We start from the raw sequence: 144179 nt of genomic DNA on the forward strand, positions 1-144179 counted from the left end.
TATTCAACCGTCGAGTCAAGCAGCGACCTTTTCAGATCAATGACTGGGTACTCCGAAAATTTGAGTCCACGGGGCGACAACCTAGCTTGGGAAAGTTACAACCCAACTGGGAAGGGCCATACCGTGTGACCTCGATAGTCCGCCCAGGTCTGCCTCGACCATGGAACGCGGACAACCTTCGTAAATTCTATGTTTAAATTGGTTTGTCCCTCGAGTTTGGAGGCATACCATATAGGCACTTCTGACCATCTTGTAAGGCACTGAAACACGTGTCTCCCCAAGTATTTTGTAAGACAATGAAAAATGTGTCCCTCCAGTTATTTTGTAAGGCACTGAAAAACGTGTCGATCGATGTAAAATTGCCTTTTCAGGCGTCATCTATAACAAAGTTACCTTTTGAAGAAATACTTGGTCTATATAAAAACGTTAAAACCCCTCGAGTTGCTTGGGGCTCATTAGCCCCTGACCAACCTCGAGCGAGGTCTCTGAAGCCCCTCGAGTTGCCTACGGCTCATTGGCCCCTGAAGCAACCTCGAGAGAGGTCTCTAAAGCCCCTCGAGTTGCTTGGGGCTCATTGGCCCCTGCGCAACCTCGAGTGAGGTCTATGAAACCGCTCAAGTTGTGCAAGTATCAGAAAACTCAAGAAAAAGCAAGTAAAAAACTCGAAGGACAAACCAATGAGAAAAGCAAGAGTTTTATTCCATTAATCATAGTACAAGCTATCGAAGTCACTACAATACAAGTTCAAAGGAAAACTTAGATCAAACAAGAAAGCCTAAGGGTACAATGTTAACCCTAGTAGGAGACATAAGAAAAAATCGGAGAAAAGATTAGGGAAGAAGAAGGGCAAGAAGATAAGAAGAAGAGCCACGGCTCATCCCTCGAGATTGGCCGAATGAGGACCTTGTTCGTCGACCGGCCCCTCCTCTTGGGAAAGCGCCTTGACGCCCTCCTCAACCTCGCCCCAAGGAAGGCTGGGGGCAAGCTTCTCGAGAACCAACCGCACTTTTGCGGAGAGCTTCGGTCTGCCCAATCTCGGAGGCCTGCAGGGAGGCATCCTCGAGGAAGGTCCTTCCCTCCTGAGACTCTTTCCAGTCAAGGACCACGGCCTCCCGGCACTCTCGAGCCTTGGCGATGGCCTCCTCAGCACTCTTTCGAGTTTTCTCGATCTTCTCTTCAGCCCTCTTGCAGTCCTTGACCGCAGCCCTATGCCTCTTGCTGGCAGAGTCCCTTTGTTTAAGGGCGATGTCGCGGGCTTGCTCCAATTCTGCCTTATTCTCCTCGAAGGCTTTCAGGGAATTGGCCATCGATTCTTGGGCCTCTGAAAGCCGCATCTCGGCCAGGCGCAAGCAGGAGACCAGAGCCTACCTCTCATCCCAAGACATCTCCCCAGAAGCAGTCCCGGAGGATATTCCAGGAACAGACGTTCGAGCCAAGGCCAACACCCTGATCGACAGCTGAAAAGGAAATAAAGGTGTTAGCAAACATAAAACTACAAGTCAAAGCAACTATGCATGAACTAGGAAAATCATCATACCTCGGTCATGGTCGCCTTAACGGCCTCGACCTCTTGACCATCGGGCGATAGACACGCCCTTTCGTCCAACTCCGTCACGAAATGCTCCGAAGCCTTGTCGAAGCGTGCAGCCATCTCGGTCCTCGAGAGAGCTGAGAATGGTAATCTCATAGCCTCCTCAACCAAGGGCTCCTTCTTCTTCGAGGCCGTCGCAACCGCAACGGCGCTCGAGGTAGCAGGAACCAAGGGGGCAGGAAGGTCCTCGACCTTGATCAAGGTCGACTCCTCGGCCTTCACCTCCTTCGGCTCCACTTTAGGAGCCGGTAAGATTGGAGGTTGTCTTCCCCTGTCGAGGGAAGGGTCAGCCTCGAGCTTCACCACGGGGGATCCCGTGGTTGCTCCCAATGACGAGGATCTCGAGCCCGCCTTCGCCAACCTTCGACGCTTGGCCGCTCGAAGGGTCTCGGCAGTTATCAAAGGAGAAGACATTGACAGTCGAAGTTTAGCAGGGAAGGGAGATAAGTTTTAGAGAGAGAAGAAGAGGAGGAAGAATTGTGAAATCTCCTAGGGCTAATTATCCGTTTATAAGCGAAAATCAACTACAAATCCCCAGAAAAGCATTAATTGCTCCTCCCTGGCGGGTTCCCACGTGGCAAGGCCCAGGAGGAGGCCTCGCGTACCCTAACGCGCACCGATCAACACCCGTTGGCGCCCAACCTCGACACCCGCATGCATCGAACAACACGCTACGTCGAGTAACATAAGATTAAACAAGAAAAGATTGAGCAAGAAAGGATGAGCAAGAAATGAATCTTCATTTTCATTAATGAACCAGAATACATCCTAAAAAGCCGCTAAGGCCTTGGCTAAAAATGAATCTTCATTTCTACCAAAAGGAGTCACTTAGGATGCCTCGCAGGGCGTAACTAAATACAAAAGAAAAAGACCACCACTAGGAGGCATGGACCTAGTCAGAGCTGCTCGAGGAACCACTCTCGGAAATCTCAGATACCGCGTCGACGTCCTCGCTGTCTGAGGAGCCATCGCTCGAGACTGCTTGGTCATTCGAGCTCTCGGGGACCACCTCTTCCTGGATTCCAGGTTCCGCTGAGGCTTGAGGGTATTGACTTGTTGAGACCCCTCACACATAAACTCGGAAACGTCGATGGCGTCATCAACCTCGAGCGCGAGACTGGCCTCGTTGCCTTCGTGGAAAGCGGTATCAACAGAAATGTTGTACTCTGCCTCGATCGGAGACCAGCTCGCGTGAGGATACACCATCCTGAAAGCTTCCTGTAGCCTATCTACTGCCTCTCGAGCCGCCACTTCAGACGCTTCGAGGCCCATGTCAGCCGCGAACTCCAGACCAGACTTCGAGGTTTTCCACTCCTCGATGATCTCTTCTCGTTTGCGTTGAACGCTGTCTCTTTGGCTTGTCAAGTCCTTAATCCTTTTTTCAAAGGCAGTTTTTTCAACAGCCCAGGCCGCCTTTTCATCTTCGAAGCTTTTATTCAGCCTCTCGATCTCCTTGGCTTGTTCCTCAGCCAGGTCGGTCTTTTCCTTTAAGCCCTCTCGAAGCTTGCGGAAGCCGGAAGTCTGGCGATGGCTCATTACCGCCATACGGATCGAATGCTGAAGAAAATATATGATGTTAGTAAAATTACGAGTAACAATAGTAATCTAGCTCAGAGATAAACCCTAAACTCACATCGATCCAGGATGAGCGAAGTTCTTCGACTTCCTCTTCCTCCGATAAACTTCGGATCAGCTTCAGGTCAGGTTTCGAGACGAGCCTCTTGACCACCGAGTCGAAGGGGCCTGACTTCTCAAGAGTCGACTTTTGTGTGAAATCCCGAAGGTCATCCTCGGTCTCCGCCACCTTCCTCTTCTTCGAAGTGGAAAACGTTTCTCCTTGAGCCGAAGAATCCTCGGCCTCCGACGTTGCAACCGACTTCCCCTTGTTCTTCGAAGCCTCCTTGGTTACTCGAGGAATGTCCTCCACATGGACAACCCTCCTTTCAACATCCCCTCGAGGAGGGATAATCGCGGACCTGGTTGGAGGACGGGCCTTCAGCCTTTTTGAGGGATCCTAAGAAAGAGAGGAGTAAGGAAAAACACACACTCAACAAAAGCAACTCGGAAATAAGATACTACCTTCGGGGCTCGAGGGACCTTGATATCTCCCTTCGACAGCTTCAGCTTAAGCTGCTCCTGAACCCGTTGGTTGGCGGTCAAACGTTTTTGCATCTCTTCGTCGAGTTCCTGGCGAGCTATGACTACAAAAACGAAATAAACAGTTAGTACATTTAAAATAATAAGGCGATCGAGGGCCATAAGCATACAAAGTCCCTACCCTGGGGATAGGCAGGGCTTAACCCCATCGCCGACAAGAGGTGCTCATTGCTTAGGTCGTCCATGGCAGGGTTACAGTTTTGGGGCACTTGTTTCTTATCACCCCTCTCGAGGACGGTAAGGCACTGGCAGTAGATGGCAACTCGAGCCTCATCCTCCGACATCTAAGGCACAGACCTATTCATCTATAGGTTGGGGCCCTCTACCAAAGGAACCACCGGGAAATCCCACTGTTCAGCCCGATATACATACAAGAATTCGGCACGAAAGTGCTGCTGGTTCAAAGGCATAGTACCCACAACCTTGTAGGGAAAACAGACTTAGAAACTCCACCGGCCCTCTCCATTCGGACTCGAAGACATGACTACCAACTTCATCATGTTTCTCCAGAGTGTCAAGGAAGGCTGGACATCCATCGTCTTGCAAATAGCCAGGAACCCAACCATCGAGCCCACGTTGTTGGGCATAAGCTGGCATATAGCCAGGCCATAAGAGTTCAGCACCTCGGCTATAAAAGGGTCTAAGGGGAATCTCAACCCCACCTCGAGGTACGCCTTTTATACAGCTATACAACCCGTTGGAGGAGTACAGACTGTCTCCACGGGCTTCGGGATGTAAAGAGCGTAGGGGTGTTTGATGAAGTACGAGCTCTCGAGGAATCGGAGATTCTCCGACAAAAAGTCCATAAACGGTCCTCGATTGTGAAAATGGGCTATTCCCCTCGGTAGAGTAACCTTTCCCTCACTTCTACCACTAGTACTCACGGTGAGGGAGTTATTCTCGCTGCTCTCCTCCATAACTCGAACAACCTGATTATCGAGAAGATCATCTAAGTAACTCTTAACAGCTCAGGATCGAGCAATTGTAACAAGATGAGGGGGATTGTCTAGCCCCCCCTCCCCGCCAGAAAGCACGGATATCCCGTCGCTCGAGTATGGCAGGGCGTCGGGGACCTGAGTAGTGTTCGAGCAGTCAAAAGCCACGGATACCATAGGGATCCCTCCAATTAGTATCCCGTCGAACAAAGGTTCTAGAATAGGAGGAGGGGTCCCCGAGCTAGAAGAAGCTCTCCCCAGGTCCATCGATGAGGGACTCCACCCAGAACGGTCCATAAGGAAGGATAAGAAAGAGGAAGAGAAAGAAATCGTACCTTGTTAAAGAACACACCCTCGAAATCCGTCCGCGGCCTGAAAGGAAGCTATCGATCTCCGAAGCTCTCGAGATCGTATAGAAGGAGGGGGAAGAAAAATTCTCAAAAGGATCAGAACAAAGCACAAATGAGACAAAATAAAGAGCCTGTCCTCACTTATATAGATCACCTGAAAAGGACGGTTTATCTTCCGACAGACTCCAAGCCATCTCAGGACACCACATCATTGGGCCTCCCGAAAAAGACCAAGGAATGCGAAACCTCTTGGACTAGTGTCCCTTGGCTCCCCAAGGGCTTGACTAGCGTCTAGCTCGATCCAACTATAATACGGTTATTCCCTCGTGAAAACCCCTCCTCGCCGGAGTTCTAACTCCCTGGACCAATCACGCCCAGATGGAGGCCAAAGACCTACTCTTAAGCACCTCGCCCCGATCGAGTGAGGGATATCTTGGTCGACACCATCGCTGAGATCGGCGCTCGTCAAGTGCTACGGCGTCATACCCCTCGAGGTGAACCAGGGAAGCCAGGGAAACCCCGAGCGAGGCCACTTCCCCGAGCTATTTGAGGCTCATCAGCCTTAAATAACCTCGAGCGAAGACTCGGAACTCCTTCAAGTTATACAAACCCGGTCGATAACTTCGAACGAAGTCTCTGAATCCTCTCGAGTTGCCTGGGGCTCATTATCCCCTAGACAACCTCGAGCGAGGTCTAAAATCCCCTCGAGTTGCTTAGGGCTTATTGGCCCCTGGGCAACCTCAAGCGTGGTCTATGAATCCCCTCGAGTTGCCTGGGGCTCATTGGCCCCTGGGCAACCTCGAGCGAGGTCTATTAATCCCCTCGAGTTGCCTGGGGCTCATTGGCCCCTGGACAACCTCGACCGAGGACTATAAATCCCCTCGAGATGTCTGGGGCTTATTGGCCCCTAGGCAACCTCGAGCGAGGTCTATTAATCCCCTCGAGTTGCCTGGGGCTCATTGGCCCCTAGGTAACCTCGAGCGAGGACTATAAATCCCCTCGAGATGCTTGGGGCTCATTGGCCCCTTGGCAACCTCGAGCGAGGACTATAAATCCCCTCGAGTTAACTGGGGCTCATTGGCCCCTGGACAACCTCGAGCGAGGTCTATTAATCCCCTCGAGTTTCCTGGAACGGATGTGGGGCCCTTCAAGTTCGCTCATCATACAAACATAATAAGGCAACAGCCTAATGATCTCCGCAAAACACATGTTGGCGTCCAGGGCCCCCACCATATGTTTCGCGTGGGGCTATTATTTGGGCCTAACTATATCTAGTGGGCCACTTGTATCCAAGACTCTAAGCGCTCTTTGCCAGCGTGGAGGCCCCCTAGTGGGACCCACCTGCCTTAAATTCTGTGCCAGCATGGCAGGGACAATCTTCACACTTTTCAACGCCTATAAATACTGGGCGGATCCCCATTTATTGAGGTAAGCAATCTCACACAATACACTTGGCAATACCAACAAATACAATCCAACTGACTTGATCGTCGGAGGGGCGATCCCGGATCCACCCTCGGGGTAGTCTAACTCTCTATGCAGGTTTGTATATATATACATATGTATGTATATATATACATATCTATATATATATATATATATATATATATATATATACACAATATAATATATGTATATGTATATATATATATATATATGTATATATATATATGTAATTATATATGTATATGTATATATATATGTATATGTATATATATGTATAGTATATACATATGTATATCATATACATTGTACATATATAACATATGTACATATAATACATATGTACATATATATACATATGTACATATATATACATATGTACATATATATACATATCTATATATATATACATATGTACATATATATACATATCTATATATATATATATATACATATATATATACATATGTACATATATATACATATATACATATATATATATATATATACATATACATATATATATATACATATATATATAACATATACTATATATATATACATACATATGTATAATATATATACATATGTATGTATATATATATGTATATGTATATATATATATATATATACATATATATATATATATACATATATATATATATATACATATATACATATATATATATATACATATATACATAATATATATATACATATATACATATATATATATATATACATATACATATGTATATATATATATACATATACATATATATATATATATATATACATATACATATATATATATATACATATATATATATGGAAAAATTGACAAAAATAAGCCAACCTTTACCCGGTCTTCCACATTTAAGCCAACCATTTGATAATCCAGAGTTAATACAACCTTTACATCATTTAAATCAATATTAGGACAGGGGACTTTTGTTACCTGCTAACACAGGTTGCAGCCGGTTTATTGTAATTAATTCTTTTTTTTCCTTTTTTTTCCTATGATTAATTAACACCACTAACCCAACCTCACCACTTACCACTATTAACCCAACCCCACCACCAACCACCGCTAACCATATAACCCAGCCCCGCCACCACTAACCTAGCCCCACCATCATTGAACCTAACCCTACTACCACCAACCCAGCCGCACCACAAACCCAGCCCCACCAGCACCACCACAAACCCAGCCCCACCAGCACCAAACCCAACCCCACCACACACCCTGTCAATCCAGTCCCACCACCATTGTCAACCATCCCAAAACCACCCTAAACCCTAAAACCCCCAGTCTGAAACCACCCAAACCCCAACCCAAAACCACCCAAACCCAACACAAAACCAAATCTGGAATCCACCATAACCCGAAACCACCATTTTCCACCCACTGCACCAAGCCGAAATTACAAAGGAGAAGTTAGTGATGGTGGTGGTTGTGGTAGAAGAGAGAGAATAAATTGACGGCAGTGGTTGGTGGTGGTGTCGGTGAATGAAGTGGGAGGAAAAGAGAGAAAGAGCGAGGAGATTAGAAGTGGTCGTGATGTCGAATGAAGTGGGAGGAAGAGAGAGGGGGCGGGGGGGAGGAGATTAATCAAAGAAAAAAAAGGGAAAAAAATCAGAACATTTTTCACCGGTTACGAACAAGTTATAGGTAATCTGACCTAAATTTGGCTTAAATGATGCAAAGCTTGTATTATCTCTGGATTTTCAAAAGGTTGACTTAAATGTGGCGAATCGGGCAAAGGTTGGCTTATTTTTGTCAATTTTTCCTATATATATTGGAGCTCAAACATATTTTCTTATGGCCCAAAACAAACCTTTCAACCTATCGCAATCCCTTAATTTCTTGACGAAAGTTCAACGTCGTCTGTGGGAAAGTTACAAATAAATGTCCTTCACTACCACTCAGCAATATGGCCTCTGCCAAGAACACAAGCTCCCAAGCTAACCCATCCGGAAGAGCACAAGCATCCCATATATGGTACCCCATAGTACAATCCCTTGATCTTGGGGATAAGGGTTCCACACCCTACAAGAGCAACCCTCCACATCTTGAAACCGGCCAGCCTGCAACATAAAGTTAGCTACAAGTAGTTTGTTTACACCATAATTACAGCAAACATCACTCTGATTACTGCTCAGTTCTAACAAATTAAACCTTCAAGTAGAGTCTAATGGGTATGGTTCCTGCTCTGCAACAGGGGGGCATCAACAGCACCAACAGGATCCCCCTCCCTTTCATGATTAAGGAGGAACCATTGTAGCCTCTCGCCGAGAAGAAATTGTCCACCCCCCTCAGCATGGTTAGCATAACCGACAAATATCAAGGCCGAAAGAGGATATGATGCCAGACATATCCCCAATTGAAACATTACCTCTCGGGAACACAGTTCCAGAGTACATGACCAGAAAGAGGGCATGGTGACTCGGCACAACACAATCCTCCCATAATCAACAACGATGCCCTTAAGTTTATGATCTCATTCAACCAAGCAATCTTGGAGTGCCCCACCCCGGGTAAGATCAAAAACCTCCTATTGAGCCATTCGCAAGCCTAACCGACCCACACGATCATATGGCAACATACAAAGCGCAGATGAGCATTCTGACCAGTTGTACGTGGGCCCACTTGGTGCCGTTACATTTCAACCACACTGAAAGGGATGTTGCTAAATTAGTTCCAGGAGTTACCGGCTGGCATCATCACAAACTTCTCTATATTGGAAGACCTGTTCATCTATCAATTTGTTATATAGAAGAGATAAAAGAAGAACAACCTTCAAGTACATCAAACAATTTAATGAGGAAATGCTCATGGTTTAAGATCTGCAAGATGCGGTGGTATTCGTCACTCTGATGTCGGGTTCACTACCAGGATAACGAATCCGATGATCATTGGCCGAGAGGGTGCTCTAGTCATGGTTCAGGTGATCCCCCGCCAATACCTTCCTCATTCGGGCTAAGGCCTAATCATCCTCCCCAATCTTATGAGTGTGATGGTCGACCTCATTGTTGTAATCAGTACAAGCTTCAAACTGCTGCCACTAGGCAAACCAGCTCGTTTGGGCCTTCTCCATCCTCTCCTCAGCCTCCTTAAACGAGACCTCGACAGTTGTCAAATCACACTGGCCTTTTGTAGCTTGTCCTCCATTTCGATTTCCTCCCTCAGAGCGGTATCCTGGGCGGCAGTGAGACTGCTCTCTCCCTCGCGAACCCCTCCCGATCGCAGGCAATCTCATCCTGGTCCCTCTTCTTGGCCCTTTCGGCATTATCCAGCCGGCCCCTAAAATCCATACACGTCTAAACTACATTGCATCAAAACATTAACTTACTCTTTATCATGAAAACTACAACTTATGAATCACCATTGACCCTTTTTATTTGAACCACTAACTATGGAAAAAAAATCTAGAAGGTTCAACCAAAATATTCTAAAAGTTCATAAAGCAAAGAGTATCCCATGTATGCCCGAACTCATGCAACATCATCAACATACCTAATCTGCTCCCCATTGAAATATCAATGGTCCATCACAGGTGAACAAGCAAACACAAATAACAAACAATTAGCTATGCTAAGTACGTACTTAAACAGTTAAATAATACACTAAGCACAATCAAAATAATAAGAGTCATTCATAGACATGATACTACGAGAGTATTACATTTCATTTTTATAGTTTAATTGGCAATTAACGAACGGGAATTGTCATCTATCTAGAATCATAGTTGTAACACCCCGATAATTCTCTGTTTTCAGAAATACCTTTATAATATAAAACTTAGAGAATTACCCAATTATTATCCCCCGTGTGATAACGTATCGGCTTATTCAGAATTTTGCAGTGGCAAATATATAACTAAACTTTAAACTTTTATTATAAATAAAAAATAAGTATTTAGAAATCAAACAATTTAAATGAGTCTTATTCAAACCAACTTAATAATGTATATTCCTACTAATGCAGAAAATAAAATAACTAGTTACACATCTTCTCCATTCCAGATTCCCGATGATGCACAACTGCGAATATGTAATGTTAATGCTATACTGAATCTGCTCACCAAAATGGATCATCACAGGATCAATAAGGCAAAGCCATGATCACACACACACACAAACAAAGCACGTAATAAGCAAAGCTGAGTACTACATATTAAAAAAGCATCCCTAACATGATACTAATAGACAACATGCAGGGATAAGTAATAATATAATCATATAATAATCCGCAGATAACTTCAACTGAACTAAACTCTAAATATCTTTTTATTACTCGAATGGAATAGTTATTGGACCGAGTTGTCCTACCACCAATGCCTTCATTAAGAAGACGAAATACGGGCGCGACTCCGTATTCCAGAATGACTTGCGATATCGAGGAACCTTTGAAAATAAACGAGGGATGGTGATAAATCCATCTCCTAGAAAAAGCCATGGGATACCACATTTACTCCAAATACCAATGTCAACCTCTAGACGTGCACTAGTCTAAAGTCTACAACTATTCTCGTTACACTTTACGTTAATTACCAATTATCACTTGTTATGACACACATACAAGCAACACAGAAATAACAACCAAGTAATCACAATTGAACTTCTTTTATCTTAGGATTTAATAAGTAATCACAACTTATAACCCAAGATTATTTTCCTTTAATCTCAATCCATCTTATTTGTTGAACCTAGCCAACAATCCAACTTACCTTTACAAAGGCATAATTTATCAACTTACCAAATAAGGCCCACAGTCCTCATAGATAGTGAAAATAATACTTATAAGGGAATACATGAATAACATGATTCAATCTCTATAACATATATTAATTCCTCATGCGAATTAATAAATAAAATTCCCCTTTTTTTTCATGCCTGCATCAAATATTCCATACAAACATAAAATCTATTACTCATAATGAATCTCAAATCACATGCTTGCACACAGGCATAAAACATGTAAAAATCAAATACTAGAAATCATATATGAACATTTAGAGTTCCTATACATGATAGTAAAATTTCTTTCTCCTTAAATCATGATACTAATCACATAGCATATAGGTAGAAACGTTTCTTGTTGAGGAAAAAACGTTGCTTGAAGAAGAAAAAAGAAAGAAAGAACTTGAAAGAGACAAAGAGAGAGAAAATCGGTGAGGAGGAAGAGAGAGAAGGAGTGCCGTGAGGTTTGGGGTGAGAGGAGAGAGAAAATAATTCTTATGTGGGGTAAAATAATTGGGTATTAGGATATTTATAAGAAGGCTTCCTTTTTGGGCTTAGAAAAAAGAGTTTGGGCTTAATTAAACTTGAAGATGAACAGGATAAATAATTTTGGAACTTCTATCATTAACATGGCTCTTTTTTCTTATTCATCTAGGATTTTGGGTTCCTCAAGTCCATTAGACTTCTTTTCCAATATAAATTAGTATTTAAAACTTTTATCAAAGCATGCTTAATTAAAATATTTTTAACTTTCTTAAATCCTCGAAATAATTTCATTTGACTTTAAAAATAGTCAACCTTTTAAACAGTCAAATCATTTTAAAACTAGATTATGTTTAATTACAAATATATAAATACTAAAATATATTTATAAAATCCTTTAAAATTATGGGGGATTATAGTCTACCCCCTTAAAAGAAGTTTCGTCCCGAAACTTGATACGAAAACTCACTTACTTCCAAAAGTTTGAACTCATCTTTTCAAAAGTTTAAAAAGGATTATGCTACTTGTGCACACTTTTCTAACTTAAAACACTTGTGTTACTTATGAACACGTTTTCTTATGTGGAGAATCTGCTTCTTTAGCACTAAAATGTGCAAATTGCCCAACATAGGTATCCATATGCATAAAAATCTCATAAAAATAGACAAAAAGCGCGAAATTTATCGCATTCTATTCCCCTTAAAAAAAACGAGTTACGCCCTCGTAACTCACCTCAAGGAATAAGTCTGGATACTTCTTTCTCATATCATCTTCGGCTTCCCACGTTGCATCTTCATACTCGTGGTTAGACCAGAGGACTTTCACGATACGGACATCCTTATTGCGTGTACTACGCACTTTCCTGTCGAGAATCTTGACAGGTCTTTCCTCATATGTGAGGCTACTATCAATCTGAACTCTTTCAGGCTCTAGGACATGACGCTCATCAGGGATGTAACGCTTGAGTTGGGAAATATGGAATACATCGTGCATCTTCTCGAACTCCATTGGCAATGCCAATCTATAGGCTACTTTCCCAATGCGCTCTAAAATCTCATATGGGCCTACATACTTAGCACTTAGCTTGCCCTTTTTCCCAAATCTCATGACGCCCTTAGTGGGTGATACTTTCAAGAACACCTTATCACCTATGGCGAACTCATCTTCTCGACGTTTCAAGTCAGCATAACTTTTCTGCCTATCTTGCGCATCTTGAATTCTAGCCTAAATTAGTCTGACATTCTTGACGGCTTCCTCAATGAACTCTATCCCCAAGACTATATTTTCACTAAAATCATTCCAGCAAATGAGACTCCTACATTTCCGTCCATATAATGCCTCAAAAGGTGCCATCTTAATGCTCGCATGATAACTATTGTTGTAGGAAAACTCAATAAGATCTAATCGATCCTCCCAACTACCTTGAAAGTCAATCGCACATGCTCTCAACATGTCCTCGATAGTTTGGCTACTCCTCTCCGTCTGACCATCAGTCGCAGGGTGAAATGTTGTACTCATTTTCAATGTTGTCCCAAGATTTAATTGGACCTTTTTCCAAAATTTCGAAAGAAACCTAGAGTCACAGTCAGAAATGATATCCTTTGGAACTCCATGTAGTCTCACTACATGCTTAATGTAAGTCTTAGCGAGCTGCTTCTTTTTCCATCTCTCCTTAATGGGTATAAATACAGCGGACTTGGTCAATCTATCCACAATAACACAAATCGTATCATTTCCACTTCTCGTTTTAGGTAAGGCAATCACAAAGTCCATAGAAATAGAATCCCACTTCCATCTAGGAACCTCTAAAGGTTGAACCTTCCCCATAGGTCTCTTATGGTCTATCTTTACCTTCTGACAGGTTAGGCACTTAGACACATACTTAGCTACCTCTCGCTACATATTTGGCCACCAATAGATAACCTTAAGGTCTTTATACAATTTATCACCTCTAGGGTGCACAGAATATGGAGTATTAAGCCCCTCATTCATCAAGCGTCTCTTAAGGTCATTACACTTCTATGGTACACACCACCTCCCTTTAAACCTTAGACTCTCATCATCATGAATCTTAAAATCAGCTTCCTTACCTTGCTTCATTTTCTCCTTGATCTTATCTAGGTGATCATCCCCAACTTGCCCCTCTATGATCTCATCAAAAACTGACACCCAAAGAAAGAGTACTAAGTCTTGCCGCACTCTCCCTAGGATTTAAAACTTCTAAGCTTAGCCTTTGCATATCTCTACACAACTCCACAGGAACTATCAAGGCATACACAACTCCTCAGGAAGTATCAAGGCATTCAAACTACGACTCGATTTTCGACTTAAGGCATCAGCAACCACATTGGCTTTCCCTTCATGATACTGGATGTCTAGGTCATAATCCTTAATCAACTCTAGTCATCTTCTTTGCCTCATATTTAGGTCTTTTTGGGTGAAAATATACTTCAAGCTCTTATGGTCTGTGAATATCTTAGAAGTTGCTCCTTATAGGTAATGTCTCCAAATTTTCAATGCAAACACTACGGCAGCTAACTCTAGATCAAGGGTATGACAATTAGCCTCATAAGGTTTCAATTGACGCGATGCATACGCTATAACCTTCCTATTCTGCAGTAACACACATCCTAGACCATTCTTCGAAGCATCACTATATACCTCAAATCCCTCATTCCCATCAGGCAGGGTTAAAACAGGTGCAGAGGTTAAACGATCTTTCAAGATTTGGAAGGCTTCTTCACACTTTTCAGTCCACTCGAATTTTGACTCCTTTTTCATCAAGTTGGTCATAGGTCTTGCTATCTTCGAGAAATCGCTCACAAATCTTCTATAATAGCCAGCTAGACCTAAGAAACTTCTAATATCTGATACGCTCCTTGGAGTTGGCCACTCACTCACAACTTGAATCTTAGCAGGATCTACATGAGACTCCTTCCTTAGACACATAGTGACCCAAAACGCTACTTTCTCCAAACGACTAACACTTAGAGAACTTGGCATATAATTGGTTTTTCCTCAATGCCTCCAAAATGATCCTCAAGTGCTCATCATGCTCAGCTTCATTCCTAGAATATATTAGGATGTCATCAATGAAAACCACCACAAACTTATATAGAAACTCATGAAAGATCATATTCATTAAATCCATAAATATAGAAGGAGCATGGGTTAACCCAAATGGCATTACAGTGAACTCATAATGACCATAACGCGTTCTAAAGGCAGTCTTAGGCACATCCTTACCAGCTACCCTCAATTGGTGATATCCTGAACGTAAGTCAATTTTTGAGAACACACTCGCTCCATTCAACTGGTCGAATATGTCATTTATTTTAGGCAAAGGATATTTGTTTTTGATGGTTACATTATTCAACTCCCTATAGTCAATACATAGCCTCATGCTTCCATCATTTTTCTTCACAAATAACGCAGGAGCTCCCCAAGGTGATGCACTAAGCCTAATATAACCTTTATCTAGTAGCTCTTGCAATTGCATTTTCAGCTCACTCATCTTAGGAGGTGCCATTCTATAGGGTGTTTTAGATATAGGTGTCGTTCCAGGAACTAAATCTATGATGAACTCAACGGCTCTAGCAGGTGGCATACTTGAAATCTCACTCGGAAACACATCCATAAATTCGTTCACAATTGGGACATCCTCAAGCTTTACTTCAACTTCCTTACTCACATCCTGCACACTACAGAACAATAACTCACACCCTTTTCTCATCAATTTCCTCACTTGCATAGCAGAGATAACTCCAAACTTCTTAGGTTTCCCAAAACGTCTATAGGAGGTCAATTTTCCTGAAGGGTTTCTTAACATTACCTTTTGAATTTCATAATCGATATTGGCCTTCTAAGGACTTAACCAATTCATTCCAAGAATTATATCTAGGTCTCCCAAATTAAATTCTATTAAGTCAGACAGAAAGACACAACCTCCTATCTTCAAAGGCAGATTTCTAAACAACTTGGTACACCTTATGATTTCTCCAGTAGGAATACTAATAGACAAGTCAATTGCTTCATAATCTACTACTTGGTTGGACATAAGACTTGGTTGGACTTATGACTTGATTGGATTTGGTAAAGGTAGTGGACCATTACACGAACTAAAACCAGTTTGCTCACTAACATTGACTCCTAAAAGACGCTAAACTCATTAGAATAGAAAAGAAAAGGAAGTTCATGAACAATGAGTTTAGCTATCGTTTATATTTCGAATTACTAAGTCATTATAGTTAATTACGTATTAGTTGATAATATTATCAAGGACGTAGCACTAAAGTATTTACTTAATCGTTTAGGTCCCAATTTCATAAGCGGCACGTTTGGTTAATACAACGAAAATTCTCCGTTACAAGGTACGTATGCGTACCAGTTTAGTTGCAAGTACTAGTATCATGATTATGTTGCGACTTATTCTATTGGAACCTAGAATCACGATAGGGAACGTTTTGATTGTGATATTGTTTGGTAACATGTTTACGATTGGAAGTCGATATGTTGCATTGGAATGCGTAATTCTACCGTATTATGAACATGAGCATTGTATTCATATTAATCTGATCCATAGTGTAACAAGAGTGTTACAAGAGAAAAGATTTGAGTATTGTAACTAAGAGAACATGTTAAACGATTCTATGTTAGTGTGATATGAATGGACGGTATTAAGAATGAACTATAGCAATAAGCTTGTAGTTGGACTCCCTACAAGTGATGAACAATGGGGGGGAGTGTGGGACTTGTTCTACACTCCTACGCAGGCCTACTGTGATGACAATAGTGTCCTTATAAATTTTGATAACTCAAGTAGGCGGAAGGTTCCTTACGATCTTGGGGGTATGCATACTAAGGTGATGGGTCTGAGACGGAATGAAACCGTACTTGCATTTCATCTAATAGACCAAGTTGTCTATTAAGGATTAAGTAGCCCGTATGATTCTAGTAAGATGACGATGCCCATTCGATGCCAACTAAATAAAGAGTAAAGGATGTAACGTTATTGTAGTATCATGCTTAGGATTGTTCACTATTACTTTGTTTATGTTTATATGCATTCAATGATTTATTATGTACTCAGCATAGCTGATTGTGTGTTACTATGTGTTTGTTGACCTGTGACGAACCATTGACGCTACAAGGGGGAGCAGACTAGGTGTACTGGTGCTGCTGCATGATACCGAGCATACGGGGGTAGTCCTTAGTCTTTGAACTCTATAGTGTTTTAATTAAGTATTATAATATTATTATAATTTACTTAATTAGTTTGTGTTTTGAATAAAAGGGGTCGTTGATGATTCCCGAGTTGTAGTTACATTTTTTATTTCCGCTGCATTTCAGTTTTCGAGACAACGTTTGGAGTTAACATTCATTTTTAATAAGCCTTGCGTTTCATCGCGGCGGTAACACTCCCAAAGTCGATGCGACGTAGTCGTAGACGTGTATGGATTTTGGGGGTGTTACATCAGCTCTTAATGAAGCATGGGTTAAGTTAGTATTTTTTCATTAGATAGGTTGAACTATAGTGTTAGAGAATCTAATAAATGGTTCGAATTATTAACCATAAACTTTTTTCTTCTTTCAGCATTATGTGTAAAACTAAATGAGGTATTGTCAAAATAAATATCTCAACGTCATACTAAGAAAAAAAGGAAGCTTATATTGACAAAATAACGTGAAAGTTTTTCAGATTCCTTTGATAGCTAGCAAGGAAGGAATAATTTACCACATATATATCAGTTTTCTTGCAAATATTCTATGTGTTTCTATAATTATAGAGCTTGGCAAAAACTGTAGGTAAAGTAAGAGAGACATAAGGAGATCATTTGGGTAAATTATTTGTATTACATATGAACTCAAAATAATTATTATGAAGTCATGATAGAATAATGTAAAAACAATTGAGTATAATTTAATCGGCACATTCTATACGATATTCTATGATATTTATCATTTTTTTCATAAATAAAGTATAATAATATTTTAAAACTAGGAGCGAAATTGATAATAAATTGGCCTTTATCCATACGAGGCATTAGGAAAACATATAACTTCCTACTTATGTGATTATAAACTAAATTAAATCTTACAAAAATAATAATTTTGATTATATTATTGTACACGTGGTCTTGCCTTTTTAGTACCAAGGATTTTATATTATCCAAAATTATGTTAGAATTTATATGATGATTGGGACGTAACATATTAGTTAATAATAAATTTTATTATAATGTTCGAAAATAAAAATGTACTACTTAATGGGAGAATTCAACTCTAGAAGGATGTATATATGAATTTCAATCTATATGATATAATGAGCAAAGCCAGGGAAGGATGTATCATTATATAGATTGAACTTCGTTTATTGAGCAAAGCCAAGTTCCAAATTATGCAAAAAAAAAAAAAATAATAACTTGCTTATGTAGCTTCTGTCAATCAAGGAAATAATTTACATACATGATATAATTGACGTACTGCTTATTGACTAAAAAGGAAACAATCAGTAAGATAATATAATTTATGTATGTGTTTTTAGGGAGTTGAGGTTTACATATCAAACATTTATTTTTGAAAATATAACTTATATTTTTGAATAATTCGTTTACTGGAATTAAAAATTATAAGGATCTATCATATGTTGATACGTGATCACGAGCCATTTTGCAAAAAAAAAAAAAAAAAGAAGACATTTTTCATGCAGCTTGATTTCTTTACCACATATATGTCATGTCATTTTAAACAATATTATTAGGGAACTCTTTGAATCTTAACAAGAGAAAAGATAGGCAACAATTAAGCTAAATAAAGTTAGGAGCTAATTAGGTGATTAGTTAAATAAGTAATATTGAAAAATAATATGAGAGAGTATTATACTTATTTTTTGAAATAAGTTATAAGTCAAAATCATATAACACATTTAGTGGCGGATCTAGGATTTTACAACTGGCGAGTCACCACCGTCCACAACAAAATGTCAATCAATAATCAATGCATGAATTTAAAACTTCATAAAAAGTTTCACTCTAGAAGTAATGTAATACCCCACATTTTTAAAAGATTTTCATAAATATATTAAGGTATTTATGTAGTTATATTTAAATCCAAATGAGTTTGGAAATGGTTTGACTTTTAAAAAGAGTTGACTATTTTTAAAAGTCAACTAAAAATATTTTGCATGGCCTAATAAAACTTGTAATATTTTAATTAAGCATGTTTTAAATAAGAGTTTAATTATTAAAAGCATACTTGAAAAGAAAACTTAATGGAATCGAAAGCCCAAAAGTAATAAAAAGGGAAAGGATAATTTGATGACTAAAGTCCTAATAAGCCCATCTTGTTAGTCATCAAAGTTTTAATTATTGAAATTTCTTTTCCTAAGCCCAAAGGATTAGCCTATTTAAATATCCTAAAAACCCAAATATTTTGCCCTACATTCTATTTTCTCTCTCCTCCCTTGCACGCACTTCTGAATTCTCTCTCTCCCCTTACTCGACATTTTCTCTCTCCTCTCTCTCTTGTGCGTGAGTTCCTATTTTGCTCTCAAAAATCGTTTCTTCTTCGCTAAGTAACGTTTCTTGTTGAACAAGAAACGTCACAAATATTTTCTTGAAGCCGAAACCTCTGCTGCCGCCGTCCTTGCTGCTGTCCTTCAGTCCGCGCTCTCCTTCCTCCTCATTTCGGTTGTTTTCTTTACTTCTCCTTAAGATTCCATTAAAGTCTAATTTTTATTGTTATTTTATTACTATTTACATGTTTATGATTTAAGTTATCATTTATTATGAAGAATATATTTTCGATTCATATGTATAAAAGTAAAAAAATTTCAGATTTATTATTTTTAGTTTTAATCATGAAAGATAGGTTTTTAGGGTTTTAAATCACTAGAAACCGTATATTTAAAGTATAAATAGAATTTTGATTGAGAATACGATTTTTATATGCATTTAAAATATTTTCAGAAGGTTTAGAAAATTTTATAAATGCTGGAAATTCAGAAAGTTAGTATTTTAAGGTTTTTAATGATTTTTAATCACTAGAATAGTTGTACTATACTAGGGATTAAAAATAACGAGAGTTTAAATTATAAAAACGATTTTTAAAGACGTTTAAGGGGTTTGGGTCGTTTTTAAAGTTGCTGTATTTTTTTTAGTTCAAGTATTTACTTGATTATTTATTGTTGTAGGCGGAGAATTTATAGTAGGGGACTTTTAGAACATAAAAGTGGCCTACCGTTGCGTTTACACAAGGTACGTACATAGTCTACGTGCTATATGGTTAGAAACATGCTTTAGGGATGTTTTTATTTATTAGTATCATGTATAGGACCTTGTTGTTCATATATATGATTTACTGAATTGCTTTACATGTTACTTGCCTGTGTGCTACATGTAAACTAAGAATATGTATGAGTATGACTGTTTGTATGGAAGTTTGATGCAAGCAGATAAGTTTAGTTTTGGTATTAATTCGTGAGTGAATTAATGTAAGTAAGTTGGAATCATGTGTTACATAGATTCTTTGAGATTATTTATTTATCTTATAAGAACCGTGGATCTTATTTGGTAATTATGAGTTATACCTATATAAAGGTACAGTTTACTGTTGGCTAGGTTCAACAGGCAAGTTAGTAAAGAATAAAAGAAGTTAAGAGAGTCTTGAATGATAAGTTGTGAACACTTGTTGATTCTAAGATTAAAAAGATTTGTGATGTTTAGTGATTGTTAGTTGTGAGTGTTATGTGCTTGGTTGGTGTCAACACAAGTATAAAAATGAATGCAACGTAAAGTGAACGAGATAGGTTATAGACTTTAGACTGGTGCACGTCTAGAGTTGGACACTAAGGGTTGGGATACATAGTCCGCCGTGATATGTATTTTCCTAGGATTGGATTGATCACCTTTCCTTTTTAGCTCAAAGGTTCCTCGATATCGCAGGTCAATTGGAATATGTGGTAGCTCCCATATCTCCTACTTCAGTATAGACAACTTGTCCCATAACTATTCCATTTAAAGAAGAAATAAAAGGTTAGAGTCTAGTTCAGTAAGAGTCATCTGCAGTTTGTTATATGCTTATTATTATTTATGTTGTAGTATCATGTTTAGGATTATTTATGCCTGATATGTAGTACTCAGCTTTGCTGATTACGTGTGTGTTTGTGTTGTGATCATGGCTTTGCCTATTGATCCTGTGATGATCCTTCTGGTGAGCAGAGTCAGTATTGCATTGACATTACAGGTTTACAGATGCATTGCATTGGGAATCTGGAATGGAGAGGCTTATACTTAGTATAGTTGAAGTTGTTTTCGTAGGGACATCTTTACTTAAGTTTGAGGTTTTTAGTTGGTGTGCTTTAGTTTCGAAACAGTTGTCATTTATTTCATAAGTTTAATAAAGTTGATTTTATTTTAGTAATTGTTTTCCGCTACAAAATTCTGAGTAAGCCGAAACGTTTTCACACGGGCGATAATGCCTGGGTAATTCTCTAGAGATTCGTTATAAAAGTATTTTCTAGAAAGAGAAAATTATCGGGGTGTTACAAGTAATGTAATACTCCGATCCAATTTTTCGAGATTTAAACTATATTCATAAAAAAAATGTGTTTTCATTTAAAAAATCATAATAAAATTAAAGTCGAACTAATACAAGATACTCAAAACACGAGTTTTCAAATATAAAACTACAGGTTAGTTAATTTCAAGCCAATGAGTATATTGGTACCACAACTTGAAGTTCTTCACCACACCGATATAAACTTTTCTGGTTTTATCAATTAAAACTCAGTAGAATACATTACCTCCTTGCAAATTAACAAAAACCCATCAACAAATTAAAATCAACAGAAAAAATATATGCAAAGTGAATGGAAAAAAGGTAAATGCAGCTCATTGCAAACAATGGTGTCCAATGGTTGCCCTAATGCAATGGTGGTGCAAGGCAGCAAGATATGGAGGTGGGAGGGATTGTACATATAGCGGGAACAAAAGTGGGTCAATGGTTGAGTACGAGATATGGTCAAATTGTGTGATCTAATCTATCCTTTAAATGAAGTAGTAGGCCAAGTGAAAAAATTCAATCAATTTTTTTTTATAAGATTAATAATGGGTCACGTGATCCACAATGATATTAACTACATCAACTGCTAAACACACGGGTCATAAGCCATTTTCAAAGTAAATAAATACATGATTATAAAACTTTAAATCACAAGATACTATTTCTATAATGATTTAGGAAAAACAACATAAAATCTTGAATTTATGGAACAAAATTTTTCGTACAATTTGCACAGGTCTAATAGCAAATCAAAATTTACATTTATGTATATACTTATTTTTTTGTTCCTAACTAATTTTTATATCATCTATTTGATAGATGAACGAGTTAAATATTTTCACCCTGATTTTAGGAGAAATAACATAAAATCTTAAATTTATAAAAATAAAAAAATCCCCATGCAGTTGCACTAGTATAAAATTAAAATCATGAATAAGTGGGCAGCTACCAGTGGGTGGCCAAATATGATGCATCGGTGGTGCAAGAAGGTAGAATAAGACTTCCTTTAGTGGTTGTTGAAGCCGACATGGCTGAGTGTTATGGGTGGTGCAAATTGTGATTTTATCTTAGACTCTATGGGAAGCAATAGACAGAGCAAATACTATTTCTATCAATTTTTTTTTTAAAAAATATAGGTGGATCATGTGAACCACCATGGCATTAACTACATCAGCCTAAAGACACAGGTTATAAGTCAGTTTCTAAAATAGTCTCAATACATGATTATGATATCTTAAATCACAAGTTAATATTCACTACCATGACTTTAGGACAAACTTCTTAAAATTTTCAATTTATAAGACAAAACATTTCCTGTGCAGTACGCACGATGCACGGGAAGTTACTATTATTTTCGGAAGCAATATCGGAGAAAAAATATTTATCCCAAGAATGACACTAATACCCGTCTGACTTCACTAAATTTTCTATCAGATTTCAGAGACGACTATTTCCTTTAATTAATGATTTTTTTTACTATGACCAAAAACCATCGACAATTTTATGTTGTCGTTTCTAGAGTTACGAGCAAAAAAAAGGTCTCAAGATCCTTTTGTTGGATGAAGAACATTGTTTGCGTGCAAATATGTCAAATGTAGTTTACAAGAAAATGTTCACAAACATATAAATTGATTTGAAAATTTCATTTGTCCTTTTTGTTCATCATCATTCATACTTTATGTTTTATGATTTTGTGTAATATAGGAAGTTAAGTCAATGTTATTATGTGACTTTCTTTGAATATGTAATAAAACAATAAATACTCCCGTGCATTATGCACGGGTCATATACTAGTTAGGTATAAGAAGTAGGTTGTATAATTACATTATAACTATAGGCTTATGAAACTATATATATTTTTTGTGAATAATATTATTGGTTTAATAAAAATACTTTCATTCTTATTCTTTCTTTTTCTTATTTATAAAATAACTCCAAAAAATACGAAGTATTACAATAACAAACCTATCCGCCTATTTTAATCTCTTAATTTATCGACAGAAACAAATACATAACTCGTGATTGTAACAAAAAAGAAAAAGCTTATAATCTTTTTCATTATTTGAAACCCCACAGTTTTTTAGTTAAATCATAATTAATATGATCACCTACAAACTTTCCAAAATTAAAAAGCAAAGCTTACCTGCTCAGCAGCAGAAACTAGAAAAAAAAATTGCAAGTTGCTGATTTTATATTCCATTCAAGGTCCCACAGCAAAAATTTCCACCTCCTACCACTTCCGTGGGAGTTTGCGAATTTAAATATATAGAAATGGTAAGTACAAAAGCTCAACCAATTAAACTTTTTGTTTCAAATACTAAATTTATGGTGCTTTGGTAGGCAGAATCAGCCAATGAGGAACTTGTGTTTCTTTTATTTAACCCATCTTTCATCTTTTTTAATTTACAAAATAGTTGAACACTGAGAAAAGATTATAATCCTGTCCTGTGCACTTGGTGTGCCTTCAACGCTAGTGGGGCCCTTTTAATCCCACTTGTTGGTCTCCTCTCCGGCTTATGTCACCTTCCCCCCTTTCTCAAAGACTTATTTTTTTTAAAGTGTTGTTCTTCTTGCTCTCTGAAATCTCCCCCAAAAAAAAGGACAAATTGAATCAATTGCCGTGTTTATTTAACCTTGGCAGTCGATTTCAAAGCAAGCTTCACAATTTGGTGGGTCTTTTTTATCTGCTTATAGTTCAGGAAAAAGGTAAAATAAAGGAAACTCAATAATAATAAGTTATTGTGGTTATTCTTGTTCCTGTATTGTTGAAGTCAAAATCTGGTTTGGAGCTTGATTTTGTTTATGTTTGCTGGTTGTGTGAAAAAAATAAAAAGGATTTCAGTTATTGGAATTTTTGGCATCCGGGTTTTGCTATATTTGATCCAAGCATTAACGGGTATGGAAGTTTTGGATTTATGGAGTTATAAGTAGTTTTAATTTTGGGTAAAGTTTGTTTGTAGCATTATGTTTGTTGTGTTTGGTTTGTAGAAGCAAAAACTGTGAGTTAGTGAGTAATAAGAAAGGGGTGAGAGTTGATGCTTGGTCCAAGACAATGGAGGTGTATATGGCCAGATTTCTATATCTTTAGCAATAATTTCTGCAACTTTAGGGAAATAGTATGAAGAACCTCTTGAAGAAGCTTAATATTGTGTCAAACCAAGGTGAAGACATACAAGGGTCGTCAAATCCATCGAAAGCGAGTAAATCTCCTCATTCACAGGCACAGGCACAGGCACATCGTTTGGAGCAAAACAAACCCTTAACTGCTTTGGCCGGATGGTTTCAGACAGTAACTAACAGAAAAAGTCCTAGTAGTAGTAGTAGCAGTATCCCATCTTCTTCAAATGCTAGGACACAAGATATAATAGAACAACACATGGATTCTGCTCACAGTTCTGGCTTCACTCTTGGTTCGGACGTTGAAAGGCGTGACTCGGAGTCTACTAATTCAAAGGATCCTGATATTGAGGAAGAGTATCAAATACAGTTAGCTATGGAAATGAGTGCACGGGAAGATCCAGAGGCTGTTCAAATTGAAGCTGTGAAGCAAATAAGTTTAGGATCACTTACACATGAGAATTCTCCTGCTGAAGTCGTTGCGTTCAGATACTGGGTAAGCTTGCAGGCTCCTGTGCTCAATTAACTCTTAGTTTATTTATAATTAGGTAGGAGTAGGAGTAGGACTCATTGAATTTCTCAGTGAGTGTGTCCATGAACTTGCAGGAGTGTTCGATTGACAGGACAGGAGTAACATGAAGTTGGCATTTCAATTAACTCTTAGTTTATTTATAATTAGGTAGGAGTAGGAGTAGGAGTAGGACTCATTGAATTTCTCTGCAAGTGTGTCCATGAACTTGAAGGAGTGTTCGATTGACAGGACAGTAGGAGTAACATGAAGTTGGCATTTCGGCTCTTTAAAATTTTCACTGCGTTTTCGGAATTTGTTTGGAGAAGAATAATTGCTCTGTTGCTAGCATGGGAACTAGTATTTTATACCATTTTGAGAAACTTTCCCATTGGAAAATGTTTTGCTTCTTGCTTTCTTAGCTTTAGCTTCCATCAGTCCTGAATTTGTATGGAGAAGAATAATTGCTCTGTTGATTGTATGGGCACTAGTATTCTATACCATTTTGAGAAACTTTCCCATTGGAAAATGTTTTGCTTCTAGCTTTCTTAGCTTTAGCTTCCATCAGTATAGGGATAACTTTCCGCTTAGATTTTACTCATAACTTATGTACATTTTTGGCTTTTTGCTTGACGTTCTTTCAGAGGGCTGTGCTGGTGTTAGGTGATTCTAGATATTAGTTGCATTATTGTGGCGAAACTTACATGCAGTGGTTGCGATAGACACTGAACCTAGTCCTTGTAAAAGTTTTAGACTGTGGTAGTGCATAGCTTTAATAGATGAATTGAAAGGGAGACCTTATGTTAATCCATGATTTCGGTGGTTTTGCGTTCTTGCTTCTTGTTTGAATTTACCACTCTACGTGATCACTGCATAATGAAATGGTTGTTGTTTCAACCCAAACAAGTTGAAAGTTACACTGACTGGCTCCTTAAATAACTAGCGGTGCCTTTGTTGATCGTGAATTGTAGATCAGCCTCTAGCTAGTATATATGCTTGTGCTTGAGCTTGTAGAGTCCTTACATTAATCCTGCTCATCTTATGTTCTGAGAAGATTGGGAAATGGTATCATATGATATGTTCTTGGTTGTTGCATGTTACAGGTGATAATTGTCAATAGTTCTATTTTATAGGCATAGCTCTTTTCTTTTATTTTTTTTCAAATTATTTGGATGCAGGCTGATCTTCCTAGGACAATTCCATTTTGCAACCACGAAGATTTAATACGTTAGGACAGAACTCTTACTTTTTAGAGCACCTGTCTTGTTTTGATTGTTCTCTCTATTCCATTTCTTTTATGCTATTCTACATTAAAGTCAATTTGAATTGAAATAGTGTCCTTAGGAAATAGTGATGCTTTCCACCTTTCAATGTTCAGAAATATTGAACTAGAATGTGATCTGTTGCGTCTAGTTATCTCCATTTGGTATATTTGGAGACAACTAATATATTATTTTATTCTAAAACATCCAGGGTGTGCTACTCATTCACAAACAGGACTAAGAACAAAACAACCACCCTGTGAACTCAGATAAAAGGACAAAAAGAGATCTGGTTCATCAGGATACTATTGCGTGAAAAATAAAGTTGAAATATAAGAACTCGAGATAGTGATCATTAGGATGATCCTAAGACTACGCTCGCTTTTTCTATCATTTGACATTGTATGATTAGCCTAGTTTTCATTTTCATGCTTCTAGTTGATTAAACTGGTTTTCTTGAACATGCCTTGATCTTGGGTGTATCACTACCATAATATAGCAAATAACTTATCACTTATTTTGTTACTAGAACAATTTGCTTTATTCTCGTGAAATTTATGTGTTTTCCTGTATTCCTTTCTAACCTATCTCATATTATAGATTTGTCCATGCCTGACAGAATTACAATGCTCTTAGCTATGATGACAAGATATTCGATGGTTTCTATGACTTATATGGTGTGGTTGCCGGCTGTGAACCATCAAGGATGCCTTCCCTTGTTGATCTCCAAGAAACACCAGTATCTGAAAATATTAGTTGGGAGGCAATTTTGGTCAACAGGGCTGCTGATTCCAATCTGCTTCAACTTGAACAGAGGGCTCTCAATTTTGCAGCCAAGGCAAGGTCAGAACCTGTTCTTCTAGGTGATGCTGCACTGGTGCGACAACTAGCTACTCTGGTTTCGGACTACATGGGTGGACCAGTTGGGGTACCAGACAACATGTTTAGAGCATGGAAAAGTCTTAGTTATAGTTTGAAGTCAACTATTAGGAGCATGGTGTTGCCTCTTGGTTCTTTAACAATTGGACTGGCTCGTCATCGTGCTTTACTATTCAAGGTACTTTCTTTGATCCTTTTTTTTAATTCTATAATAGATTATTCCAGAATCTAGCTTCTTCTTTTCCTTGATCAATGAGTTGTTGTGGATCTATTAAACGCAACTTCTTTTCCAGTCTTGACTACTTCTCACAGCAACTTCTTCACATTTTAGGCTTCTTATACCTTAATTTATATAGAAAAGTAAAAAAGGTACCCATGTTTGATTTTCAAAATGCCATCTTATTTGCATTTATTGAAGCGCCAGGCTGTTTTTAGCCTTTACAAGCTTGTTTAAGAGTTAAGACATAAAAAAGAGTCCTCAAACAACATCCAAATCGTTATAAGTGGACTGCAAGCTGCTACCTGCCTAACTTTAACTATTTGAATTTGTCTCGAGTATATAGGTTGTTGTAGGATTCTAGTCAAACATATCAAGTTAGACGTCTAATGTCAAAATACAGTAAATCTATGAGATTGGCTCGATCAGAGCTTAAGACCATATCTTAAGCCTCTTACGTTTCTCCTCACATAAAACTTGGCTTTTTGAGCTTTGTTCCTTCTTAACTTGTAATCACAGAGGAAGATTTTTTAGGCTTTAGGCATGTCCAATTCCATATTGAATATGCTCCAAAATCTAAACCCAACTCTTGTTTAATTCTTGCAATTTTAAGCATCGACCAAGAACTTAAACATGGCAATGAAGGCCCCTTGTCTTTGTAAACCTTGTATAGCATCGCAATGAAATCCTATCTTATGTAACAGGATTATCCCCATGCTGTTCAGTGTTCCTCTGGCCTTTAAACTGGAATAACATGCTCCTTGACCAACCTGATAAGATATTGCTATATGCAAAGCATCAAATGCTCTCTCCTCAAAACTTTATATAGACGGATAAATAATTCAGAAGGCATACATTTGGTGCCTTTGTACAAATAATAAGTTAGCAAATGCACTAGAAGGCTTAAGACTGGATGCTTTTGGGTTCTTTTCATCTGGTTTTTGACAGCTTGCATAAGTGATCCGTTGGTCATCATTAAAACTTCCATATACTTGTGTTAAAATTAAGTTTTAAGAATGAGCAAGTTTGATTGTCTATTTTAACTATTATCTACTATTCTACTCCCATTTAAGTGGATTGGACTTTGCCAAATCCAAATCCAGTCCAAAGTTTCTGAACCCGAGAAATTGAGTCCAAATCCGTTCCAAACTTTTCTGAGTCCAGTTCAAAATTTTTTTTACGGAGTTCGAGTCCAGTCCAATGCATCCAGTTCAGTCCGATTGTTATATAATATAGTAATTCTTTTTCCTGATTTAGGTTTATGATATTTTAGAGTTTTTTGCGGGGATATACCAGGGTAATAATTCTCACTAATTTTTTTTTGTTGGGATAAATCAACCTAAATTTAAGTTTTGTTAAAAAGTACCAAAAACATTATTTTCGGCGAGAAAGTCAAATTTTCTGCCTTTGACTTGCTTAATTACTCTTTGTATAGTTTGTGATATTCAATTGCTCTATTACATTCATTTTCCTCCAACTTCATCACTGTCACTTTGTGGCTCACTCGCGAGTTCCTACATTTTAACAAATCTTAAATTTAAATTGGTATATTCCCACAAAAGAAAAATTTGTGAGGTATGTCCCCACAAAATGCCCTATTACCCTGGTATATCCCCGCAAAAAAATCAATATTTTATGATGATTGAATTATTGAAATTTGGAAGATTGGATTCATTACATCCATTACATAAAGTAAGTTACATACATCTTTAAATTCTAATAAGATGCAAATTGCAAAACACAAAAGTCGCCAAAAAGGTTAAACTAAGGGTAAGTGAAAAGTCTGACGTTAGGTATAAAATTTAGATCACAAATGTTAAAAAGTCTAAAATTTCAATATATATATATATATATATATATATATATATATATATATATATATATATATATATATATATATATATATATATATATATATACATAGAAGTGAGTTCATATGAGAATGCATACTTACATGAGAAATGAGAATGAATTTTACGCGCTATAAGTCTCATGAATAAGTGATGTAACTCTAATGAAAAAGTGATGTAACTCCAAAGAAAAAGAATATATAAAAAAAATTCAAAAAAAAAAGTGTTTTTTGGGCTCAAAAGTTTTTAGGGGGTATAATGAACAAGTGTTGTAAATCTAATCCAATCTAATCGTGTGGTTGAGATTCATTTTCATTTCTCATGTAAGGATCGGAGCATTCTCATGTGATCTTGCCCCAATATATATATACATATATATATATATATATATATATATATATATATATATATATATATATATATATATATATATTTTGGACAGGATTGGGCTTATTGGACTCCAAAAGGGTGAGTCCAAATCCAGTTCGAATATATTTGGACTCGAAAATTTGAGTCCGAGTCTAGTCCAATTTTTTCAGTCCAGTCCAGTCCTACACCCCTATATGTAGCTTTTATAGAAAATCTCTTGTTATGAATCTTTTCTTTAGAATTTGTGTTATCCCTTTGTTATCTGTTCTTTTTGCTTGTTCTATATATTTTGTGAAGGTTCTCGCCGACAGTGTGGACATTCCATGCCGTTTAGTGAAAGGACAGTTATATACGGGCTTTGATGATGTTGCAGCGAACTTTGTAAAGATTGATGATGGAAGGTAAGGGCACTATGTGTGTATGTTTCTAAAGTTAAAATACAATGCTGCTCATCTTGTGGTTTTTCTTTAGTTTCCTTTTCAACAAAGTTTGTTTAGAAAAGAAGTTCATGGAGACCTTTGGGTTTTTCTAAGCTTGACAATTTGCTCACAATTAGATATATAGAATCATCAATGGCACATCATGCTCTGGCATGGCTAATGGCTTTTATCAGATTGGGTATAAAGGTAAGATTGAGAATTACTCATGTAATAATATGTCAAGTCTCGTTGTTTTGTTGTATTTTAGTATTATGTGTTTCTCCGAGTGTGTAGGCTATCTTGAAATATACAATGTGAATACCGATCTTATACCTTTTACTCTTATTAATAGTATCGTTCTCCAATCGTGACTTCTTAAGATTTACAATTACACAAGTGTAAGTAGGATCTTTTTCCCGAATATTGTAGTCTAGGATATCTAAGTTTTGAGTTCAGGTTATTCATTAATCACATAAATGATAGTTTCTTGTAGCCGTATCAGGATGCTTGTTATTGGAGGGGTGCGAGCGTAATTTGCATTTGTTGGGCAATGTTGGTGTTGTTGTTATAACATGGAATTGTGTAACATGTTGCTAACTATTCAATAATAGATATTGTTGGTTATTGTATTTCTCATTATTTGGACTATTAGTTAGCTAAAGAAAGAAGTAAGGAAAAGAAAAAGAAACAATGTAGGAGAGAAAAAGAAGGAATGAAAAGAAAATAAAGAATGGGGGGAGTGCTTACAATTAATGTGTATTGTTTTTTATAGCAATATGAAGATATATATTGTGTAATCAGGTAGTTCTTTTGATAATCACATTTCAGAAATATAGAAACACTTTACATTTTTAGAGTATACCATCGAATATTAGTTTATAAATTATAAATGCATTTTGAGTTGTTCTCTAATTTATAGAGATAATATTTGTTAGCCTATTTTGTTTATACATAAAGGGAATACTCCTAGGGATACCATGTAGTTAGAATGATTTATTGAAATTACAAGTCAGCTACATGTAAAACATCATCAGTTTTATGCATAAGAACAAAGTGAGCCATCCTAGAGAACCTATCTACCACAACCATGATGGCATTCTTACCTCTTTGTGTGTGATGCAACCCAACAATGAAATCCATGCTCACACTATCCCGAGGATAATGAGGATTAGGTAGAGGAGCATAAAGCCCTTTGTGAAAAGTGCTCTTTGATCTTTGACAAGTTGCGCACTTATCACCATGTTCACATCCCTAAGCATACTAGGCCAATAAAAGTTATCTTGAAGAGTATCAAGTGTTTTTTGCATGACAAAGTGACTAGCCACGCCACCACTATGAACCTTACGCACCAACAACTCTTTAATAGTACGCTTAGGCATGCATAACTTGTTTCCCTTAACGTGAATCACAAATAAACCACTACGCGCACCACAAGTCGAGCTGAAATCTCCATCATCTTTGTAATAACATATATGTACGCCTAGACGAAAGCATCCGTAACCACATTACTCTGTCCTTCCTTATACTTGGATGAAAAAGTGAAAGATTTTGAACAACGCACTTGGCATATCTATGATTTATTTGAGTGCTTCATGATCAGAGTGAAGGATGAATGACTTAGTTCTCAAGTAATAATGATCTTAGGCACGCACAATAGCATAGAACGCCCTATCATAATTGGAGTACTTCAACTTAGCTCCACTCAATTTCTTATTGAAGTAAGAAATTGGCCTCTTTTCTTGCAACAAAACTGAGCCAACCCCTACCCCACTTGCATCACACTCCACCTCAAACAACTCGTGGAAATCAAGCAAAGCTAGAATAGGAGCACTACAAAGTTTCCCCTTCACATCTTCAAAAGCCTTTTGCGCCAAAGATGTCCACCTAACCTCTCGTTGCTTCAACAACTTAGTGATAAACACCATAGTAGAGGAGAAGTTTCAAATGAATCTCCAGTACAAGGAAGCTAAACCAACTCTAACACTCATGAGCATTTGTAGGAGCTAGCTACGAAGAAATAGCCTTAACCTTAACATGAACACCCTCTTGTGGCACAATGTTCCCTAAAAACGTCACACTGGAGACGAGGAACTCATGCTTCTCCACCTTTCCATACAACTTTTGCTTTCTCAACTTCTCAAACAAACTCCTAAGCATACTAGATGCTCCTGTACACTCTAGCTATAAATAAAAATATAATTTAAATACACAACAACAATTTTGTTTAAGAAGGGGTGCAATACCTCATTTATGAGACTCATAAATGAGCTAATAGCATTGCATAGACCAAAAGGCATCACAATCCACTCGTCTGCTCTCTCAACTTCTCAAACAAACTCCTAAGCATACTAGATGCTCCTGTACACTCTAGCTATAAATAAAAATATCATTTAAATATACAACAACAATTTTGTTTAAGAAGGGGTGCAATACCTCATTTATGAGACTCATAAATGAGCTAATAGCATTGCATAGACCAAAAGGCATCACTATCCACTCGCACAACCCATGCTTGGTCTTAAAAGGTGTTTTTTCGCTTATCTCCTTCCCTAATCCTCATGTGATGATAGCCACTCCTATAACTAATTTTAGAAAATATCGATGCCCTCCTAAAGCTCATCAAACATGTCTTCTATCTAAACCTAGGAAACCTGTACTTCACAGTGATGTTATTCACGCTATCAATACAAATACTCTAGATGTTCCAACCTTCTTAGGCACAAGGAGGAACAACACATAGACCCAACTCTCTATCACATTCCCTTTCTCAGTTAACTCCTCAATTTGCCTTAGTAACTCTCTAGATGCTACAGGATCACATCTATATGGTGGCTTGTTTAGCAAAGGAACTTGAGGAACTAAGTCAATAGCATGTTTAATTCCCCTCAAAGGTGGTTGTCCGTGAGGCAAATCATCCACAATAACATCATCCATCAGGGGATCTTACTAGTAGTTGCATGCCTCACAAACAAAGCATAACCATATCCGTCCCGTTTCACTTCTCTCTCAAACTCCTTAAATGAAAGGAATAGGTTAGTCTTCTTATCCACCTTCTTTTGCACCACTGAACTAGGAGACAAGGGGTGTAGGCGCACCCTCTTAGCTCCAACCATCACAGAAGACACGTTCATATCCACTTTACGTATCACTTTCTATCATATTGCCATGGTCTTCTAAGTAAAAGATGGCAAGCATTCATTGGAAGTACGTCACTCCATAACTCGTCCTTATAACTCCAATCAAGGCTTGCTTCTTCACTTTAACCCAATACTATCATTTAACCAAGCTTGTATGGTTGAGGATGATCTCTCACTGTTAGGTTAAGCTTGGACAACACTTCAGAGCAATTACATTCGTGCATGATCCACTATCTATGATTACATTGCATGTATTCTCCCCCATATTGCATCTAGTATGGAGCAAGTTCTCCCTTTGTTCCTTATTAGGAGGATAATCAACGTGTAACACACGCCTAACCACCCCAATTAGTTTAGTGTATCTTAGGGAAGACATCTTACTCTCCACTCTATTCGTGCATCTCCTTAGGGACAAATTTATACAATTCTTCCTTCTGATTTAAGGCCAAATATTCTCTTATAGTGAGAGCCTTCCTTGTAGGAAAATTACTGGCTATGTGTCCTGTCCCTTGACACTTAAAGTACTTCCTCATCTCCTCGAATTTTTCTTTAGGCATGAATACTTTCTGTTTTTCTACCTTCTCTTCTTCCTTAGATGCACCATCTTTATTGGATGCCTCATAGTTTTTCGAAGAAGATGAATAAGAAGAGAAAGATGAAGATGGTTCCGATAATTCCAACCATATTTACCCCCATAAGAGAACTTCAGCTTGTCCTCCTTCTCATGAGACTTTAACTTCAAACCCGACCTCGTCACTTCATCAAAGGAATTATAAGTCAAAACTTCAACCTTTTCTAGTCATAGACCGGTTCAAACCTTTGATGTAACGTGTTATGTTCAAAGGTTCCTTCTCCTCCAAGTCACACATAAGGGATAACTTATCAAACTCCATAGTATACTCGTGTACACTAAGTGTATATCGGCTCAAAGTTGTAGCTTCAGGTATTGCCTTTTGTTCGAAATCACTAGGCAATAATTTCTTCTTTAGCATCTCTTTCGACTTGATCCAACTACTAAGCTTCTCCTTTCCCTTCCTAGCACGCTTAGCCTTCATGTTTTCCAACCAAAGACCGATGTAGTTCATGAGTCTTAGTGAGGAAATCTTGAATCTCTTTTGGTCATCAAAACCCCTATAGTCACATACCTTCTCTAGTTGGCGGATCCATTCAAGAAGATACTCTAACTTGAATGAAGTTATCTAACCACAAGCCCCTATCATCATTAATGTTAAGTTTTGCTCCCCTAACTGAACGCTCTTCTTCCTCATCCTCCGACGCTCCCTAGCATTATTTTTATCCAACAAGGATTATAGAGGCTATAGCATCCATTCATGTCTCCAACCTAGGCATAGTGTTAGCATTTGCGTTGTATTTCAATTAGAAAACAAATTGTTGCTTGGCAAGATCGGCAATAGCCTTGGTTAGTTTATGAGACGCCATGGTGGTTGATCACCACTTTCACATAGCAAGATGAGCCCCTAACACTCCCTTATCACGTAATGATAAAATCTTGAAAAGAAAAGATTATATTTTCAAGTGTCTTTTTTTGGGATCTTTAAGAAAAAGGTCGAATCCCTTCTATCCTCACCCTCCTAGAAAATCTGATACCACTGGACATGATTACCAAGCCAAGAAGCTTAATAATCAAGGTTGTCACACCAATCTTGGAATTCAAGAACTCGAAGAATGAAAATTTTCGAACTACAGAACCAAGAACGATTATTTTATTAATTAAAGAACACTCCCGAACCTTAAACAAAGAATCTAAACACCCTCACACTAATCCTTGTAATAAGTTGTCTGGCATCATTCAATAAATAATCCTTAGTAGTGATTAATGGTCGAATAAAGCTTATGAAATACTCACAAACAATAATCAAGAATTTGTGTAATATAACTCTAACTAACTTTGCATTAAACGTGAAATAGGCCTTATATAGGCGGTTACAAAGACTCCTTAATGAACTAAAACAATTAAGATAACTATGAGCAATAAAGGATTAACAAGCCTTACAAACTATTAGCCTCGCACGCCAAGTAAAGTAACACTTCCTTTACTTCCCCGCTAAGCTAATTACAAGCTCCTTAGCTTCCTTTCCCTACTCTAATTACAAGTCCTAAGATGCTTGAAGTAAGAAAACCTCTCCCAATTAGAAGAGTAAAAACTTACAAGCAAAAGGGTACTAAAACAATAAGAGACTACTTTACATAAACTTCCTAACAGAATTAAAAAACTATGCATTTGGAGTAGTCCTAACATAACTAGGACTAAGATACACGATTCAATCATCTTCATCTTAAGCCAAGTCAGTGTCACATAATTCGCAATTCGTTTTGGAATGCGGAACTCACTTACATTCTGAGGGCATTTGCACTTAGGGTAGGAGCGATAATAGTGGTATTTAAGGCCTTCAACATCCTTCTATGCTGAAAGAAATCCAGGACAGCAGCAGTAATTTCAGGACCAATAATATGCCATGTATCTCAATAAAAGTGAGCTCCAAAACCATTAGGGCCTGGAGCCTTATCTCCATCAATAGAGAATAAGGGCCTGTTAAGATCTTCAGGGAAATAAGGAGCCAAAAGAAAGGCCTTCTGGTCCTGAGAAACCAGAGAGCCTTCCCTAACAATACCTGGCTGCACAGGAGAGACGTGGGAAGTACTGCTTCCTAGTAAGTGATTATAATACTCCAGGAACGCATTTGACTGCATCAGGTGAATCCATCCCGTTACCAGACAGATCATGGATGCCATACACTGTGTTATGCATTCTCCTTTGCTTAAATGCTTCTGAGGAATAGGGCTAGTGGTGCTTTTGTGAATCCATTGTTCCTAATCTGATAATTTGCTCATGGATTATGTCCATTAGGGGCCCTAGTTGGAGCTGTTTAATGTTTTTTTTGTGGAAAAACTCCTGCCTTGCATATATTTACAAACTGTGCAATTGTAGCGATTATGGAAATCATGTTTGCATGCTGCTGTTGTATCTGTACTTGTAATTTAAGCTTCATGATGACCAATTTCAGCATCTCTGATACCAATTATAATTAATTGTGACTTGGAAGTGTTTTGCTCAAGTATATAGTTATTCTCACCCATAGGTTGCTAGTTACCTGATCATCTAACTTCTTTTCAGGGAATTCATTGTTGATCTAATGGCAGATCCAGGGACATTGATTCCGTCTGACATGGCTGTGGCCCAAGTTGAATATGCCGATTCTCTTTCCTCGGCCAGTCCTCAGTCTCGGGATATTGAGTCCAACATGGGCACCTGCAGCAGTGAGGCAGTGAGTTCATATGACGAGCCATCTGATTCTGGGACACTAGATAACAAAATCTGCCTTAAGAAGCAGCCTGCTGGAGTAGATGGTCCCGGTGACAGATTTGCTTCTACAGCTTCTGATAACTTTCTCACTGGATTGAGTGGTGACGAATTGCATGCCACAACAGAGCTCAGCAGAAATCCCAGTGAAGTGAATAAGTTACCAACAGAGGTGGTTCAATCTAGAATTAACTATCCTTTTTTGCATGCAAGATCCCCTTCTTGGACAGAAGGAGTTAGTTCACCAGCTGTGCGGAAAATGAAGGTCAAGGATGTTTCACAATACATGATTGATGCTGCCAAAGAAAATCCTCAATTAGCTCAGAAACTCCATGACGTGTTACTCGAAAGTGGTGTTGTCGCTCCTCCGAACCTGTTCACTGAAATCTATCCAGACCATGCAGATGTATCAGTCACTTTCACGAAGCCTCTAGGTGAAGGAAGGCAAGAAAATAAAATGAAGCATGAATCCAGAAAGCCTAAAGACCTGGATTATTCTGTTCAACCAAAATTCTTACTCCCATTGCCTCAACAGGAAGGGCAACCAAGGGTAAATGAAAACCTGCCATTGGAGAATTTTAACCCTGCACAAGTTTGTGGGATTGGCAATATAATAGATGTAGGCGAAGGTAGCTCAAACACTTTAGTAATGCATCCTGATGTGGCTTCAGTAAAGTTTGGGAAGAATGTTCCTGTGTCAGCAGTCACAGCCGCAGCTGCTGCTGTTATTGCCTCATCTATGGTGGTTGCAGCGGCCAAATCAAACCCTGATCCGAAGTTTGAACTCCCTGCTGCAGCTGCTGCAACTGCCACTGCTGCTGCTGTGGTAGCAACCACTGCTGCTATTGGTAAGCAGTACGAACAGATAGAGGCTGCTCCTCATACTTCACGTGGAGACGGTGTCTTCTTCAATAAAATGGTTGGTTCAAGGAGCATGGAAGGAGATGATGCTAGTAAGGAGCCATGTGGTAGTTGCAAGGAGCAAGACACTTCTGGTGCAAATTCAGAGGAAAGAACATCTGATAGGTCCGCTGGGGGTGATAGTGCAAGCAGTGCAAGATCTGATATGCCACTAGATGATGTATCAGATTGTGAGATTGCATGGGAGGAAATCACTGTGGGCGAGCGTATCGGACTTGGTACTGGACATTACACTTTATTCTTTCAAAAATTCTGTATTCTAGCTCTGTTTAGCTGATTTTGTTTTCTTGTGGGTGGTTTATGTGTTTTAGGATCATATGGGGAAGTTTACCGTGGAGATTGGCGTGGAACTGTAAGTTTTATCTACTGACTTGGACATGCTATTGCATCTATACTTGTGTATATAGGCAGTCATGTTACTTTTGTTCCCAGAACTAGGACTTCATTCTCCTTTGCGCCTTGCTTTTAACAGCCCTGATTTTCTTAGGCACAGCGGAATAGATTCTAGTCGTGGTATTTCAGACTATTACCATGACACTCATCGAACATAATTGGACAATATCAAATTCAAATCCTAACTCTTTCATTAATTAAGCAATTACCAGCTGAAGTACAACTTTACAGCTTTAACTCTTGAGTACAAGATATTCATCCCTAATTAACAAATTTTACAAGACTTAGCTTCCTCGCTTCAAAATACAAATAAACAATCACGTCTGAACTTCAAGCATATCAAAGCATCGAACTTCAGAAAAGAAACTGCCACTGCTTCAACTTAAAACTTATAGCACTGCCACCTACCCACCAAGTGACAGGTGTGGCCACAGAGTCAAAACAAAACAATACATAACATTAACAATGCTGAGTACTAAACCCATATAACAGAGTAAAACATACTTTTTGGTGCCTTCTAGTTGAAGATGACTAACCTCAACATCGCAAAATCATTTGCTAAACTAATATGTTGAGACAATTTATGCACTTAATATCTGTACTTTTTCAAAAAATTCCTTATTAGAAATTAGATAAAGAAGTAAATTGTACAAGTATTCAACTAACACATTCAAACTTATACCATTCCATATCAAGAAACCGAGCTTAAAACATGACAAATACATAACATTATTTATTCATTTTCAAACGATTCTTCACCGGAAATCACATACTTTTCTTTTCAAAGTAATTCCATATTGAGAATCACAGCAAAGAAGTTCGTACATAATCCGAACTAGGATTGAGCGCTTTATCATTGGGATTGTCAGTTTTCAACCACATCAAGATCTTTTCAACCTTGAAATTGAAGTTCGTACGTAATCCGAACTATTCAACTTTGAAGTACCGCGTAAGTATTTAATCTCCATAACTAACAAGAACACATGTTCAACTCAGGAAAAGAGAATGTTGTGGAGGAGACAAAGGTTACACTCTAACGGTGGATGTAGTCACCCAACCATTCACTTTACTTTTGGCCCATACTCGTGACTAGTCTGGAAGGTCTGACGTTAATTGATATCACCCGTTTATCATCCCACAAAGTTCTGGACATGTTTACCTCTAGACCCTAAAGGTGCACAATCCATGGGGCTTGTTCGTCACCTCATCGGTCGACTGAGACGGGGCTACTTTCCCCTCTAAAACACTTTCGAAATCTCATTCACAACAATGATTAAGAACTTTCTTTGTAAACTCAATCAAGAGTATTATCTTCAACACTTGCATAAAACAAAGAAATCTCAAAACAAATCTTGAAGACTTTTGGCTATTTGATTGTTATAAAAGCACCGCATGAACATAATCATTAAAATGAAAACCATAGGTTTAAAACTCATTTATACTTGTTCAAAATCATGATTCATATCATTTAAACATTCGCTTGAAACAAGTTTGCTAATAGTGTTACATGAACCAAAATTAGCATATGTTACCAATTCTTTTGTTAACTTCTCAATGATAAGTATAACCTACTTTGAATTTCAATCAACACATCATATAATTAGCAACAAGGCAACAACATTAATTCCATGTTCAAACATGAAGGAAGAGCACAAAACATAAAAGAACATGGTTTAGATCAAAACTAATAATAAAAGGAAGAGAATTAATCTAGTACTTCGATTAACTTAGCTCAGAACCTCCTTAACCAACATCAGAACCATCCATATAGACATCATCATGGTAAGAAAACCAAGAAACAGAACAAAGAAAGAAGCGAAATCACCCATATATTCCATCCTCACTTCCAACTTCTGCTATAGAAGTACTCAATTATAAGGGACATTACTCATTGAATACAACTCAACTCCAAGTAAGGTGATTCTTGAGCCTATCATTTAGGAATTTTCAATGGGAACAACTTTCATCCAAACCAAAGGAAAAGGATGAAAAAGATGAAAAATGAGTTAAAACCCAAGTACATAGGGACCAAGACTAAGAGATTCATTTGCCACTTTTCTCTCTTATGGGGTTGACTCTTTTCTTCATTTACAGTTACTAGGTGAAGCCCACTGGTGATTGATGTAAATAGACGTGAGTTTTCAACACCTAGAGACATGTTTTGGTGACATACTCATATACCTCAACCACTTCATCTTTTAACGCTAATAAAACCTTGATTAAGCTTAATTAGACTTAATTATCCATAAGGCATCCCTTGTAATATTCCTAATCATGATTAACAAATTAATTGGCCCAAAGATGTAAATATAAACTTCCTTAACTTGACCGCACAAAAACTGATAAACGTGATTGATTGCAATTTATTCGAAACGACTTTGTTAGAAGGTTTTTGGTCTTTACTTAGATTTTTTCTATGAATCCACCTCAATAACCATCAATACAATGTATAAGAACATCAACTTGGTCCCCCCCGCCTATTTCCTTCATCTACTATCAATATAGCATTTGAAAACTTAACATTCTCGCAACCCGAGAAAAACAACTTGCTAACTATGTAACACCCCGATAATTCTCTCTTTTACAAAATACATTTTCAATATAAAACTTAGAAAATCATCAAAGCATTATCGTCCGTGTGATAACGTATCGGCTAATTCTGAATTTTGCAGCGGAAAACCATATAAATAACTTTAGAATTGAAATTTAGTTAACTACAACGTCAACTTCAAAAGTTAACCAACAACGTCAACGTTAACTCAAAACCAAACCAACTATAAAGTATACCAAACCAAAGCACGATAAATAATTTAAACTACTCAAGTTCTTCAATCCCGAACCCAATGATGCATCATCTTCAAACCAGTAGATGACAATGCACTATTAATCTAGAGACTGCTCACCAAAATGGATCATCACAAGATCAATAAGGCATATCCATGAGCAACATACACAAACAAAAGCACGTAATCAGCAAATCTGAGTACTATATAATAACTAAATAAATAATCCTAACATAATACTATTACATAACAACATGAATAAATAATAATATAATAACTTGCAGCTGAATGGCGTAGACCATAGAATGAGTTGTGTGACTAAAAACCAGTCTTCCCCTTGGAAGACAAAATACGGGCGCGACTCCGTATTTCCATGACCTACAATATCGAGGAACCTTTAAAATAAAAAGGGGAACGGTGATCAATTCGATGCCAAGAAAACCATGGGCTACTCATCTACTCCAAATCTCTACTAGTCCAAAACTTCAGACAATCTAAAAGGGCTATTCACGTTTCACTTTACATGATTTAACATTTATTACTTGTTATGACTCACAAACAACATTCATAATACAATGATCAAACAATCACAACTTTCATTTATATTTTAGGATTAGATAAGTGATCACACAACTTAACAATCCAACATTAATTCAATCTTTACTGAAATCCTCTTATAAAATATCAACATACCAAATAAGACCCTATAAGCTATTTTCCTAATTCTACAATCATGATACTAAACACATCAACACATAGGTATGTACGTACCTTGTGTAGACAAATTGGGTGGCCACTTTCACAGCCTTTAAAGTCGCTTACAATGAATTCTTCGCCTAATAATAATCAACATAACCAAGAATCAATACTCAAATAATTTCCAGCAATTTTGAAATAGTTTAAACCTCCTTTAAAAGTATTTAAAAAACTTTCCCATCATTAAAACTTCAATTATTAATACTTCCTAATATAGTACTACTATACTAGTTATTAAAATCCTTAAAACTGCATCAATAATATCTTTTTTAAAATTCCAGTAACATATAATCTGTTAAAACTCCTTTTAAACATGCTTAAACATACTTAGACTTATAAGAGTAATCAATTCCATAGTTTATAATATATTACTATGATTTTTCAATCTTTAACACCCTAAAAATCCATGCTTTGATAATTAAAAATCCTATCTAATCATAATAAATAAATCTGAATTTATATTTTTTCAATATATGAATTATATAATCTTAGATTCATAATTAAATCATCAAATTAAAGCTTTTGAACATAATCGAACTTAAAACAAATCTTAAAAACACGATATTTAAATAAAAACTTGAGGAGGAAGAAAGGTAATCAAATCAAAGCAAACAAAAAAAGAAACAAAGGTGCGTCGGTGAGTTGGTGGTCGCTGCAGGTGGCGGCAATTCGCGGTGGTTTGGTGAGGAGGAAAGAAAGTGTTGCTTGGGAAGAAGAAAGAAAACCGAGAGAGAGAAGAAAGCCGGATTTTTCCGGTGAGTGAGGAGAGTGAAAATATTGTGTGGGAAAAAATATGGGTTTGATGGGTTCATATACGTTTTCCTCGTGGGCTTAGGAAAAGGTAATTAGGCTCAAATAAAATTTAATGATGAATAAAATTAGTGTTTGGGTTTGCATACCCCAACTAGACGTCATTTTCCTAATCTAAATAGTGTTTAGGTTCTCAAGCCCATTTAGACTCCTTTTTCAAATCCAAAAAGTATTTCATAACATGCCTACACAAAATATTTTAACTTCTTTAAATCCTTAAAATAATCCCTTTGACTTTCAAACAGTCAACCTTTTAGAGAAATAAATTATTTTAATACTAAATTATATTTAAATATAAATATATATGTACTAAAATATATTTATAAAATTCATAAATTTACGGGGGATTACAGTCTACCCCTCTTAAAATAAGTTTCGTCCCGAAACTTGACACGAAAACTCACATATTTTCAAAAGTTTTGAACTCAACTTTTATTTGAGAAATACTTGTGCCAGTTATGTGCACATTTTACCACTTTAAAAATCTCTTGTGTTAATCCTGAACACATTTTCCATACGGAGAATCTATTTATTTTGCACATGTGTAAATCGCCAAAATAAGCATAAAAATATTATAAAAATAGGTAAAAGCGTGAAATTTTATCGCATTCTACCCTCTTAAAGAAAACGAGTTACGCCCTCGTAACTCACCTCAAGGAACAAATCTTGATATTTCTTCTTCATTTCATCTTCGGCTTCCCACTTTGCCTCTTCAAACTCGTGGTTAGATCAAAGTACTTTCACGATATTGACATCCTTATTGTGTGTATTATGCACCTTTTTGTCAAGAATTTTCACACGCCTTTCCTCGTATGTGAGAATACTATCAATCTGGATCCTCTCAGGCTTCATAACATGACGATTATCCGGGATATAACGCTTGAGTTGGGAAATATGAAATACATCGTGCATCTTCTCAAACTCCATTGGCAAAGCCAACCTATAAGCTATTTTTCCAATTTTTTTTTTGCAAAATCTCATATAGGTCTACATATTTGGCACTTAATTTGCCCTTTTTCCGAAATCTCATCATTCCCTTAGTTGGTGATACTTTCATAAACACTTTATCACCTACTACGAACTCATCTTCTCGTCGCTTTGAATCGGCATAACTCTTTTGCTTATCTGGAGAAGCTTGTATTCTAGCCTGAATCATCTTGACATTCTTAACAGTCTCCTCAATAAATTTTGTCCCCAATACTATATTCTCACAAAAATTATTCCAGCAAATGTGACTTCTACACTTCATTCTATATAGTGCCTCAAAAGGTGTCATCTTAATACTCGCATGATAACTATTATTGTATGAGAACTTAATCAAGTCTAATTAGTCTTCCCAACTACCTTGGAAATCAATAGCGCACGCTCTCAACATATCTTCAATTGTTTGGTTAGTCCTCTCAGTCTGACCATCAGTTGCAGGGTGAAAGGCAGTACTCATCTTTAATATTGTCCCAAGATTCAATCGGACCTTTTTTCAAAATATCAAGAGAAATCTCGAATCACTATCAGAAATGATATCTTTTCGAATCCCATGTAATCTCACTACATGCTTAATGTATGTCTTCGCAATTTGTTTATTTTTCCATGTCTCTTTAATTGGTATGAACACGATAGACTTTGTCAGACGGTCACAATAACCCAAATAATATCATTTCATTTCCATTTCCCGTCCTAGGAAAAGTAGTCACAAAATCCATTGAAATGGAATCTCACTTCCATCTAGAAACCTCTAAGGATTGAACCTTCCCCATGGGTTTCTTATGATCTATCTTCACTTTCTGACATATTAGACACTTAGACACAAATTCAGCGACCTCACGCTTCATATTTGGCCACTAATAAATCTCCTTATGGTCTTTATACAACTTGTCACCCCTAAGATGTATACAACTTGTCACCCCTAAGATGCACAGAATACGGAGTGTCATGTGCCTCGTCTATAAGACATCTCTTAAGATCATCACACTTTTGTGGTACACACCACCTTCCCTTAGACCTCAAACTTCCATCATCATGGATCATAAAATCGACTTCCTTATCTTGCTTCATCTTCTCCTTAATCTTATGTAGGTGCTCATCTCCAACTTGACCCTCTTTGATCTCGTCGAAATCTGAAAATCCCAATGATAAAGCGCTCAATCTTGCCTCACTCTCCGCAGGATATACGATTTCTAGGCTAAGCCTTTGCATATCTCGACAAAATTCCTTGGGACCTACCAAGACACTCATGCTATGGCTCGACTTTCTACTCACCGCCAATTACATTTGCTTTCTCTTCATGGTATTGGATGTCTAGGTTAGAGTCCTTAATCAACTCTAACCACCTTCTTTGCCTCATATTGAGGTCTTTGTGGGTGAAAAGGTACTTCAAACTCTTATGGTTCGTAAATATCTTGCAGGTGGCCCCATAAAGAGAATGTCTACAATTTTGAAGGCAAACACGATAGCAGCTAACTCTAGGTTATGAGTAGGGTAATTAGCCTCATAAGGTTTGACCTAACGCGATGCATACGCGATTACCTTCTCATTCTGCTGTAACACACATCCCAAACCGTTCTTTGAAGCATCACTATACACCTCAAATCCCTCATTTCCATCAGCTAGGGTCAAAACAGGCTTTGATGCATGAGACAATGTGGATCTTGTTCTTGGATACTCATGGAAGAGTCATGGTGATTTTCGAAGCTTCTTAAAGGTTTTCATGGAATTCAAGTTCCATTATGACTCTTCGTAGTTTTCTAGTTCTATTAGGATTCTTGTGTTATGATCCTAGTTTTATTAGGAGTAGGATTTGTGAAATCCTAGTTTTAGTAGGATTAGAACTCCTAGTTGTATTAGGAGTATAAGTTGTAATCCTAATTCTAGTTAGTAGTATGCCAAATCCTAGGTGGATTAGGATTCCTAGTTGGATTAGAATTATAGTTTAGTTAGAATTCTACTAGAACTAGAAAACTACAAAGAGTCCTAATGGAACTTGAACTCCATGAAAACCTTTAAGAAGCTTCGAAAATCACAATGACTCTTCCATGAGTATCCAAGAACAAGATCCACATTGTCTCATGCATCAGGCTTCTTCACACTTCTCACTTCACTCAAACTTTGACTTTTTTTCTTCATCAAATTGGTCATTGGCCTCGCTATCTTTCACAAATCCCTCACAAATCTCCATCCAGCTAAACATAGGAAACTTCTAATGTCCGACACATTTTTTGGAGTTAGCCACTCACTCACAGCTTGAATCTTAGCAGGATCTACAGAGACTCATTCTTTACACTTAGTGACCCAAAAATGCTATTTTTTCCAAACGTAACTCACACTTGGAGAACTTGGCATACGATTGATTTTTCCTAAGCGTCTCCAATATAATCCTCAAGTGCTCATCATGCTCTACTTCATTCATCGAATAAATCAGAATATCATCAATGAATTTCTCACAAACTTATCTAAGAACTCATGGATAATCCTATTCATCAAATCCATAAATATGGCAGGTTCATTAATTAACCCAAACGACATTACAATGAACTCTAATGACCATAACACGTCCTAAACGCAGTCTTAGGTACATCGTATCAGCTACCCTCCTGGTGATACCCCGAACGCAAATTAATCTTCGAGAATACGCTCGCTCCATTTAACTGATCGAATAGGTCATCTATTCTAGGAAAAAGATACTTGTTCTTGATGGTTACATTGTTGAGTTCCCTATAGTCAATACATAACCTCATACTCCCATATTTCTTTTTCACAAATAGTATAGGAGCTCCCAAAGGTGAAGCACTAGGCCTAATATAACCCTTATCTAGCAACTCCTGCAATTGCATCTTCAACTCACTCATCTGAGGTGGTGCCATTTTATAAGGTGCCTTCGATATAGGTGTAGTTCCAGAACTAATTCTATGGTAAACTCAACAGCTCTAGCAGGCGGCATACCCAAAATTTCACTCGCAAATACATCCTTAAACTCGTTCACAATTGGACATCCTCTATATTCATCCAAATTTCTTTCCTCACATCCTACACACTACAAAAAAATAGCTCAAACCCCTTCATCAATTTTCTCACTTACATCGCAAGAAATAAAAGAATAGGTCGCTCCGGAATCAAACAACGTTTTAACAAGAATGGAGTTAATAGAAAAAGTACCAGAAACTACATCGGCAGATCTTTCAGCTTCGTTGCGACTCATCACGAACAGCTTACCTGATGCCTTATTCAAGTTGTGGTTCTAACTAGCAGGCTATTGAAACTCCCTTGGTTGTTTTGTGACCCTACAGGCTTATAACCTTGGTTTCTCGACGAGTTGAACCTCGTTATGACCTCATTACCACGCTCATTGCCATTATGCTCTTTCTTTTGCTTAGTAAATCACTCATATTCATTATGACCCCTCTTCTGATAGTAGTTACAAGTCACTAAGTCCCCCTTACAATCTCTACCCCGATAGTTATTGCTGATCTTTATTATTGTTGCCATGATTGTTCCTCCCTTGGACATTCCTATTCCTATTCCCGTTCCTATTCCTGTTCTTCTTAAATTTCCCTTGATTTCCCTAGCATTAAAATCACAAAGGAATCCGGTGGCGCTTTTCCACTTTAACCAACCCGCATTAATTCTATGCGCCACGTCTCCATGCAGTTCTCCATCCTTTTGGAGAATGGATCCTAGGTAACGGAAGACGTTCGATCCTTGAACCACTTTGCTATCCAAAGTGACCGCCCCAGCCTCGCTGCTTGTAACCCCACTGAACTTGCACTCCATATACTCCGTCTTACTTCTGCTCAATCTAAAACCACGAGCTTCTTATGTATGCCTCCACAATTCCAACTTACTCTCAACACCTTCCTTTGTCTCATCAATCAACACAATATCATCCGCAAACATCATACACCATGGTATATCATCTTGATGCACTCCGATCGTAATAGGAAACTCTTCTGTCCTCCCTACCGTAGTCCGCAAACTCGTAGTTGCCCCCTCATACATATCCTTGATGATATCTATATATTTCAGTGGAACACCTTTCCTTGCCAACGCCCACCAAAGTATTTCTCTTGGTACTCTATCATATGCCTTCTCCAAATCAATGAAAACCATATGTAGATCCTTCTTCCTATCACGCTAATGTTCCATTGTTTGTCTTATGAGGTGGATGGCCTTTATAGTCGATCTTCCAGGCATAAATCCAAATTGGTTCTCCGATATCTTTTCATGTTTCCTAAGTCTTTGCTCAATCACCCATTCCCAGAGTTTCATAATATGACTCATTAGTTTGATTCCTCGGTAGTTGGTACAATCTTGTACATCGCCTTTGTTCTTATACAAAGGAATCAAAGTACTCTTCCTCCACTCTAATGGCATTTTGTTGTGTCTCCAAATCATGTTGAAGAATGTTGTCAGCCATTCGATTCCTCTCCCCCCTAAACACCTCCAAACTTCTATAGGGATGCCATCTGGCCCCGTAGCTTTCTTCAATCCCATCTTTTTTAATGCTGCAACGACTTCTTCCTTTTGAATCCTCCTCATAAACTCACGATTTAACATACTTGGCGGGATGTGTACATCCCCGATGGCTTGTGCTTTATCACCGTTGAACAAGGTATCGAAGTACAATCTCCATCTATCCTTTATCTCCTCATCCTCCACAAGCACTCTTTGGTCCACACCCTTGACGCATTTTACCTTTCTTATGTCTCTTGTCTTCCTGTCCCTCATACGCGCAATTCTATAAATGTCTTTTTCACCTTCTTTCGTATCCAATCTTGCATTAAGCTCTATGTTTACCTGTGCTTTAGCTTCTCGTACTGCCTTCTTGGCTTCTTTTCTAGCCTCTTTGTACTTCTCATAATTCACATCGCTGCTATCTTTTCCCAAAAGTTTATAACTTTCTCTTTTGTTTTTTATCGCTTGTCTCACCGCCTCGTTCCACCAAGATGTGTCCTTACTTGGTGGTACAGTTCCTTTAGATTCTCCAAGGACCTCTTTCGCCACTTCCTTTATACTAAGTTCTATCTTTGTCCATGTCGAATCTACATCCATTTCCGTGTTACAAGACCAGATATCTTTACTAGCCATCTTAGCTAAGAAGTTCTCTTTGTGCTCCCCTTGGAGCTTCCACCACTTGATTCGCGGCTCCACATTGGGTTTTCGCTTTCTTAAAGACTCCCTACCCCGGAAATCAAGCACGACTAGTCTATGTTGGGTGGTTGCGCTCTCACCCGGTATCACCTTGCAGTTTGTATAACTCTTCCGCCAAGCATTCCTTACTAAAAAGAGGTCAATCTGACTCGTGTTACTTCCACTCCTATACGTCACAAGGTGAGATTCTCTTTTCTCAAACCAAGTGTTCATAATACTAAGACCATAGGCTAATGCGAAATCCAAGATACCACTTCCAGCTTTATTTCTCTCCCTATGCCAAAAACCTCCATGAATGCTCTCAAAGCCAACTCGACTAGTGCCCACATGTCCGTTAAGATCCCCACCAATGATCAATTTTTCATTAATAGGCACTCGTTGCACAACCTCCTCCAAATCCTCCCAAAATTGTTCTTTAATAAATGCTTCCAATCCGACTTGGGGCGCATATGCGCTTATGATAGTCACCGCCTCGCTCCTTAATACTAGCCTGATACTCATAATGCGGTCACTCTTCCTCGAAACTTCCACCACATCATCAATATATTCCTTATCAATAATGATGCCTACTCCATTCCTACTCTTATCCTTTCTAGAGTACCACAGCTTATAACCCCACGGGGTTAGTTCTCTTGCTTTTCTACCAACCCACTTAGTCTCTTGAAGGCACATTATGTGAATCTTTCGCCTCCTCATAACCTCCACCACCTCCGCCAATCTTCCCGTCAAAGAGCCAATGTTCCATGTTCCAAAAGCGCATCCTACTACCCCTACCACAGTACCACTACCACTACCCCTACTACTACCCCTACCACTACCCTGGACTAGCTTCTTTACCCGCACCCGTCCCTGATGCGAGAACCCTTGCATATTTGACACCACCCCCGGGCGCCGGGATGGCGCGCCGCTTCCGGGCGACGACCTAGCAACCCTTGCATACTTATCACTACACCCGGGTCTATGAAGTGCAGCGCGTCGCTGAGTAGGGGACGCCCCCACGTTTTTCATTTGCCTATTCATGTCATGATATGGGGCTATGTTTTACGTTGGCCGCCCCAAACCTACCGCAACTCTCCTCCTTTATCCGGGCTTGAGACTGGCAGTGAATGCCACAACAGATACTCACAGGCGGAGTTTATATGAAATATATCTACTAAAGTATATTTATAAATTCATAAATTTACGGGGGATTACAAACTCTCTAATAAATATCGAAATGGACAATGTACTTCTTAGTCGAATATCTAAACTCATATTTCCTATGAAAAGCTCCTCAAATAGCCTAATGGTATAAACTTTGGGTAAGTCGAAGAACCGTTAGAGATTACTCCACTCTTGAGAAAGGGTTTCTTCAAGGTTAAGAATGTACCGAAACGTATCATAGAAGGAATTTGAATTACATTACTTAAGGAAAATCTTGTCAATAAGCCCAATGATTTGATTATCTTAAGGTTTAGAGTCAGTAATGAATGACTGGGGTTCTTAATTACAATTAATTAGGCCCGGCAATCGGAGCGCACATTAAACTAATTGGTTGAAGAATGTTCATACTAGATTTGCGTGGGTCACTAGCATCTTAAAGCTATAAAAATATAAAACTAATTATTGACAACACTCTAAAGGACAACTTGGTGCTCTAGGATTGTAGAAAAAGCTGGATTTTTAATGGGCATTAGGATGACTGTTTTCACTACTAAAATATGCGACATCTAGGAAATAATGGGCTCATTTTCTATGAATTACAAACTAATTCGAACACTTTCCTTTTTTAGAATGCTCTCTCCAATGTCCTTTTTTAAAAATTTCTTACCTCTCCTTTTAGATAAGACTATACTAGGAAGATGATGGAAGTGAGCATGTGCATATTGAGTTAGATGTATGAGAATATTGGGAATTTAGGTCGAGAACATTCAAATTAGGGTTTGAGTTTTAGACATTGAGAAAAGATAAGAGAGAACCGATTACAGTGGATTGGACATGTGAGATGTCATGGAAAGGATGCTCCTGTTAAATTTAAGAACAAGTTGGGGAGGACGAAGATGACGTGGATACAGGCATTTGAAACAATATAAGGAAATTAGATTTGCAGGAGCATGTGGCAATTGATGTAATACAATGTAGGTAGAGTATTTATGTACACAACCTCAAAGATAAAATCTTAACTCATGCAATCAACCATTTTAATTGGATTAAACATGTGATGTTATTATTGTTGTAACTCTCCTTGTAGTCCCTCTATCTCATTGTACATCTACATCTTCATTGACTCATACCCCATTACTGCATCTATTTTTTTTAATGAAAATAACATTAGATAATAGATAGTACAGCGACAACTTATCTCCTAAAACATCGTGCCCGTATAAGAATTCAAGCTAATCTAGTATGGAGGGAAGTATTAATTTCTCTTAGAAAATACTTTGCGGATGATGCTACGCAATAAATGATCGTCTTATCATGTAAGACAAATATAATTTAACCAATCTGCCCTTTTGCTTCGATTTCAACTTTGTTTTTGCTTGTCTTTTGTTTTCTCAGCATGGTATATTTGGAATCCGTATTAATATGTAATTATGATTTGTTTTTGCAATTTACAAATATTCCAGGAAGTAGCTATTAAGAGATTCCTAGACCAAGATATTTACGGGGAGTCACTTGAAGAATTTAAAAGTGAGGTAATATATCTTCTTCTTTCAGTTACATCCTCCACTTTTTATACCATGCACTTTTTAGAATGTTATTCTAAATTGCCTTGCTCCCATAACAAAATCTCTACTTATTTGGCTTCTTTGAAAGTTAAATGTCATGTCTGTTTATTGCAGAAGTTTAAATTTAAGATGCTTAGACTCATATCACTTCACTATGTCGCACCTGCGAGCAACAACACTATCCTAATGCAGACATGGAATAGGGGCCACATCTGGAAGATGGACTTGGGAAAGAAACTCCACCCTTCAGTCCTTTTTCCTTCCCTTTTTTCGGTTTTATATTTGTTAAGGTAGCTGAAGCTCACCTTATGAAAATGGCAAAATTAGAGAAATAGGAAGAAAATATAATAGAAGAATCAGACATAATAGAGAGGGATAGAAATTCAGTTAGAGAGAATAGGAAGGAAGAGAGAATAGAAGAATCAGACAGAATAGAGAGAGATATAAATTCAGTTAGAGAGAGAATTCAGGTAAAGAGAGAGATTGTATTTTCATTAATGATTGGATGTTTTATTACAGAGATTGTATCTCTATTTATACAATATCTTCTAAACCTCCTATAAGGCTATAACATACTTCTATCCTTCTAATAGACTTGCCCTCATGTCTTGTGATAGAATTGAAATACGAAACAATTAACATCAAATTCAAAAAGTTTGCTCAATTAAAGCTGTTTCTAAAACCCTGTCATTACAAGTTGAAGTCCATACATTTAGATCATAAAGGCTTGCTTAGACAATTCATTGGCCAATTTGGATTCAGCTGAAACTCCTTATTGGGAATCTGCAAATTGGAATTTTGCCGATTCCATGAGAATAAACACATCACCGAAGAAATATAACTGCAAGCTGTTTCTAAAACCCTGTCATTACAAATCGAAGTCCATAGTTGACTTTCTGATATAGTGTGAAATGTAAAGGGTGTTTTAAACCCATTTTTAGGCGGGAAAGTTGGTTATAATAGAATGGTTGTTAATAGTTTATTAAAGTTGTTAGTTTCTATTGTCTATAAATAGTTGTATATACCCATTTACAGATTCTTATGAGATTAATAACAACTAAACATAATCATTCTCTCCTATTTCTCTCTATATCTTCCATGGTTGAATGTTGAATTCTCAAAGCTACTTTCTATTCTCCACACAGCTTCCTGTGTTCTACATCATTGGTATTAGAGCTTCACGCTCCTAACCTCAACCATTCCATGATATTGTGCTTTTGGCAAATTGTATCTCAACTCTAAGATAATCTGGCGCCTCGCAAGAGTACAATAGCTCAATTAGAGACAATGGAAACTCGCCTTCTTGAATTACATTACAAAATGGCTACTCAATCTTCTCAACTCGAAGAAATGCTGAAATTGTGTAAGAACGTGATAAAGAGAAAGAAGATTCAACATAATCAAATGTCTCTAATGGAGGTAAATCACTAGGATTTGTTCCTAAAATTGAGTTTCCAGTTTTTGATGGTTCAAATCCTCGCATTTGGATCAAGAAATGCGTGAAATACTTTTCATCATGCAAAATCTTAGACAACCAAAAAGTTGATTTGGCTAGCTTGTATGTGGTAGGAAAAGTTGAATCATGGTTTAATAGTTACATTGCTGTTAGAAGAAGTGTAGATTGGGAGGATTTTCTTGGGGATTTGTGTGATGGGTTTAAGGAAGAGATTGGCAGTAATGTGGTGGAAGAATTTAACAAGTTGAACCAGACTGGCACTATTGATGATTATTTGGATGCATTTGGGAATTTGAAAGGGTTAATGTTGTGAAGAAACCCTTTACTCCTTGAGGAGTATTTTCTTGACAGCTTTATTGGGGGCTTAAAGCCTTATCTGAAACCTTTTGTCAAAGCCTTTAAACCCATTAGCCTGAACTTTGATGTGAGTATGCTAGGCTACAAAATGAAACTATTCAAGCCACAAGATTTCAACCCAAATCCAATTTTCAGCCTCAAAAACCTTTTACAACAAATCAGCCTTACTTCCTAACCCTTCCTTCCCAAATTCCAATACTCAATCTTCCACAAAAACCTACGGACCCACTAGATATCTTACTCCTGCAGAGAGAGCTGAAAAACAAGCTAAAGGGCTTTGTTATTTTTGTGATGCTTCCTATGAAAGGGGTGATAAGTGCCAGTTGAAGAAAACTCAATTGTTTGCTATTGGTGCAGAAGAAGAGGAGGAACTTTTAGACCTTTCTAATCCAGTAGAATATGAATTGGAGATGTTTCAAAAAGATCCATACATTTCTGTGAGTGCTTTGTTTGGAAATACATCTTATAATACAATGAGGGTCACTGTTTACATTGGAAAAAAACCACTTCATATTCTCATTGACTCGGTACACACAATTTTCTAGATGTGGACTTAGCCATGAAGTTAGGGTGTAAGATTGATTCTATGCCTTGTCAATCAGTTGGTGATACTCTTTCTTGTGAATCTATATGCAAAGGGTTTCAGCGGAGGTTGCAGAACACCACTTTTGAAACTGATGCCTTGTTGATTCCCTTTGGAGGGTGTGATATGGTTTTGGGTGTTCAAAGGCTATAGTCTTCAGGGACTTTTAAGTGGAATTTCCAGCAGTTGAGAATGGAGTTTACATATAATGGAGCCCTTCATGTATTAAGGGGAATACATCCTAAGAAGCCTTTTACAGATTCGGATATTCTGACGTATGCAAATCAGTGTAAGTTCCATTCACCTTTGTTTCTTATAATTGGTTAATAATGATATTGGCTCAATGAATTCTTCGGCAATTTCTTGTATGACTCACGATGTGGAAGCTAGACCCCCTGAGTTAGTGGCACTCTTGAATATCAGCCTCTTTTTGATGAAGTGATGAACCCAAAACACTTCCCCCTAGCAGACCCCTTTTTTATCACAAAATTCTCTACAGATACCCAATTAAACAAAAAGATGTAATTGAGAAAACTGTTGAAGAAATGTTAGACAATGGCATTATTCAAGAAAATTCAAGCCCTTTTGTCAGCGCCCCTGTGGTTTTAGTGGGGAAAAAGGATGATACATGAAGGCTTTGTGTGGATTATAGGAAACTTAAAAAACAAGACAGTTAAGGAAAATTTTCCTATATTTGTAGTAGAGGAGTTGTTTGATGAAGTAGCAGGTGCAATTGTGTTCACCAATTTAGGATGCATGCTGATGATGTAAAACAGCCTTTAAGACACGTTCAGGGTATTTTGAATACCTTGTTATGCCCTTTGGGCTAACAAATGCTCCTGCTTCATTTTGGATGAATCATGTTTTTAAATCACTTTTGAGAAAGTGTGTTTTAGTATTATTTGATGATACCCTAGTGTATAAATCTAGCCTAGAACTACATTGACAACACTTGGAGGCTATATTCTAGTTGGTGACTCATCACCATTTGTTTGTTAAGCCAAGCAAATGTGCATTTGCAGTTCCTGAAGTGGAATACCTGGGTCATTTTATTTGCGCTGAAGGTGTATTTACAGACCATTGCTGCAATTTAGAAATGGCCTACTCTCAAAAATGAGAAAGAACTAAGGAGCTTCTTGGGCTTATCTGGTTATTACAGGAAGTTTGTGAGAAACTATGTTGTCATTAGCAAGCCTCTCACTCAATTACTCAAAAAGGGAGATTTTGTATGGATAGAAGATGCTTAGATGGCATTTGAAGCTTTGAAGATAGCTATGGTGTCAGCACCAGTCCTAGGAGTCCAGATTTTTCTAAAAGTTTTGTTTTGGAAACTAATGCTTCTAATATGGGAATTGGGGCAGTTCTTATGCAATACCAACATCCATTAGCTTTCATCAGCACAACCTTGGGGCCTAAATGGCAGAAGTTATCTGTCTATGAGAAAGAGCTCCTTGCCATTGTTTTTGCTGTCCAAAAATGGGAGCAGTACCTCATCGGCCGAACATTCTTTATCGACAATGATCAGAAGAGTTTGAAGTGGTTGTTGCAGCAAAAGATTAGCACCCCTTTTCAGCAGTTTTGGCTATCTAAACTTATGGTGTTTGATTATGAGATCCATTACAAATTTGGCAAGGAAAATCTTGTGGCAGATGCTTTGTCAAGGGTGGCTGGTAGTGAATCAATGTGTATGGCCTTAACCATTATTGAATTTGAACTTTCTACTTTAATACAACAAAGTTATTTGCTGGATCCTACCCTCACCACACTGATTCCAATCAACAACCAGTCAATCCTAAGCACTCCTTGCATCAGGATTACTTAAGAAGCATGGCAAAATTCTGGTTAGTCCTGATACACAATTGAAAGACACTTTTCTCTTTTGGATGCATAGTTCAGCACACGAAGGTCATTCTGGGAGGGATGCCACGATAAAGAGAGTTAATTCTTTCTTTACTTGGAAGGGTCTTCACAAGGATTTAAGTTCCTTTTGAGAGATTGCACCACCTGTGAAGCCAGCAAATATGACCCCTCAGCCTATCCTGGCCTTCTTCATCCCCTTCTATCCTTCAAGAGGTGTGGGCTGACGTCTCAATGGATTTTATCACACGCCTTTCAAAATCTCAAGGTAAAGAGGTGATCTTTGTTGTTGTTGACACACTGAGATGGTTTAGAATCAACCAGCCCTTGTTTACTTACTTGCTTGGAGAGTCAAGCAATGAGGTGGTGGATAGAACTATGCAAAGAAGAAATGCTATAATAACTAGTTTGAAGCAACACTTGGCTCAAGCTCAGAACAGAATAAAGGTTATAGGCAGACTTTGGTTCAACATGAAGTTACAGCATTATAGGCAGACTTCGGTTCAACATAGAGCTAATCAAAAGCTTGCTCACAAGTATTATGGTTCTTTCCAAGTGGAAGATACCATTGGGGCAGTTGCTTTACAAGTTAACCTTCCCTACTTCAGTCAAAATTCACAATGTATTCCATGTTTCACAACTCAAGGCCTGTAAGGGTATTCTTCCCACTACTGCTCACATTACTACATGGCTACAAGGCACAACAGCTGATTTGCCTTTAGCTATTCTTGATAGAAGAATTGTGAAAAGACAAAATGCTGCTGAAGTGCAATATTTAGTTGAGTGGGAAGGACAACCTCTTAGTGATGCTAATTGGGTTTTTGCAAATACATTTGAAGCTCAATATACAGACTTTCCTGTCCAGCCTTGAGGACAAGGCTGCTTTGAGGGAGAGATTTGATATAGTGTGAAATGTAAAGGGTGTTTTAAACCCATTTTTAGGCGGGAAAGTTGGTTGTAACAGAATGGTTGTTCATAGTTTGTTAAAGTTTTTAGCCTCTATTGTCTATAAATAGTTGTATTTACAGATTCTTATGAGATTAATAACAACTAAACACAACCTTTCTCTCCTATCTCTCTCTATCTTTCTCTCTCTTTACCTCTCTATATCTTCCAGGGTTGAATGTTGAATTCTCGAAGCTACTTTCGATTCTCCACATAGTCAGCTTCCTAAGTTCTACATCACTTTCTCTTTCACTCTCTTCTCAATTCACCAATGTGGAGCACTATTATCAACTCTCATCTCCCTCCATCTCTTCATCCATCAAATGCAACCAAAGCTAACTTCTCAATCCAATTCTGATCGTTTTGATTTCCAGGTCAATGTCAATTGGTGTATAATGTATAATTCATTGCTGGACTAAGGTTTGCATTGATGGGAATTGATTTATTTGGATTTGTATAAAACTTTATGCTTGTTCAATTTTTTTTTAATATTCGGCCTCTAAAATCTGTCCTAGGCGATATTTATGTGCCCTAATGTGAGTAAAAAGAAAGTTTGCAAGGAGTTCAAGTATACTTTGATTTTTATTGTCCTCAAATGTGAAGTTCCATAAATTGAGGGTAATTTATTTTTAACTCACCTGTTTTCTTCAACTTTGATGTTCATAATTTATTGTTAAGCTTTTGCTGATTCAATATTTGGGTAAACTTTAGTTTTTAGAGGTCTCGTGCATTATAATTGTATGCCTTAAGTGTAATAAAATTGAAAGTACTCGTGCTTCTATACTGCAAGGAGTTCAAGCACACTCCGAACTCCAGGCTTCGTATTTCGATTCTTATCTACAGTTCCTTCAAAGACTCAGAATTTTTGGTTCATCTTAGATTTGTATTGTTATATAAGATGATGATTCCTAAACTCATGCGTCTAATAGGGTAATGATTGTTACATTGGGTCTACTTTGTTAGTGGTTAATACGTACCTTCTCATGACTAGGTTCATATTATGAAAAGACTAAGACATCCAAATGTTGTTCTATTCATGGGAGCCATTACTCGTCCACCCAATCTGTCAATTATTACGGAGTTTCTTCATAGGTATGCTCTCTTCTCACCATGACTTTGTAATTTCATGGGCAATGCTAATGTATAGGATAAGTGTTACCTAATTTGTTCAACTCTGCATGAAGCACATTATGCACATACATAATTGGGGTTCTCAAGCATATAACTTTGATGGGGCATGTGATCAGGGATTCCCTAACAGGTATATGCAACTCCAAGCTATGGAATTAGATCCAATTGAATTTCAGGATGAAAGATCTTACTTTTTGTAGTCCAATTGTCTACTTGGCCTACCGCGGAATCATCCTCGACATCTTTGTGATGGATGAATTTTCTGATCTGTTCTTATCATCAAAATCCTCATGTGTTGCCATTAACTTGTTAGAAGACAGAGGGAGGAGAACAAAATAGGAGAAGACAGAGAGAGAAGATGTGAGAGGCTGTTTGATTAAAATTACAGATGAAAAGGTGTTAAAAGTTTTCTTCAAAAAAGGGTATCAGGCTTTTTTTCCTGATTAATGGACATGTTGCTTTGACTCTTGATCTTCTAGATATTAAGTTTCTTCCTCTTTAACTATTGGGGCATTTAAATATAACAATGACTAACCAATATATAGTCATAAAGCATTTAGACTCCATGATATAGGCAGCTCATGGTGGTATAAAGGTTGATATATGTTAGGACTCTATATGTATTAGGAATAGGATTATATTAAAAAAATAAACACAAATTTGTATTATTTATTTTGGAAGAACCGATTAAAGTTTGTATTATTCAAGCTAAATTCCTTCATTTGTTTAGTGTATTTATTTGAGATGATATGCCTTGTAGTGTCACCCACTCACCCCCTGGTTATCTTTCTATATAATCCTTTAGTACTTGTATGAATTATAAAATGAAAGCCTTATAGTTTAGGACACAGGATCATTTTCTCGTCTTGCAACTCGGTTTTAGGTTGTTCTGTGTTTATATAGAAATTCTCATTATTTCGGGCTTCCGGCATAAGAGTGACTTCTATACTGACAGAGAATCATCGTTTGGAAATGATTTCGCTTCATTGCGACTTATAATTGTTTTGTCATTCCAGAGTCATCGTTTCTTATCAAGCTTTACCTTTCATGTCCCCCTTCACCTGCATAATCCCTGAATGATCTCTAACTTCATACAAAAAACAAATCATTGACACTTTTAGTTAGTCTTAGACATGATCTCATAAAAAGCCATTAGATGAAATGCTCCCGAATGAAAGATCTCAATCTTGTCAAAACTTAACCAGCAGTTGGTTGTTTCAGTGCTTGCACCACTCCACTTGTGTTGTCAGAACTATATCTAGACGTGTGCATGGGCTCCCCCTCCCTTTTTTCTAAAGTTTTTCTGGGGTGAAATTTCCAACTCTTTGTGATAGACATTAATAATTGTAATTGCTAGTAGTTTCAAAATTTCTCATCTCTGATGAATGAGTTCAAGTTGAAACTTTAAGAGCTAGCTGATTGGAAGGCGTTTGGTCACAATTTTGCTTATAATCTTTTCATATAAGTTTTATTGGCCCCTGAAGAAACAGGAAGGGGCTTCGAGAGCAGATGCGAGAGTGGTTGGCGATGGATCCATAGAGTCTTCCTTTTAAATTTCGTTTCTGCATTAAATTCTAACTTTTGGGCGGGGGGTAATTTTTCTGAACAATGGTAGTATCTATTTTATTTTTGGGCCATGCTGATAATTGGAAGAGGGTTTAATTTTCTTATAGTCGATTCATTTGATTACGATATTACTTTTTTTACAAAAGATATGCATACAACATTTTTCATGTAATTTAACTGGTTAATACATAACTATCCTGCCTTTTTAGAAAACATAATTGGCACCTTGATGCATTATAAATGAGAAAACTATTATTTTTAATTACAATGATAAATTAATATTTCATCTCTGAATATTTCCTCATATATCTTGATATTAGTTAATGTATGCAATTGGTTTTTGATGAAGCTTGGAGTTCCCACTTCGTAATTGATTTTGGCGCAAAATCTTAGCTAAGAAACATAAGAAAGTTTTGAAGGGAGAATAAAAAGTAGAGAAATTGTTAGGAATCGGTATGAAGATGAGAAAATTGTTTGATGTGATGCAGAGAGAAAAGTGGAAAACAAATGTTTATAACCTTTTAACTTTACTTGAAATAAGAGTATTTCTTTTTCGGGACATCTCAAATTCAAAACATAGTAATAAGGAACTCTATTCTGGACAAAAGCAATAATTTTATAAATAAAATGATTCAAGATCCAGAGATGTGGTAGAAAACTTGGTGTGAAAATCTTTCTCTTTTGCAGGGGTAGTTTGTACAGATTGCTACACCGTCCTCACAATCAATTAGATGAAAGGAGGCGTTTAAGGATGGCTTTTGATGCTGTAAGTGTCCTCCTCTCATGTTTGTATAGTTTGTTCAGCCAACTTTGATCACACTCAATGATAGTATTAGAAATTGAATTTCAGGCAAGGGGTATGAATTATCTTCATAACTGTTCGCCCGTAATTGTCCATCGTGATCTGAAATCTCCTAATCTTCTTGTTGATAAGAATTGGGTTGTAAAGGTTGGGTCCTCCTCTTTTGCTTTGTTAATCTTCAATTGAGTTGTAAGTTTGAGTATCTGTCTCTGGCCTCTTATTTAATGTGCTATCATCTTCTATTTTTGTTAGGTCTGTGATTTTGGCTTATCTCGTATAAAGCACAGCACATTTCTTTCTTCACGCTCAACTGCAGGAACAGTAAGTTCCCATTCAGCTATCTGTCAGAAAGTTTTATCCAACGAAAAAAAATTAGAAGTATAGGGTTGGATGCTTTTATTATTTCCTTCGATTAATCATCATGCTTTATTAATACAAATATTGATCTGATTTCCACTACTGAACTTTCCTAGAATCAAAATTTTTAAGAAAGGATTGAAATTTGTGGATCTTTTTCTGTTGTGCGAAAGTGAAAATGAAGGAATATGGAGTTTGTTGACCTCATTCTTCTAGGTCAATAGGATGACAGGTTGAGCCTAGGTTTTTGCTTAACTAAGAAAACCAGAATTTACACACTCGTTATTTTGTATTCACATGGCTTCCAATCAACGTTCACAAAAGGGTCCTTTACCTAAGACCTGACTAAAAGACAATCGCAATTAGAAAAATAACTCCTTTTACTAATACAACAATGAATCTTTGTTGTAAGTGTTAAAGAAGCCTCCAATATAGGATGATGATTTTGAACTTCAAGGAATAAGAATACTCATACAGATCAGTTTTAGAACCCACGAACAAGATAGATAACCAAACTCTAGGACAAACTCAAAGTTTGGGGTGTTAGGCTAGAGAAAAGACTCACACAATCTCACCCTAACTCTCACAACTCACGACAAACTCAAACTTGAAGAGGAAACACTTGAACTTGAGACACACTCAAAGAACAAAGCTTAAACATAATTTTTTTTTTACGGATTTTTTGTGGGAAGAACCAATTAGAATAGGGTTTTTGTGGCGAAATACCACTGAACTTTTTTTTTGGAGGGAAGGACCAAATAAAATACTTCCTTTGAAAACTAAACACCACATTACGATTTTTCAGGCCAAATTGTCAACTTTCCGGTGTTGACAATTGGTTTCCCCCAAAACCTCGGTTTTTTTTTTTTTGTTTTATCAACTCACATTCTTTGTTTTCTCCTCTTTATTTCACGAGATCCCCATCTTTTCTCTCTCTAAAATCATCATGTCATCTTCTTCTCCTTCCTACCCACTTCTCCATCTTCTCACTAAGTAATACTCTCTCTCTCTTCCTCTCTCCCCACTCAGTCACATTGTTCCAGATTTTCGTTTACTAACAACAAGCCTGATTTCCGATCTAGGTTCACCCTTTTCTCCTCTACGTACCATTCATCAGAATGAATTACAGCCATATGTTTTTCTTGAAATGCCTGCGTTTAGAAATATCTGTTGTGTGCGTTAGTTTTTTTTACAAGTGTGTGTTTTCTGTTTCATTGTTCTTTAATCAGCACTTGCATTTTCTGAGTAATGTTTACACATTTTTTATTGAATTAAAAAACTGACTGTTATGTTTTTGCTGCAGGCTGAATGGATGGCTCCAGAAGTGCTTCGAAATGAACCGTCTGATGAAAAGTATGTCCTTGTCTTAAGAAAATAGTAGAGTATCAAAGCCTATCTGCATTTATAACTTATACATATCGTTATATTAGGAAATTTCATGGTGTGGTGTGTACTTAAAGAAAAATGCACCAGGTGCCTGTTGTGAGTTTCAAAGTGCACCATGTACCCTTATATAGTGTGGTAAAAGTCAATAAATACCCTCACTGACGGCATTAATTGCCGTAAGCGCAATCAATTCTAAACTAGTTAAAGATGTAAGATTTAGTGGAGGAACTTCTACTGGAGATTTTATAAGGGGATAATAGGATAAAGATTACTGCTTACTCTCTCCTCAAGCCCTCCTATCAGGACAACTTGATCGAAAAGAGGTCAATTAAATTTGTAGATTTGAGAAGGAGAGGAGGTGAAAGACAGAAAGACCAATTAAATTTTGCACAAGGTTTTTAATTCATCATAATCAAGATGAGGTGGTGGAGGTAGGCCGCGTTGGGGGGAGGACAAGGGAGAGGGAGGAAGTGAGGGCTGGTGGTCGGTGAAACAAGAAGGCAAATGGAAATAATAGAATTACTTCAGAGCCCAGAGGATGGAGAAAATGTGAAGAGAGACAGATGGCGGTTGAAGAAGATCTATATATGAGAAAAAGGATGGAGGTTTATGAAGACCTTCTAGAATAGCTTTGCATCTTCCAAACGCATATGTCCACCACCTAATTAGAGAGAGAGAGAAAAAGAGGGAGTCTAGGAAATGCTTTGAATTGCGAACAAGGGTAACAGTTTATCATGCTAATGGCAATTACTGTCGTCAGTAAGGGCATTTGTTGACTTTCACCATACTATAGGGTCACATGGTGGATTTAATAACTCGCAAGGGTACCTAGTGCATTCTTTAAAAGTACAGAGGTGCACCATGAAATTTCCCTAACTTTCAAGTGTTTCTCTAGTCACTAATTTTCTAATTGTATCAAGCGCTTGATGATTGTGCTGCCCTTCACCCATTTATACCTCTTAAATTAGTGGGTGGAGTAAGTTATAAGGAATGTTGTTCTGTAATTTTTATTGTGCTTAAATATTGACATGCTCTTGGAAGTGTAGTACTGATTGATGTTATAAGAATCAATACTCTATCTGATGAATTATATCTCTTTAGATGCGATGTATATAGCTTTGGGGTCATACTCTGGGAGCTTTGCACTCTCCAGCAACCTTGGGGTGGAATGAATCCTATGCAGGTGGTTGGTGCCGTTGGCTTTCAGCATCGGCGTCTGGACATACCAGATGGTGTGGATCCTGCAATTGCTGATATCATTCGAAAATGTTGGCAAACGTGAGTATTTGGATGCAGAACTTTATTTTTCAACTGAAACACTTTGCATTACTTCAGGCGATTTTTATTATTCTATTCCTTTCTTCAAGTATTTGCTACCTATTCTGTTTTCATTATCTGTCTATATTTGATCCGGTGAAAATAATCTATTTTATTCTGAGTTTTTCATTGAACGGATAGAAGCTGTATCACAACTTCTCTCCTGTCTAACCTAATACTGCCTCAGAGTCTCACAGTATAAGACATTCAGATAGTATCTGATCGCATAGGGTACTCCACAATTAAATCAAGGGGGTTCAAATTTAACTATTGTGTTATTTGAAAGTTCTATTGCACATTTGATAAATTTCTAGTCTGTAGAGTTGTGTAGGAAGCAAAGTGATAGTGACAATATTACGGCTGATGTTGGGAAGCATTACGGGCCCTGCCTATAGATAGGTCTAAAGGATATTGCTTGAGGCCTCAGGGAGGTTGACCTATGCGAGGTTTTGTCCAATAGGGCCTCTAGTGGGGTCTAATCTCACAGCCTCATAATTGTGAGATAGAAAACATTATTAATAGACCTAGCAATGCTTGGTGGTAGTGTTTAGCTATTAGACTTGACAAAGGTTAACTGAAGCTGAAAGGCCAACTTGAACCAACCTCAAAGATCTATTGAATATGATTTCACAGCCCAAAATCCGAAAGAACCTGCAAAACACAATTGAAAGCTGATCTGAGCCTAGTTGAAGTGAGCGGAACTCAAACCAATGTGCCAATGGCAGGTTTTACTGCAGTCCGCTGCTGTTTCAGTATCTAGTTATCTACTATGTTCTCGCTGTCTTGGGAAACTAAAACAGCTGTAATCAATAACAGCAATCTTAATAATTGACTGGTATTCTGTGATGCGCTGTCATGACAATATAAATGAGTTTGTCCAGTTTCGAAGGCCCGTAGATTTCATTTCTGTTCTTAAATCTTTTGGTAAAATTTACCTTAGAAGCCTTTTCATTTTTGTTCCTACTCTTTGCAGTCATTCTTCTGTAAAATTCTTGGTAATTCAAAATTTGTAATATAATTGATTAGCTTTTTGAATGGGGGAAATGGTACGAGCGCTCAAACATAACCATCATCCAAAAGTAAAAAGCTCTCTTCATTTGTGAACCCTCAAACTAATTTGAACTGTATTGTCCTATTCGACTAGTCATTGAAACGTTAAATGTGATCTGCAGAAGCTCGCCAATTATATAAAATAAAGGTTTGTAAGGAAGACTTATTTTATGTCCTATGTTACCCTGTTCAATGTGGAGCAGTTGTATCATTTTCTCATTGTCTATTCATTCTCCTGCACTATCTTATTTCATGTGAATTCAATATTCCAGAGATCCAAAACTGCGACCTACCTTTACTGAAATCATGGCTGCGTTGAAGCCGCTACAGAAACCTATCATAGGTCCACAATTGCCAAGGCCAAGTTCGTCAAGAAGTGGTGACTGAAAGAATAATCATGGATCAGCCGAGGCTTCTAGAAATGTTTGCTCTTACTGGTAGAATAGATTGTGAGGAAGTGCAGGTTGCCTAAATTTTGAGGCAAGTTCCTGGCAATCTGGAAAAGATATTGTACAAATGAGGCTGGATCAACAACTTGAACAATCTATACCTCAACTTTAGATGAATATGATTCTTTGTACGTTGTCTTCTCCTGTTCTTAAGGTGGCGTCCTACTGTTCTTTTGATCTTCATTCTTGCACCCGTTCCTTCCCCCTCTCTCTCTCTCTCTCTCTCTCTCATGGTTGTCCAAATTCGTTAAATATTATTGTTATAATTAATAACATGTTGATTTCCATGGATTGCCGTGAATGCAAGTTTACTAAACAAAATCAATAATGGCATAAAGATAAAAATTCTACGAAATTGATTGAGAGCATTAAACACTAATTGATGTTATAAGAAACCATGAATTGTTGTACAGGACGTAATGGGAGTTGTGGAAATGTTCTGAGAACTACGAAATATTTTTTCTCTAAATTATTGTCTAATATTACATTTTTTAGGTACCACTAACAAATGACATAAAACATCTTTTTTTTCTATCAATATTCTTACATTTTTCTCTAAATTAAAACGCTACTACTAAAGATAAATTCCAAAATATGTAAATTTAACCTTAATTAGGCAACTTTATACTACCTCTATTTCTAAATAATAGTTACATTAACCCTTTTTACGCATGTCAATGCAAAACTTTTAACCATTAATATCTCTAATTTTGTATTTGTAAAAGTTATAAAAAGGATAGAGTGAAAATTATTTAAAAAAAGATTTATTTTTAAAAATTCAATTAATTATCATTAATAATCAAGAAGGCTTGGAATTGGCCTTATTTTACATGGACTCTAAAACTTAGTGTGGACTCAAAAAGCGTTGTTATTGGACAATGCTTTTGATTGCTTCTCTTTAGTCATGACTAAAGAGGACATCATATTTTTTTAGTGGGTGCTAAAAGGGGAGACATATTTGTGTGATTAGTTGTCTACAAAACTATTTCTAGGAACTACAATCTAGCTTACTTTAATGTTAAAATATGGGGTGCGAACCATCTATTTTTGTTTCAAAAGGAGATTTAACATCTTCTTTGTGCTCCATTTCTTTCTCTCCCTAACATTCTTGAAAAGTGTGCATTTTCTCTGTGTAGCATGTTAATAAAAATCGATGAAGTATCAACATTTCAAGGTGTAACAATGAGATAATTTTGCTATTTTCTTGGAGCCTTAGAACTTAGAAGGTGTAATGAAAGACTTGAGTGATGACCTATTGCAATCCCCAAAAGAGACTAGTTTTGTCTATTCTATTTTGTATCGTTTTGACGGCATGGTCGAGTAGTAAGGCGGAGAACTGCAAATCCTTGTTCCCCAGTCCAAATCCGGGTGTCGCCTGATATTCTAATTAAAAAATAAACTTGAAATCGCTTATTGACTGTTATAATCTACAACTCACCGAATTATTTGGAAGGAAAGTAGACGAAGAGGTCTCTTGATATGTACTTAATTTTAAATCTTTGGGGGCTCTCAAAAGTGAGTTCTGTAAATTATTATTGAAGGAAAGATTTTCATTGTAGAAAGTAGAGGAAGGGCTATTGCGAACTCGCCGTTCTTATTGGAGTAGTTACTGACTGGACCTTGAATTCAACGGGAGCTAATATCTAACTAATTAGTAGTAAGTAATAGCGTAATATAGTTTTTATACAAACTCAAAAAAGTTTTTGAGTACTCCGATATTGGATTTATTGAATTGGTTCATTCAATTCATAGTCCGAAACTTTTTTGACTCTGTACCATGAATTTCACTATTAGTAGTAAACAATAATAAATACCGTAAATCTTGCTTGGACTGCTTTAATGGCAGTTTTTATATTTTCTCTTTCACCTGTGGTATGGGGAAGAAGTGGACTCTAAAAATACGACTTAATTTGAGTTGAGCAAGAAAATTATATTGCACCGATTGTTTTATAAATCGCTCCACAAAGTGTTTTTAAAGATAATAATGTGTTTTATAAAAGAGCTATTTTAAAATTTTCATCTTTCTATTTCGAACGAAGATATAGACAATAGGAAATTTATTATATTATGATTCTCGTCCAAGGTCATCTTGTTGGCAATATGACCTTCAAACAATGTGTATATCTCTAAATGTGATATTATGATTGATGACAATTAAAATTAATTAGTTAAATTGGTATATTTAGTAAAAAATCGCGACAAATACCCCAGTAAATCTCGTGGAACGTAAGAAGTCTTCATAATGTCTCTTTTCTGATGAATGATCACACACTATAGGTGATTTAAGTAACTCTTGCGATATCCTCTAATTCTTGAGCCATAACATTTGGAATTTGGCTAGATAATGATTTGAGAAAAATGAAATGTAATCTTACTCAGAAAGACCTCAAATCAAGTGGGACATCTGCAATTACTAAATTTAATATGAATGCAAATGCTGGACATATCTAGAACGTTGAAATATCAAAATCATACAATAATAACACGATCGCCAATGGTGTATTAAAGAAGTATTCAGGGGATCCACAAGAGAACTGAGAAAGATAGTTGAAAACTCTGAAACCTGTTTTGCAGTAACTGACGGAGAGCAAAATATTTCAGCAGCTGCCACAATGCTATTCACTATATAGTTTGCCTATCAATGATGACTTGGATTGGTACAGGGATAACTTCTGAGAAAAAAGTTGATCGATAGAAGATGCCGTATATACTATTTATCTCAGGAGAAAACTACGTGCCAGCCTTCCAGGATGCATCCAGGACAAAATGCTGTCCAAATCACCTCAGCCAAATCAAATAGCTATCACAGTGAACCCAGGTGGTCTTATGTAAATTCAGACCCAGAAGAAATGGTTTGTCCGATTCGAACTTGAAGCTTGAAGGAGATGATTCTCGCAAACCTATTGGAATAGGTTCTTTAGCCTCTCCACGGATACAGCTGCTCTTTTGTTTGTTGGTTCGAGAACAAGGGCATATCTAAAATCTGCAAGGTAGAACATTATTTTATTCTTTAGCCCTGTTTATCATGATCTTACAACTTGGCTGCATTCGCTAATTTCAAATCAAACTAGAATAAAGAGCATTTTGACACAGCTGCTAATCAGTACTGTTCAGCTTAATCAAACAATCAACACAGACACAAACTACCTCTGTCCCAAAATAAGTCAAGTCACTTTTACTAGTTCAGGTTGTCAAAATAAGATGTCACCTTTCCTTGATAAGGTTAGTTGGTGAAAAAAACTTATTTAAGATACTCCTACTCATATTGGGTAATAGGGAGAGCAGGAATGATCAAACTACTATTAGAATTTGTTTAGTAAATTGTAGTATTATATCTTTAGGTACAGTGTGACAATTATTTCCAAAAGCAAGGAGTATCTCTTGCTATTGTTGGTGAGTACTATATGGTATGTAAGTTGACCAATACAGTCATATAACAAAGTACACAGTATAATACGCTATGTAGAAGCCTGTATTACAACAAATTCATCCTGATAAAAACTTGGGTTCTAGACGTGACAAAATATCAGCATTGGCTCTTGTAAAATTATCATCACGTTAACATCAGAAGGTTCTGACCAACTCCATATTCAGATTTTTTATAGTTTCTTCCTTTCTGTATAATCAAAAGGCTGACTGGCATAATCAACTGCATCCTAGGTTTTGATACTTCACATGTATAAAAGTCATTGAAAAAATTCTATACATAAGTTACTTATAAATCAACAATTACTGTCCAAGTTTAAAGCCGGTCTCATTCATATTCCATTCCACAAAAGAAATAACCAAGAAGCACATACACCTACTCCCTGTAGAAAGAAGGGCAGTGGGGCAAAGGGGAACACACCTTCAGTTGCCTCTTTGTAGTAGCCGAGCATTTCTCTTGCTGTTCCTCTACGTAAATATGCCTTCACATTCTGCACAATTACGAAATTGAAAACAAGGAATAAGCTATTTAATTTCGATATATATACCTTCACATTCTGCACAATTATGAAATTGAAAAGAAGGAATAAGCTATTTAATTTCGACCTATGTTACTCAAATATGGCTACAAGTGTCCACTGGAATTCAGTATCCGGATGTTAGACTCGGCCGTTTTGTAGACAATGGTAAAGTTTTTGGTTAGAAATGAAGTAGCCAAAGGTCGTGCCATGTGCGACATAACACGAGTCCGGCATGGGTATGTGAGGAAATTAGAGAGTCCGAGTAGCATAAATGTTGATCATTTGGATCTCAGCAAGATGGCAATGTGAAACAATGTATGGCCATCCTAAAGAGTAGGAGAGAATCGTCACAAACAGCATCTACTCAATTATTTGAGCACATATGTATGATTCAGATTCTTTATCAGAGTCATATATTCCATCTGTTCTTCCATACTTCTCACTTAGCATGTTTGGCAACATACAACTTTGACCATTAAAAATCTTTGATAATCGATTATGAAAAATTCTAACAAATTGACATTCTGAAAAGTATACAATGAGACAAGTTCAACGCCACATACCTAAAAGCATTTTGTTTGAATATTTCAGAAAAAATATATGGTCAAAATGAGTTATGTGGATAGTGGCAAAAGTCAAAATGGTCGAAGAAGAAAAGATCAGAGAGAATATAAGAGCCTTTTTCCAGGTTTGAAATATTGTGTTGCTACAAAATATAGTGTCCATGTTGATTGGTTTGATAGAACTCTTTCTTGATATGATATGAACACACAATAAGAGAGTGATAGGCAAATTTTGTTATTGGAGACCGTGTCAATCCCATGAGTTCTGTACATGCCCAAAAGAAATCAAGCAAGTTGCTAACATTGACTTAGAAAAGCAAATGTTAGGTCATAAAAGAAACACTTATAATAAGTATTTACCAAGGTCTATTATTCATCAAAAAAAGTATCCAAGAATACATGAACAGAATTCCCATTGTACTTTCCTTTTTATCAAGGAAATGAGAGTTGAGAGACAATGGACACAAATGTAAATTGCTATTCAGACAAAAATAGCAATGAAACCATTTTACATAAATGAACACGAATTGATACAAAAAAAGAGGTGACTGAGCCAGTTGATGACAGACAATCTGCATACCTTCTTATCAAGGTTTATGGCTTTAGTGCAATCCGCCTCGGCTTGAACAAAGCTGGAAACAGGAAAGAATTAAGTAAAGATGATGTCATCAATCACAAGTGACTATCACTTTTGGATAACAATATAGGAGGGAAAGGAAAGGGGGGGGGGGGAAGAAAGGGAGGGGGAAGGTGGAGCTCCATTGGTGATGTTTATCAAAGAGGGACGGAAAATGGATTCTTCCCTCTCCCTCCCTTTCCTTCCTCAATCGCTTATCCAAATAAGGGAAGTCCAATTCCCTTCCCTTTCCCTCCATTCCGTAAGTGAGGCCAATTAGCCATAAATGGAACAAGAAGATAAACCCCTTGCAGGGGACAGAAATAACAACGAATGGATAGCAAGCCAAACACTTCAAAAAGCCCAAAATTTTGCTGCTCATATTTTTGGGCAGTTGTTTTCATATTAAGGCTCTGTATAAGTCAAGTCTGAAGTGAAGTGAACTGAATAATCTGAACCGAACTGAACTGGTCTGAACTAAATTGAGTATTATAAATAATTACAAGTAGAATAATGTTATTATCATCATTGATAATGATAATAATTAATGATAATGATAATGATAATATAATAATAATAATACTAATAATATGCATAATAATAATATTCTTATAATTGAGTAATATTAATAATAACAAGTAGAATAATAATGATATGTAATAATATTACTAGGTTGGAGATCGTATGGAAGAAGATTATTAGGAAATTAAGAATACTCCTTTTGTTTATTTAATTGCTACATTTTCCTTAAATGTTCTTTTTTTTAATTGGTACATTGTTTAAACTTATTTATTTGGAGTTCTTCACCCACCAAAAAGTAATGCTCCCTCCGTTTCCGAAAGTTCTTCCAAAAGTAATAGTCCATGTTTTCAAGCCTCTCAATAACCCCAATCAATCAAACAACCCTACGGTTTTCACTTCCCATGGAACAATTCTAGATCTACCAAGCGAAAAGAGCACGGAGAAAAAAGTAACAAAATCGAGCCTTTTCTCCTCCATTAAGATGGGACTATAATAAGGTGAGCTCATCAAGTTCGTAGAGCCTGACCATATATGATGAAGCCACCATATATTACTTTTTTGTGTTTGGTTTTGCATTTTGGGGGTTTCTTTCATATGTTGTTGCTTTTGCGGCTTATTTTCTCTCTTTACTTTCAAAAATGATTCATGACCCTGTTTGCAGGTTTTGTGATCAAGTATTTTCCACTAATTACGGAAGCAACTTTTTGTGGTTAAGACAAAAACAAGTGGCTATCATACATAGTTTGGATGCATAGATATTTCATATAACCATTTGCTATTGTTCTGGTATCACTATGAAGAGCCGAATTCGAAAAAAGAAAGAAACCCCCAGATTCGGAACCCGAAAAAATAAAGAGAGACAACATATTGATTAAACTTATTTTACATTCACAAAATAATAGAGGGGATAGATGACATCGACTGAGTTCGCATTAGTCGTGCCTTTGTTTACATATATCATATACTTTGACCCGCAACCATGTCAAATTAGTATCCCACGTCTCAAATTGTATTATAAGTATGACCCTTGTAACTTCTAATGCTTACTTGCCACTTTAAATACAAAACACAATACTAAATTCAGAGTCAACATTACCCCTATACCCCCTATACCTGGACAAAGGCTCTCATCTATACTAGGGTAGGGGGGAAGGGTAGGTCGTAAACTATCATGTTTCCAACCAATCAAAAATGCAATGACCTATTTCAAAACATATAAGAATGTAGAGGATATGGCGAGCCATTTTAATTTGCTCCATTAGAGTCCAAAAACTCATGAATTTTAGGCGTAACTGGAAATGAACAATGCATAAGATAAAAATACCAACTTCTTACAGCCAAATATAGTTGCAAAGGGTCCAAAACACAATTATTTAGTACCTCCCAAGCTCCAAATATGCTGCAGCCCTATTGCTATAATATGTTGGACTACTTCCATAAAGCTTGATTGCTTCCGTATAAAAATTGATAGCTTTTTGCCATTGCTTATCTTTGAATGCTTGATTTCCCTGTAGCAAACAAGAAGAAAGTACAAGAGAAGAGGAAGTTAGAAAAAGAGCATAGCTTGATTTTCCCCCTCCAAACCCCATTGAGGTACAAAAAGGTCAAAGCAACATCCATAGCAGTGGATTCGAAGAGGACACATATTTTGGTCACATGCATATCTACCTAATAAGATATTCTAAAAAATGAAAAAAAAAAAAGAGTAAAAGATAAAAACCACGTATGTGAACTAGTGGTGCATTCAAAAGTTAAAGTCCCATGTAGCAACCTACTTGTGGGGTTCTTAAAACTTATTTGTGAATGGATTCTAAAAACTCATATGTGAAGGGTTCATGTGAACAGAAAAGTACACTAGAGAGTTCTATATTTGGATGAAGTTCGACTTGGAAGAAACTGTAGAACGAAAGTCATCCATAAGGTCAAATGCAACCCTGTTATTCCTTTAATCATGCACTTAATTTAGCTTTAAGACTTTAACATATGGGTCAAATGGATATTTAAAACCAAGCAACAAGGATCCCTCTTCTTCCTCATCCAGGTCAATCTTAATTGATGTCATAGAACTCTCAAAGACGGGCAATGAAAAATCGTCGGAGATACACTATATATAGGGCATATTAGAATCTTGCTAGTAGCTTGGAGAATAAGAATGGTAGTATTTTTAGAGATACACTATATATAGGGCATTTTAGGGAGAGAGAACGCATGTTGAAAATTGTTGAGAATATTGGTAAGCTTTTAAGTGTTCCTTTGAAAGAGGATCAAGCCTCTCGAAAGCTTGGATATCATTTACAATTGCTGTAATTTTAGTCTATCACGCAAATACTCATATTCTTCCTTATTTTCTGCCATTAATGATGCTTAGACTATGTTATTTCACAGCAAATGGTATCAGCAGTACAATTCTGAGAGAGTAAAGTGCTACTTATCCAATTTCAGAAAAAAAAAAATCTGCAATGGAGTTCACTGGAGAAAGTGGAGAAAGTGGAGAAAGTGCAGCACAATAAATGGAAAAGTGGATTAGAGAGATGTTCATGTACATCAAACGACAACGAGACCAAGAATTTGCAGCATGAAAACCCATAGCATACCCAAGTTATAAACATGGAGAATAAGCAGGGCAGTAAGTAATTTGACCTTTTCTTTAGCAATCTCTGCAGAGCTTTCCCGACTCAAAGTATTGGATGTAGATTTTGTTTTAGAAAGAACATCTAGTTGCTCCTGAAGAGATGAATACATGGTTTGTACTGTGTCAAGCAAGAATCGATCACCTCCATGCCGCGCTATAAAGGACACTGAAAGGGGGCACTTGTTAAAATATCCAAGAGGCACCGTAACCTGCATTAAGTGACAAAACAAGGTAAGAAACAAGCTTCTTACTATAAAGGAGATAGTAATTCACCATATAGACATAAACAATAAAGGAAATTTCGTCAGGTTTGACGTAATTCTCAAATTGAACCTCACATTTGGGGAATTCCTTAGATACCCCTAAACTTTGACTTCATGCTCAAAATACCCTTACTATTGACGGAGTTCTAATGCCATTAGGTTTTTTCTCTCTCTCCTCTCCATCTTCTTCATCTCTTCTCTCACTATCCACCATTGATGGCATCCTAAACCTCCACTTTTTTGTCTCTCCTTCCACCTACATGTCTTTCTCTCTCCTCGTCATCTTCTTCATCTTTCTTCATGTTCATGTGACAATCATTTATGGCAATTTCAGTGCCTCACCAATCCTTTTTCAACCCCTCTTAAAACCCTCCTCTCCATCTTCTTCTGTCACTCTCCTGAACTTCACAACCCTTTCAACTTCATTGCTCCTTATTTTCATAACATTATTCAAGCACAAACCTAGCCAACCCCCCAAACATCCATAAAAAGAAAATAAAACCCAAGCCAAGTATCTATGACCAAATCCATGGGAATGACGGAAAAACCCATTTCTAAAACCCAGGAAAACCATAGCAGCAAGAACAACAACAACAACCATCACTAATTTTAAGGGAATTTTACAAGAAGAGAGAATTAACTTCACCATCATAAAAATGGGGGAAATTCACAAGATGAAGATGGGGAGGAGGGAGAAAGGCATGTAGGTGGAAGGAGAGAGAAAGGCATGTAGGTGGAAGAAGAGAGAGAAAAGTGGTTTAGGATGCCATCAATGGAGGATGGTGAGAAGAGAGATGAAGAAGATAAAGATAGAGATAGAGAGGAGAGAGAAAAAAAACCTAATGGCGTTAGAGCTATGTGAATAGTAAGGGTATTTTGAGCGCAACGTCAAATTTCAGAAGTATGTGAGGACTTCCACAAATGTGAGGGGCAATTTGAGATTTACATCAAACCTTACCTTAGGAATCTTCCCAAAAAGTAATAGTAAACCAAATCAAAAAGACAAAGAGATGGAAACATATAGCTTACCTCACAACATCCTGATAAGCTGGCAATAGATAAGAGACTATACAAACGGCTCAAATAAATTTCTGATGATAACTCTTTTGCACCCACTTTTGGGGGAGGATCAGCAAATGTAGGGATAACCAGCACTCCATCATCCTGCTCAAACAATATATCAATATTAGTAAAAGTGAAGCCAAACAATTTCAAATTGACACCATAACCAACTGAAGGTACTAAGATATACTCCCTCCGTCCCAAAATATAGTTCCCATTTTTCTTTTTTCACGGTAATTTATACAAGTAGAAAATAAGAAGGATAATAAAGATTTTTTATTTATTTAAATAAATATTGTATGGGAAAAGATGATTTTAGGAGAGAGAATGAAGAATAATTGGTGAAAGAACATTAATTGTAACATTTTGGTTGAATAAACAAAGGAAAAAACAAAATTCAAAAAGTAAATAAATGATGGGACACGGTTTTCCTAGACAAATTACGGAAAAATGTGGAACTAAATATGGAAATGGGAACTATATTTTGGGACACCCAAAATGGAAATAGGAACTATATTTTGGGATGGAGGGAGTATAAGAACACACTTCAGAGCATGGCATAAAAACTCAGTCGTCCATCATGTATTGGCCATTAATGAAGGTTTATGTCCATGAAAGGACAAAAAGCTTTGAGCTGAAACCAGCATCAATTGCATTGGTTAGCAAAGGCAAAAGTGTATTTAGAACACTAAGAATCCATACCTTCAAAAGTGAGTTGAGTGCAAGCCGCATTTCATTTCTCATTCGACTCATCTTTTGAATCTCACTCTCATCAATCACAACGGATTCATGGAACAGTGCTGCGATCCTGGCATCAACATCAGGTTTCACTAAATTCATCCACTCTCCATGATTTCCCTTAAATTCATACCTGTACCGGACATCAGATTACGTACAACTATTCTAAAAATCTTTGAATCTGCAATATGCCAGCAGAGAAAGAGAACATGGCCACATATTACAATTTATCTTCATACAGAAGGCAAGAAAAAACAAAATAGACATGTTACATAAGGAGTACAAACTCCTTGTACATTGATACAAACAGTAACAGAACACTTGAAGGATAAAAGCAGAAGGCTGATTTGGCTTGCATTAGAGATTTTGTCTCCAAGAAGCAGCCAAAGCATGACTGGTGTCACCTAGTTAGCAGAGTGCTTTACATATTTGATAGCTAGTCAATTTTGTGGTTCATTAGATTTATTAATCTATTTAAGAGTCAATATCATATTTTAAATCATCTAATACAAGGAAATAACATTTAATGAAGTCAGTTATTTTTACTTACATAAATTAGTCTCTTTTCAGAAAAAGAAAACCTTATAAACTGCTTTTATGACACAATTTTTCAATCTATAGAAGTGTTCCATGACTCTCCATAGTGAGTTTGTGTTGGAAAAAATGAACAGGGCCACCAAAGTCAAATGCAGCTGAGCTATGATAATTAAGCTGCGCACATGAAAAAGGAAACTTAGACAATAAGAATATAATTTAAACTCCTGTAACTTCCCCCCCCCCCCCCCCCCCACCCCTGAAACAGAAGAGAGGAGAACTGACGCATGGATTCTATTAAGGGAAGATAGAAGAGAAAAGACAGTCAAAAGAGTGATAATTGAGGGTGAGAAATGTGCCTAACATGTTCACCTTACCTTCTGAAAGACACCTAATATGTGCTAGAGACTAGCCTACAACAATAATTAATTCGGGCATTAGAAAAATGCACAAATTAGTAGCCACATAGTTATGTTGATTCATGAGCAAATTATGAGTACAACCTTCTCATTATTCGAGATGTGAGAGCTCTCCGCATGTTTTTAACTCACTATATTCTGAATACCCTTCTCTCTTTAGCCATTATTCCATTTACAGACTAAGAGGACTACACCTTCACCCATACATGTGCTCACACCAGATTCTAGACCCCAGAATATATTCCCTGACATCACATAACAGACTCAATAACTAACTTATGACAATTGCTAATGTGCCCTTCTTGCTGTTACGGATGGTGACTTCTAGAATAAGGGTGCGTTCTGTTCAACTTAAAAAATTAAGTTTCAGGTCCAATAAGTTCAGATAAGTTCAGATAAGTTCAGATAAGTTGCAATAAGGTCTAATAAGTGCAATAAGTTCCAATAAGGTCTAATAAGGTCCAATAAGTTCCAATCAGGTGCAATAAGTTCCAATCAGGTGCAATAAGTTCCAATTAGGTCTAATAAGGTCCAATAAGTTCCAATCAGGTCTAATAAGGTCCAATAAGGTCCAAATAGTCAATGTTTAATAAACATTTGTATTATTGTCCACTATTTTGTTATTCATAATTTCATATCACTATTAGCTGATTATGTTATTATTAGAATTTTAATTAAAGTACCACAATGATTATATAGTATTATACTTGTATTAGTGTCTATTATTTTATTATTTATTTGTATTATGTCTATTATTTTATGTTAGTGGTAATAAGGTCCATAAAAAATTTTGAGGGGTAGTATTTACGTTAGTGGTAATATTTATGTTATTCATGGTCAATGTTTTTGTCTAATAAGGTCAAATAAGTTTCAATCAGGTTCAATAAGGTCTAATAAATTTCAATCAGGTCCAATAAGGTCTAATAAGTTTCAATCAGGCTCAATAAGTTCCAATAAGGTCCAATAAGGTCAATCAGGTTCAATCAGGTCCAATAAGTTCCAATCAGGTTCAATCAGGTCCAATAAGTTGAATCAGGTCCAATCAGGTCCAATAAGTTCCAATAAATTCAGTTCAGGTTCAATAAGTTCAGTTCAAATAAGTTCCAATAAGTTCAGGTCCAATAAGTTGAATAGAACGCACCCTAAGTGAATCTAATAGGAGGTGGGGGTGGATATCTTGCATTACCTTCTCGGGAGTTGTGTTGAACATTTCCTCAGTGAGTGATGTAGGAAGAGTCCGAGAGACATGAGCTGTGCCTACTGCTTTCATGAGTTGAGACTTGAGAGACATCGAACACCACCAACTTGTATTCCCATTTATGATAATCAGTCCCCACCTCCTATGTTCCATTAAGAGCTTCAAGCTGTGTTGATCAGTTCTCATAGTAAACTTCCTACCCAACAAATAATTTCTCCATTTCTGAACTGCCAACACTATGGCCATGAGTTCTTTTTCATAAATTGACTTCAATTCCCTCTAGGACCAACAATTCACTGTAGAAAGCAATTGGATGGCCTTGTTGACTGAGCACTGCCCCCACACAAAAACACCAAAACCTCAAGCATTTGTGTCTAGCATAAAAGGAAGAGAAAAAGTTGGGCAACTGTAGGATAGGGGACTTTGTCATGACCTGCTGCTGTAGCCTAAATGATGTGTAGATTCAGAGGACCGGCCAAACTGATCCTTCTTCAGTTGGTCACTAAAGAGGTTTAGCAATCTGGAAATAACCTACTAAAACTTCCTATAGTTCTATCCTTAATTCCTTATTAGGTGAGTGAAGCCTCTTAACAGATTTAGAACCCTCAAGTCTTGATTAGTGAGTGAAGCTAATTAAACCTTAAGTTATATCCATCTATCTTCCATTTTCCATCCATTTTTCCACTTCAAATCCTCCATGATCCATCCCCTAGTGAGGTTAAGTTTTAGCTTGCCTTACATAAACAAGAAAAACACAAAAAAAGCCCCAAACACATGCTTAGGCACACGTTTCCAAATCCCCAAAGTCACTTCAAAAGCCTTGGAGTTGCCACGAGACATACCCAATTTGGTTACAGCATAAGTGGAAATGAGATTGTAGGTTGCTCCTGAATCTATCATAACAACAGCCTGCTGTCCGGCCACTAAACAGCCAGTTTCAAAGTTTTTGGGTTTGAAATGCCAACTACAGAGTCAAGGGAAATCAAAAGCTCGATAAACCGGCAGCGATACTCAAAGGAGCCGGTTTGCTGAACAACGAGCACTGCTCGTGTAGTGAACCCATAGTGAGGGGACCAAATTGGCGGAGGATTAAGGCCTTTAGCTCTTCCCAGCATTTCACCAATTTTTGGTTATGCTCCCACTGGAAGAGCAGCAATGCACTCCAGAGACACAACCGCAACTTCCACTTTGTCTTCCTCACTGAGGTGATAAGATTTAAATATCTCGGGTCACAAGATCCATCCGTCGGGGTGAGCTCACTATTTCATTGACAGAGTTCTAATCCGCTAAAGGTTGGAAACGGGGGCCATTTTTCTCTCTAATTACCCAAAAACTGTCTTGCTCTAATACCAACTTGCTAGAGATTAGCTCTAAACAAGAAGAAAAATTAGATAAATACACAAAGTAGTCAGTATTGGGTGTCGGACTCGACAACTCAGTCCGAGGGTCATAAATGGGAAATTTCAAACTCAAGGACTCACGGACCCGTTTGTTAAGTGTCCAAATTTTGAATATGGATTCAGAGACACGGCAACCTGTGAAAAATATTGAATTTATTTCTACTCGAAGTATATTTTTAGATTTTTATAATTACTTTTTAGTATTTTCTTTATAAAATGTGAGTAAATGCTCCGTAATCTTGATAACATGCTGCTTAGTGCTTAGAAAATCAGTCAAGAAAGCATAAAGTTACTGCAAAGAAAGACAAAATATATAATTTTTAAAGAAGAAAAGAAAAGAATCAGTGATTAAGGAAGAATAAAAAAATCAAAAGAAAGGAAATAAAGGATGCCAGTTGTAGTATTGATAGCTTGAACCACTAAACCGTATTATAACATTGACCGTTCATTTACCCCCTCCCTGAAAACCAAAGTTTCATGCACTTCTCTCTCTCCAAAAGCATCGGTGGCTCGGTGTCAAGTCCACTTTCTTCCCCAAAGGTCCGACCCAAATTTCGTGTCGGCACCCGCATCGTGTCGTGTCGACACCGGTGCAGCGGTGGGTGGCGAGGTCCGAGTTTCCAGAGTATGAATACAACCTTCTCACTATTCGAGATGTGGAGAGCTCCCGAGTCCCCACATTTGTTCACCTCACTATATTCTGAATACCCTTCTCTCTCGAGCAATTATCTCTATTATACTCTCTCCGTTTCTTTTTAATCTACACACTGTTGCTTTTTCTATTTTTGGTAACATATCACATCTACTTTCTCCTCTTTTTCCACCCATGTCATTCACCCTTTTAATATTTTAACGCACTCTTTTGTTTCTCTCTCTCACTTTTCAGTTTCTCACTCCACCTTTTGAGTTTTTCTCTCATACTTTTGTACTTCCTCCTTGGTTCTCCCCCAAAGTGAAGTGAGTAATTAAAAAGAAACGAAGGGAGTACAAAGGAAGGGCAGGAGGAAGATGGCGTCCTTCTGAAAAATCTATATTACCCTTAACAATCTAGTGGAATGAAAAAAATTACAAAAGTAAACAATCTAAGAATCCTTCCTCATTTCAACATGTCATTCTAAACAAGTTAAAAATGGTGTATGCATCAAATATTTCAATCAAAATATCTAAGCCTATTTTATAAGAGAAGATGATATACATGATGTCCTTAGTTTTAAAATGAGCAAGGCGCAAGTCGCAAGGCGCACGCATCCCATATGCGAGGCGCACCTTTGGTGCCAAAATCCTTAATTGTCAATTGTAGAACATAGCTTATACTCAAAACTACATAAAAATAATAAAAATATCATATAAGCTATTGTAACTTAAACTAGAAGCTGCTACCTACTTTTGGTACAATTAACTAATGTGGTTATAATGATTTCCTTTTTTTATGTTTATCCATGAAATTAATCTACCTATTACCAGCAACTGTAATTGAAAAATTAATTGTATATTTTGGAAAAAAGAAATCTGACTAGAGGCTAAAAAGAACAGAAGCAGAAAAAGAGAGACGGAAAGACACAGACACAGAAAAAGAATATAAATTAAAAACAAAGAAAGCAAAAGAACATGTGACCGTTGATCACAGCTTCTTTCTTTTTTGTAAGAGACACGTGACTACTGTTGCAAGCTGGCAATAAAGCAAAAGGCTGTAGAATAAGTTAAATAAAAACAAAAAAAAGGAAAGAAGGAAAAATTGACAGAAGGATCAATACTAATGCGTGCATTGTGGTCAAGGGAGCACAATGAGAACTGTGCTCCCACACTACAAAATAGAACATTTACGAATACGAAAACGAACATTTTACTATTGAAGTAGACCATTACAAAATTCATTTACGAAAACGAACATTTTATTGTTGAAATGAAACATTACAAGAATTCATTTATGAAAAGAACATTTTACTGTTGAAGTGGAACATTACCAGAATCCAAATACGAAAATGAACATTTTTGTTGAAGTGGAACATTACTAGAACTCAATTACTTAAATAGAACATATGCTTATCAAACATAGAACATATTTTTAGTGAAAATAGAACATATTTATTGGTGGAAAATATGTTTTGAAAGAAAAGTTTTTGAAATTGAACATTTGTTTATCGAAAATAAAACAGATTCACAAAATATTGAACATAATTTTCTGCTGAAAAAATAAGCTTAAAACGAACATTTGTTGAAATAGAACATTTGTTTAATGAAAATAGAAATTTTTTTACGAAAACTAGAACATATTTTTTTTGCTGAAAAATATGCTTAAAATGAACATTTGTTGAAATAAAACATTTACTTATCGGAAATGGAACAAATTTACTGGGTGCTAAAAAATAGAAAGAGAAGACCGATGAAGACCACCGGAGATGCATGACCGGCAAAGAATACCGGAGATTGCTCACCGGCAATCTCTGCGAGAGTTGGCAAGCTTTTGCCCACAAAAATACATTTATTTATGAGATTCTAAATTTAGGGTTTTTTTCAGATTAGGTTTTTGATTTCAGGATGAAAATTAAGCAATTTTATGCAATTATTTGAGGGCTTTTGTTCGAATTTGAGTTTGAATCTTGGCCTCTTGGGTAAGTTTTAATTTTGTGAAATTTGCTTTTTACAAGGGTTTTTGCTCAGATTCCTTCTCGCGCATCTAGCCCGAAAGCGACCCTAGCTACTCCCTGAAAAGCGGCCTGAGGCGCGCGCCTCCCTGAAAAGCAGCCTGAGGCGCGCGCCTCCCTGAAAAGCGGCCTGAGGCGCGCGCCTGCCTGCGCCCATTGGTCGCCTCGCCTAGGACGTCTAAGGCGATTTTCCGTGCGCATTGAGGTCTTAGTGCCTAGGCGCGCCTTTGAGCACGCTTTTTAAAATTAAGATGACGTCCATCTTAAAAATCTAAAACACTCACCACCTTTGATACTCTTTAATTCAATCAAACCAACTCATCATGACGATTCTTTATTTCTTTTTGTTCAAAATTAATTCTCAAAAAATTAATATTAAAAATAACAAGTTTTGAAATTAACACATGCATCGCGTGCATATAAGGCTATTTCTATATATAGACTAACAGGACTACCCCTTACTCCCATAAATGTGCTCACATCAGACCCTAGATGCACAATGTCCCTGACATCACATAAAAGACTCAATAACTAATGGAAATTAGTGATGTGCCCTTCTTGGTGTTACTGATGGTGCCTTCTAGAATAGGTATATCTGATAGGAGGTTGGGTTGGATAATTGGATACCTTGCAATATGTCACATCTTAATCTCAGAAACTATATATTCAGATGATGTAGTTCATCCATTCAATCTCAAGATCGCACAATTTCCTTAATTGTGAAAGGTTTGCATACAGTGATTTGTCATAGGTTGCACGCCACGGCATATGGTGCGTATAGTGTGCCCGCTGAAACAGGATTTAGCACAGACAAACTGAAATGTGGTTCGTAGCAGGTAGGAGCAAACAAGGTAACACTAAGCAAGATCATGATCTTATAGGAAAAACTACATGGCTCATCAGCAGGAGATAAAGACGCATTATGTTTAGTAGATAGTATGCCCCATAAAAATATAAAGGACCCCTTCTCCTGAAAACAGAACATCTGACTTGCTTCATGGGCAGGAGAGAAACAATTTCATTTTCCAGAAGAGATGGTGACCATATTTCATACTCCCTCCATTCCTTAAAAATCGCCCCATTCTCATTTTGTCGCTTTACAAAGAATTGTGTTCAGTTTGTAGGTAGTTTTCTATTGTAGTTTTTCGGGTAAAAGAAAAGGTAGAGAGAGAAAGTGGGGACCATGTTACCTAGATAATAAATGGGGTAATCTTTTGAGGAAAAATTCAAAAGGAAACTGGGCCCTTGGGAAATCTTTTGAGGAAAAATTTGAAAGGAAACGGGGCAATCTTTCAGGACAGGGAGTAGATCAAATGCAATATATAGAAAGTATGAAAATTTAGGTATTGAGACATAATATTAATTCCCTTTTATGTATATTGAAATGAAAGCTCTTCGTGTAAGCGATTAAAAGGCATAATTGAATAACATCATGGTAGCAGATTTAAGTTGCATTGAACTTTGCAGCACAGCGACAAGGATTTCAAGATACCATCACCAAATGGGCATCTTACAAACAATGCAAAATTAGACAGCTTTCATATGAAATTCATACCTATAGAGGGACTGCATCACATGAGCGAGCAGACTAAACATAGAAGTCTTCACTTGATCATTATTTTGCAGGGCGGACAATTCCAATAAACTTGAGACCTTAGAGCTTAAGTACTTGCCAAGGTTTTCATGCTTTAAAACTTGCCCTGTAAAACTGTAAATTAAATTCATGGATACAAATTGTGTGACAAAAAGGACAAATGATTATGCAGCGACAAAGTAGTAGAAGCTAACATTTGAACACAAGTTTACATCATACTCCTGGCCAGTTGTCCTACTTCCCATTTTGAGATGACAATTTATTGCCCACATTGAATAATAAATGAAAGATTCTATATTTTATTCTTCTTAAGTATTCCTCACATTTCACATATAATTAGTGCACTTCCTTATCCAATACTTCAAGGACGATTTAGAGAATTGTACTTTTTTATAGGGAAATTTGTTGACAACTAAATTTGTGTTATTTTTGACAATTACGTAACATTTTTATCCTTTTCGAAAAGAAATACCTATTAAAAAAATCACTATCTCTTGCCAGAATTCATATAATCTAGCCAAATGGGACCCATAATGGCCGCTTCTCATATTAGAATCTTTCCCTCCCATCACTCAATTGTGCTCCGAGGACCCTCAAAAACTATGATGCTCGGACTCGAGTGTCGGATCCTGGATTGGAGAGGGGACACGTTTTAGAAGCATCCAAAAATCTGGATTTGGACTCAAGGACACAACAATCAATAAGAAATGTATTGACTTATTAAAAAAATTTAATATAAAATAATTTCAAATAAACTTAGTATAAAAATTATCTAAGCCGTTTGAATTTAAATTTTTTTTTTTGTTGAGTCTAAATTGTTGTTAAATGTCAGTAGTCAACAAGAAAATAAGGTCCTCTGTACTAAACTACTCCATTTTTTTAAACCAGGACTGCATAAAGAAGAGAAGGATACAAGTCATAAGTGGAGTTTAATACTCAGTTAACAAGAAAGATAAAAGAAATTATCAAAAGGATGCTGCCAGCTGTAAATTTAGTAATTAAATCTTCAACCCTCCCCTTCTCCCCGCTGGTTTTATCGTCAACCTCCTCTCACTCTCTCAAGTCTCTCTCCTTTTATCTGCAACTAGAGCAACACAAATCCATTTTCACCCCAGCAGACGCATATCCCGTGACCGCACTTAGGTCGGTTCGGGTACGTCAAGGGCAAAAATAACACTAAGGGCCCGTTCGTTATCATTTTTTTCTTTTCAGTTTTTTTGAAAACTAAAAACCATAAACATGAAACTAGAAAAAGTGGTTTTCACTTTTTAGTTGTCAGTTTTCAAAATCATCATGTTCGCAATAAATTTGACTAATTTTTTATTTATTATAGACATATATCATATGACTTTAAAAATCAAAAAAAAAACCAAAATACAGAAAACTACAGTATTGCCGAACGGGCCCTAACATTTTTATTTAACTTTTTCCGGCAAATGGTGGTATGGTACTTGGAAAGAAAAAATTAATAGTAGGTACTTTCTCTATTTCTAGTCGATTGTCCCATTTTTCATTTGAGTTTGTCCCTAAGACTTAAGAGAATGTCTATTGCATGTCCTAGTGACATAGTCCACACAATCTCTCTCTCCTTTTCTCCTATCCAACATGCAAAAACACCTAACTCCAAAAAGTTAAAGAAGAGAAATGGAGCAAAACAATAGGGACAGAAGGAGTAGTTTTATTATGAATACTTCACAAAAAAATAAAAGAAACTAAAAATAATTGTTTCTAGGAATTGAAGGATATTAAGTAGTGGTCAACAAATTTTCCTTATTTTGAAATCTACATGCATTAGTATTATGCCTCAATGTTTCAACTAGGACTATCTCCATGAAGAAAGAAAGTAACGCAAAATGGATAAATGAATGTAAAGGATAGTTTTGTAATTATATTGTCTAAGAACCAATCTAAAGATGCTGAAGAGGGGAAGACGAAATTCTCATGTCATTCACAACACAAAGATGTCCTAAAATAACAATCACTGACGAAAAAGAAAAACATCATGCAATATACTCAAGCACCCATGAAAATAATCGAAAAGGACGAAATACCAGACAAAATGAGCCAATATATGCACCAAGTGCAAAAGCATTCGGCAGTCCACATCCCTCTCCCTCAAAGAGCTCTTCTAACCAAATGCTTTGGATCCCAATAAATCATCATTATTTCATTGTGCCATCTACATCTTTAGAGAGGCTCTAAAGAAGACAACTTTTCCTCCATTACGGTATCACATTAACCTTCATTTCTGACACATACTTCTCTCCTTTTAGTGTTGTGTCCCACAAGGTATCCCAATTACCAAGACACAAATGTTTAAATCAATAAGCTCTCAGTTCCAACTCATGAGATTCTTTACAAGACTCCACTCCCTTGCTTATACACCAATATACGAAGATTTCCTAAGAGTGACAATTCATGTCATGTGATCAGCAAGGAAGTGCATGAGCATGGCAAACCATGCAATGACAACATTCCGAATTCTTAGATCAAATCCCTATAGCATTTTAGGATGTAATGTGTAACTTAGGCCATGGGATGGCATGGAGAATGGCCCTCGGGTGACAAGTTTAGGAACCCTAAGCATGATTTAAGTAACTTAGAAACAAAGATAAAATAAAAAACCAAGTGTAGATGGGGTGAAAGAAAGGGATGCAAGGTAAAATTGTCACCAGTGATACATAAGAAACTCTAGAGGAACATAGGGCTAAGTTTCACATATCTAACTCCACATATCGCAGGCAACTTCACACAGAGCAAGAATACGTACTTCCAAATAGCTTCTCCGTAGATTTAATCACAGGCTGAACAAGGCGATCAGCAGGAACTTTAAGCAGCTCAAAGCAGTCGTCAGCTATTATTATCTGCCTCGGACTTCGTGGAGTTGCAAATTGAAGTTTCATCATGACATGAACAACACGCCTAAGAACACTAGGATCCTTGGCAGAGCAACCTGTGAAAGTTTCAAACAATTAAATAATGTAGTTGCCAATCTATATCATCCATTCTCAAACAATCAAGGTACTGCCATACTGATGATGCAAGAGCATCCAAATCCATATGAGCTTATTTGGCAGCAACATTTTAAACCTGTAAAACATGTGAAATGCACAAACTCGAAAATAGACCATACAAATACAAAATTATGCAATAACTTATAATACTATACTCCAATTCCTATTATAAATTAGTTTTTCTATGATACTTCCTCCATATTAAAATACTTGAAAGAAATCTCCATGGCATGCTGATGCAGGAGAACAGATCCTGCTAAGATAGAATAGAAATAGAAGAGGTAGAATAGACTTTGAGAGAGAAGAGAGGTTAAGAATCCAGAATTCAGAAAGAAATAGAAAGGAAGAGAGATAGAAAATAACAGGAGAGAAGAAGAGTGTGTTATATTCCTGAATGATCTCTCATACCAGATATTACAGCTATTTATAAAGCAATTAACAAACCCAGCAAGTTAACAGAATAACAGAATTCTGTTATTTTGTTACTTAACAACTTTTGGCTCCTAACATTCTTTATTAAAAATGTATTAATTTCTACCCTTATCATACTTTCCCCCTTAAAAAGACTTGTCCCAAGTCTTAAGTAACCACAAATGTAGGGTAAGCCTTTTCAAAGACTTCAGCAATTTCCCAAGTAGCTTCACTGGTAGAGTATCCTTCCCATTGCACCAAGTACTGAACTTGGGGTTTATTCTGAAATTTAATCACCTTCCTATCTAAGATAGCTGCTGGGTGCAAGATGGCAGTATCATGTTAACCTTGAAACCACTCTGGTATATGTGCAGCAACTGGAAGAATACCATGGAACCTTTTTAGTTGAGATACATGAAAAACATCACGTATATGGGCAGTACTTGGGAGCTTCAATTTATAGGCAACCTTGCCAACTATAGCGAGCACTTGGAAAGGACCATAATACTTCTGAGAGAGTTTTTGTTGCTGCGTTTCTGTACTGAAGTCTGTCTATAAGCCTGTAGTTTTAACCATACCCAATCCCCAACAAGAAAAGATCTCTCTGACCTGTGTTTGTCAGCTTGCATTTTCATTATGTTCTGAGCTTTGAGTAACTCACCCTTAAGCTCTGTAATCATAGCTTCTCTTCTTTGCAAACTCCTATCAACAGTAGCAACAGCAGATTCTCCAGCCAAGTAAGGGAGATGTAGGGGAGGTGGTTGATTATACACCATTTCATAGGGAGTTAAATGAGTTGGAGGAATGGAAGTGGGTGTTGTACCACCACTCAGCCAGAGGTAGCCACAAACACCAGTCTTTAGGCTGATTGCCACACATGCACCTTAAGTAACACTCCAAACATCTATTTACTACCTCTGTCTGACCATCAGTTTCAGGATGGTAGGAAGAAGATAGTAAAAATTCAGTGCCTTGTAATGAAAATAACCCTTTCCAAAAGTTGCGAAGGAATATAGCATCCCTATCACTCACTATACTTCTTGCCCATCCATGAAGCTTGAAGATATTATCTAAGTAAGCTTGAGCAACTTGAAGGGCTGTAAATGGATGAGCCAAAGGAACAAATGAGCATATTTCCTCAATCTGTCCACAACAACAAAGATAACTTCATACCCCATATTTACTACCTCTGTCTGACCATCAGTTTCAGGATGGTAGGAAGAAGATAGTAAAAATTCAGTGCCTTGTAATGAAAATAACCCTTTCCAAAAGTTGCAAAGGAATATAGCATCCCTATCACTCACTATACTTCTTGCCCATCCATGAAGCTTGAAGATATTATCTAAGTAAGCTTGAGCAACTTGAAGGGCTGTAAATGGATGAGCCAAAGGAACAAATGAGCATATTTCCTCAATCTGTCCACAACAACAAAGATAACTTCATACCCCATAGATTTGGGTAGACCTGTGATGAAATCCATGGATATGTCTACCCATAGCTCCTCTGGAAGAGGTTGTAATAACCCAGGATAAGCAGAAGAGTCATACTCAGCAGCTTCACAAGTCACACGATTTCTGACAAACTGCCTAACAGTTTTGGTCATCCCTTTCCAATAGAAGACACGATTTCTGACAAACTGCCTAATTTTCAGCTTTATATGTCATATAAAGGGAAGCCAAATCTACTCTTTGATCATCCGGAACTTTGCACAGATCAAAGTACCTCATGCATTTTTTAATCCAATTCCTAGGATTAACTCCATCAAACTTAGGAAACTCAAGTTTGGGATTAATATCTTGAATAAGATTTCTGGGTCTTGGAGTAAACTCAGAACCATCATTAGATGCAGAAGTTGAAGCAGCAGAATCTTTTAATTCCTTCACCATTTGCAACAAGTTTTGCATCGTTTTGGCTTGATCTTCCAACTTTTTCTCCAATGATTTCACTTGTTCTTCCATAACTACAGACTTCCTAGTAGCAGGCGCCAGAATGAAGAGTTTTCACCACAATTCTTCAGAAAACCCCCCAACTAGTTTAGCTAATTTCAGCTAGAAATTACTAATTTTCACTTATGCATTTCATCAAACACTGAATATGCATTTAAGAAATAAAATGAATCTCTACTTGGTGATATCACTGGTTCAAGTTCATATCATTGATTTCATAACAATTATTTATTTCAGAATATCTCATCTTTTTATTAAAAAAGAGAAAGTGTGGGGAGAAATGACAAGACGATATTGGAACATCAATTTGGAAGAGATGATGGAAGCGGGAGTTCATTTTGGTCACGGTACTCGGAAATGGAATCCTAGAATGTCGCCTTATATCTCTGCATAATGAAACCCGATAAGGTGGTGTTTGGAAATGTTGATTTCATTTGAATTCCTGGATTTGAATTTAGGAATTATAAATTCCAATATTGAATTCCAAATCAATTGTTTGGGAAGTTCAGAAATTCTAAATCCATTATTTCAAATCCAATGCATGTTTGGATAGACTTCAGAATTCTAATTCCACACTTCATCACTACAAGCGAGTTTTTCACTAGAATTATGAAAAATTAGCTACAAAAATTAAAATGAAAAACATCTATAACAAGGCTCTATTTATCATTATAAAAAAAATAAAGGAAAAAATTGAGAATGAGGAAGATGAAGTAAAAACCATGGCTCCTCTGTTAATCATTCATCAAACTATACAAAATGGAATATGGTGCCATGGTGGTGAGGTAGAGGAAAGAGTGGACAAGGAACCCATATGTTTATGGCTGAGGAGAGAGAAAGTATGGGTTTGTCATTTACAAAAATTAAGAAGTTCAAAAAAAAAGGAAAAAATACGATTTCAGGAGAGAAGAGAGCAGTAGTGTAGCACCAAAAAAAAACGATTCAAATGACATGGTTTCAGATGTCATTTCAGATCCTTTCTTGTATGGAGTTTTTTTTGTTGTGTGAGATTTGAGCGAATTCTAGAATTGAAATTCTTTGTCCATCCAAACATGTTTGTTCAAATCCAACATTTCAAATGAAATGCTAATATCCAAACAAGCCATAAGGGGCTTTTGAGATTTTTCATAAAATTCCATTCTACTTGAACAGGAAATAGAGATGGTACTGCCTTTATTAACTTCGATTTTACTAATGATTAAATTTGCATTGTTCATTTTCTACTGCGATGAGCATTTGCTGCGTTTTGTTTGGGGTTTTCACAACAGGTAAGGGTATCAAGTAAGCTAATTCCCTTACTTGTTGTCTCTCAACAATTTAATCATTCCCTTCACCTCCTCCTTTCCCCCAAAGCCACTATAAAACCAACGCCCCACCATCAGAAAATCACCCCACGAAACACTCACCCAACATAAATCCAACAACCACCACCACCGAGTTACCCCACGAAACCACCCGCACACCCGAACCACCACCTCGCCGCCACAAAACCGCCATTTCACCACAACAAGAAAACCCAAAAACGAAAAAAAGGCAAGAGTAATAATGAGATTACCTTTTCTTATTTTTAATTATGGCTTTAGATGGTCAAATTCGGCCATGAAAACTTCATATCTAAAGTTTCTATGGTCGAATTTGAGTTTTTATGGTGGTGAAGGAAAAGAGAGAAGGAAGGCAACAAGAAGGCATCGGTGGCGGCAGCAAATGAGAGGTGTTGATGGCAAAGAAGAGGAGGGGCGGGGCGGCGGTGAGGCAGTCGTGGGAACGAGTGGTCGGTCATTGGGAGAGAGTAGGAGAATATATATAGTGGAGTGATGGTGAGAGGAGAAATAGATCTACTCTATCAAAACAACAGCTTTTGTCATGTCAAAGGGTTAAGCTTTTCATTCTCCTTATTTCTATTTCTTATACCCTTTCCCTTCCCCTTCATAAACGAAACACCCCCTAAAAGTATTTGTCGTTTGATGAAATTTCCTTTGTAGAATGTGATCTACAGATCCCTCTGCCAGCGACCATCATGGATCAACTAATCATCAACAATATCAAGCCTTTATGGCATCTTTTGGAGCTAAATTGATTACACAAGAAGCTAGTATTCTATATAAACACGTACCAATTGTATCAAGACTTGTTGAGACAGGAATAATTCCTGAATGTGAAATAGCTCCATGTGACGCCCTAAATCCTATAACACCACAAAATCCAGACGGCACTCGAATACCGCCAACGGCATCAACACCTGCCAACATAGTAAGCTACAACTTCAATAAGAAATAAATAAAAGGTACAGAAAAATTTAACAAAACAATAGGCAGCAAAAAGCCTTCACCTCCCAAAAAGTATAGCATAAAATATATGCAAGGTTGTTTGGAATTGAGGTATCAAATTGAAAAATCAAACCCCTGAATTTTGCAACAAATATTTAGAATTCATGCTTAGCTTTTCATGCTTTCAGCAACGATATCCTCAAATCCCCTTCACCACAAGTTACACCACATATAGTGCTAATCCAGTTCTAGGCCATGGAGAAAGCAAACTCATCTAGCATTTTCTCACTCATGGCTGACGTAATTGAATGAGTATAATCCCCTTTTATCCCCTTCTTACAATGAAAAGGAATTTGCCAAAACAGGTTGGTCATTACGGCAACCATGGCTTGATGTAAGGGAAAGGAACACCTCTAACTTTTAGCTAAGAGAATAGTTTAAATCTAACCTGCTGCTAAAGACGAGCTATAGAAGATAGCCCATGTTATAACCACATCTTCATCATATCAGCAACACATGCTATTTCTCAAACCCTTCAATATTAGAAATTCAAGAGGGGGGTACAAATTTGAGAAATTTTTATCTAATAAGCCAAAAGCATTTTATTTAATTGCAATTTCCAGCAAAGGAAAAAGGTCTGGGATTTCAACGGAGCACAACAAAACTCTACTGACCAAATCAATTTACTACAACCAAAATACTTATCATCCCAACTAAGAGATGCAAAGATGTGAGAGTTTCATATCAGAAAAGAAATACTTAAGCAGCTCACCCACAGAGAAGTCAACAAGGTTAGATGCAACACAAACAGCAGCTCCACTACATGAGCCCCCAGGAACTCTGCCAGGCGCGCCAGGATTTGAGGGTGTATCATAGTGCTTATTTTGTCCACTGACACTGAAACAGTAATGAATGTTAACAAAGCAAAACACAAAACAATCATTGTAACTAAGCCATAGGGTAACAAATAATATTGCAAACACTAAGTTTCCCAGCAATGTTGACAATTAAAAACAAGTTTAACACATACTGTAAAGTATGCATTAGGCAAGACAATGAAGTGAGAATCGGAATATGTGAGCTAGTCCATCTCATTATGCTATAGATAGTAGAGCACATTGTTTCTTATAGATCTTCTTTCTAATAACTCTTGACAACATAAAACACTTTCAGCACATAAGGACAGCTTATACGTAGAGCTATGCCTCAGCCCACAAGATCAATAAGCGCAACTGTCATGCTTTGCGAGCTAGACTATCTCATTAAGCTAAAGAATAGAACACATAAAGTGCTCATAGAGCTTGTATCACTATAAGAGTATAGCCAAAATTAATCATAAGTTTAAATATATAATTACTCTTCTATGCTATAAAATTTTGTGAAAAGGTACTCTGCAAGACAAGAAGTTTTTAGTTTATGCATCATGATATGTCATATGACACCCAAAAAGTAGTTAATCACCTGTATGCCATCTCATCAATAGTGGTTCTCCCAACACAACTAGCACCACCATCTACGAGAGTTGACACCACAGAAGCGGTCCTTGAAGCAGCCTCATGAGTCCTAGCCCAGTCCGGATTGCCAAAACCAGTCACAAATCCCTCAATGTCAAATCTGCACAAAGTAGATGAGATATATAGGGGGAAAATACAATTCAGATTAATGAGATAATAGTGACCCGTTTCATACTATGGAAACAACACAGAACAAAGTTACGCCAGTGAATAGCACTATAGCACAGCTGACTGACAATTACCGCATAACATGATGGAGAAACGTAAATTTCTAGAAATTTACTTTATCAGAATTCCTATGGATGCCCATTACTACCTCATGACTCATAAGATCTATCTTTTAGAAGGAATTCCCATCATGAGAGAAGGATAAATAAATTAAACTATTAGGTACCGATGTACCATTTGTCAAATTTGTTACCAGATTGTGTTAATCAGAGCGAAACAATGGCTAATGCTCACTCTTATCCTAATTTGAACTACATTGCTCGTCAAGACATCTGAAAAGGGTGGGAGCTTTTGTTCATATAAAATTGCCCAAGTAACTTGATAGTAATGACAGTTAGCTATTGATTTCGAACACTCCGTTTTTGTTATTGTATCCACTTGTATCCTTGTAATAGAGTTCATACATAATAAATTAAGGAATCAAAGAGACAGATGTAGTTAATTTTAGTGTTCATAATAACGACCTCGACCGATCTTTGTGGCATCTTTATATGCAGATTAACCTTAGTAATTTGCTTCATCCATCCTCTACCTTGAGTATGGATTATCGAAGTTAGCTATTAGATTAAATTGCTTTGTGATCACTAATTCACTCTGTCAACCAGTTCTTGCATTTTTTGCTTGAGGTAATAAGTAGGCACCTACGAACAACTCCAACTGATAGCACCATCATGAGCTTTGGAGAGTTTCCCCTCCATTAAAATACATCAAAGAGGAGTTTCCTTGGGATCCTGCACTGTGCATAGATTGAGGAGGTGATTCAATCCCCACAATATTCTTCATTCTCCCTCTTAAAATGGGCACAGAATAGGATCCAGTGCCTCCCCATCCCCTCTAAGACGACATCCCCTCTTTTACTAATTTTTATTCCTTGGTGAGAAAACCCAGTGACAATAGATGTCTAAATTATCTCAAGGAACATGCGGTCAGATATCTCCAAAAACCAACACATAACCTAACACCAATAGAATAAACATAAAATTGGTCCAAGAACACGAAACGCTTCAGGTATAATTTATCTTGAAAACGAATCCATTAAATGCTTCCTAATGAGAATATTTTCGTCAACTAATCACAACAGGACACACTTATTCAAACAGTTTAGTTGTAAAAATGTCTGATTGGTATCATCAAACACGCAAAAATCTTCCTTTTCGTTGAGTTCCATAATAACACGCACAACCATCAAAAACCCATCAGAATCCCCTAAATATGCAAGTTGTTTTGAGTATCTCCTACAATTAAATAAAATGCTGCTGCTTAAAAAACCCCAGAAAGAAAATATATACACACATAAGTTTAACACCGAAACCAACAAAAACCCACCAAAATCCGCTACAGAGTATGCTCATATGATTAAACCAACTGATGCTGCTGAAACGCCACAGATAAGTAAATATGTGTATATGTATACACTATATTTTAATGATGAAACCAACAAAAACCTGTCAAAGACCTCTAAATAAGCAAGTTAATAGAGTATTCTCCTATAATAAAACAAGCAGATGCTACTGAAAAAGCTACAGATAGATAAGGTGCTACATATATAGACAAAATATTGACAACCAAACCAACAAAAACTCATCGAAGTCCCCTAAATAAGCAAGTTCTTCAGTGTATTCTCCTGTAATCGAACAAAAACTACTGAAAAAGCTACAGATATATAAATGCTACATTGATACACAAAACTTTCAGCAGGAAACCAACAAAACCCATCAAAGTCCCATAAACAAGCAAGTTCTTCACAGTATTCTCCTATAATCAAACAAACAGATGCTAATGAAAAAGCTAGAGATAAATAAATGCTACATATACACACAATTTTAACGACGAAACCAACAAAGTCCCCTAAATAAGCAAGTAATTCAGAGTATTCTCCTATAATTAAACAAATAGACTACTGAGAATTCCACAGATAAACAAATATAGATAATTTAAATGACGAAACCAAAATATTATGCTTTATGCACTTACAAGTCTGAAACAGCGAAAGTAAGAGCAGTGAGAGGGTAAGGTGCTTTAGGAGGAGCAGGTTGAGGAGGAGGAAGAAGTTGAAGTCTTTGAACGAATGCTCCAAAGTCTTCTCTGATGGTTTTTTTTAGTTTTCTAGTCATAAGCAAAATACCAGCCAAACCCAGTCCTAGCATTACCCATATATTAGCGGAGGAGGACGCCATTGATGTCCGCTTGAGAATTAAGAAGAAAAGAGAGAATTTGCAGAAAGGGTATTTTCTACCGTTGAAGCTTGAAACGGATGGATGGATTGCTGGGGTGGGAGTTCGCAGGAGGAGGGCTTGTGGAGTTGTGGTGTTTGAAATGACTCGAAATGAAGAGACGCAAACATCTAGGACATGTAAAAACGTACTTCTATTCAGTCATCGCATTGGGTTTCCGGAAGATAATAGGAGGAAGCTTTGCCAAATTTCTTCTAGAGACCGTGGACAAAATGTTAGCTTTGAGGCAGTTCGAGAAAGGGGAAGAGTCGAGTCGAGTCGAGTCGAGTCGAGTCGAGTCGAGTGATTTTAATGAGAGCCCAAATCAATTGGGAAGTAATGCAATCATGGATGATGTGAGAGGAGTTTTCACGATTCTCATAGGTGTGAGGGCAGTGAAGGTCGTTAGAGATACGCCTAATGAGAATGGTTCGGTAAGGGAGCTTATCGTGCCACATAAGCCAAAAGAAGAATTTAATCTTTGGTTCCATTGTAACACCCCAAAATCCATACACGTCTAAACTATGTCGCATCGACTTTGGGAATCTTATCGCCGCGATGAAACGCAAGGCTTAATGAAATAAAACATTTAACTTAAATCCTTATTATGAAAACTAAACTACAGCGCAAATATTATGCTAACTACAACTCGGGATTCATCAACGACCCCTTTTAATTGAAACCACAAACTAAGTAAATCATATTAGTTCTATAAAGTTTAACCAAAACGCTTTTAAGTTTAAAGATTAGAAATCCCCGTATGCTCAATCTCATGCAGCAACACCAACACACGTAGTCTGCTCCCCATTGTAGCATCAATAGTTCATCACAGGTCAACAAACAACACAATAACAAACAATCAGCTATGCTGAGCACATAATAAAACTGGAACACCCCATCACCGACCCGAACCCTTCTTCATTCGATAAGACTCGGGTTTTGGGGGAAAATAAATCCACGAGGGTTCGACTCGACGGGTGGCGCTACCGCCGCACTTATATCCTTGGAAATAAATGCAAGGCTAAATTAAACAAACTAAACTCACATTCATTAAATTTTACAACTAAGTAAATTGTTCATTAAACACTACTAATTAATTAAGTGTTCAGAGTTCCAGCGGAAGCTAATCATATGCTAAGTGGATGACAACTCTAAATGATCTCCCTTTTTTGTTCCCCCGCTCGATCACCCACCTGCACAAATACATTGAAAAGAGACAAGAGAGGCGAGCTCCCAAAAATCAGAAAAACTGATTAATTCCAACTCCATCCCGTAAAATACTTAAGTTGAAAATACTTTATAAAGTAGTAGATTATTAGTTTTGGAAGTCATAGCACATATACATATATATATATATATATATATATATATATATATATATATATACATTGAATAATCACATCATTAGTTCAATTTCAGTTATTCAAGGAGAGGAAAGAGAACGCCAGTAAGCCGGGGTCAATCCCCTGTAACCACTTACTTCAACATAGTAGGCCGGGGAAACCCCCTGTAACCACCTATGAAAAATCATAATGGCCATAACAGAGTCCCTAGTGTGCACACCCCTTCTACTTGGATCACAACAAGATAGAAGAAATACAGTAACAGAATAATCAGCATAGTAACCAGAGAACCTGTAGGGGCCGCTGAACCACTCATACAGGGCAACCTGTTCATCATTTCCCTCCGATATTTCACTTTACGTGATTTACATCTTTTAAGTAAGTCATCACATAGATCACATACACATTTACGTCATCTTGTTCAATTTAGTGTGAACATATCATAATCTCAATCCATTCATAGAGATCTCAATAACTCATTTTACAAACACAACCGTCACTTGATTTCATTTATCACCTTCAAATTCATAATCATTTCATTAACACAAGTTCTTATTTTCATAAATTCCCATAATAATAATAACAATAATAATCGTAATAATAAGAATAACGATAGTAATAGTAATGACGATGATAATAACAATAACAATAATATTATTATTATTATTATTATTATTATTATTATTATTATTATTATTATTATTATTATTATTATTATTATTAGTAGTAGTAGTAGTAGTAGTAGTAGTAGTAGTAGTAGTAGTAGTAGTAGTAGTAGTAGTAGTAGTAGTAGTAGTAGTAGTAGTAGTAGTAGTAGTAGTAAGAATAATCATATCATTATTAGATGACATTAACCGATTTTAATAACGTTATAGTAAACCTCTTTGCCATACCGTACATCGTCCATAGTCATGATTCATAATCGTAATCCATAATCGTTGTTCATTTTGTCATTCGTATTCATAATCCACATTAAATCGATAACTCATAATTATAGTCCATACTTATAAATTTTATAGACACATATTCACGTAATCAATTCGTTTTACGCTAACGGGATCTATGTTTAGATGGACATCGGAGATTACCTCGTGACGCGTACCCAAAGTTAAGTTCACGAACGTATTAGCGCTCTTGATTATCCTCGTCTACGAAATCGGAATCTACAATAAATATTAACGAGATCTAAGTTAGTTCCTAAATAACCTCTTTTTATAAAATAAACAATTTAAATAATTCAAATAACTTTAAAGAAATTCTTAATGAACTTAAGAGAGTTTATAAATCAAATTTTATAGTTTTCACACTATATATGAAATCATTTTAAATATTCACAAAAATTACTTCAACTTAATTTTATTAACTTAAACAATTATTTTAAACATAGAAAACTAACTTTATTTTACTCGTTATTTCATTTTAGAAAAATTAAAGCTTTTATTAAGTTATAAGGATTTTAGTCAATCTAAATATACTAACTTAATTAAAATAGGCCAATTTAGGAAAGTTATTGATTTTGTGTTAACAATAAAAGTAGCTAAGTAAAACTAATTAAACAAAAAGTAAAAAGGAAAAGGCAGATTTTTTTCAAAAAAAAGAATCTTTGTTGACTATTTAAACACCCCGCTTATGAAATCGGGACCTAATCGAATAAGGAAATACTTCAGTGCTATATCCTTGATATTATTAACATAGAACAATGTGACTAACTATGTAAGACTTAGTATTTCGGAGTATAAAAAATACTAATCTTGTTGTTCATTAATCTTCTTTTCTTTCATAACTCTATTGAAATTAACGTCTTTTAAGAACCAATAACAATGTGCAAAGCTGATTTCTAGTTAGCTTATAATATAATACTTTTACAACTCCACTTAACTCCTTATATCCAATACTACCAAAAATCAGATTTGAATAACAAGGTTATTATAACATTATAACTATAACTAATAATCTGATTTATTTTACTAACTTTATACCTTACTTATACTTACAAAACTTAATCAAATTTACAACTTAAATCAACTTACAAACTTAATCAATTTATAACTTACTCTAATTACAAATTAATTAAATTACAACTTAATACTATAAAAACTAGATTATACAATATTAAGTACTAAAAAGAAAATTGTATTATATACATATTATTTTTTTATACCGATCGACTCGTCGACGATAATCATCGGTGGTGGAGCTTCCAGCAACGACGCACACAACACATCGCCTACTCGTGCGACCATAACACACACACGGTCGCGACTTTGCACACCACACACCCACAACGAGTCGCCTTGCTTCGCACGAATTTCGACAGCGCGAACCACCACCAAGCCTGACGCCAATCAGCACAACCAGGCATCGACACTGCTCGATCTTCGTGCAGCAGGACCATGAACCGTATGCTCGAACCACTTGCCACTCGAACACTCGGACGCTCACGACTGCAACCTTGCGCGCGCGTCCTTCGGCGACGTTCGCAACCACCGGTGAGAAGTTCACCGATGCAAAGGAGAAGAAGGAAAAGGAAAGTAGAGGAGAGAGAACGCAGTAAGAACGCGAGACCTCCGGCGAGTTCTCAGATGCAGACGAGAAGAAAGAAAGGTAGAGGAGAGAGAAATTTGAGAGGGAAGGAAGAAACAGCTAGGCAATTAGTGTTTAGGGTTTCTGATTTTTCTATCCCCTTTTTTTTTCTTTCCTATTTATAGGGTGGCCTTCCTAAGTATAATAGGATTTGTTTTATTTTATTTATTTCAAAATTAAAATAAACCAAACTCTAATATAATTAGGTATACTAAATAGGTTGCATAATTCAATTATAATTGTAAGCTTAACCAAACTGTATTATTTTTTTGTAAATAATATGAAAATACTTTTCTATTCTATTCTTTATATTTTCCTATTTATAAAGAATAACTCCAAAAATACGGAGTATTACATCCATATTGCCCTTCAAATCCACAATATATCAACTCGGGGAGTCCTTAGAAGAAAGTGGTAAGCTTCCCTTACATAGAAGACCTTGTGTGTGAGAAAGTTTGGAATCAGGATATCTCAGGTATTTTTGAACTTTTTATATGTGACTTAGAATGATTAAGGGAAGCTGCAGCGAGATAAGGTCCAGGTTCCACACTCCTTGGGTACAAACCTAGCAACCATAAGGGTAGGGTGTAATATACTAATTTTTTATAACTATTTTCTAAAATTTATTTTGTCATAATTAGATTTTATATATATATAATTCTGAAAAATAAATTAAAATTATAATAGATCAGATTTTTTTATGAAACTTGTTTTTATTTATTAAACCAGATTTTTATCCTTTAAAAATAAAATTTTCGAAATCATAATTTTTTAGAAGATTTTTTTCGTTCAAAAAGAAAGATAGAGACAAAAGAAAATTCTGAAATTATAACTTGAGTTGGTTTTGGGAAAGGATTAGATTTTTTAAAAATACTTATCTTTTAGTGAAAATCCTAGATTTACATACATATATATACCCCAAACACCCAAAAATTATCACGTAATTCACTTTCTTCATCTCTTTGGTAACTTCTAACTTTCAGATCTACACCCACCATTGCTACCTTTTGAAGGTTTCAAACAGAAAAATAATATAAAATAATAAATTTTTAAAACCAGACACCGTGACTCCGACGACTTGGCCGGAGTACAACACCAGTCTTCTTCTTCTCTTTTCTTCTTTCTTCTTCTTTCTCTTTCCTCTGGTTCGTACTTGTTTGATTTATTTACTCCAAATTTGATTTATGAAAACAAAAGAAAAAAAGAGAAAAGGGTGTGTGCAGCAAAAGTCACGAGAACTTGTGACTTTGCTGTCACACATCAACACTTTGTACAAAAATTTTCTTTCCTTCCAAGAGTCACTGTCACATTTTTTTGGTAGAAAATTTTTTAATTATTTTTTCTTTCTTTTGTTTTTTGACTTTGTCAATTATTAATCTCGTAAAATTTGGTTAATTATTTTTCGGGATATTATATCAAGTGACTAACTTTAGGTAATATTATTTGTTGTAGATGGAAACTTCGTAGGAGGCAAATTTAGTTGATATTGCTATGCTTGGACGCGTTCGAGGTAATATACAATGTCCCAACAACTAGAATCCCGTTAGGAATTGTTAACAATGTTAACGTTAACCCCAAATCAAACTTCAATATAATGTATCTATCATAAAAACAATAAATAATCAACATGCTACACAAGCTCTTCACTCCCTAAAATCCATGATGCATCATCTCCACACCTATAAATGTTAATGCAGTAGAGAAACTGCTCACCAACAATGGATCATCACAGGATCAATAAGGCAAAGTCATGATCAACACATACAAACAAAGCACGTAGTTAGCAAAGTTGAGTACTACATAATAAAAATAAGCATTCCTAACTTGATACTAATAAATAGTAAGCAGGGATAAATAACAACATAACAATCTGTAGATAACTTTTAATGAACTAAACTTTAACAACCTTTTTATTACTTTAATGGAATAGTCATTGGACCGAGTTTTCTAACTAAAAACCAGCCTTCACCTAGGAAGACGAAATACAGGCATGACTCCATATTCCAAATGACCTACGATATCAAGGAACATTTTAAATAAAATAGGAACGGTGATCAATCTGATTCCCAGAAAAAGCCATGGCACGCTCACCATGTACCCCAAGTTATGTCCAACTTCAAACGTACATCAGTCTAAAGTTATCACTATCCAAGTTTCACTTTACATAATTTACGAGTTATTACCTATTATGACACACAAGCAACACAAATAATATATAATAAAACATTCACAACTTTATTTATTTTATCTTAGGATTAAATAAGTGATCATAGAACTTACAACTCAAGATTAATTCCTTCTTTAATACAATCCTTATTATTTATTGAACCTAGCCAATAACCAACTTACTTTTCAAAGGTATAAAATATCAACTTACCAGATAAGGCCCACGGTCTTCATAGAATAGTGATAATAATAATATAAGGGAACACATGATTTGATCATGATCCAAACCAATAAATATATTAATTCCACCATGTGATTTAATAAATAATGTTTCCAACCAACATGCTTGCATCAATCTTTCGTACAAACATGATATTAACCTCATATAAATCTCATACTTAACATATTCACACAAAGGCATAAAACATGTAAAATCCAACATAATAGTAATCATATATGAGCTCACAAAGTTCTTATACATGATACTACATAACTTTCCTTCCTAAAATCATGATACTACATCAAACAACACATAGGTACATACGTACCTTGTGTAGACAAACTGATAACCACTTTAATAACTTTAGAAGTCGCCTAGAGAGAATTCTCCGCCTAAAACAACCAATAGAATTTATTAATCAATACTCCAAATAAATTCCAGCAACTTTGAAATACTTTCAATCTCCTTTAGAAATATTTAAAAGTTGTTTTTGTCATTAAAACTTCAATTAATTATATTCCCTAGCATAGTATTACTATACTAGTCATTAAATTCTACTACCTCCATTTCCTAAAGATCTTCCTTGTTACTGTTCCTACAGATACCAAGGATGATCCATTTGTGTGGGGTATGAGGTGGGTAAAGTAAGAGAGAGAAAGGGGTTAAGATAAATAAACAAATAAAAAGGGTTAAAGTAGGAGAGAGAAAGGGAGTAAAATTGAATTAATAATGTAATGATGGACCATATGATAGGGACATGAGAGGGTAAAAAGGGGAAAAAATATTCCAAATAAGGAATAAAGTAAAAGAGGGAAGATCTTTTGGAAACGCACTTACACGGAAAGAGGGAAGATCTTTAGGAAATGGAAGGAGTATAAAACTCAATTGATAACAACCTTTCTAAAATTCCAACAACTTATAGTTTATTGAAACTCCCTTTAAACATACGTAAACATGCTTAAATTCATAAGTTTAATCAATTCCATAGTTTATAGCATGCTACTATGATTTTCCCAATCTTTAACACCATAAAATCCATGCTTTGATAATTAAAATTCCATTTTAAACATAATAATCAATCTGAATTTTTGTTCTTTCAATACATAATTTGTATAATCATAGATTCATCATTAAAATAGTAAATTAAAACTTCTAATCATAATTAGTACTAAAACAAATCATAAATACATAATCTTTAATGAAAACTTGAGGAAGAAGAAAAGTCAAGCCAACACAAGAAAGAAGAACAAAGAAGCGTCGGCCGAAGGACTGCAGCAGCGGCAGCAGCAGCTTGTGGTGGGCAGTGGTGGTGGTGTTGTGAAGTTGTGGGATTTCTTGTTGAGGAAGAAAGTATTTCTTGGAAGAGAAGAAAAGAAGAAGAAGAAAAATAAATCGTGAAGAGCGAGAAGGAATTGAATACCGCCCGTTTGGGTGAGGGGAGGTGACACGGTCGTTGCACGTGCCAAATTAAATACCTAACTTAGCCTAATATAGGGTAAGAAAGGGTCGAATCCACAAGGAAGCAAAGATTAATCAAGGGTTGAATGTGATTTAGCGAGCTAAGACTATTTTTTGGGGGTTTTTGAAATTAGTGAACAACTAAGAAATTAGGAACTAAGAAGCTAACAAATAGATTAAATAATCCGAATCAAACTATATTAAAAGGACACTAGGGATAGGGGATTCACGAGCTAACAGATTATCAACCAAATCGTCAAGCCAAGGGGATTCAATAGGGTCGATTAGGGGACTCGATCACTCAAATGCTTCCCAATTACTCTCTAGAGCTAATTAGGAGGACTTAATCAACCGATTTTACCTATTCTTATGGTAAAATCGATTAATCAAGTATTTCCACAACTCATAGTGATCCAAACGAGGTCCTAGGGAGTCAAACACCTATTCTCCTGGTGAAGCCAACCTATAATCTAGCTAAAGGTCTATCTAAGATTTCATTTCTCAATCCTTCACCTTAGATTTCCACAACAAGTTCAAATGGTGATCAATCAAATAAACAAGGCAATCAAATTAGTTAGACAACACAATCTCACCCAAAGTACACCCCCAAGCTTGACTTTTAAGGCCAACTCATGGTTAGCAAGGTCATCCCCTTCCCCTAGCTATAATCTACTCACTAGCCATGGAAAGGGATAAATAAAAAGCTTGAAGCAACAATGGTGAAGCAATAATGGTGAAAATCATATCTAATAAGCTAATCATCAACTAATTACTACTAATCAATACCAAAGCAAGATAAAACAAACATAAAAGCAAATAAGAGAAAAGATAGAAGAAATACTCAAAGATGGATGATATTCAAATGCAAAACTCCATTAAAATAGCTTCAATAACCCACATTCAAAAGTTTAGATATAGTTTCTCTCTCTAGGTTCTACTTCTCTCTCTAGAAACTCTCTCTAATTAGAACTAATTAATTTTCAGGAAATTAAAACTTGTTCAGAATTATTACAAAATTGGTTTTATACCCCGTAGAAATAAGGGAAAAGTTGTAAAACACGAAACAAAAAGAATCGGGATCTGGGCATTGGAGCGCCCGCTCCTGCCAATATGGAGCGCCCGCTCCAGTGCTTGGAGCGACCGCTCCTGCACCGCTCCAGGGCCGCTCCAACTTTCTGCCAGCCTCATTCGACGACGGAGCGCCCGCTCCTCTTAACATGGAGCGCCCGCTCCAGCCTTGGAGCACCAGCTCCTTGGTCGCTCCTGGGCCGCTCCATGTTACTGCCATTTGCCTCTATCTGGAGCGCCCGTTCCTCTTCCTCAGGAGCGCCCGCTTCTCTGCTTGGAGCTTCTTCCTTGCATATCTCTGCTTCAAAACACTCCAAGAACACATTAGGTGGGGGAGGGGGGTAGAATGCACATGCAAATGAAATGACCTATATGCAACCTAATAGTATGCAAATGAACTAAAACTAAATGCTAAACATGAGAATATGAGATAAGATGGAAAAGGGAAAGAAAAAGGAAACTAAATGGCCTAAAATGAATCTAAATGACCTAAACTAAATGCAAATAAGTGAACCTAAAGTCCACTTATCAAATTCCCCCAAGCTTGCCAATTGCTTGTCCTCAAGCAATCGATAATCTCAAGGAAACCAATGCATGAATGAAAACTATAAAGGGCATCACAAAATTAAGGTCCTCGTCTTATAAGAGGTGTCAAGGCAAAGGGAAATCTCGACCAATTTTCGAAGCTTATAGCCGTGCTTCCTTATCCACAAGTTAGGGGTCAAAGAGGTGGTCTAAGCTAGTGTGCAAAGAAAATGATTGTCTTAGATGACCCTCAACTATCACACAAGCCTTGATTGATTTTAAGTGAAACCTTTCCCTACAAAATGGAAAAACTCGCTCAACCTTGCACCAATCGCGCCCCCAAGCTCACAAGATCCCCCAAGCTAGCCTATTTATTCACTTAATTTTTTTTTATTATTTTTTTAGTTTTTTTTTTTTTTTTTTTTTTTTGCAAGGGCCCTAGACTACCTCCTCACGCGGTCTACCTCTCACTCGATAGTCATGTTTCTGAGGCACGGTACCGAGCACTCGATAAGAGACGCGATAAGAGGGTAAGGTAGCTCATACCCAAGGCATTGGAGCATCTCTAGGGGCCAAAGCATGATATAGGCTACTAGCCTTGTGGGCCCTTATGCACCACTTATTGATCCAATTGGCCAAAGGGCTCTTTTTTTTTTTTTTCTTTTCTCTTATTAAGGCTACTAGCCTTCCATTTGATTGTGCTAGAAAGGTTCTCAAGGTAGCCAAAAGGCGTATCCAAGGTCAAAGGAGAGAGTAAAGACTTTTTATAGGGAAAAAGTGGCATTAATTCACGCTAAGGCGAGTCTCGGACAATCGAGGGGTCTATTAGTACCAAGACCTAGGCATCCAAGCTTAAAGCACCCCTAATACTCCTAACGAGCACATAAGACACTCAAGCTAAATCACCTCTACTCAAAAGCCAAGTTCCCAACCTCTTACCTCTAAATTCATATCATAGAGTTATTCCTTAATTAGGTGATGCAAAAATCTTTTTGATGTTTTCTTTTCTCTTCTTTTTTTTTTTTAATGCAAATTATAAGCTACATGCAAAGCTATCATGCCATGCAACTATACTACATGCAAGTCTAAGACCTAAAGAAAGTGAGAAGAAAATAAAAAAAAGAAAAAAACGTAAAGCAAAAAGATATATACAAAGCAACAAAAAGAGTAGAAAAAGGAAAAAGTTATATACATGTAATATACAAGAAAAACAGTCAACCATGGTCGTTCTCATCAAATTCCTCAAGGCAATAAACATTGAAGCACACTCTCCTATCATGCCTCGTAAACCCGACCTAGCAATGCATCCTCTCTAAGACGCGCACCCAAAAAGACACCCCAAACCCTTAAAAAGAAGCCACATCCCGCGAGCATAATCAAATATAAACACCCCCCAAACAATCAAGGCACTGTCCTCGGTGCAATCATTCAAAAGAAGTAAAGGGGGAGCGGGGCAAAAGGAACTAGTCCTCGTCCATGTGAGATGGACCGGCTTCTGGAGGGGGGCCATGAGGCTCCCAACTGCCCATGTAGCCCGGCGGCCAAGCGCCGTAGGGGTGGGGATAGGCGGGATCGCCCATGGGGTTGGAACCCCCGGGTGCTCGCCAATCATAGGGTGGGTCGCGTTGGGGCCAATACGGGTACGTGGGTTGGCGTTCATTCCATCCCGGTATTGGCCCATGTTGAGGAGGCCAATTTGGAAAGTTGACATAAGGGTCAACATTCCCACTCTGCACATGGTGATGGTACATAGCATTAGTTTGTACCATCATACCACTCAAGTCTTCTCTCATGCCTTGGATCATATTCATCATACGATCCTGGTTGAGAGCAAGACTGTGGTAGGCCCCCTCATAGTCAAAAGAGCAGGATGACACTGAGGCACGCCGGCTGGAACTCGGCTCCTCTTGATGGGGAGGAGGAGCTAAGTTGCCGCGTGCGGGCTGGGCGTCCGCGACGGGGGCTCAAAAGGGATGAGAAGAATCTCACCATCCTCCCCCTCGCGATCAAAGGTGGTCACCGCTGGGTTTGGGAGGTAACAGTGATTACGACCCCTTACCTTCCAAACAAACCGCTCGGGATCGGGGGTAAAGTCGATCCACCCAGCGGCTCTAATATAGTGCAAATCAAGGAAGGGGTTGTCGTCAACTGGAGTCAACAAAGAGAGTTGCTCCCCAAACCCAAGAGCGGAGGCAATGATAGTAATCATCCCCCCATAATGAATATCGGATTTGAATAATTTCCCACGGCGTATAGCAAGACACCGTTGGAGAAATAGAAATCCGAAATTCAGCTTGCCCCCACTTTCTTCAGGGTGATGGGAGGCAATGTAGAGTGCACTCACCTCTGCCGATGCTACCTTACTTGGTTCTTTTTTTGAGTAAATGGAGGTAACAAGGAGGCGGTGAATGTATCTAAGAATGGGGGAATGCATATGAGAGGAATATCCCGTCTTTGGATCAAAAGGGGTGTATCCGGCAATGTCACGCCAAAATACGTCCCTTTGATAGAAGGTGGGGTATTGCCAAGTCTCGAGATTGCGAATGGCGTTTGAGGCATCACATTGGAAAATTTCATTAAGCCTCGCCAAAGAGATGCATTGGGGTTGATTGAACAATTGGAAGGAGATTTCATACTCCCCCTTATGTCCCTCAACCTCACGTCTCTCGAGAGAGGCTAAGAATTCCAAGGTGAGGCGCTCATACGTCAAGGCGCTAAAAGTGTGAAAGCGTTCCATGCCTAAAGCAAACAAGGCACGCCTTACATCAACTCTTATCCCTAGACTTTCAAGGGTGTCGATATGAAAAAACTTGGAAGCCTTGATCTTCCGGTGCTTAAGTTCGTCATACCAATGTTTATGTTCGGGTTTGACGAACTTAAGAGCCGGAAGGGTGCCCTTGGCGTTCGTTTGGGAGGTTGAGCCATGATCTTTTTTACTTTTTTTACGCGAACGAAACATACTTGGAGTTTAAGGAGAATAGCTCAACCAAGTGATATTTTTAAAAATCAAAAGACACGAGCTCGACCCAACAAGTAAACACAAAAATAAGGGCACCGACTAAGGCAAGAAAAATCAAAGTAAAAATTAAGAAAATTTGAAAAAAGACTATAAATAAAAAAAAGATAAAAAAAAATAAAATAAAAACAGAAGGAACTAGAAAGATAAAAGAAGTAAGTAACTAAAAGAACGAAAAAAATCACACAAAAATTCGAAAAAAATCCAAAAATCAGATAAAAATCAAAATCTATCAAAATCTACCAGCTAAATCCACAAGAAACACCACAATCATCATATATTCAATGTACTTAGCCAAATCTAGAAGAAAAATGAAGGTTAGGGTTAAGATTTTACCTCCCTCTTTAAGAGGGGTGAAGAAACTCCCAATTGCGAGCAATGTAGGCGATTTCAAGCTTCAAATCGTGCTCCTTACCCTTTTTTCTTCAAGAATTCTCCCCCAAACTTCAACTTTGAAGTGATGAAGAAGTTTCGAATTTGGGGCTTTTTGACGAAAGTGGGTTTTTTGTGTAGAGGAGGAGAAAATATGAAGGTTTTGTGAAGGAGGTGAGTGAAAATATTGAGAGATGAAGGAGATATGGAGATTTGAAGTTGGAGTTTTAATGGAGGTTGGAGAGAGAAAAGAGGGTTTGAGTGAAATGTGAGTGAGAGAGAAGGGGAATGTGAGTGAGAGGGAAGGGGTAGGGCCTGATGGAAAACAAAAGGGAGCTTAAAAAAATCGCTCGGGCTCAATGGAGCGCCCGCTCCAGCTAAAAGGGAGTGCCCGCTCCGAGCTTGGAGCGGTCCGCTCTTTCATCGCTCCCCCACCGCTCCAAGTTTCTGTTTCTTTCAAAAAATTTCGTGGGGCGGAGCGACCACTCCTGGACCGCTCTCCCCACGCTCCAATCTCTCTGCCTTCCTTGATGATTCTTGCGGAAGGATGGAGCGCCCGCTCCTGTTTATGTGGAGCGCCCGCTCCTCTTGTGGAGCGCCCCTTTTGGGCTCTTTTGGCTCGCTCCTCCTTCCCTTCTTCAACACTTAGCCAATTTTTTCATATTTTTCACTCCTCTCTCTTTTTTTTTTTTTCCAAAGCCTAGACCCCGGGTTGCCTCCCGAAGGCGCTTCTTTAAAGTCATTAGCTTGACTTCCCTATGATTAAAATTCTCATAGGGAAAGGGGGTAGTCATCCAAAGCAATGTGACCAATGTGCTCAATTTGGGTTCCATCATGGTATACCTTGAGTCTTTGCCCATTTACTTTGAACGTCCCTTTTTTTTCACTCCACACTTCTATCGCTCCATGTGGGAACACCGTTTTTACCTCAAACGGTCCACTCCACCTAGACTTAAGTTTCCCGGGAAAGAGTCTTAGCCTAGAGTTGAAGAGAAGGACCTTGTCTCCTACCTTGAACTCTCTCTTCATTATCCTTCGATCATGCCAAGCCTTAGTTCTCTCCTTGTAAATCCTAGCATTTTCATAGGCATCCCGCCTAAGCTCTTCGAGCTCATGAACATCCAAAAGTCTTCTTTCCCCGGATGACTTGAGATCAAAATTCAAAAGCTTGATGGCCCAATATGCTTTATGCTCTAACTCAACTGGCAAGTGGCATGATTTGCCATACACAAGCTTGTAAGGGTTGTGCCAATTGGCGTCTTAAAAGCTGTCCTATAGGTCCATAAAGCATCATCGAGCTTTAATGACCAATCCTTGCGAGATCGGTTCACGGTTTTCTCCAAGATGAGCTTCACCTCCCTATTTGACACTTCCGTTTGGCCACTACATTGTGGATGATAGGAGAGCCCCATTTTATGATGCACCCCATATTTGGAGAGGAGTGCTTGGAAACTCTTTTTGACGAAATGGGATCCCGTATCACTAATCACGGCCCTTGGAACCCCAAACCTCGGGAATATCACAGACTTGAAGAGCTTGGTAACTACCTTAGCATCGTTGGTGGGAGAGGCGATTGCTTCCACCCATTTGGAGACATAGTCAACCGCCACTAAAATATAGGAGTTACCAAGTGAAGAAGGGAAAGGTCCCATGAAATCCACCCCCCAAACATCAAAGATCTCCAACTCTAGAATGTTAGTGAGGGGCAATTCATGCCTATTTGAGAGTTGCCAACCCTTTGACACCGATCGCAAGCTTTAACAAAGCTCCAAACATCCTTGAACATTGTGGGCCACCACAATCCACATGATAAGATCTTGGCAACGGTCTTGTCGGAGCCCATATGTCCTCCAAAAGGGGATGAATGACATTTCTCTATCACACTTGCTATCTCATCATCGGGAAGGCATCTCCGGTATAACCATCCTCCCCCGTTTGAACAAAAGTGGGTCCTCCCACGCATAAAACTTAGAATCATGGAGAAACCGCCTTCGTTGTTGATATGTAAACTCAAAAGGAATAATCCCACAAGCCAAGTAATTCGCCATGTCGGCAAACCATGGAGTATCAAGGGCTTTGATGGAGTATAAGAGATCATCCTTTAAGCTATCATCAATCGGAAGCTCATGGGAGGGGGAGTCTTCAATCAAAGGTAACCGTGAAAGGTGGTCGGCCACCAAGTTTTCCGTTCCCTTCTTGTCCTTAATCTCAATATCACATTCTTGGAGGAGCAAGATCCATCTAATCAATCGCGGCTTCGCATCTTTCTTGGACATAAGATATTTGATTGCCGAGTGGTTCGTGTACACTACCACTTTGGAGCACACAAGATAAGGCCGAAACTTATCGAAGGCAAACACAACCGCTAACAACTCTTTCTCCGTTGTGGCGTAGTTCTTTTGAGCCGAATCAAGTGTCTTGCTCGCATAGTGGACCACATGAAGCTTTCCCTCTTTTCGTTGCCCTAAAACGGCTCCCACTGCATAATCACTAGCATCACACATTAGTTCAAAAGGCAAGCTCCAATCCGGAGCTTGCACAATGGGGCGGAAATAAGGGCATGCTTTAAAGTCTCAAAAGCGTTCATGCAAGCATCATAAAAAACAAACTCGTTATCTTTTTGCAAGAGGCTAGATAGGGGCCTAGCAATCTTAGAGAAGTCTTTTATGAACCGGCGATAGAAACCGGCATGACCCAAAAAAGAACGCACTCCCTTCACCGTAGTAGGTTGGGGTAAGTTCTCTATGACCTCAATCTTGGCCCTATCTACCTCAATTCCCTTGTGGGAGATCTTGTGTCCCAACACAATGCCATCCTCAACCATGAAGTGACATTTCTCCCAATTAAGCACTAGATTCATCTTTTGACATCTTTGGAGCACATTTTTCAAGTTCTTGAGACAATCGTCAAAAGATGAACCTACCACGGAGAAGTCATCCATGAATACCTCAATGATGTCTTCCAACATGTCCGAAAAGATGGCGGCCATACATCTTTGGAATGTAGAGGGCGCATTGCACAAGCCAAATGGCATCCTTCGATAAGCAAAGGTACCAAATGGACAAGTGAATGTAGTCCTTTCTTGGTCATTGGGGTGGATGGGAATTTGAAAAACCCCGAATAACCATCAAGGAAACAGAAATGGGAATGACTCGCCAACCTTTCCAACATTTGATCTATAAAAGGGATGGGGAAATGATCTTTCCGGGTGGCCTTATTCAATCTCCGGTAATCAATGCACATACGCCACCCGGTCACCGATCTAGTAGAGATTAGCTCTCCCTTTTCATTGGTGAAGACGGTCAGCCTCCCTTTTTAGGGACCACATGGATGGACTAACCCACCGGCTATCGGAGATAGGGTAGATTATCCCCGCCTCAAGGAGTTTCAAGACCTCCTTTTTGACCACTTCCTTCATATTGGGATTCAACCTTCTTTGAGGCTCAATAGAAGAAGCATGATCGTCATCAAGATGAATTCTAGCATGCACAAGGTAGACTTAGCCCCTTGAGATCTTCAATGCTATACCCAATGGCACTTCTATGTTCCCGAAGGACATCAAGAAGTTGAGTAAGTGAGTGCCTTCAAGCCTAGCATTGACCATCACCGGGTAAGTCTCACCCTCACAAGAAATGCATATTTTAAAGAAGGGGGAAGGGGTTTTAACTCTACCTTGGGAGGAGGCTTAGAACTCTCCTCCTTAGGTGAAGGCACCTCAAGGGCTTCGATCTTCTCCTTGGCACAATATGTAACACCCCCAAAATCCATACACGTCTAATGCTACGTCGCATCGACTTTGGGAGTGTTACCGCCGCGATGGAACGCAAGGCATAATTAGAAATACGGTAACTCAAATTCATTGTCTCAAAACCAAAATTGCAGCGGAATAGAAAATGTAAATACAACTCGGAATCATAGTTGACCCCTCTTTATTCAAACTCAAACCACGTAACAATGTTCTATAAAATTCAGTAATACTTAAACCAAAAGTTTAACTTCAAACTACAGACTAGACCCCTTATGCTTGATATCATGCAGCAGTACCAGCTCACCTAGTCTGCTCCCCATTGAAGTGTCAATAGTTCATCACAGGACAACAAACACATAATAACACACAGAGTCAGCTATGCTGAGTACGTAATGAACCATTGAAACTATATGAACATAAATGATGCATACATTACAACTGCTATATGAACCTACGTTATCTCACATCCTTTAATCTTTCATTATTTGGCATCGAACGGGCACCGTCATCTTACTAGAATCATACGGGCTACTGAATCCTTAATAGACAACTTGGTCTATTAGATGAAATGCAAATACGGTTTTGTTCCGTCTCACACCCATCACCTTAGTATGCATACCCCCAAGATCGAACGGAACCTTCCGCCTACTTGAGTTATCAAAATATAAGGACACTACTGTCGTCACAGTAGGCCTGCGTAGGAGTGTAGGACAAGTCCCACACTCCCCCCATTGTTCTATACTTGTAGGGAATCCAACTACAAGTATCGCCATAATCTTCTTTTACTACCAACCATTCTTTTTATAACTTTAAGGAGTCATTTACCTGCTCTCTTAATTACCAAACTCAATCTTATCTCTGGTAACACTCTTGTTACTCTATAGATCAGATTAATAATGCTGATGTTACACTACGATAGAACTTCGCATTTCAATGCAACATATTTCAATGCATCATATTGATTTCACGTTATAAACGTCTAACCAAACAATCACAATCAAATGTTCCCTATCATGGTACTAGGTTCCAATAATATGAACTGCAACCTAATCATGATACTAAGCTTTGAAAGTAAACTGGTACGCGTACGTACCTTGTAGCGGAGAATTTTCGCTGACTTAATAGAACGAGCCGCTTATGAAATTGGGACCTAAATCGTTAAAACAAAGCTTTAGTGTTACGTCCTTGATAACACTATCAACTACTACGTACTAAGACCATAACGATCTAACGATTCGAATTAAGCAATAGTTAAAACCTTATTCCAGAACTTTCGTTATAATTCTAATCTAGTGAATTTAACGTCTTTTAGAAGTCAGCGTTAGTGAGTAACTAAGTTAGTTAGTAACATTAGTCCACTATTTTACCAATCCAAAAAGGTCATAAGTCCAACCTGTCTTATGTCCAGAAGTTAAGTCATATGTCCAGAAGTAAGTCATATGTCCAAAAGTCAGGTTCCGTGAAACAAGTCACCCATGAAACGATAATAATTGTAACTAATAATAATACACACGTCTCCTACTTTTATCTTTTTTCCAATTACAAACCTAACCAGAATGTAACTTAAAACAGAATAATAACTTAACTAGTTAAACCATCTAATAATTTACTACACTCTAAATTACTAATTATTAATTACAAACCTTACTTAATTACGAAAACAGTAAATATAAGTAATAAAACTGATATAATAAGTCAAGTACATAATAAGTTTATACCACTGACTCGCCGGCGTCGAACTCCGGCAATGAAGCTCTGGTGGCCTTCGCTCGCCACACCGCCGCACTCGAGACCCTCTTCGGTCGCAGGCGCGCACGAGCAGCGACGCACTACTTCGCTCGCTTGCACAACAACGCAACACACACACGCCACGCGACCCTCGTCGCAGCACGGTCTCGCACGACACCCTCGAACACCGCGACCCTCGTCGCAACACTCGAAACCACACACACGCCGCACGAAAACCTCGACACACCCGCACGAACCTTCGACCCTTCGCACAACCCTCGCCTGAAATCGCCAACCTCGAACTCCTTACACCGAAACTTCTCGAATACTCTCGTCGGAAATCGGCCAAACCCTCGACGAACTCCTACCGCACCACGCACAATACCGACGACGAGAGGGAGGAGACGAGAGGAAGAGCAGCGAGAGATTGAGAGAAGATCCGAGAGAGAGAGAAAGAAAATCTGAGAGAGAGAGGAAGAGAGAGATGGCTAAGGAGAGAGAGAGGGAGAAGAAAGTCGGCTGAGGAGAGGGAGAAGAAAGGGTTTAGGGTTTTCTGAAATTCCCTCTCCTTTTCTTTTTATACTCCCTTCAAAAGGTAGTAACCCTAGGTCAAGTGAAGATTAGGTTATCTTTTAAAACTCCGAAAATTCCTAACAATTCTATTAACAATAATTTATTCCTATTAATTTGTAAATAAATTAAAATACCTTTTTATTAATTCTTTTATATTTTCTTAATTAGTACGAAATTATATAAAAATACGGAGTATTACAGGCTTCCCCCCTTAAAAGAAGTTTCGTCCCGAAACTTTGAGGTAGCCCGTCTTAACGACGATCTTTTGCACTTCTAAGTCCCAAATTTCACAAGCGTTTTCTAACGTTCACACAATAGATAAGCAGTTTTACACATAACTAGCATATAACTAACATAATAACATAACTAACATAATTAACATACTTTAGGGTGAAAGCGCGAAATTCTATCGCATTCTTCCCCCCTTAAAAGAAAAGTTACGTCCCCGTAACTCACGTACCTCTTGGAAAAGCTCAGGGTACTTCAGACGCATTGCATCTTCGGCTTCCCATGTGGCTTCCTCGGTAGTTTGATTTCTCCACAACACTTGACAATTCTGACGTCCTTATTCCTCGTACTTCGCACTTTGCGGTCTAGGATCTGGACAGGTTTCTCCTCATAGGACAAAGTTTCGTCTATCTCTACGTTTTCAGGTTCAAGGACATGTGACGCATCAGGTACGTATCTCCGGAGTTGGGATACGTGAAACACGTTATGGACCCTTTCTAAGTCGTTGGGTAAATCCAGGCGATAAGCAACTTTCCCTACCCTCGCCAGTATCTCATAGGGTCCTATGAACTTAGGGCTTAGCTTCCCCTTTTTCCCGAATCGCATCACTCCTTTCATTGGGGACACCTTAAGCAACACTTTTTCCCCAACTTCGAAATTTTCTCCCTTCGCTTCTGGTCCGCATAGGATTTTTGCCTGTCCTGTGCAGTCTTAATCTTTTCTTGAATGACTCGCACTTGATCCATCGTCTCTTGAATCATTCAGGTCCTAACACTACAGTCTCACTGATGTCGTTCCAACACAAAGGGCTACGACACTTTCTCCCGTACAAGCTTCAAATGGTGCCATCTTAATACTAGCATGGTAGCTGTTGTTGTATGAGAATTCTATGAGGTCCAAATGGTCTTCCCATGACCCTTGGTATTCTAAAGCACATGCTCGCAACATGTCCTCTAAGGTCTGAATAGTTCGTTCCGTTTGACCATCGGTAGCTGGGTGAAAGGCTGTACTCATTAATAGCTCACTACCAAATGCTTCCTGGACCTTTTTCCAGAAATTCGACAGGAATCGAGAGTCTCGATCTGATACTATACTTGTGGGTACTCCATGCAATCGAATGACATTTTTCACATAAGCCTTGGCTAAGGCTTCCATACTCCACGTATCTTTCATAGGTATGAACCTTGCTGTCTTGGTTAGTCTATCCACTATCACCCAAATGGTATTATTGCCTCCCCGACTCCTAGGTAAGGCGACAACGAAGTCCATGGATATCGAGTCCCATTTCCATGTCGGAATGTCTAAGGGTTGAATCTTTCCCTGAGGTCTCTTGTGTTCACTTTTGACTTTCTGGCATGTTAAGCATTTGGAAACAAATCAGCTACTGCTCTCTTCATACCAGGCCACCAAAACATCTTCTTGAGGTCCTTATACAACTTATCTCCCCCTGGGTGGACAGAATACGTCGTGTTATGACCCTCGCTCATTATCTTTTGTTTCAGCTCTTCACACTTTTGTGGCACGCACCACCTACCCTTATATCGTATGCTTCCATCCTCATGGATCGCAAACCCCTCTGCTTTGCCCTCCTTAAGCTTTGCCTTGACTCGCTCAAGTTTCACATCCCCAGGTTGACTCGCCCTTATCTCTTAGGAAGTTAGGTTCGATGGTTAGGGCACTCAGCAATCTTTCTACCTCCCCTTCATGAACAACTTCTATCTGAAGTCTAGAGAATTCCTCACAAAGTTTGTCGGCAACGACTAATGTATTCAGGCTATGGCTAGACTTGCGACTTAACGCATCAGCAACAACGTTGGCTTTACCCTCATGGTATTGGATGTCTAAGTCATAGTCCTTGATGAGCTCTAACCATCTGCGCTGCCTCATGTTGAGGTCTTTCTGGGTGAAGATATATTTAAGGCTTTTGTGATCGGTGAAGATACGGCAGGTTACCCCATAGAGGTAGTGTCTCCAGATTTTGAGTGCAAATACTATGGCGGCCAATTCTAGGTCATGTGTTGGGTAATTGACTTCATATGGCTTCAACTGTCGGGACGCATAAGCTATAACTTTCCCGTTTTGCATCAGAACACAACCCAACCCATTTTTGGATGCATCACTATACACATCATATCCTTCGTTCCCTTAGGCAAGGTTAGGACAGGGGCTGAGGTTAACCTTCTTTGAGTTTTGGAAGGCCTTCTCACTGTCCTCATTCCAGGTAAACCTACAATCCTTCTTCATCAGGTTTGTCATAGGTTTTGCTATTTTGGAGAAGTCTTTCACAAATCTCCTATAGTAACCGGCTAAACCCAAGAAACTTCTATATCCGTGACATTCTTTGGGGTAGGCCATTCACTCACGGCTTTGATTTTCGCAGGATCGACTGATACACCCTCCTTAGAGATAAAATGACCCAAAAATGACACTCTTTCCAACCAAAATTCACATTTCGAAAACTTTGCATATAGTTGGTTGTCCCTAAGTGTCTGCAAAATGACCTCAAATGATCCTCATGTTCCTCCTTGTTCTTAGAATAGATCAGGATATCGTCTATGAATACACGACGAATTTGTCTAGGTAGGGTCGGAAAATTCTATTCATAAGGTCCATGAAAACTGCAGGTGCATTGGTTAACCCAAAAGGCATAACCGTAAACTCATAGTGGCCATATCTGGTTCGAAAGGCAGTCTTAGGTATATCATGATCAACAATCCTCAACTGATGGTAACCAGACCTTAAGTCATTTTGGAGAACATCCCCGCACCCTGAAGTTGGTCGAACAAATCATCAATCCTAGGTAATGGATACTTGTTTTTCACAGTGACATTGTTCAACTCCCGGTAGTCTATACATAACCTCAAGCTACCATCCTTCTTTTTCACAAATAAGACGGGTGCTCCCCATGGCGACATGCTAGGTCTAATATACCCTTTGTCTAGTAGTTCCTCTAACTGGTTCTTTAACTCATTCATTTCTGCCGGAGCCATCCGATAGGGGCTTTCGAAATGGGTCCAGTCCCAGGTACTAGGTCAACGGTGAACTCTACATCTCTCCTTGGAGGCATACCAGGTATTTCCTCAGGAAAGACATCCTGGAATTCTCGGACTATGGGCACATCTTCAGGCCTTAACGGATCATCCTCACTCTTCTCACTGAACACATAAATAGGGGCCAACCCTTGTCTACGTAGTTCTTAAGTTGTAACGCATTGATAACTTTAATTCCTGGTTCTCGAGGTATTCTCCTATATGACACTCTTTTCCCCAAGGGTCCTTTAGTTCCACTTTTGCGCATCGCAATCTATCTTAGCCTGTACTTCCCAAGCCAATCCATCCCCAGAATGATATCTAGGTTTGATAAGTTAAACTCTATCAGATCAGAGGGAAAGTATCCCTCACCTATCTTTAATGGCACTTTTAGGAATCTTTTAGAACATTAACAGTCTCCCCAGATGGAATGACTATAGGCATAGAAATCGACTCAGACTCGACCAATGTTAAATTTCTAACAGTTGCATGGGCAATAAATGACAAGGATGCTCCAGAATCAAATAAAACTTTAACAGGAGTGGAGTTGATAGAAAATGTACCCGTGACAACGTCTCTACGAGCCTCTTCTTCTCTAGCCGTCATCATGTACAGCTTCCCTTTGCCCTTATCTTGGGAACTAGTTGCATTGTTACATTAGAGACTTGGTTGCTGGTGTTGGTAGCGGGCTTGGAATAGTTAGAATTCCCATTGTAATTACCTCCCCCGTTACCATTCCCGTTACCATTTCCGTTTCGGGGCTTGTCCCCATAGTTCCCCTTCCTTTGGCCATTGGGGTTTAGCTTGTTTTTCGAATAGCATTCATAGGCTCTATGCCCCATCTTCCCACATTCCCGGCATTCAACCTTGTTACCCTCACAATCCTTACCAGGATGGTTGTTGGGCACTTTCTACACCGATATACACGCTCAGGTCTGCGGTTATTGGTGTTTTGTTGCGGTTGTTGTTGTTGTTGGGATTAGGGTTATTATTGGGTCCCTTACCAAAATTTCTCTGAGGGTTTTGATTTTCTGGTTCCCGTTGTGCTTTTTCTCAAACTTTTGGCCCTCAGGGTTTGGGTTATCCTTACGTTTCTCGCCAGCTTACCCCCTTCCTCCCTTTTCCTGATAGCATAAAGGTGGGCAGCTTTGCCAAACACATGGTCCAGAGAGGTGAATGTATCTCCCCCCAGTCTACCCTGCAGGTCAAGGGTAAGTCCCAATTCAAAACGTGAGGCTTTAGCCTCCTCAGTAGGGGCAATCTCTGGGGCAAACCTCATCAGTTCAATAAATTTTCGGTAATATTCCTCACGACATGGTCCCTTGCTCCAGCATCATAAACTCTTGGGCTTTTTGTTTCTTAAGATACGGAGGGTAGTACTTGTCTCTTAGGGCCTTTTTAAAAGTTTCCCACCCGAAACCCGGTTGGCTAGAAGGTTGTCCTTAGCCTGGGTCCACCAGAAATGGGCATCCCCCTGCAGATAGTAACTAGCTAAGGGCACGTTTTCTCGTCAGGACAGGTAGGGTGAAGAAAAGCTTATCAAATTCCCCAACCCAGTTTTCCAACTCTTCAGGTCCCCCTTTTCCATTTAGTATAGGTGGGTTCCTACGGGCCACTTTTTCAGATAGGTCCCATCCCGGCTGTGACCTTGGGCTAAGTTGGCGTAATCTGTACTAGGTCACGTATCGATTGCTCGATTTAAGAGAGGTGTCAGGGGCGCCTCCCGATCGAACCATTCTGCGCTGAAATTAACATAGTAGCTATTTCAGTGACTTACACATAATTTTTGTTTTAACTTATTCAACGAATACACATTTAACATATAAACATATATTGCGAACACCTTTAAGTCTGTACTGACTTGCATTACAATCATCCAAAATAAGATGCCCAATTAACAATAAAAGATAACACTATGCACTATTATTGAAAATGGGAATGTAATATTTGTAAAGAAATACATATATATATATATAAATCAAATAATGTTACTCCCTAATCGGCATGCAAGCCTTATTATCCTAACATAACAAATGAACAAAAACGATCAAAATAAAACAAAATCCTAATCCTACATATATGTCAAAAGAACTATGGGCTAAGCGGTGAGCTTCATCCTCTGATCCAGAATCCTCCATCCCCCATCAAGGTCAATCTCTCTCTGCTCAGGCTCGCCGTCCTCAAAGAATATATCCTCTAGTATGGGTCCTTGGTCTTCCTCGGGGTCTTCTTCCTCGATGGGATCCTCCTCCTCAATGGGATCCTCCTCCTCAATGGGATCCTCCTCCTCAATGGGATCCTCCGCTCAATGGATCTCTCCTCAATGGGATCCTCTTCCTGAACAGGATTCTCATCCTCAACAGGGTCTTCATTCTCAGCAGGGTCCTCTTCCTCAACTGGTATATCCTCTAGTGGAGGTGGCTCATCATTCATCCTCCCCATGTAACCCTGGTACAACCTGGACCCCACCCAACACTATAATGAAGGTCCTATTGTTCCTTTCATCATCGGAGACGTAAGTGACTGTCCTAAGATTCTGAAAGTCATCGGCTAATAACTCATCCTCAAATGGCTGGTATCTTGGCTCTTTTGCCACAGGTGCTGATGGCGGTTCAGGTATGACCCCTGGGTTCTCAGAATTCCCATCTAGGCCCTATTGCTCGAACTTTCCCTTCAGATGAAGTAGAAGGGTTTTGACCCCTGGTCTCACGAACCCTCCACTCATTCTCGCAGTATTTAAGGTCAGTGAGGAAGTGCTTTTCGGAAGGAGGTTCTGGTATCCGTAGGTATGCTTATTCCTATTGAAATACCCTCTGTAGTCCACATATCCCCATACCTACGATGAACAAATCTATATGGCTCTATTCTGGAACATAACGAAGCATGAAGTGTATCCTAGAGCCCTCAGATCGTAACCACTGTTCCCCTTGCATAATTCTGTAATCCATAGCAGACTTCATTTTAAAGAACCACATATCCCAGTCTTCCCCTACTTGTTTCATCAAAAGTCCTTACAACCTATGTCGTGAACCATCTCGAAAGTAAAAACAAAATAGAATAGTCTAAGTTTTTGTAAAGAGGTAAATGCTCATTTTAACTTTGAAATCCACAAGTGAAATCAAGCTCATTTCGATCAATAAAATAGTTTTTATACTTAAATAAGTTTTGAGTCTAATCAATTTAGACCTATCTTTGTACACTCTCTTAATCTAGTCACATTTGAAGATTTCAAGAATCTTTCACCATTTCAATTACACAGAGAGCACATACAAGTTCGAGATACAAACAAATGCAATGATAACATCTGCTATGCTTAATGCACATGACATGATCTATATGCTCCTAGCCCATACTACCCGTTTTGAAATCGTTTCGAAAACGTCTTTGAAAATAGGAGCTTCTGGCTCTGATCCAGTTTTGTAACACCCCCAAAATCCATACACGTCTAATGCTACGTCGCATCGACTTTGGGAGTGTTACCGCCGCGATGGAACGCAAGGCATAATTAGAAATACGGTAACTCAAATTCATTGTCTCAAAACCAAATTGCAGCGGAATAGAAAATGTAATACAACTCGGGAATCATAGTGACCCCTCTTTATTCAAACTCAAACCAGTAACAATGTTCTATAAAATTCAGTTAATACAAACCAAAAGTTAACTTCAAACTACAGTCTAGCCCCCTTAGCTTGATATCATGCAGCAGCACCAGCTCACCTAGTCTGCTCCCCATTGAAGTATCAATAGTTCATCACAGGACAACAAACACATAATAACACACAGAGTCAGCTATGCTGAGTACGTAATGAACCATTGAAACTATATGAACATAAATGATGCATACATTACAACTGTTATATGAACCTACGTTATCTCACATCCTTTAATCTTTCATTATTTGGCATCGAACGGGCACCGTCATCTTACTAGAATCATACGGGCTACTGAATCCTTAATAGACAACTTGGTCTATTAGATGAAATGCAAATACGGTTTTGTTCCGTCTCACACCCATCACCTTAGTATGCATACCCCCAAGATCGAACGGAACCTTCCGCCTACTTGAGTTATCAAAATATAAGGACACTACTGTCGTCACAGTAGGCCTGCGTAGGAGTGTAGGACAAGTCCACACTCCCCCATTGTTCTATACTTGTAGGGATCCAACTACAAGTATCGCCATAATCTTCTTTTATTACCAACATTCTTTTATAACTTTAAGGAGTCATTTACATCTCTCTTAATTACCAAACTCAATCTTATCCTGTAACACTCTTGTTACTCTATAGATCAGATTAATAATGCTGATGTTACACTACGATAGAACTTCGCATTTCAATGCAACATATTTCAATGCATCATATTGATTTCACGTTATAAACGTCTAACCAAACAATCACAATCAAATGTTCCCTATCATGGTACTAGGTTCCAATAACATGAACTGCAACCTAACATGATACTAAGCTTTGAAAGTAAACTGGTACGCGTACGTACCTTGTAGCGGAGAATTTTCGCTGACTTAATAGAACGAGCCGCTTATGAAATTGGGACCTAAATCGTTAAAACAAAGCTTTAGTGTTACGTCCTTGATAACACTAACAACTACTACGTACTAAAGACCATAACGATCTAACGATTCGAATTAAGCAATAGTTAAAACCTTATTCCAGAACTTTCGTTATAATTCTAATCTAGTGAATTTAACGTCTTTTAGAAGTCAACGTTAGTGAGTAACTAAGTTAGTTAGTAACATTAGTCCACTATTTTACCAATCCAAAAAGGTCATAAGTCCAACCTGTCTTATGTCCAGAAGTTAAGTCATATGTCCAGAAGTAAGTCATATGTCCAAAAGTCAGGTTCCGTGAAACAAGTCACCCATGAAACGATAATAATTGTAACTAATAATAATACACACGTCTCCTACTTTTATCTTTTTTCCAATTACAAACCTAACCAGAATGTAACTTAAAATAGAATAATAACTTAACTAGTTAAACCATCTAATAATTTACTACACTCTAAATTACTAATTATTAATTACAAACCTTACTTAATTACGAAAACAGTAAATATAAGTAATAAAACTGATATAATAAGTCAAGTACATAATAAGTTTATACTACTGACTCGCCGGCGTCGAACTCCGGCAATGAAGCTCTGGTGGCCTTCGCTCGCCACACCGCCGCACTCGAGACCCTCTTCGGTTCGCAGGCGCGCACAGCAGCGACGCACTACTTCGCTCGCTTGCACAACAACGCACACACACACGACACCACGCGACCCTCGTCGCAGCACGGTCTCGCACGACACCCTCGAACACCGCGACCCTCGTCGCAACACTCGAACCACACACACGCCGCACGAAAACCTCGACACACCCGCACGAACCTTCGACCCTTCGCACCGAACCCTCGCCTGAAATCGCACAATCCTCGAACTCCTTCACACCGAAACTTCTCGAATACTCTCGTCGGAAATCGCACCAAACCTTCGACGAACTCCTACCGCACCACGCACAATTCCGACGACGAGAGGGAGGAGACGAGAGGAAGAGCAGCGAGAGATTGAGAGAAGATCCGAGAGAGAGAGAAAGAAAATCTGAGAGAGAGAGGAAGAGAGAGATCGGCTAAGGAGAGAGAGAGGGAGAAGAAAGTCGGCTGAGGAGAGGGAGAAGGAAGGGTTTAGGGTTTTCTGAAATTCCCTCTCCTTTTCTTTTTATACTCCCTTCAAAAGGTAGTAACCCTAGGTCAAGTGAAGATTAGGTTACTCTTTTAAAACTCCGAAAATGCCTAGCAATTCCCTATTAACAATAATTTATTCCTATTAATTTGTAAATAAACTCAAATACCTTTTTATTAATTCTTTTATATTTTCTTAATTAGTACGAAATTACTACTAAAAATACGGAGTATTACACAATAGGTTGGAGAGGTATCCATGGCAAGCTTGAAGTTCTTCCCTTCCTTATTATCCTCCAAATCCTCGCCCAAAAGTACATCTTCCAAAGGGTCCTTCTTATTCTTTATACCCTTCAAACTCAAGACCTCCTCATCAAAACTATCTATTCTCTTCACTTCTTCCATGATTGGAGACTTCATTGATTGCTTGAAAGCAAACTCCATGCTCTCATCTCCTACCCTTAATGTAAGCACATCACGTTTCATATCAACAAGAACCCCAACCGTTTTAAGGAAAGGCCTCCCAAGTATAAGAGGGACTTGGGAGTCTTCCTCCATCTCCATAACCACAAAGTCACATGGGATGAAGACCCTTCCAACTTGGACCGGCACATCCTCCAACTCTCCAATAGGAACCTTCACCGATCTATCGGCGAGTTGAATGACCCTCCTTGTAGGCTTGAGTTCAAAATTAAGTTGCTTAGCTATGGACAAGGGCATCAAACTCACACTCGCCCCCAAATCCGCCAAGGCCCTCTTGGGCTCCAAGTCCCCAATCTTCAAAGGAATGGAAAATGACCCCGGATCTTCAAGTTTCTTGGGGAGCTTGTTTTGAAGTACGACACTAACTTCGGCGGTCAAAGCAATAGTAGCACTTTCCTCGAGCTTGGTCTTATTGGAGAGGAGCTCCTTAAGAAACTTGGCATAAGTGGGCATTTGAGACATGGCTTGGAGAAAGGGGATATGCACTTGAAGTCCTTTCATGACTTCCAAGAACTTCATGAATTTGTCATTGAGTTGTTTCTTAGCTAACCTTTGAGGAAAAGGAACCGGAGACACATAAGCCTTGGGTGTCGCTTGACTAGCCTCGTTGCGTTGCTCATGAACTTCTTTCTCTTGACTCGGTACAACATCACTTTCATCCTCTACTATTACCTCTTCAAGAAGCTTCTCAACCTCACCTTCACTCCCCTCTTTCTCAACTTCCGGGCTTTCATTCACCTCACTAGGCATCTTAGGCCCCTCATAATTTGCTCCGGATCTCAAAGTAATGGCCTTGGCATGCTCGTGAATCACGGGTTGGCTTGGAAATTTAGTAGAGGGGGAAGTGGTGTTGCTTACTTGTTGGGCAATTTGAGCAAGTTGGGTCTCATTTTGTTGTGATCTTGCATTTGTTGTAAGGAAGAGTGAATATCCCCAAATTTCTTATCATTATCGGTATTGGTCTTGGTTTGTTGGCAAGGAAAAGTTGGAGTGTAGACTCAAGTGATGAAGGCTTTGGTTGGTTAGGCTCAAAGGGTGGTCTTTGTTGTGGTTGGTTGAAACCGGGTGGTCGGAAGTTGGATGTGTAGTTGTTGTGATTTTGTGGTGGAGGGTGTTTCCATGATCCTTGAGAGGGGTTGTTCCACCTCCCTTGGTTGTTGAAGTTTGAAGGCCCCTCTTGCCTTGCACCAACCCATGCGACATGTTCCGTAGATCCTCCACAATAAGAGCTTGCATGATCGGTACCCCCACAAATTTCACAAGAGAAAGCTTGGGAAGGTGGTTGGCTTGGGGATGCCAAGTTAACCTTCTCGAGTTTCTTAGCTAGAGTGTCTAGCTTGGCATGGATATGATCCATAGCATCTACATCATACTTCCTTTTGCCACTAGCCTTCTTGCTTGTAGACCTTGTGTTCCCCCAAGAGTAATGCCTCACAACCTCCTCTATGGCGGGCTCAATGTTATCAACCGGTAGTTTGGTGAGTTGACCCCCCGCTCCGGAATCAAGACTAGCTCTAGTCATAGGAAGCAACCCATCATAGAAGCTTTGCATCAACATCCATTGACTATACCCATGGTGCGGACACGATCTTCGGAGGTCTTTGAACCTATCCCATGCCTCATTCAAACTCTCATCCTCATCTTGTATGAAATTAGAGATCTTCCTCCTAGCCTCGGAAGTCTTCTCTTGAGAATAAAACTCATCAACAAAAGCCGCCGTCACTTGTGCCCAAGTTGTCAAGGAATCGGGAGGAAGAGACTGTGACCACTTCTTGGCCTTCCCCGTGAGAGAGAAGTGAAAAAGATTAAGCCTCACGAACTCTTGATTAACATTATTTTGCTTGACCGTGGCACAAAGCTCAAGAAAGTTCGCCAAATGGTCAAGTGGACACTCATGAGAAAATCCTCCATAAGGCTCTTGCTTGATCATTCTAATCAAATGTAGAGAGAACTCAAAGTTAGCGGTAGTTGCCGGCCTTCGTATCCCACTTTTGAGCTCAAATGCTTCGGGGTGACCATAGTCCCTCAAATCTCTTGGAGGGGGTGGACCCTCCGCCATGATACTAGAAGTAGAAGAACTGGATTGATCTTCCTCAAATACCTCCCCCTGTTGCTCCTCACTAGTAGCTAGCACCCTTGGTTCCCGAAAATCTCCTCAACTCCCGTAGAGTGCCCTCAAGATTATGGTCGATTGGAAGCAAATGATCACTTCGTAACCTTCTTGACATGCAAACACAAAAGCTAAAGGGAGAGATTAGCAACACAAAGGTTTACCACCAAGTAGCAAGCAACCAATCGGTAACCAAAGAAATATAAAAATGGAAAAGGGAGGGGAATAGAGTTGACTTAGACTCAAAAATCACAATTCAATGCAATGTAATCCGTTGCTCCCCGGCAACGACGCCAAAATTTTGACACGGTCGTTGCACGTGCCAAATTAAATACCTAACTTAGCCTAATATAGGGTAAGAAAGGGTCGAATCCACAAGGAAGCAAAGATTAATCAAGGGTTGAATGTGATTTAGCGAGCTAAGACTATTTTTTGGGGGTTTTTGAAATTAGTGAACAACTAAGAAATTAGGAACTAAGAAGCTAACAAATAGATTAAATATCCGAATAAACTATATTAAAAGGACACTAGGGATAGGGGATTCACGAGCTAATAATTATCAACCAAATCGTCAAGCCAAGGGGATTCAATAGGGTCAATTAGGGGACTCGATCACTCAAATGCTTCCCAATTACTCTCTCGAGCTAATTAGGAGGACTTAATCAACCGATTTTACCTATTCTTATGGTAAAATCGATTAATCAAGTATTTCCACAACTCATAGTGATCCAGACGAGGTCCTAGGGAGTCAAACACCTATTCTCATGGTGAAGCCAACCTATAATCTAGCTAAAGGTCTATCTAAGATTTCATTTCTCAATCCTTCACCTTAGATTTCCACAACAAGTTCAAATGGTGATCAATCAAATAAACAAGGCAATCAAATTAGTTAGACAACACAATCTCACCCAAAGTACACCCCCAAGCTTGACTTTAAGGCCAACTCATGGTTAGCAAGGTCATCCCCTTCCCCTAGCTACTAATCTACTCACTAGCCATGGAAAGGGATAAATAAAAAGCTTGAAGCAACAATGGTGAAGCAATAATGGTGAAAATCATATCTAATAAGCTAATCATCAACTAATTACTACTAATCAATACCAAAGCAAGATAAAACAAACATAAAAGCAAATAAGAGAAAAGATAGAAGAAATACTCAAAGATGGATGATATTCAAATGCAAAACTCAATTGAAATAGCTTCAATAACCCACATTCAAAAGTTTAGATATAGTTTCTCTCTCTAGGTTCTACTTCTCTCTCTAGAAACTCTCTCTAATTAGAACTAATTAATTTTCAGGAAATTAAAACTTGTTCAGAATTATTACAAAATTGGTTTTATACCCCGTAGAAATAAGGGCAAAGTTGTAAAACACGAAACAAAAAGAATCGGGATCTGGGCATTGGAGCGCTCGCTCCTGCCAATATGGAGCGCCCGCTCCAGTGCTTGGAGCGACCGCTCCTGCACCGCTCCAAGGCCGCTCCAACTTTCTGCCAGCCTCATTCGACGACGGAGCGCTCGCTCCTCTTAACATGGAGCGCCCGCTCCAGCCTTGGAGCGCCAGCTCCTTGGTCGCTCCTGGGCCACTCCATGTTACTGCCATTTGCCTCTATCTGGAGCGCCCGCTCCTCTTCCTCAGGAGCGCCTGCTTCTCTGCTTGGAGCTTCTTCCTTGCATATCTCTGCTTCAAAACACTCCAAGAACACATTATGTGGGGGTGGGGGTAGAATGCACATGCAAATGAAATGACCTATATGCAACCTAATAGTATGCAAATGAACTAAAACTAAATGCTAAACATGAGAATATGAGAAAAGATGGAAAAGGGAAAGAAAAAGGAAACTAAATGGCCTAAAATGAATCTAAATGACCTAAACTAAATGCAAATAAGTGAACCTAAAGTCCACTTATCAGGAGGAGAGAAAACTTGTGTGGGTAAAATATTTGGGTGTAGTGTATTTTTAAGCATGTTTTCTTTTGGGCTTAGGAAAAGACAATTGAGTTTTGAATAGAGTTTAACTAGAAGTCCTTTTCCGAGTCCAATTAGTATTTGGATTCCTCAAACCAATTGAAACTCGTTTTTCAAATCCAAATAGTATTTTAAATATTTTTCAAAGCATGCCTTAACAAAATATTTTAACTTCCTTAAATCCTTAAAATAATTCCTTTGACTTTCAAAATAGTCAACCTTTTAAATAAATAATTTATTTTAAACTAAATTATATTTAAATAAATAAATATATATATATACTAAAATATATTTATAAAATCCGTAAATTTACGTGGGATTACAATAAATTTATTTCAAAACCCCTAAAATCTCTTTCTCCTTCTCTCCTTCCCCCAATGACCGGAAACCATGCCATGCCCCTCCCTCACTCCTACCTCCACCCCAACCCATCCCTCACCACGAAACTAGCCTCACCCCCCTCCAGATTATGATACATCTTCACTTCAGCCAACCGAAAATCTCATCCGCATACCAAGGAAGAAGCAATTGCAACTACAAGGTGGGGGAAATGGTTCCATAATGTTGACAAGGATTGCAAAGGTTTTCGGGGGGTGGGATGGCTTGATTTGGTGGTTTTCAAGGATGGGGTGTCTGAGTTTGGTGGTTTTGGGGGTGAATGAGTGGATGGGGTGGTTTTCGGGTTGGGGTGGTTGGGTTTGGTGATTTTCGAGGTTGGCTAGGTTTGGTGGTTTTAAGGGGTGAAGGAGGCGAGGGGGTGTTTTCGAGGTTGTGGTGGCCGGGTTTGGTGCTTTTCAAGGGTGAAAGGGGTGGTTTTCTTGGGTGTGGTTGTTGGGATTGGCGGTTTTTGAGGGTGAAAATTGGAGGGGTTGGTTTTCAGGGTGGGGTGGCTGAGTTGGGTGGTTTTTTGGGGGTGGTGGCTGGGTTGGGTGGTTTTCAGGGGTGAAGTCTAGGAGGGTGGTGGTTTTTTAGGGTAGGGTGGTTGAGTTTGGTGGTTTTCTGGGGTGAAGGAGTGGAGGGGTGGTTTTCGAGGATGGGGTGGTTGTGTTTGGTGGTTTTCGGAGGTGAAGGCTTGGAGGGTGGTGGTTATTGGAGGTGGACGTGGTGTTTCGGTGGTTGGGGCGAGGGGCGGGGGAAGAGGAATGGTATAGTTGAGTGAAAGGAAGGAGGACGAAAGAAAAAAAAAGAGAAGGAAATCTTTTTTATTTATTTTTTTAATAGAATTTTAAAAACAACTAATGAAATGGCGACAAGTGTCCCATTTTACTAGTTTATCAGGTTGCATCAGGTTTTGTCTTACTCTAAGAATTTCGGTGTGAAGTTTGTAATATTTAGAAATAATCGAAAGATTGTATTATCACGAGAGAACCCGCCAAAGTTTGTATTATTCTAGTTAAAAAAATCCTTAATTATTCATTTTGAGCTCAATTCCCTTAAAAAGTCAATTAATTATTCATGATAATTAATTGTATTTATTTATTATTTAAATAATTTTTTTCAGAAATAAATAAGCATTTTCAAGAATATTACAAAAATAAACGATTTTATTGAAACCAGATTGTATCTATTTAAAATAGATGATTTTCAGAATTTCAAAGATATTATTTTGATCATGATAAAAAAATTAAAAGACCAAGTTAAATAAAAAATCGGCTAGATTGGAGTTGCGTCTAACGCAAAATATTGCAAGCGCACAACGAAAATGTCGTAGGAAAATCTGAAATATGCGTGTGGCGTGCGCTTATCTCACAACCATGTGTGGGACGCATATCTTGTGCGTCTCGCGCAACGTTTCTTCTTATCTTAATATATACGGTTTTTCACCATATATCCTTGACAAATTTTTTTTGCACCGTATACTCTCGCAAGTTTTCAAATTCACCATATACCCTCCCCTTTTCAAAAAATACATCAACTTTCCCTTAAGAATAACGATGTTAGACTTTCGTTATTCATTATGCCCTGATACCCCTAACCCTAATTAATTAACCTAAACCAAAGCCAAAGCCAAAGCCAAACGCCCTAATCTAATACCCTAACCACCACCTCTCCCCCACCCCTTACCCCTAGGCACCCACTGCCCCACCACCCATCCCTTCCCCCCCTTCACCGCAGCCCCCTCCCCTCCCTTTCCCCGCCACTCGTGCCGCCCCCCTTCCCTCCCCTGCAGTTGCGTAGCCCCCTCCTCTCCTCTTCCCTTGCAATCGTCGCGCAAACCCCCTCCCCTTCCCTTCAAGCACCCCTGAAACCCCTTCAAACCCTCGCACCTGAAACCCCTTCAAACCGTCGATTTTTTTTCATTTCAAGGAAAAGGAGGGGTTTGCGAGGCGTTTGCAGGGGGAAGGGAGGGGTTTGTGACAGGCCGACAACAGGTGGGGAGGGGAGGGGGTTCGCGACAGCAGTTGGGAAGGGGAGAGGGGTTCGCGGTAGGCCGACAACAGGAAAATGGAGGGGGTGGTGGTGAGGAGGTGGTGGTGGTGGTGAGGGGGTGATGGGCCAGTGGGGGGTAAGAGGTGGGGGATGGGTGGTTACTGTTAGGGTCCAAGTTAGTGTATTAGATTAGGGTTAGGATTTGATTTAGGTTAGTTAATTAGGGTTAGGGAAGGATTAGAGCCTAATGACTAACGGAAGCTAACATCGTCAGTCAAAAGGGTATGTGGATGTATTTTTTGAAAAGTGGAGGGTATATGGTGAATTGAGAAAGTTGAAAGGGTATATGGTGCAAGAAAAATTGTCTGGGGTATATGGTGAAAAAACCAAAATATTAATTTTGAATGCTAATATTTAATTTCATAAATTAAAAAAGATAGTAGATTTTTTTTATATCCAATATTAGGCTAATTTTATATATGATGAAAAATTATATTTGTTGGGATAATAGTTATTACCATCTTTTGTTTTATTTTTATAAAAATATCATTAAATGGTTGCAAGAAGAAAAGAAAACTTAAGTAATTGCAACAGTATGTGGGTGCCAATTGAAGAGTCATCTCTCCTTCAACCCAAATGATATCTCCCCCAAGAGTCACTTTGTAAAGTGTCTCCATGGAGAGACAACCAAGATCCCCATTATTGGATAAGAGGTGACTCTCTATTTTCTCTCTCCTTGGAGAGCTAGTTGGAGAATTAGTTGAAGAGCTCCATTGTACATGCTCTAAGGGGAAATCCCCATCCCCAAAGTGTCTCTAGTGGGGTTTGATGCCACGACCTCAAGGTTGTGAGATACAAACCAAACCACTAGACCAAGTACTACTTAGTAGCTTTCGCTATCATATTTGTATGTTATTCACACATTAAAGTTTTGCTAATACATGTTTTTACTAAACACTTCTACTTTAGACAGTTAGTTTTGCAGCTAAAAGCTACCTTCACAACTAAAAGCTCTCAGTTCACAACTGAAATCTAAAGGCTAACAGCTAACAACTAATAACTATTTTTGCCGAGCAGGAATATGTCCTCAGACATTCCCGACAATTACTAAATATAAATAGGAATTAATTCTAAAGATAATAAAGTTAATTATATCATATTGTCTGATAGAGAACAAATGTGAATAGTACACTCATATTGATTTGGAATAAAAGTAAAATACGTTAATACTATGAAATCATACATTGTAGTACAAGTTAGACAAAGTAACACAAGGCTTCATATGGGTTTGAGTTGGGCGGTTATAGGGAAAAGGGATAACAAGTTCTCATGATTTGCCTACAAATCTTCTATTATATGTATGATACAATATTAGGATTTAGGCATCACATCATTAAGCAGTATCTTTTCACTAAAAAGAGAGAGTTAGAGAAACCCTAAACTCTTCCATATAGCCGACACTTATACCACCAAAGAGCAAGAGTTTTACTCTTCCATTCTAGCAAACATTAGTGTCCAGCTGGTGCTCGTAGACTGATTAGAGGAGCAACACTTAGGGTTCTCAGATCTTCGAATACTAGTGGAGAAAAACGCAAGAGCTGCGATTAAAACAGCCCTAAGGGCTGCATTTACCAGCATCCCTTTTCGTAGCAGCCCTTCACAACGAAAAGTTGCGGTTTATGCCCAAAACCGCAACCCTTCCAGTATGTAAGGGATGCGGTTTTGGGCCTAAACCACAGTCCTTCTTTGTACAAAGGGCTGTGATTTAGGCCCAAAACCGCAACCTTTTTGACCCACAAAGAAAATTTTCATTTTTTTACTCCTAAATATCAAGAAATTTACAACGCTTAACTAAAAAAACAGAATAAAATTATAAATTATAGTCAAAATTATGAACAAAAAAAAAATGAAATTTACAATCGAAAAAACAAACAAAACAAAATGAAATTATAAATTAATGAATCAACAAGAACATCAAATTAATTCCACAAAATAAAATAAAACACTTAACATAACTCAAATATCACAAACAACAAATAAATTACAAAAAAGATAAATAAATGATAAAATCTAGATCAAACCCTAGATCTGATGCAGATGCCGCCGACAATTCAAAGGAAAAAAAAAGAAAGCACGAATATTTCCCCGTTATTTTGTCCACTGGAAACCGAGTGAACACCGCCTGAATTTCGAGACCAAGGCCGAAACGGAGATATGCACAAACCACCGACAACCTCGCCGAAAAACGCACAAAGGCACAAAAATATCACCGGAAACTTCGAAGTTTTTAGGCGACAAACGACGAAGAAATGAGAGGAGAGAGAAAGGCGGTTGTCGCCTCGTTGCGAACCCTCACCGGCGAAGAAATGTGCTGACTGGTTTGTTGAACCGACAAATGACGACGGAGAGGGAGGAAAGAATGAGGGAGAGAGGAGAGAGAATGAGTGCCTGATTTCTAACGCTGAATATATGTTCGAACTATTAACTCTAGCGCTCAGTATTGAACCATTTAAAAGCCCACCTGTCCAGACAAAAAAAGACCGCAAATTAATGGAAAAGGGTTGTGGTTAGCCTAACAATCGCAGCCCTTCACTACTTATAGGGCTGCGGTTTTTGGCTAATCACAACCCTTCACTAAAAGGGCTGCGATTTTTGCATTGTTTGCATACAAAGGACTGTCATTTTGGGGCTAACCGCAACCCTTCACTATTAAGGGTTGCGTTTTTCAAAAAATGCAGCCCTTGCGTTTTTTCCAACTAGTGGAATCTTGCATATTAAAAGAAAATCATGCTTCAAAGGCAATATATCTAATCCCTATTAATTGATTCATGTGTTTGTTATGTATATGATCACGTGATAGAGGTTAGGAAATAGTTTCCTACAATTTTGCTATATATGCATCTATAAGTTCCTATAGTGGTATCAGTTTTACCTAATTACATAATATTCATATGATCATGTGTTTGTATGCAAAGTTATTACTTTGATCCAATTAGGGAAGGATTTATTTCATGGTTTGAATTTGCATAATTATTGTCATATGCTTTTTATCATTCTCACTATCCTGTGTGCGTCTTTCAATACTTGTTTTTGAACTTCGATATCTTTTATAATATATTATTAAAAATTATAACGATTGAATATTAATAAAGTACTAATTGAGATACATCAAACAAAATCCCACATGTCTATATTTTTTATGGCAAAATTGGGCTCAACACCCTGAACTATAGCGTAGGTGCACTGAACAGCCCCAACTAAGAATTATAGCCATAACACTAGAGTGCGTACCTGGGTGCAGTCCGTACCATAAATGAGGTTGGTGCTGGAATTACCACTGCCTATATGTAATCCCCCATAATTTTAAAGGACTTTATAAATATATTGTAGTATTTATATATTTGTATTTAAACATAATTTAGTTTTAAATGATTTGATTATTTAAAGAAGGTTGACTATTTTAAAAGTCAAATGAAATTATTTTAAGGACTTAAGGAAGTTAAAAATATTTTAATTAAGCGTGCTTTGATAAATGTTTAAATACCAATTTATATTGAAAAAGAAGTCTAAGTGGACTTGAGGAACCCAATTTCAAGTAGACTAGGAAAAAGGAGTTATATTGATGTTAGGAGTTCTAATTTATTTATCCTATTCCTCATCAATTTTAATCGATCCTAATCTCCTTTTCCGAAGCCCAAAAAGAAGCCTCATTATAGATATCTTAATACCTTATTATTTTACCCCACACAAAGATTATTTTGTCTCTCCTCACACTCAAAGTTTTCGGCCAACATCCATTCTTCTTTCTCCTTGCTGTTTTTTGTTTTCTCTCTCTCAAATCTTTTCTTCGTCTTCAAGTAATGTTTCTTCTTCATCAAGAAGCGTCATAAAACTTTCAAATCTTCAACTCGAGCGTCGGATTTCTACTACTGCTTGTCCTTTGTTTCGGCGCCTTTCATTCCTTCTTCTTGGTTCTTTGCTTTGTTGGTTAATTCTTCTTCCTCAAGTTTTCATTAAAGACTATGTTTTTATGCTTTATTTTAATGTTAATGATCATGATTATTGATTTTAATTTACTATTTTAATAAATAATCTTGATTCATATATATTATATGTTATAAGAATAAAAATTCGTTTGTTTATTATTGTTAAATTGAAGTTGTAATCATTAAAGCGTGGATTTTAAGGTGTTAATTACTAGAAAAGCATAGTAGCATGTTGTATACTATGAAATTGGTTTCGATTATGAATTTAAACATGTTTACGTATGTTTAAAGAGGGTTTTATAATTTTATGAGTTGCTGGAATTTTAGAAAAGATTTTATTAATGGAGTTTTAAGAATTTTAATTACTAGTATGGTAGTACTATACTAGGAACTAAAAATAATTAAAGTTTTGATAATAAAATCAAATTTTGAATATGTTTAAAGGGGATTTTAAATATTTTAAAGTTGCTGTATTTTTATTTAAGAGTATTGATTTTAGTTTATATTAATTTCTAGGCGGAGAATATTTTGTAGGAGACTTTTAAAGAGTTAAAAGTGGTCTGCCGACTAGTTTACACAAGGTACGAACATAGTTGTGTGCTATATGATTAGTATCATGATTTAAGGAGAAAAAATTATAGTATCATGTATAGGAACTTTATAAGTTCATATGTGATTTCTAGTATGATTGATTTCTACATATTTTATGCCTAGGTGCAAGCATGTTAATTATGAGATTTATTATGAGTTAAAGATTTGTTATATTTCTATGGATTTATTGATGCAAGCATGTGGATGAGAACTTGAGTTATTAATTCACATGGGGGAATTAATATGTTATTAAGATTGATTTGTTATTCATGTTCCCTACAAGTATTATTTTCACTACTTTATGAGGACTGTGGGCCATATTTAGTAAGTTGACAAGTTATGCCTTTTCAAAGGTAAGTTTGATTGTTGGCTAGGTTCAACAAATAAGAAAGTTTGAGATTAAAAAAAAGTAAGTCTTGGGTCGTAAGTCGTGATCACTTATTAAATCCTGAGAAAAAAGAAGTTCAGTTGTGCATATGTGCTTTGTATATATATTATGTGTTTCTTGTATGTATGTCATAACAAGTAATAACTTGTAAAGAACGTAAAGTGTAACGAGGATAGTTATAGACTTTAGACCGGTGCACGTCTAGAGTTGGACATTAGGAGTTTGGGTACATGGTGAGCGAGCCATGACTTTGTACGGGAGATGGATTGATCACCATCCCTATTACAAGTTAGCAAAGGTTCCTCGATATCGCATGTCATTTCTGGAATACATGGTAGCTCCCGTATTTCGTCTTCCTAGTAAAGGCATTAGTAGATAAGACAACTCAGGTCCAATAACTATTCTATTTGAGTAATAAAAACATGTTTATAGTTTAGTTCAATTAAAATTGTGTGCAGAATGTTATATGATTATATTATTATTTATCACTGCATGTTATTTATTGAGTATCATGTTAGGAATGCTTATGTTTTAGTATGTAGTACTCACCTTTGCTGATTACGTGCTTTGTTTGTGATTGTGATCATGACTTTGCCTTATTGATCTTGTGATGACCCATTTTGGTGAGCAGATTCTTTAATGCATTGACATTACAGGTTCGCAGATGTGCATCATTGGGAATCTGGAATGGAGAGAATGTGTAACTAGTACATTTTATTTTCTGCATTAATAGGAACGTAATTTATTAAGTTGTTTGAGTAGACTCAATTAGATTGTTTGATTTCTAAATACTTATTTTTTTATTTATAATAAAGTTTAAAGGTTAGTTATTTGTTTTCCGCTGCAAAATTCTGAATAAGCCGATATGTTATCACACGGGCGATAATACTTAGGTAATTCTCTAAGTTTATATTATAGGAAAAATTGATTTAATCAGTCCCAACTATGGTCGTCCTGACAAAAACAGTCCCAACTATCATTTTTTATTGTTCAATCCCAACTTTGAAGGGTGTTTTACAATAGTAGTCCCAGCAGGTAAAAAAAACCTGTTGTAGCAGGTAAAAAAAACCTGCTGTAGCAGGTAATTTGCCATTTTTTTAATTATTTTTTTTAATCTTCTTTCTCCTTCCTTCCTTCACTACTCCCTCCTCCTCTCCTCTATCACCAGCCACCCCTCCCTAGCAAGCCCCCTGCCACCCCTCCCCAGCCACCCCTCCCCTCACCAGCCACGCATCGCCAGCCACCCTTGCCCCAAAACCCCCCATTCCCCTCCACTACCCTCCCCTTTCCCCTGCCCCAGTCAGCCCTCCCCCTGCCACGCATCCCCCTGCTCCGGAACCCTTCCCCTCCACTACCCTCCCCTTCCCCCACCTCTTCTTTCCCCTCCCCTGCCCCCGCCATATATCCCCCAACCTTCGAAACCCCTCCCCTTCCCCCACCTCCCCTGCACCCGAAAGACTTCCCCTACCCCCGAAGCAGCGGTTAAAGGAGGGAAAGAGAGATGCGAGCAAGGTTTGCGTGACCCATCACCGGCAACCAACATCAATCGCACCGGTAGCACGGGCTTCATGTTTCAGGTGTGAGAGAGAGGTTGTCATTTGGGTGGAAGGGAGAGGGAAGAGGAGGGATGGTAGGGGAAGGGGAGGAAGAAGGGAGGAGAGAGAAAGACTGAAGGAAGAGGTGGAAGAAATAGATCAAGAAAAAAGAGAAAAAAGGAAAATAGTGTTTTTTACCGATTTAGCAAGTCATCAGTGGACTTGGACCACCGGTGTAAAGGGGGGGTTAAAGTTGGGACTGAATAATAAAAAACGATAGTTGTGACTGTTTTTGTCAGGACGCCCATATTGGGACTGTTTAAATCAATTTTTTCTATATTATAAAAGTATTTCTGAAAAGAGAGAATTATCGAGGTGTTACAAAGTGGTATTAGAGCTTTAAGTTATTTTCAAAACTTTTAGGCACCTAACGTACTAGTTATTTGAAAAAACTCTTAGAATTGCTCTTACTTATTCATTTTGAAAAACTTATAGGAATATATTATTATATAAATTTTAGAGGTCCGAAATTTTTTTTTAGGAAGACCAAATTTTTTTTTATTCCGAAAAATTTATTGTTCAAATTTTTTTTTAATTTCGAAATTTTGTTATAGTTCGAAAATTTCAAATTTCCGAAATTTTGGAAGAATCGAATTTTTTTTTCAACTTCTATAAGTCCGATTTTTTTTTTTTGTATACGTCAAATTTTTTCTGACACTTAATTATTATTATCTTATAAAAGTGTCTGCATTATTTTTCATACCTTTAAAGTTTTAATGGTTGCATTGTGAGAAGGGCTAGTATAGGAAGGGCATATAGAATAGAAATATTATATGCCTGCATTGAATAGTTAGTTCAGCATGATTATTATTTTTCATTCCTGCTAATGATGCATTATTTTTTTCTTCCTTGCTAACGATGCATTATTATTTTTCTTCCCTGCTAACTGTTGATATTTTTCTTGTCTGCTAAGTGTTATGTTCTTATGTCTATGATGTTAATGGTTAATCCTTATTGTTTATAGATGGGAATGCATTTAGGGAGAGTATTAAAAGATTATGGTATATTTGTGTTGTAGATCCTTAAATATGTCTGCCTGATTATGAAGCTATTATAACCCCATTGTCCTGAGTGACGATGAAGTTGATGAGGACATTATATCTATCGATGATAGAGAGTATACTAACCTAGAATAGACCATGCGTAGAATACTAAGGTCAGGATTGACTAGTGATGACGAGCTCATTGTGTAACTTAACCATGCTAGAAGCCAAACTAGAGAAGACATCTATCATGCATTTTTCAGGTATGAGACTGATACTGAGTTTGAGGAAGATGAGGAGCCTCAACCCACTAGAAGATCAAAGCGGCAAAGAAAATATGTCGACTACTATGAGGATGAGGTAGAGGAAACTGAAGATGAGACCTTCAGGCCTGAACAATACCAGGAAGCTAAGGATAAGGTCGACAATGTAGTACCTTAGAAATTATTATATGTCTCTAATTAACAATATATAGTATAGTAGTATTATATAATAATGTTGGATAACTGACCAATAGTGTTAGAATAGTTTTATAGAACCATTATTTTTAGGAAAGTATAATATTATAGTAACATTCATTTTTTTTAGTACCCTTTATGGAGGAATAAAAGCCATTATTTATTTATATGAGTGAGTAAGAATTTATTCTGGGTACGTGATGGGAATATTTTTATTATTTAAATTTTTATTATGTTATTATATTCTTGCTTGCTTATTTGTACTTGCACGTGTTGTGAATATATTTTACATAGATGATTATGTGATTATTAGAGAACATTTCATGTTGAACTTGAAACTAGTTGAGAAATTATTTGTTGATGTGATCTTTAATGATCAAATCAAATGTTGCCTTCTTAGATGGACATGTAAGTTATGTTGGAACCTAAAGTAGAGTTATATTACTTTCAGGTCCTGAAGTAGAATGGCTAACACCAACGACCTAGTTGTTGTTATTACCCTCTTGGCGGAGAAATTGACTCAGGAGAGAGATGAGCGTCCTGAGACTGCTGGGAAAATGTTTGAAAGACTAGCTAAGGTTAAGCCACCATACTATAAAGGGCAAGCTAACCCAACCTTCTTAGAAAACTTGATTAGGGAGTTTGAGAAACTTTTTGAGGTTGTGAATTGCCTTGAAAATATGAGACTGGGTCAGGTTGTGCTATATCTGAAAGATGAGGCTCATTTATGATGAAGAGAGAGTGGAGCTAGATTGAGTGTTGTTGAAGGATTCAATTGGGATGCATTTGTGATTGCCTTGAGAGGGAATTTTTACCCTGCCTTTATGAGGAAGCAAAAGGCCCAAGAATTCATTAACCTTAGGATGGGTAGTATGACCATCTTTGAGTACTACGACAAATTCATAGCCCTGTCCAGATTTGCACCTGAGGTTGTAGCCACTAAGGAACTTAAGGTCAGAGGTTTGAGCAAGGATTAATTAATGAGATACAGTTGGGATTAGGAGGAGAGACCTTTTGTAATAACCAGAAAAAAATATTAGTAAGAGATCAAAGGTTAAAGTATTATTATAAGATAAACTAGTCCCTAAGATCTTATATACGTTATTTTGTTGTTTATATGATTATTTTAGGTAAAGTTATGTGCTTCCTTGGCTTTGTACATTTGCTCAGGGAAAGTTATATGTGCATACATATATCATTTATATTAACATTATAGTTTATAAAGTACTTTAAGGGTCATAGATTAATAAAATTATCAATTACTAGTTTCTGAGCTTATAAATATATCTAGTAGGATTTTTAGTAAGTACCACATAAACCTAGAATGCTCCAAACTTATAAATGGTTAACCTAATGACTAACGTTATTTAGTCTTTAGAATCGTCACTAATATGTTTACCTAAGGACTGACAATCGCTACCCATTGTAAGACAATATGCAAAATACAATATTAGTTGGTTTCGGATTTGGTGATTCTATGACATTTGGCGACCTCTTTTTGACTTCTTTAATGATTATGAGTTGAGAAGTTACGTAGGTTGCCAAGCAATGTCAAACTGTATCTAGGATGATAAGGTTAGAATACCTTTTTGACTACATTGTAGGTGTTAGCAATCAATTTGATTTTTGCCTCCAAACACTATAAATACAATGCCATCATTCATAAATTGAGATACAACAAAAGAAAAAAAATCCAAGACAGTTAAACAAAGGGAGAGAGTGTGAGGACGGAGTATAGTAAGTTCAATATTAGGTATCATTGATATTATCAGGTACATTCTTGAATACCCCTTTTTAATGTTATTTTGCTACAATGTGTTGTTATATTAATCTTTTTAGTAGAAAAATAGTTTTACTTAATAATAAATGTACATTGTGATTTGCAAATAATGTGGTTATAATGCAAATGATATTTGTCACATTATGATTTATATACAAAGGCGATTCTAAAAAGATTATCATATGTGGTAATAATGAGGTTATGTAAAGATGTTACTATGATAAAATAAAATGGAGGTTCGTGGTGGAGGAAAAAGATGTTATTATGAAATGGAGGTTCGTGGTGGAGGAAAGATGTTAAAATAAAATGGAGGTTCGTGATTTGTGTTGGAGGAATGAATTATATACGGAGTGACGTACGTCATTGTAGGGGTGTGCACACGGAAGTATCAGGAGAGGCTAAAGGCCTGAAAATATTATTCGGAGTGACGTACGTCATTGAAGGGGTGTGCACACGAGATTTGTCGGAGAAACTAAACCAGATCATGTTACACAATTATAACTGTTTCTTTTATATAATTATCTGCAAGGTGTTTTTACATGGTATTGAGAATGTACTGGACCCTTTTGGGTTGACTGTTATAAAATGTTTTGTTTTCAGGTACCAGTATTGGAAATGGGCAAGAGTGAGGATAAAAAAAACTTAGGATTAATATACTATATGTTGTTAACTTATGTTTTATAATATTAGTATCATGTTTAGGTTGTTTTCGCCTTGTATTTCTATTATTAGGAATACGGCAGTAATGTCTTGTAAACTCTTTATATCCTATAATAATTAAAGATGTAATATTTGGTTCGATCCTGGTACTGGCATTTGATGTTCTTTTATTATAATTATATAAATTACAGGGCTTTATAGTTTGGTATCCGAGCTACTTTTAAAACAATATAATATTACAAATAAAAGTAAAAGGAATAAAATATTAATAATTACATTAGTAACCTATTTGAGAGAAAGGGTTGGGGTATTTTTAGTTTATTGCTTATTGAAGTTATCTCATGATATTTATAATTTGTTTTATTATCTTAGAATGGCAGGACCAATTGTTCCATAGGCACTAACGATGGATCCTGACTATAATGTCATCGATCACATCAATCGTTTAGCAAGAGCTATTGATGCATTTAATACTCACTTCTCTGAATATGGAATGACTGTACCTTACTTTTCTTTTGCTCTTGTTGAAACTCTTCCAATGAATGCTCCGTGGGATTCCTTTAAGAATAAGTATAGTGACCTGATAGTTAATGGGTTTCCAAATTGGGAAAAATACTTAAGGTTTGGATTAGGAAGACCAAGATGGACCCCGACTTTTGAAGAATTATCGGGAGAACTGCTAGCTTATGAGAGGGACCACATGGTATTTGTCTCGAATGATGAGACAGAATCATGTGGAAGTATTGATCTCAATAAGGACCAGGATACAACAGGAAAGGATGGCGACGAGTAAGGAAGATATCAAGCTGAAGAAACTCTTTTATATATTAGGTGTTAACCATTTTTGTCTGTATAATATGTTGACACTCGGTTTAAGGTGATGTAGGGTGCATAGTTTGTTGTTTTCACCCAATCGGATGGTTGAATAGAAATAGGTTTGATTAATGTACTAACATGCTATGTATAATTTCATGTATATATATATATATATATATATATATATATATATATATATATATATATATATATAGGTGTGTTTGTTTGTTTATTATACTCCTATTCATTTCAAAAATGCTAAACTAACCTAACTGCAAATATGATTTTAACTTCAATCTTTTATGTATATAGGATAATGGAATCTGCAATTAACCACTCTACACAAGAAAACCAACCAGTTCCAGACCAACGGAGAGGGAAATATTAAGGAAGTCACATCACTTTTATTTGAAATGCTTAAAAACAAAAGAAATCATGAAGAAGAAGAAAGTGCAAGGTATTTTAGAAAAATGGCCAGTTATAATCCTAAAACCTACGACGGAAAACCTAACCCTGTAGAATTTGAGGATTGGGTAAGAAGTATGGATAAATTGTTTGATGCTATAAATTGTCCTGAAAAATGGAAAGTAGGATTTGCTGTTTATTATTCAGTTGGGCAGGCAGATCTATGGTGGGAAACTATGAAGGAAAGGAGAAATAATGAAGATTTCGGATGGACTCAGTTGAAGGATCTTATGAGAGCAAAAGTTTACCCATCAGCCCTGAAAAGACAAAAAGAAGAAGAATTTAATCAATTAGAGCAAGGCAATAAGTCTGTTATGGATTATGCAGCAAAGTTTATGGAATTGTCCCGATTTGCACCACGCCTGGTAGCAACTGAGGAGTTAAGAATGAATAAATTTGAGAGAGGTCTTATTGGGAACTTCGTGACCGACTTTCCACCCATAATTGTCATACTACCAAGAGATGTATGATAAGGCATCAAATGCTGAGAGAATAATTAGAGAAAGAGAGGCAGAAGATGTAGTGTATAAAAGGAAGTGGGAAGGAACACGTACTACAAATAGAAATTTTCAGAAAACCAATATCGGGAATGCAAAACCCTTTGTACCTCCAATCCACTATCCAAAACCCCCTTGTGCCAAATGTGCTTATTTCAACCATTCAACTGAAAAGTGTAGGTTTGCAAATAATCGTTGCTATACTTGTGGGAGTATAAGTCACTTAAGAAAGAATTGCCCGTTAGAAAGAGGTAGAATGCCAAATGCAAAAGTAATCCATCCCTACACCTCAAAACCTACCTCTAGATATCAAGGTGGAGCTATCCAACGTCAAAATCCAACTTCTGGTCGTGTGTTTATGATAAATCCACAAGAGGTCGAAAACTCAAGTGAAGTAGTTACGGGTAACATTTCTATACACTCTTTCCCGATACATGTTTTATTTGATACCGGGGCATCCCATTCATTTATATCCATTACCATCTCTAAAAACCTACATTTGGATCCTAGTGAGCCAAATTTAGAATTTTGCATTAGCCTCCCTACAGGAAATATCATCCCATGTCAAACAATATATAAAAATTGTCCTTTAAGCATAGAGGAAAATATATTTCATGCTGACCTAATTCAATTTGACCTTAAGGGATTTGATGTTATTTTAGGAATGGATTGGATGAATAAACACCGTGCCATAGTTGACTGTCAAAAACAATCTATAACCTTAGTAAATTCTGAAGAAAAGATAGTTACATTTCAGAATAATAAAACAAAACTAGAATCTAGAATCATCTCTTTTCTTCAAGCACAAAAGATGTTGAAACAAGGTTGTGAAGGATACCTTTGTGATGTTATTAGTACTGAAAAATCTGAACTTGAAATTTCTGACATCCTGTTGTTAGAAAATTCCAAGATGTCTTTCCTGAAGAAATGTAAATATGCCTCCGAAAGAGAAATTGATTTCACTATTGAGTTAGTACCTGGGGTAGCACCTATCTCAAAAGCACCATATAGGATGGCACCTGCAGAATTAAAGGAATTGAAGATACAACTTGATGAGTTATTGAAAAAGGATATATTAGACCAAGTACGTCACCGTGGGGAGCACCTGTTTTATTTGTAAAGAAAAAAGATGGAACCCTAAGGTTATGTATAGACTATAGAGAACTTAACAAGATAACCATTAAAAATAAATATCCTTTGCCTCGTATTGATGACTTTTTGACCAATTACAAGGTGCGTCAGTATTCTCAAAGATAGACTTACGATCTGGATATCATCAATTAAGAATCAGACCTTTAGATATTCCGAAAACTGCTTTTAGAACGAGGTACGGGCATTATGAGTTTCTTGTTATGCCTTTTGGTCTTACCAATGCCCCAGCTGTATTTATGGATCTTATGAATAGAATTTTCAGACCTTATCTAGATCATTTTGTTATTGTGTTTATTGATGATATCTTAGTATATTCCAAAGATAAGAGGAAGCACGAGGAACACTTGGGAACAGTTCTAGAAACTTTAAGAAAGAACTAATTATTTGCAAAGTTTAAAAAGTGTGAATTTTGGTTAGATAAAATACGTTTTAGGACATGTTGTGTCTAGAGAAGGTGTGCAAGTAGATTCCCAGAAAGTAGAGCAATCATTAATTAGCCTCGACCCACTAATGTGTCAGAAGTGCGAAGTTTCCTAGGGTTAGCAGGATACTACCGTCGATTTGTGGAAAAATTTTCCCGAATTGCTTAACCTATCACAAACATAATAAGAAAAACAACGAAGTTTGAGTGGAGTGACAAGTGTGAAGTAGCATTCCAAGAACTGAAATTTTGTCTTACCAAAGCTCCAATTCTTACTCTTCCTAGTGGTACCGAAGGTTTAGAAATATATAGTGATGCCTCCAGACAAGGGTTGGGATGTGTGTTAATGCAACATGGGAAAGTGATAGCTTATGCATCTCGTCATAAAACCACACGAGCAGAATTACCCTACCCATGACCTTGAACTTGCTGCCATTATTTTTGCATTGAAAATTTGGAGACATTATCTATTGGGGTAAGTGTAAAATTTACACAGATCATAAAAGCCTTAAATACATCTTCACTCAGAAAGATATAAACATGAGACAACGAAGATGGTTAGAATTTATAAAGGATTATGAATTGGATATTCAATATCACCTGGAAAGGCCAATGTGGTAGCTGATGCTCTTAGTCGGAAAAACTACACTACCCTTAACTTACTTACAATTCAACCCGTTACCCAAAGAGAACTTCGAAAGTTAGAAGTTGAGTTGATTGTAGGTGAACTGGAAGGATATTTAGCAGCCTTAGAAATCCAACCAACCTTGAGTGAAGAAATTAAGGAGTTGTAGAAAACAAATCCGCAATTAGAGAAGATTCATGAAAGAGTGTTGATGGGGAAAGAGACTGGTTTTGTGATACAAGATGATGGATCACTTCGTTTTCAAGGCCGATTGTGTGTACCGAATAGGACAGATTTGAAAAAGAAAATCATGAATGAAGCACATAATACCTTTTACTCTGTACATCCAGGTGGAAATAAGATGTATAAAGATCTTTGTGGTATGTTTTGGTGGAGTAACATGAAACAAGAAATTGCAGAGTTGTTGCTAAATGTCTGACTTGTCAACAAGTAAAAATAGAACATCAGCGCCCTTCAGGACTTTTACAGCCTTTGGATATACCCACTTGGAAATGGGAGTCAATCGCAATGGATTTTGTTATGGGATTACCAACAACTCCTCAAGGGATGAATTCTATATGGGTTATAGTGCATAGGCTTACAAAAAGTGCTCATTTATTAGCAATTCATAATACTTGGGATCTTGAGCGATTAGCAAGAAAGTATGTTGAAGAGATCATTAGACTTCATGGAGTACCTAGCTCTATTGTGTCTGATCGAGATTTTCGATATGTGTCTAAGTTTTGGCAAAAGTTACAAAAAGCACTGGGTACACAACTGAACATTAGCACAACCTTTCACCCAGCTACAGATGGCCAGACTGAGAGAACAATTCAAACTTTAGAAGACTTGTTACGAGCTATTGTGTTCTAGAATTCAAAGGTTCATGGGAAAAGCATTTGCCATTAATAGAATTTTCCTATAATAATAGTTACCATGCTAGCATTGATATGGCACCTTATGAAGCTCTATATGGACGAAAATGTAGAACCCCTTTATGTTGGAGCGATATAGATGAATCAAAGATAATCGGACCTGAAATGATACAAGAAACATCTGACAAGGTTCGAATCATTCAGGAGAAAATGAGAATTGCACAGAGTCGTCAGAAAAGTTATGCTGACATTAAAAGAAGACATGTAGAATTTTCAGTAGGTGAGTCAGTATTTCTAAAAGTTTCTTCTACCAGAGGAGTAGTGAGGCTTGGCAAAGCAAGAAAACTTCGTCCTAGATACATTGGGCCATTTGAGATTAT

General features: G+C 37.6%; 4 protein-coding genes and 1 non-coding gene across 8 annotated transcripts; 3 read left to right on the plus strand and 2 right to left on the minus strand.

The window, feature by feature from the left end:
* The first annotated feature begins 23775 nt into the window (after positions 1-23775).
* On the plus strand, positions 23776-64398 carry LOC104893815 (probable serine/threonine-protein kinase SIS8). 4 transcript variants are annotated; one of them, XM_010679950.4, is made up of 13 exons: positions 23784-24876; positions 26770-27207; positions 29763-29866; positions 36158-37482; positions 37576-37616; positions 50754-50822; positions 57045-57145; positions 59438-59516; positions 59601-59699; positions 59805-59873; positions 61213-61262; positions 62397-62573; positions 63935-64398. In XM_010679950.4, exons 1-13 carry the CDS (start codon positions 24382-24384, stop codon positions 64047-64049), a joined length of 3162 nt encoding a protein of 1053 aa, XP_010678252.1. In that variant the 5' UTR covers positions 23784-24381; the 3' UTR covers positions 64050-64398. The 4 variants fall into 4 exon arrangements, with proteins under 4 accessions (XP_048500521.1, XP_048500519.1, XP_010678252.1 ...); XM_048644565.2 differs by having other exon boundaries at positions 24735-24876; positions 26751-27207; XM_048644562.2 differs by lacking the exon at positions 59805-59873 and having other exon boundaries at positions 23782-24876.
* Positions 64399-66583: 2185 nt separating this feature from the next.
* Positions 66584-94072, minus strand: LOC104893816 (translocon at the outer membrane of chloroplasts 64). Its single transcript, XM_010679951.4, has 13 exons — positions 93599-94072; positions 91344-91496; positions 90655-90779; positions 89729-89854; positions 85015-85197; positions 82206-82350; positions 74419-74587; positions 73684-73818; positions 72400-72600; positions 71140-71267; positions 69202-69253; positions 67959-68028; positions 66584-67094 (listed from the first exon to the last, which is right to left on the minus strand). The coding sequence occupies exons 1-13, from the start codon at positions 93799-93801 to the stop codon at positions 67012-67014; spliced, it is 1773 nt and encodes a 590-aa protein (XP_010678253.1). The 5' UTR covers positions 93802-94072; the 3' UTR covers positions 66584-67011.
* Positions 94073-122944: 28872 nt separating this feature from the next.
* LOC130591399 (uncharacterized) lies at positions 122945-124117 on the minus strand. The gene has a single exon (XM_057394706.1). The coding sequence runs from the start codon at positions 124115-124117 to the stop codon at positions 122945-122947; it is 1173 nt and encodes a 390-aa protein (XP_057250689.1).
* Positions 123626-123732, plus strand: LOC125498150 (small nucleolar RNA R71). Its single transcript, XR_007274916.1, has one exon. It is a non-coding gene; the product is annotated as a small nucleolar RNA R71 (small nucleolar RNA).
* A 16117-nt stretch (positions 124118-140234) lies between the features above and the next one.
* On the plus strand, positions 140235-140699 carry LOC130591400 (uncharacterized). Its single transcript, XM_057394707.1, has one exon. The coding sequence runs from the start codon at positions 140235-140237 to the stop codon at positions 140697-140699; it is 465 nt and encodes a 154-aa protein (XP_057250690.1).
* Positions 140700-144179: the final 3480 nt, after the last annotated feature.

The sequence above is a fragment of the Beta vulgaris genome, chromosome 5 (genome assembly GCF_026745355.1).
Source record: "Beta vulgaris subsp. vulgaris cultivar EL10 chromosome 5, EL10.2, whole genome shotgun sequence".
NCBI classification, from domain to species: domain Eukaryota; kingdom Viridiplantae; phylum Streptophyta; class Magnoliopsida; order Caryophyllales; family Amaranthaceae; genus Beta; species Beta vulgaris.

What these genes read in the sequence shown, in the direction of transcription:
- LOC130591399 (XM_057394706.1), bottom strand. Translation starts at nt 124,117, where the DNA reads ATGGCGGAGGGTCCACCCCCTCCAAGAGATTTGAGGGACTATGGTCAC.
- LOC130591400 (XM_057394707.1), top strand. Translation starts at nt 140,235, where the DNA reads ATGGCCAGTTATAATCCTAAAACCTACGACGGAAAACCTAACCCTGTA.
- LOC104893815 (XM_010679950.4), top strand. Translation starts at nt 24,382, where the DNA reads ATGAAGAACCTCTTGAAGAAGCTTAATATTGTGTCAAACCAAGGTGAA. An exon ending in TAAGGATGGCTTTTGATGCT is followed by an intron (nt 59,517 to 59,600) that starts GTAAGTGTCCTC and finishes ATTGAATTTCAG; the next exon opens with GCAAGGGGTATGAATTATCT. An exon ending in AATGAACCGTCTGATGAAAA is followed by an intron (nt 61,263 to 62,396) that starts GTATGTCCTTGT and finishes ATATCTCTTTAG; the next exon opens with ATGCGATGTATATAGCTTTG.
- LOC104893816 (XM_010679951.4), bottom strand. Translation starts at nt 93,801, where the DNA reads ATGGCGTCCTCCTCCGCTAATATATGGGTAATGCTAGGACTGGGTTTG. An exon ending in CACTCAACTCACTTTTGAAG is followed by an intron (nt 73,819 to 74,418) that starts GTATGGATTCTT and finishes TTGTTTGAGCAG; the next exon opens with GATGATGGAGTGCTGGTTAT. An exon ending in GCTTATCAGGATGTTGTGAG is followed by an intron (nt 72,601 to 73,683) that starts GTAAGCTATATG and finishes CACTTAATGCAG; the next exon opens with GTTACGGTGCCTCTTGGATA.